This window comes from Amphibalanus amphitrite, unplaced genomic scaffold (genome assembly GCF_019059575.1).
Source record: "Amphibalanus amphitrite isolate SeventyFive unplaced genomic scaffold, NRLGWU_Aamphi_draft 001660F_arrow, whole genome shotgun sequence".
NCBI classification, from domain to species: Eukaryota; Metazoa; Arthropoda; class Thecostraca; order Balanomorpha; family Balanidae; genus Amphibalanus; species Amphibalanus amphitrite.
The window spans coordinates 1-125478 of record NW_024883153.1 but is presented as its reverse complement, the minus strand read 5'-3'; the positions used below and the strand labels follow the sequence as shown (position 1 = coordinate 125478).

General features: G+C 51.0%; 9 protein-coding genes across 19 annotated transcripts; 5 read left to right on the top strand and 4 right to left on the bottom strand.

The window, feature by feature from the left end:
• Window positions 1-7942: 7942 nt before the first annotated feature.
• On the bottom strand, window positions 7943-14103 carry LOC122374469 (chitin deacetylase 1-like). The gene is made up of 11 exons (XM_043353254.1): window positions 13946-14103; window positions 13440-13616; window positions 12983-13087; window positions 12429-12569; window positions 12001-12125; window positions 11223-11431; window positions 10706-10827; window positions 10218-10447; window positions 9631-9801; window positions 9095-9226; window positions 7943-8724 (listed from the first exon to the last, which is right to left on the bottom strand). Exons 1-11 carry the CDS (start codon window positions 13983-13985, stop codon window positions 8578-8580), a joined length of 1599 nt encoding a protein of 532 aa, XP_043209189.1. The 5' UTR covers window positions 13986-14103; the 3' UTR covers window positions 7943-8577.
• Window positions 14104-16895: 2792 nt separating this feature from the next.
• LOC122374468 lies at window positions 16896-26181 on the bottom strand. The gene is made up of 11 exons (XM_043353253.1): window positions 26054-26181; window positions 25392-25609; window positions 22878-25132; window positions 22469-22620; window positions 22015-22177; window positions 21512-21732; window positions 21078-21239; window positions 20745-20883; window positions 20411-20565; window positions 19932-20091; window positions 16896-19681 (listed from the first exon to the last, which is right to left on the bottom strand). Exons 2-11 carry the CDS (start codon window positions 25547-25549, stop codon window positions 19524-19526), a joined length of 3723 nt encoding a protein of 1240 aa, XP_043209188.1. The 5' UTR covers window positions 25550-25609; window positions 26054-26181; the 3' UTR covers window positions 16896-19523.
• Window positions 26182-39927: 13746 nt separating this feature from the next.
• On the top strand, window positions 39928-68834 carry LOC122374465 (maternal protein pumilio-like). Of its 2 annotated transcripts, none has more exons than XM_043353239.1 (7): window positions 39928-40237; window positions 50652-50772; window positions 58582-58668; window positions 60264-60575; window positions 62554-63616; window positions 65588-65727; window positions 66817-68834. In XM_043353239.1, exons 1-7 carry the CDS (start codon window positions 40154-40156, stop codon window positions 66891-66893), a joined length of 1884 nt encoding a protein of 627 aa, XP_043209174.1. In that variant the 5' UTR covers window positions 39928-40153; the 3' UTR covers window positions 66894-68834. The 2 variants fall into 2 exon arrangements, with proteins under 2 accessions (XP_043209174.1, XP_043209175.1); XM_043353240.1 differs by having other exon boundaries at window positions 39929-40237; window positions 50652-50763.
• Window positions 68835-75747: 6913 nt separating this feature from the next.
• LOC122374466 (probable endonuclease 4) lies at window positions 75748-99352 on the top strand. Of its 9 annotated transcripts, none has more exons than XM_043353248.1 (8): window positions 75748-75776; window positions 83150-83507; window positions 86871-87007; window positions 88337-88496; window positions 91039-91157; window positions 96033-96141; window positions 98151-98255; window positions 99053-99352. In XM_043353248.1, exons 2-8 carry the CDS (start codon window positions 83150-83152, stop codon window positions 99238-99240), a joined length of 1176 nt encoding a protein of 391 aa, XP_043209183.1. In that variant the 5' UTR covers window positions 75748-75776; the 3' UTR covers window positions 99241-99352. The 9 variants fall into 9 exon arrangements, with proteins under 9 accessions (XP_043209183.1, XP_043209182.1, XP_043209185.1 ...); XM_043353247.1 differs by having other exon boundaries at window positions 75770-75806; XM_043353250.1 differs by having other exon boundaries at window positions 75776-75794.
• Window positions 78845-80610, top strand: LOC122374467. Its single transcript, XM_043353251.1, has 2 exons — window positions 78845-78933; window positions 79268-80610. Exon 2 carries the CDS (start codon window positions 79548-79550, stop codon window positions 80265-80267), a length of 720 nt encoding a protein of 239 aa, XP_043209186.1. The 5' UTR covers window positions 78845-78933; window positions 79268-79547; the 3' UTR covers window positions 80268-80610.
• A 484-nt stretch (window positions 99353-99836) lies between the features above and the next one.
• LOC122374462 lies at window positions 99837-104306 on the bottom strand. 2 transcript variants are annotated; one of them, XM_043353234.1, is made up of 6 exons: window positions 104092-104306; window positions 102861-103017; window positions 101301-101654; window positions 100907-101029; window positions 100450-100563; window positions 99837-100181 (listed from the first exon to the last, which is right to left on the bottom strand). In XM_043353234.1, the coding sequence occupies exons 2-6, from the start codon at window positions 103015-103017 to the stop codon at window positions 100021-100023; spliced, it is 909 nt and encodes a 302-aa protein (XP_043209169.1). In that variant the 5' UTR covers window positions 104092-104306; the 3' UTR covers window positions 99837-100020. The 2 variants fall into 2 exon arrangements, with proteins under 2 accessions (XP_043209169.1, XP_043209170.1); XM_043353235.1 differs by lacking the exons at window positions 102861-103017; window positions 104092-104306 and adding an exon at window positions 102630-102699.
• Window positions 104307-104833: 527 nt separating this feature from the next.
• LOC122374461 lies at window positions 104834-107485 on the top strand. The gene is made up of 6 exons (XM_043353233.1): window positions 104834-105090; window positions 105313-105463; window positions 105766-106086; window positions 106253-106537; window positions 106791-106928; window positions 107169-107485. Exons 2-6 carry the CDS (start codon window positions 105313-105315, stop codon window positions 107330-107332), a joined length of 1059 nt encoding a protein of 352 aa, XP_043209168.1. The 5' UTR covers window positions 104834-105090; the 3' UTR covers window positions 107333-107485.
• A 474-nt stretch (window positions 107486-107959) lies between these two features.
• On the top strand, window positions 107960-112683 carry LOC122374460. The gene is made up of 5 exons (XM_043353232.1): window positions 107960-108069; window positions 108826-108988; window positions 109330-109644; window positions 109897-110031; window positions 110977-112683. The coding sequence occupies exons 2-5, from the start codon at window positions 108826-108828 to the stop codon at window positions 111138-111140; spliced, it is 777 nt and encodes a 258-aa protein (XP_043209167.1). The 5' UTR covers window positions 107960-108069; the 3' UTR covers window positions 111141-112683.
• LOC122374463 (sphingomyelin phosphodiesterase-like) lies at window positions 111746-122180 on the bottom strand (the record flags this gene model as incomplete). The annotated part of the gene is made up of 11 exons (XM_043353238.1): window positions 111746-112868; window positions 114277-114365; window positions 114617-114716; window positions 114871-115055; window positions 115794-115998; window positions 116991-117161; window positions 117386-117577; window positions 118115-118287; window positions 119977-120103; window positions 121300-121403; window positions 122019-122180. Coding segments are annotated over 11 exons (1569 nt in total), but the record flags the coding sequence as incomplete, so codon positions are not given.
• Window positions 122181-125478: the final 3298 nt, after the last annotated feature.

Here is a 125478-nt window from a genome sequence, read left to right as displayed (position 1 = left end):
CCATATACCTACTTAAATAATTTATAAATTGCCTTAAATTTATCAATCAGGCAAAGCTTTGTGTTCGTCTTTGACTTATGACCTAAACATTATTGGCACCAGGTCAGATCAGGCTTACTCATGGCTCTAAAAAGACTCGTATTTTGTCCCAACCTAAAGGGCCCAGCAGAGGTATGTACTTATCTGATGTTTTGCTCCGAAAAAAAAAACAGAAAATATTAGAATCCTTACGATTTTGAGTGGACTTCAGCTATTTCTCGTCCTATGCCTACCCAATTATAATCACTATTATCATTATTATTGATAAATAAAAGAAACGTTTTGACCGATAGGCCTACGCATGAAAAGCCTGATTTTCTAACCTTTCAAGTTGTCTATCATTTTCAACAATTCTATTTTAACATATAAGCGACTCATGCGCCCGCGACAGAGATTAGAGCTGGTTTGAAACCGATGTTATTGACAGAGACGGTACACCTGGCCAAAACATTTTATCTACAGAGCACCTGGACGGGTCGACGTGCAGATACGCCACCTTTTAGCCGTCTAATTGGCCTAATCTTTCAACTCGGCTGCAGTCGTTCCAGAAATAGCACATGCACGGCGCGTTTATCTCTATTTCATTCGCCGCCATTTTCAGCATGCAGTCGACCGCACGTCTCATCCGTGAAGTGAAATAGCGATAGTGTATAGAAGTCTACGCTAATGAGGTCTCGGCCCAGCTGCCATTTCCCGCCCATCTCTTGCACCGACCTCTCTCCGGTAGAGGAGCCTACATCAGTCCATGTATGAACTACCAACCCGTGACGCGACGCAGATGAGTCGGCGGAAATGGCTGTGGTTTGGATGGGGGACCTCGGCATGTTCAGCGCTTCCTTCGTGCGCGTCCATGTCCATTGTAACTCTTAAGGGATTCATACTTACCTTACGGAGATGCATTTGCCGATATACCTAATAGGAATTTCGACAAACCATTTTAATGACCGTGATGCTTGGAAGATGAGATTCGATTGGTTGAAAGACTTCAAAACAATGCAGATCGTTACGGTAAAGCAAAATTAAGATATCCATTCGTTAAAGGGACTATCCCCCTTTAACATGGGGTTTAAGTTGAGATAGCCAAGTTTGCGGCGAGGTTCAGAAACCACTATCTATCTAGGTTGCAACCCCCGCGGCCTCTTGGTGTTGAAGAAATTCGTTCCCTTCATTTGAAAATGGGCCTTGCGCAAGGCCCTATCTTCAACATGGAGCGACCGTTAGTGTGACGTCACCTCGTTTAGTCATTCTGATTTAAATGGGTTTGTTCGTTGAAAAATCGCTTAAAACTTGGTCTGAAGTTTGTTGTGGTGCCTACAGAGTAAAAAGAATCAGCTTTATGACAGTAATGTGGCCTGGGGAAGTAGGTAATTTTGGGCTGTGACGTCACATATTTGAAAGTTTGTGTTTGGAATATGGGAAGCCTAAGATGTTTAATGAAAAATAAATGCCAGAACCGTGTTCCTGGTCATCCAATCTATAAAGTCGGGCACAATTTAACTGGTTTTAACAACATTTTAGAAGGTAGGATAGTCCCTTTAACAAGAATGCTAGCCATTGAAATAGTCTCGACTGACACGAACAAAAACAGTTAATTTCCCATTTCAATTTCAACGGAAGGTAGGCATGATAAACGTTCAGATAGTAGCGCCCACCATTGCGCTGAGATCTCTTCAACGTACCAGCGCGCACTGGGGAGAGGGAGTGCTCTCACCCGCCATCAATGCTGCATCCCCCCAATACTGATTACAATGCAATGCAGCGCAGCGTTCGCGTTGCGGCTAACCATTGTGATCGAATGAGACAATTGCGACGCAGCGCGGTGTTTTGCAGCGCAGGGTGTCAATTGACACGGCCGTGTGATATGTGTCGCGCGCGCCACGTCTGCAGTGTTGGGTGACGATTGCAGCGCGCGGCGTCGAATGCAGCGCGGTGCGCCGGCCGTGCCGCTGCGTAGGGAGCCCACTGCGCGTCTGCGGCCTGTCGATCTCGAGCGCCGGAAACCGACCTCCTTCCGGCCGGAGGCGGGTGATATCGGTCCCCGGATGGCGACAGCGCATAATACCTACGCAGGCCATCCGTTATGAATCGGCCCCGGGCGGAGCGTTACTGAGAGGCTGGGAAGAAAGGATCAAAGGCCTGGTGGCACGAGACTGCAAGTTGCGAAAGGCATATGAGCTGTAGAAGTTGGCCAATGACCAAAGTGATATTCACTGAAGCGTTTCCGGCAGGCCAGAAATATTAAACGGTGGGTGAGATATATGGTTAGCATGAGGATCCCTCTTGTGTGTAGGCTGTAGAGTGTAGAATGTAGATGCACACATTCATAAGCGCAGAACAGCGTGGCTATCAACCCGAGTAAGAATTCCGAGTAGGAGGGAATGCTATGAGGAACATGACGTTTATCGATATGGATATTATCAGTGACTGTCAGGAATGTTTCCCATAACTAATACAACTGTTGTTAATGGGCAATGTGTCGAGAGACTACGAAAAATGCATAAAGTCGACGACCGATGTGGGCGAGAAATGTTAACAATGGCTAGAAATGTCGTTGGCTGCGTATGATGAATATGCGAAAAGGAATGTCGTGTAATAAATAAGTTCTTGCATTAGCGTTTTAAAGTCAATCTGCGGCTCCGAATAAATTTGTCGGTCGGTTTGACTTATTCATTAATTTGAAAATATTTTCAAACGTTTTGGATGATTGCAATACATGCCGATACATGCTATCAAAAATCGATAAATTATGTGAAATTTATGAATGAATGTTAGACAATTTAACGATGCGCTGTACGGGAAGGCATGCGGTTGAACTCTGTGACAAGTAAGGTCAATGGCTGTGAATAATGTGGTCGGATACTGTACCTAAGTGAGTGTAAGAGGCATGATCGGATCGGATAAAAATGAAACCGTCTGTGGCTTAGTGTGGCTAGTGTCTGTGCCTGTGGCTAGCTTGGTGTTAACCCGCGACCGCCTGGGGGGGGGTCGGATCCGAGCCCCCCCCCTCCGTTTTTCTTGAATAACTCATGAACCACTTTCGCTATCTACTTGAAACTTGGTATACCTTCTCCCCCATCAATTTGACGTCTCCTGTGCGATTTGTAAGAAAAAATTTCAAAAAAAATTTGAGATATATCGATTTTAGTGATGTAACTACATGGCGTTTTTAGTCAAAAAGGGGTAAATGTTTAAAAAATCGCCAAAAATCAGGGTTTAAAGCAAATTGCAAATTAAGGACATTAAAAGACGCAGCTCAACGAGTTCTTTTAAATGGTTATCTCGGATTTTCCATAAAATGCGTTTTTCACCCCTAAAAATTCAAAAACTATATTTTTTGGAAAACAGCTAATAAAATCCAAAATTTTGGGAATTTCCAAAAAAACCGGAGTACATGTTGTAGAACTCTATTAGAACATTAGATGTCCCAAATTTCAACTTTCTATCTTGATTTTTGACCCCCAAATTGTAAAAAATAGCTCCAACATGCATAGGACATGGTGACGTCATAAGCATTTTCGTGAATTAGAGGCACTTCTGAACATCGCATGTGAAAACAAATGGCACCACTAGATTCCTGGGACAAAGCTCGTCTAGAAAAGTGCATTTTTATGTCAAAAGTAAAAAAGTTGAAAAATTGACCTTTTTTCTCAGCCCTCGTATAGTATAAACGATTTTTATGCTTTCAATGCACACTTATCACTAGTACAGTGACTTGGGGTCACATATAACCATTACCATCGGATTAGGCGTGAAAAATAAGCCATAAAACATGTGTCGCACGCCCATGTAGCAGAAATTGAAAACCGTGACCTTTCGTGACCTGACCTGACCTTGACCCGTACTTAGTATGACCCCTATACACACATGGTACCTTCACTAGGCCTTTGAGGTCATTTTTGGTGAGTTTTGAGCAGCAGCTATCGATTCCGCTGTCCGTAAGCCTAATCATGCAAAACCCCTGAATTTGACCTTTGACCTGACCTTGACCCGAAAGTTGACCTCAATCTTAAAATCTTAAGAGTGCTTTGGGAAGGTCTCGTAGAGACCTTTCGAACGCCGCCTCGCGGGGCTCGATACGACCATTGGTTCTCGAGATAACAGGGGGGGGGGGGTCGGATCCGACCCCCCCCCCCCCCCAGGCTGTCGTGGGTACGGAAATAGCCCAGGCGGTGCCGGGTTAAGAAGGTGTTCTCTAACTGTGAATATGGAGAACCTACGTTGGCTAAGGCCAGGATCTACTACTGTGAAGAAAGTTGTCAATGGCTCAGTCATGGCTATGGTGAACGCGGTGACTGTGAGAACTGACTGACTGAAGAAAAGTCGGTGACTGTGAGAGAGGTGCCCTGTGACCACTGACTGTCAGTACTGTGATGCAGTCTTAACACGTGCAGTTTAGCGCGGAGTGTATGACTATCCCGCAATCATCACTGACTTGGCACGACCGTCTCCTACTCCACTGTTCATCTGTAAATCGCTCAATAATGGAAGCTTGCTGCGGCCGGGGGAAGCGACATATATCTTATGACCTTAGCGTTGAAAGCAACCTTTTTACAATGTGGCGTTGAGGCGATATCGTCCGTAGGTATAATCTTAGAGCTTGGCCTGCCTGTTTCGCTTGCGTTCCGTGCAAGGCCCGTCGCTAAAACTGCAATAGGAACGAGTCGGTGGCATGACACGGTACTGACAATACGGTTTACACCTAATCGCTGTTATTATGTGGTAAATATAGAGGAGAACGTCACTTAACGCAGTCACGGAAAATGATTGCGTGAACAAAAAAGCTCGTCTTTGTGACTTGCAGATTGTTTTGTGAAATGTGCACCCTTCTCCAATCGTATAAGAGCCGTTCCACTTGCGTGTTTTCACACGACAGGTGATCTATGTCAAAGTGGAGATACTTTGCGAGTGTGAACGACACAGTATTGAGCCGACGGCTGGCGTGAAAATGACTGGTTGCAGCGGGCTGTTACCGGGCCGTTCGAAAGAACGATATGCTAAAACTGCTTTGCCTTTTTCCGGTCTCAGAAATAGGAGACTGGCAGTGTTGGCGGAATGGCTTGTGATCGTCGACAGTCCAATGCAGAGGAAAATGGGGCCAACATCGGTAGTAACACCTAACGCCACGGTCAGTTGCCGCTAAATAACATGACTTCCGGCGGACCTATCACCAAGCTGATTGTTTTCCACGATAACCGACTTCATCAGAAAAACTTCACGAATGTTTCAAATATTCTTACAGAAGTTGATCGTGTCTTGCAGAAGGCATTCTTTATATAATGCACAGCTGGTACACGAAGTTAACATTTGGTGCAGTGCAATCATGAACCGTTTAGCGAGGAGCACAACAGATACTGACGTTAGTCCCCGGTATACCTATAACTCGCTGGTAGAACTCGGTATCAGATTAAGCAGTCTGATCACGTTTGTGAGCCGGTGGAACCCCTCGCTTTTTTCGCGAGTAATTTGCGTTAAGAGGGGTTGGAATACGACGAAAAACCTCAAGGCTCAAGCAACAATTTTATACCTACCTTAAAAATTGCACGACCCAACTCACATGGCCTTAGACCTGTGGTCTGTTTTTCGAGACCATATCAGGCTAGAATAGCGATTCGGTGTATGTATACAAGTCAGGGATGTTATCCACATATTACCATGTTGTTTTGTAGCTAGAAACGTGCGATGCGAAATGACGTTTGCCCCATCGATTATGGTGGGTGTCAAGGTCACGTAAAGGTTAAGTCAAGACTGTTGACGACCTCAGATGACCTCGGTCGACTCTTTTGATTTAACAAATTTTAGTGTGAGTTTTGAGGCTGATTTCGAATATAGCACCCATTTGAACACTTGATTATATATTAATTTAAGTGCTTATGAAACATTTTCATGGGCACCAAAAGGAATGATCGGATCGATCCCTTCCCACTATAAGTTAGCGGCTGTGAAAATACAAAAACGGGCGAGTGCTCTAACGCAAATCTTTCAGAAAGGGAGCACGGCTCCAAAGATGCTTGTATGTAGTGTACTATGTTGTATGCCTATCAATCGAACAGTCGGTGCGGGTAAAGATCTGTTGAATCGCAGGGACGTTTAATCTGTAGGTATTGAATGTTGGTAGTGACCAATATAGATTAAACGTCCCTACAAATATCCAGAAATAAATCAACGCAGTAGGAAGCCCTAACATTGACCTGACCTCGGACATAAACGTTCGACGCTCAGCAATGCTGCAGGCGGACTAATTGGCACCGACACAAAAGGCCTAATCTGGGATTATTCGTACGCATAAATAAGACAATAATGGAGCATAATTACCTGAACTTTTATTATTTAAATATCTAATGTTAAAATTAAGGAATGTGCAGCGGACGCCAGGGGCAAGTTCAAGCCGCTATCAGGTGTGCCATGAACAGGGTTAACGTGCTTGATGTTGAGCCTGTAGCCATACGATCCGAGCATTGAGCATTTGCATGGCAGGGCGATTTTTCTTCCCATCAGAATTTGCATAATACGATATCGTCTGTAATCAGCATGAAGGGCTGGGTCAACCTCACTGATGACCGGCATTTTCGCTGTGAGAACTGTGACCACTTTCGAAGGCGCCCAGGCTTCTGAGCCCACCTCGCTGAGGGCATCAGCGCCATCTGTGTTGCAGTAGTTGGTTTTACACCCACAAGGCTACGCCCGAAACAACTGTGACACAACAGATGGATTACACAAATGCTTTTAACGATCGAGGGCTGCTGGACGGTCAGGTGTGAGTATTCTGGTTATAGCGACTAAAATCGAAATCTGATAACATTACATCTTTTTGCGTCATCCATCCGCGCCAGGGCGGCCAACCGATCGTAAATCGTAATACTTCTAGGTGGGGTGGGGACCTTTTTACGCTCTTCTAGTTCGGCTCATATGTCACTTTGCAGCATCACCTTTCCATGCTTCTATCCTCAGGATACTGAAATCCTTCTCCTCCACGCCGCAACCCCCCTCCGGGCTGGACAGGCAACTTTATCTCATGCGGGCTGCTCCCTTGGAGCGGCACCGCTGCTCCTGAGGGAGCGCACCCCGTAGCCGGGTGCAGTGAGTGCCTTGGGGCTGGGTGGCCTGTCCTCTGGACGGGCTCAGCCCCGGCGACTCACTAGGGTGCCTGCCCAGACCAATGTCTCCCCCTAAATCCTATCATCCTTCCGGCTCTGCAATGGTCTTGTCGACCGAAAGGGCCTAACCCAACAAAACAAACAAACAAACACTTTGCAGCAGGTGATCTGCAGTGTTTGAAAGAGCGTTAAAAGATGAACCAGTCTATAGGTTATTTCTAATTTCAAGTCTACGGTCAGGTACCCAAAGATCATCAAAGATCACATTTTTCCCATTCTGAAACCATTCGACAAATTGGTTCATGCCTATTGCCTATTGCCTAGCTCACGAAATATTAGGGCTAGGACGTCGCAGAAAAATTTTTGAAAACCCATTTAAAGGTCTTTCGCTAAGGTGCCCTCTGATCTGACCTAAGGCCATCAGCTTGGCCTCCGAAGGGCAAAAACCGTCAAAGTTGTTCTGTGTTTTTATTCATTTTCAGGCAAAGCTTTTAATATATCGAAGCACAGCACATCTCGGATGTATTCATCGCTCTTAGGTGCCTATCAAAGATCATTGTCGAAAACTGCTTGATACATTCAACGATTGAAATAACCTAATGGGTGGTCAGTGGTCCCTGACGTAATTTCCCAATTCAGTATTCAATTATTACCTACCTAATGAATGATATTTCAAGGTTCTGTGCTTACAACTCACTCAAACTTTGCAAGCACCCGCCATGTTCCGAACAATTTAGATTTAACGATTACACGATGGCTTATGACATGCAACTACCATTTTTTATCCAAGCAAATAAAACTCAAGTACCCACATGACGCTTTTGAAGCCTTTATTGATAGTCGCAACCAGTGTCCACGTTCCCGATAACTTCATAAATATGCCATAACAACTCGCAACATCAGCGTAACAACACCGTAACAACAAAGGCAGCACTAAGCAGATGCATGTGCGTGTTGAGTATATAAAACAATCAACACCAATAACTTAGGGTTGGTGCAATAAAATACTGCGCAATTCCTCACTCGCATTTCAACGCCGTAGCAGGCTACATTCACGCCCGTACGACTCGCATAACATCCCAAAACGAGCTTAAAGGTAAATCGACCTCAAATCGCCGAAAAAACGTCACTCGAGATTGCCCCCAGTGCTCTTTTTCGGAGTCACCAGTCACTGACTCACGCAAGAGCAAATTGCTGATGATTAAAAATTAGCATGAGCTTTCGGTAGACGGTACGATGTATCAATTATCTGATGTGTCCCTCCGTCATCCTTATAAACTGCGTATGTATCATTAATCTTACTCCATAGTTCTAGATCACTGACAATACTTAGTTCGCTTGCCTTAGCGGTGGGTTTCCTCATTTCATAGCATCACCATTATTGGGTCGTAACAGGTTGGTGATACTGGAGTATCGTTATAGCATTTCTCGTGCCGACCAGCGCTCACAGGTCCACTCCGAACTCATCCCTCAGCCACGGGTAGTGGATGGGACACTCGAAGCACGTGTACAGGTAACGGTCCGTCCGGAGCACGCGGCTCCGAACGTGGCACGTGTTGGGAATGTTACACGCCTTGTCCTCCAGCGGAATCTGAAAAAAAAGATAAATTCACCATTAAATTGGGAAGATTTAAGGAAAATGTTCTCTGTTACAAACGATGCACATAATATAAGCGTGCTATGACGAAAAACAGGTAAATGCTCAAAATTCATACGCATGTCGAAAAAGGATATGAATATAAATTAATGCTTTCAAGTGAAGCACGAGTGGGTCAAATAAAAACGAAATGCATCCAACAGTTACAGCAAAAAAAAAAAGATATCGCTTTCCATATTCAGTATGTGCTCACACAAATAGCCATTACCCAATTTCTGAAACGCGAAAACCATGCAAGCCGAGAGTCACAGCTCAATTTTGCTGTGACTGACTCTCCTCTGGTACAAACAATGGAATATCTGACCTGTTTGCCGCACTTCCACTCCTCCATCTGGTTGATCTGTCCCAGCGGTTTGGGGTTCTTCATCCACTGGATCACCTCACGGTTGTTGAGCACCCAGACATCCTGCATCTGACCGATGGCGTCCAGGAAACGCTGTATGCGGGACGGGAGCGTCAGAATTCAGAACTCAACAGTTGGGTCGCAGCCAGCCAACAGCACAACCGATCGGCAAAGGGCGTGGACACTGAACACCGGACAGTTGTCAAAACTGCACACATTTCACGAACAGTGCTGGACAAACTTTCACCAAAGCGTGCATGCAGGAGCTGTTGTCAAGCATCGCAATGGCCAGTGCCGAATAACGATGCAACGCAGCATTCCGGTTTAATTGAGACATAAATTTAAGACTAATCGCCCTTTATAGGTTTAAACGACGTCGTTAAAAATCAATTAGTGTCATGATGGCAGCATTTACGTCAACTTGATGTAAGGCAGTGTATTCTGCCGTACTTTTCATGAAAAACAAGAGGACAAACCACCGTTCGAGTGATACTCACGGAGAAGGCCTTGAGGTTGGACTTTTTCTGGAACCATCCGGTGTGGAAGTAGAGTCCGAACGGTGCCCGGTTCGTCGTGTAGTGGCGCTTGAAGTTGCTCATGAACACCTGGAACTGTTCCTCCTCGTCCTCCACTTGCGGACAGTTGTCTACCATCGCACACGTGTATTCCTGAAAATCGTGGCCAGTGGTTCTGAGGTAATGTTCTCAGCTAGCCTCACTTAGTCGGAAGTCAGTTTCTCGGTCTCGATAAGACTGTCCTAAATTTGAGATAAATTGCCTTATTAGGTAGAGAGTACGATAGCATGTTAAGTAAAACACAAGCTTGAGAAAAGTGCTAACTACCAAATAAAATAATAGTACCATTATGAGAAGCTAACATAATCTTTAACATTTTGATTCGTATGAAACTAAGCAGTTGCACCTAATTGATACATAACCGAAGGTTTGTTGTCAATAGTTAAAACACTATTCTTTAGAATTGTGTTTTTCTATTGAAAAACAAATCTGAGTTCCCTGACAATTTGGCAAAATATACGATCCCTTAGTTGTACCTTAACTGTCGGATCAATCTTGAATCTACTCACGTGCACTTTGAGCTGGTTCATCACCATCTCCCAGATGCCTGGGAAGGACCGCGACGGGCACTTGACTCCCTCTCCGACACACTTGTGCGGGATCCGGTAGTCGAGGGTGTACGGCCAGAAGGGGATATCGGAGTACGGAGCCGTCACAGACGAGTCGTACACGAAGCCGAACTCCTGCATCATCACAAACTGGCGGTTCCAGCCGACACGCAGGAACGGCACGCGCATACCTGAGGGGGAGAGGGGATGAAGAGTGTCACAAAATGACGGCTTTGGGGCGAGGTGCTTGGGATGCTGGTTACTTACTGCTTGTTGCATGGGACTGCATGCATGGGACATAAAAGACTTCGTTCGGCAAATTGGCAAGCACTCCTTTGAAACAACGTTTTATCACAGACTGATTAAAACAATAAGGCTAGTCGCTTAGGAAGACAACTCTGGTCGTTTAAGAAGTTTAGGAAAATGACTTCGGGAAAAGACGGACTGACCCCACATGTCCTCCATGGAGATTCCGGCGTAGCGGTTGATGATGTTGGCCTGGCCGACCATCTCATCGAACCAGTCCTCGATGGTGGCGTTGTTGGTCCACCAGTCCTCCGGCTTACGGTGACTGTGAAAATAATACAGGATCGGTAATCATGCCAATCACGAGACCCATCGGATTACCTTTGATTTAGTAGGACCTTATCGCTGTTTATGCCATTCAAGGAAATTATGTCTAACATTCGCGAAGAGTTACAATTCATTTAATTCATTCATTCGCTTATTCATTCACGCCTTCATTCATTCATTCATTCATTCATTCATTCATTCATTCATTCATTCATTCATTCATGCATGCATGCATGCATACATGCATGCATTCAATCATACGTTCTTTCATTGAGTTATCCATGCGTCGCAGGGTGAACGAAATCTGCCAAGGGCTTGACATCCAACACCCTCTTTGACACGGACTGACTGTCAGAGCTGCTGCTTTGTTGCGATCCAGAGTCCCAGACTCACGTGATGCTGTGCACGGCGATCTCGTGTCCGAGGTTCCACAGCTCCTGCACGTCCCGGTAGTTGGTGAACTCGTGGGAGACGAAGTAGGTGGCGTGGTATGGGCAGCCGTTCGGGTTCTTACGCTTCTCCTTATCAAACAGCTTCCTGTAGATGTCGATGTTCTGAGAGTTGACGGCGTCGTCGAAAGTGACGACGACCATTTGCGGGACCTGAAACGATAGGCGTGAGTGACTTATTGCCTCACTTAAGTGCGTTACGCGAGTCTGAAAGCGTAGGGAATCATGAGTGCCTATTTAGCTTTCTGATATTATTACAGAAATACAAAGTGATAAAAAAGATAAATGCGATAACGTACTTTAAAGTTCCATCAGCTTCCCGCTACTTCAACCAGCATTAACATATAACGTGGCCACGTTTTCTACTTCCCGAGTTTCACTTAACCTATACCGTGGTATTATACCTCTTTGCATTAAACTTGACCTCCATTTGGCTTGTTAGTTGTTTGCATGTGCATTGTTTGTAAATTAGCCCAACCATAACCGCGTCGGTTCCATATAACGACCCGCTGGCAGATCCCGGTTTCCAATGGCTTAGTTCCGCTCAAATAACTAGACTCTAAAAACAGCTGCCTACGCACCAATGCTTGTTCCAAACGACATTCTAATAACCTGACCCGATTCTAAGCGACACCCCACTGACCTAGCTCGACTCAAGAGTTAAGTGACACTCAAGTGACGCTCTACTGATCTGAGCGAGCTCCAAATGACGCTCCACTGACCTGGCTGGGCTCCAGGTTTCCGGGGATCAGGGTGCCGTCGGTAGAGCACCAGCAGCTGGGCAGAGTGCAGTTCTGGTACTTACACTTGGGAGCGGCGTTCGGGTCGTGCTCCGGGTCACACCAGCCTGCGGGGACGAGGTCACATGGTTCAGTGGTTCATGGTTCAGGAGAGTTCAGTTGGAACAATAGACCACAAATCGACTAAGCGGTGTATATTAATCAGACCACAGTCAGTCACACAAGACATTTACAAGTATCAGTACAAGGAGAACATAAAAACAGTCTCCAAATGCATGCATGTTAAATTTTTCAAATGTAAAACAACACACTGGAGTTCGTTCGAAAAGCTATTGTGCCACGATCATTCGAGTGCAGAGAAGTAAATATGTGGTGATTCGGTGATCGCTATTGAACTTTGAGGAGCATACCTTCATCGCTATTGTCCGGACAGTCATTTTGCCCATCGCAGAAGAGCTCGGCAGGAATACAGTCGCCCGTGCCGCAGGCGTGGTGGTTTTGAGGACAGATGGGCTCGATCGTGTTCAAAATCGGCTTCGGAGTGGTCATCTCTGTGGAAACAATGAGCGACATGTTAATGTCGGTTTTCGTTACAGAAGCACGAGTGTGTCATAGGTGTTATGCATGTAGTAATTGCAATATCGCAATGTGTCTGTGTGGTGCTACATTTGATATCTAACCGCGATTATAGAGAAAATTGTAAGTCTGGTGAATAAAACTGAAGAGAGAAAGAGAAGAGATCGAGAGGGAAGGAGGGAGAGGAAGAAAGAGAGATCAAGAGCCCTAAGGAGAGAGTCACGACCACCTCTCATGGCTGTGATAAATGCTTTATTAGCATCGCGTGGTAATCTTCACCGCTATCAAAGAGAAACGGTGCGAGACCACAGCCTCTCTAACCACTGAGACTCTCCGAAGTTAGCCACAGACGAAACCCACCCGAACCCGTAACCCTACCGGTACTTACGGACATTTGCTCCGCAGTTGCGCACTTTGGCCTTGAAGTCACAGATCTGACGGTCTATGTCGAACATTAGATCTCGGGAACATTTAAACTCGTACACTTCTTCATCTGAAAAAGGAAGAAGAAAGGACGGGTAGTCGGGTATGAATAAACACAACTTTAAGCCACAAATCAGCAACACCATCCTGACTGGTGGGATACTTTTCATGCCTTCAGCCATACAGTGCTCTCATCCCTGACCCGGCCCATATCGCACCAACTACCGCTATAGCATGCTTTGAGTGACTACCCCAGCCCTCTGTCGTATATATCCACTGAAACCCAAGCCCAGGACGGCAGCAGAATTGTAATTGCTCACCGATGCAGAGGTAGAACCTCGAGATGCTGCCCGAAACCATCCGGGCACCCGCTCCATTACAACTGAAGTGTCATAACACCTAAGTTAGTTATAAACACTCACCGATGCAGAGATAGTACTGGGCGCAGCTGTCGCTGGTGTGCATTAGCTCAGGGTCCCGGTTCGGGTCTCGGTAGAACTTGCCATTGCTGACGCACGGCACCTGGTAGCGCGAGCTGTCGCGGTCCTTCTGCCAGGGGAACCGCAGCTTCCCCGGCCATTGCTTACCGTTGACGGCACCTGGCGCACGGCGAAGGGAAATGACTGGGAGCAAATGATATGCTACAGAAGGCAAAGAATGACTAACTACTGGCGGTATGTGCCAAGCTGACCAATACCGTAAGGTGAACGAAATCCTTCTCCGATAGATCATGGCGGTTACCGGTTTCACTTCAGATCAATGCACAAATATAAATGCACTTTTGGCAAATCGCAACATGAAGTTGTTCTGACTGCACTCGCCCTGTAAGGAGGGGGAGAGACACTTCTTCACTTCTCGCTAATTCGAATGAGATTATTGCTAACATCGGCGGCAGACCACAGTCCAGCCGTAGGTAATTTGATCTTACCTGCGCAGAGGAGCGTCACCAGCCATATCGGGTGCCACATGTTGACTATCTGTCGTCTATCAGACGCCGCCAATCGAGCGACCGTCGAGCTCGAGCATCACACCAACACTGAGCTGACAAAGTGTGTCAGAGCAGTCTACGGAGCAGGGAAACCGAGCCACACGGCGACGGAGGCTGCGGCGACGGAGGCGCACATCGGGGCCAGCCGGGTCGGCCGCCCTGGGCGGAGAGAGGTAGAGAGAGGAGACACCCCGCGCGCCCCTCCTCTGCCCGGAGCAGGCACACGTCGAGAGGGTTCCTGGCACCGGCTGGGAAGTGTCACACTCACAGACATTCGCCGGAAGAAGAGGTCGGAACACCGCCTCGGAGGGTGTGGTCGGCTGAAGGAGTCGGGGACTATCGTGGAGTGTGGCAGGATAGATGTCACGAATTATGCTTCCTAAATGCGTTACGACATCGCTCTGCGTCTGACACGTGCCGAGCGGTATAACTTTGCTCAGTCATCTCCAACAAAGGACGATGACCAATTCGCAGTCATCCCCACAGCGATGTTCCATATTCTTTGTTCCGATCCCCGCGGCTGGTCTGATTATTCGGGTTTCGATCGATCTCCTTCACCCCATTATTGGCGGCTGTGTCGGCGACTCGTGTGGCCAGCGGGCCGGAACGGGGCCGTCTCTGCCCTCGTCCCGCCCGTCGAGATGTCTCCAGTCACGACACGTTCCGCTGCGCCGCCGGGACGGCTCGGGACGCGCCGGCGCACTGCACGCGACACCGGCCGACAGGAAACCGGCGAGAAAGTAGAAACTGCTCCGGCGCGGCCCGCCGACCTGAGACTGCAGTTAGGGGAACGACACCGGCGGGAGGCGGTCACGACCGGAGTCATCTGCCGCGCCAGGGGCGAGTTCATTGCTCTCAGCAGTGACCGGTCATCGCTCGACAGTGATTACAGTCACGTCCAGTGACCCGTCACCGCGTGACAGCGACTACGGTCGTTCCAGAGCACGCAACCATATCGCCGTAGCTATGAAAAAAAAAATCAGAAACCAACACGGCACATAAAACTGCCACGGCTTGGGGATTGCAACAGCATACACTGTCATAACACCGCGGGCTGCAATGGAGACTCAAGTCGCAACTGCTTCGCAACATAACAGCAACGAGCGGTGGAGAATTCAACAGCAAACAACACACTAACACCGAGCGGTAGTCTTTGACAGCGTACAGCGCAGAAACGCCGAACAGTGGAGACTGCAATAGCAAACAGCACAGTAGCACCCAGCGGTGGAGACTTCAACAACAGATTGTACAGTAGTTCACAGCGGAGAAGACTTCAACAACGAACATCACCGTAGCACCAAGCTATAGAAATGTAAACACCAAACAACATGCAGAAGCACTGAGCGGCGGAGACTGCAACAGCGAACAGCACAGTAGCACCGAGAGGTGGAGACTTCAATAGCAAACAGCACTTAAACCGCGAAGACTTCAACAGCTAACAACATAGTAGCACCAAGCGATGGAGACTTCAACAGGAAACAGCATAGTAGCACCGTAAACACCAACAGTAGAAAACACGGTAACACCGCATGCTAGACTTCTATAGCAAACATCACAATACCTCGTGGAGACTTCAACGGCAAACATCACAATAACACCGAGAGACGGAGACTTCAACAGCAAACAGAACAGAAACACCGTAACACTGAGCGGTGGAGACTTCAAACAACAAACAACACAGTATGATTACGCGGTGGAGACTTCGACAGCAGACAACAATGAACACAGGAACACCGTAAATAACTCAACAGCAAACAGTAGGTACAGTAACACCGAGCAGTGGACAACAGCAAACAGCACATCAACACGTGGAGACTTTAACTCCAGACAGCAAAACAACACCGAGCGGTGGGGACCTCAACAGCAAGCAGTACATAAAGTTACACTTGGAGAATTCAACAGAAAACAGTACAGTAGCATCGAGCGGCGGAGATTTCAACAGTAAACAGGACAGTAATGCCGGGCAGTGGAGACTTCAACAGCACGCAACAAAATACCATACGGATCCCACAGGAAGACATCAACAGCAGACAGCACAGTAGCACGTGGAGACTTCAACAGCAAACAGCACAGTAGCAACGAGCGGTGGAGACTTTCACGACAAACAGGACAGCAACACATGGAGACTTCAACAGCGAAAAAAGCAGTAATACAGAAGCACCAAGCGGCGGAGACTTCAACAGCAAGCAGCATAGCAGCACCGAACAGTGGATACTTCAACAGCGAACAGCACAGCAGCGCCGCAGACTTCAAAAGCTAACAACAAGTAACAAAACAATGAGCAATGGAGACTTCGACAACAAACAGCACAGAAACACCGTGGTGGAAAACTCAACAGCAAACAGAAAAGTAGCACGAGCGGTTGAGACTTCAGTAACATGAAATTAAGACCACGCGAGACTGACAGAAAATTACAACCACAGAACGGGGCGGGAACTACAAAAGCACACTTTTAGTAGCAGCACGGGTGGGGACTTCAATAGAAGATACTACAGTAGCACAATAAGGAGACTTCAATGTAACACACCACGGTAGCACAAAAATGTGGCCTTAAATATAAAACAAAGAGTAACATTGCGGAAAAAATGTTAAATACGTGCTGGATGTAATAGGGTTGGGCCCAGTGTGTATTGGGGACAGTTGACGGAATTGGTTACTATAAACATATCGACTGAGCTTATGTTCTTCGTAGAAACATTGCAAGGATTTTATCTTCGCACAACTCTATGTAGCGTTATTGTGTGTGTAACTGGGTAGACTATATTACACTGAAGCAGTCAGGTGAGGTGTCCGAGAATGCTCGATGATTAATCTTAATTAGAGAAATCGTTAAATTACACCGTTCACCCTATATTCTGGCATTTGATCTTTTCCAGGAACCAAACGCATGTCACGATATCACATTCACGTATATTCCCTGTATTACATTGACAGCCCCATATAACATCAACACTGTTCCCACATAACATCGAGCCATTGTCTGCCGTTTGGCAGATATCCAGCCGCGTCCAACGACTATCAGCAGGGGGTCTCTTGACCTCGGAGGTCGGGCAGCTCAGTTCAACAGTCACTTGACAACACCAGCGCAGCACGGGCAACACGGCGGTACAGTCTATTCGAGCACTGTGAGCGGAAACGACCAGCAGGGGGAGGGAAGGTTGAGAAGAAAGATGAGGAAGGGATGGGAGATGGGAAGAGGGACAGTGAAAGGACGGAGAGGAAGGCGAGATAGGAAAGGAAGGGAAGAAAGGAGAGGAAAGAGAGATGGAGAGAAAGAGAGAGGCAAAGGACGAGAGAGGGAGGAGAGAAAGAGAGAGGGAGAGGATTAAGGATGGGAGAAGGGAGGAGAGAAGAGGAATGGAGGGGAAGGCAAAGAGGAAAGGATTGGGAGGAGAGGGAGACTACAAATGGTAGCAGATTGAGGACGGAATGACAGATTTACCAGAAAGCAGCTACAATCAGGGATAAGAATCAGTTGCAGTGCCAGGGCCGTCGCGGCGTGGCCGCCTCAGAACATGAGCTAGTCCGTGGCCGTTTCACAGCGAGGAGTCATTGCACTGGAAGCTCTCGGTCGGAGAGCGGTGGGGAGGGATGCCACTGAGCAAGGGAGACTGACGGGCCAGGTCAGGTCAGGTCACGACGGCACAGGTAGGGGGGACGTACTAGGTAGGTCAGCTCAGCTCAGCACTCAGCTCAGCTCAGCTCAGATCACAGAGATACACGACAGGACAGCCAGTTTGGAGGGGACACGACAGTAACACCAGCTGAGCAGATACCGACAGAAGGGCGCACACCGGACACATTGGCGAACGGTACCAAAGCTGTGCGCTCTACGACACGACACGACGGCAGGCTGGGCTCCAGCTCCCAGTTTCTACAAGAGGTCCAGGGGTCTCGGTTGACATTTGTCACAGTTCGTGTCCCACGCTGCCGGAATATAACGACCACTAGCAAGGACAGGACAGGAGCCGGTGCAGAGCGAGACGCACAGTCAGTGGCAGGCTGTCTTATTGCTACCCGCCGCCCAGGCCAGCCAACGTCCTCAAATCAGCTGCGCACAGTGGTTTACGGACAGCGCGCACAGCGGCTCACGGAACATGGCGCACACTGCCATCGAACACCACACGACAGCGCGATCGCGTCCGCCGTCCAGCGGCTCTTCCCCACATATATGCATACCAAAATATTAGCACTATCCCATATAATAAAAATACTCAGGATATGATACTGGAATGGATACATATGCCCGGTCGGGGGTGGCACCATACAGGTAATAATAATAACACATCTCGGTGGTTAAATATATATCAGGTACGACACACATACAGGATATTTTCAATACTGTAAATAGGATAGGGTAAACGAGGCTTCTCTATTCCCGCTCGGCCCAGCCGCCCTCCGAAGGGGCGCCAGAGCAGCTCCCGCTCCGCCCGACTAGCTAGCAGCTACGATTCGCAGCAACACCACACACGATACACATGCCCCTGTCTATGACACGGCGAGCTGACTTAGCATAATATGCCCGTATTTGGCAGAGCCACGCCACCCCGACACGGGGTACTAGCCCATCCCGACTTCCGACCGCCAGAGACACGCTCTCGTCCTCTGAGGGAGGGCCTCTCCGGTCCTATAACCGGGAGTCTGGTGCTACACTACATCTTGTCTATTCCAATCAGCAGTGACCTCCCATCGGCACCGAGACAATAACGACTACAGTCTTGCTGTGGCAGGCGTGTGCGTATGGAGACGATAACCCCGTGGACTGGGATCTGGGGTGATATTGTGCGTGCTGGGGAGCGGAGAAGGAACCTTGACTGGGTGAGGGCGATCAAGGGCAACGCAGGTTTCACAGCGTCCACCGTCCGCTGGATAGATAGGGACAGGTCTCTGAGACTATTGCGCCGCCGTCCGACATGTCCGACAGACCGAAGCGTGGCGGGCCGGGGCGGTGACTGCCAGCTGACAGTCGCCGGCCAGGAGAGAGCCTGGCCGTACACGATGACTGGTAGATGGGAATGTTGTAGCGGAAACAAGTGAAAACAAACAACTCTTCTAAAGTATGTGGCTGCCCAACGGCCTACATTCTATGAAACGATGAACTAAGACTGATAAATACCACACCAACTTTGATTTTTAAAAGAATGCCGACTTCTCAAAACACATCGCATCTCTCCTCTTGAACAAAGGAACTTCTCGCCTTTTCATACAACACTTAAAAACTATCTCGAAATCTAGCACGAAAGGTAAGCTGTCTTCACCTATCTGTTCAAAATAAACTCTTCTAGCCTTGTTGAGATAATTGCCACAGCTGACAATTATAACAAAATTTTCCTCCTCACACAGGACATCACATGGGGCGCCAGTACCCGCACCTATCGTACTAAACATCTTATGACGATCCTTCCCAGTTTTGAAGTCGGCGGCCCAGGCCATGACCCGGGTGCCTTCCAATCTCATCCCGCGACCCCTGACTTCAGTCCAGTGACCCCTGAATATCTCATCCCGGTAACCCCTGACCTCAGCCAGTCGAGCCCAGGTCGGGTACCAGCTCCAGGAGCAGCAGGTCCAGCAGCTGGAAGGCCAGGTCGCGGTTGATGGTGGCGGACTGGAGCGAGTCCAGAAGGCTGGAGACCACCAGGGTGACCGTGTCGCGACCCAGCGCCAGACACGCCGGACCTGCGGCAAAACATCAACAGCGGTCAGTGACTCGCGACACGCCGGGAACGCTGTCTGATATTGTAAACCAGCGTTTACTAGCACAACAAAGTCTCACAATGACACGGTGGCAATAGCTCGCTACCCGTCTGAATGGGCGGAATAATTCAACCAACCAACCAACCAACCAACTAGGGAACACCAAAAACATCCATATCTCCATTCCCCTGCCACTAACCCGCTGGTTTCTCCACGGCCTCCCCTCGCTCACCACATGCGTCCACGATGGCGCTGACCACCTCTGCCCGGACGTCGCCGGGGCTGGGCGGTCGGGACGGCTCCGGCTCCGCCTCAGCGGAAAACAGCGCCTGTCGCACCATCCGCAGGTAGTCGACACAGGCGGCGGGACCAAACAGCTGGTCCACCACTCTCTGACAGAGGAGAGAGTGTGTTAGAATAAAGATAGACTGGAGATACGGACGGAACCAGGTCCGAAACGTAAAGGTACCTGAGACACGATGCGATTCGGGACGACACATGGCTGGTAGAGTAGCATAGCTTGAACATAACGATGGGCGCTTGAAAGGGTCACAAAGCGGGCTACCTACAAAGTGTTATTAAAATAAGAAAAGAAAGTTCAACCAGGGCGAAATTTAGCAAAGATATGGAGACACATTATCTAACAGTTACATAATTTAGGGAAACCCACAGTTATGTTATAAACTATATACCTATGTGCTGCAAGCTCACCTGCAGTGAGTGTTCCAGTAGCCTGCCAAATACTACTTTGGTCGTGCGGACGGCCGGTCCGCTGGCAGCCCAGTGTCCGTTGTGACGCAGCACCTCCACACACAGATCCAACAGGGCAGATGAGAGAGGTAGGTGGTGTTCATACTGACACACCTCTGAAAGACAGAAGGTCCCTGTCAAGACGGAAGCTCTACACAGAGACAAGAGCGATAACATTACGTCATTGATACTGACATACCGCTAATCCATGATATGAACAGTAAGCATAACACCAGGTCCAGTTCTCACAGTACCCAGTTTCAACCACCCCACGGTCCCCCCCCCCCGCACCCACCGTCCTCAGAAGACAGGTCCGAGTCCTGGCGGTCCCCTCCACCCGGTCCTGCCGGGGGTGGCGGCCTCTGTAGGGGCACCGCCGACAGCTTGTCCCAGTCCACTATCAGGTCCTTGAGCCGCATCTCTACCGGCGACATCTGTAAACACAGGGTGGGGTGAGGGTGACGTGTTATAGTGTGGCGCCTGTACACAATGGCAGCATACCAAGGGGCAAGCGGCCACGGACGACAGACACTGCATAGTAGTTGTGAATGTACACAGTGATCGGAGCTACAAAGAAAAGGTAAGTCATGGGAGGGACCCACCAGCGAGCACCGAGCACAGCCCTCACCTGTTCATCCGTGCCGCACATGACGTGCACGTTGTACTTGTAGCTGACGCTGAGCGCGCGTGGCTCCTCCGTCGAGCTCTTCCGCTGCGACTCGTGACTGTCGAAACTGGGCAGCGCCGTGCGGATCGTCTTCAGCACACCAGACATGGTCTTGGTGAACATCTGACCGGACGAAACGCAAGTCAGCGACACACTGAGACAACGGCTACATTCAACACCGGGCATGATAGACAAGCATGTGCGTGAAGCACTACAGAGTAGAAAACTTGATGCGAGAGCAGAGGAAATACATGACAAAAGCCAACATGTGCAGATCAGGGTTCAACAATAAACTGCATGTCCGTAACTTCAGCAACCAACATAACGACAAAAAACAGGTCCTTATCCCCAAGTCTCTCAAAGTGGCCCCCTCATCTTTCTCGCAGTTTCCTTACCTGATCGATTCTGGGCACGTTCATGACCGGTTTTCTGATGAAGGCGATGCTGCCGTCCGTCTCGTAGGCCATGAACTCCTTGAGCTCGGCGCTGGTGGAGATCTGGGGCCGCGCGCACAGCTCACACAGGTACCGCTCTAGGAAGGTGCGACGGGACACGATGGCAGCGTTGTCCAGACGGTTAAACGGCAGTGTCTGCCACCGGTTCGGCTCCTTGATGCCTGCCAAGAACAGTGGGTGGATGGATTACCGTTTGGACAAACGCCGGGCGATCAGCGAAGACAGCAACAGTTATAACCTGAGAAACCATGAATGCAGAACGATGTTTGATTGAGTTACCTGGCCGCGTGTCGTGTGCGCCCGGTCCTTCTGCATATAGCCGTTTCCAAACATACAGCACACGAATGTATGTATATTACTCGGTATAGAGCAAAAAGTTTGTAAAACATCACAGACGCGAAACGCAGCCTAGCTGAGCTGACTGTAATCTTGGGCTGACTCACCTCTCAGCAGGTGCTTGTACTCGGGGTTGGCCTCTAGTCGGGAGTGCAGGTTTAGGAACTCCCTGAAGCGGCGACGCACCACGTTCGTCTTCAGCACCATGGATGTCTCGGAGGGGTCCACTCCGTCCTCCCCGTCCGTCGCCGCCAGGTACAGACCGTCGTACTGCGCCCGGCACGGAGACGGTCAGGTTTGTCAGCAATACGCGAATACGTCAACAATAGCGGAGACAACAAGGCAGTACCCTATCGCACGCTTGAATGTAAACTGAGGTTCTTCGAAGTGTTATCTGCAATGGCTATTTGCATGCTACTATTTCGAATATTCATCCTTAAGAGCAGTCTTTTCTCAAACCATGATGAGGCAAATATGATCAGTGATTTACGGGACCGGGACACGCTGTCCTCCGGACGAACGTTACCGTGTGAGTGTCACCGTTTGCACTGTCTGACTCACCTGAACGGTATAGAGGGTGTACTCGCCGCCGCCCCGCTCTCGCACCGTCTCCGTTCCGCTGATGACCACGTTGATGAAGATGCGTCCGTCCATGGGGAGCTCAGCCGCCTCCATAATCTCCTCGGTCAGAGAGGCCAGCTCCAACTCACGCTCTGTGAGAGCCAGGCCGGTGAGAAACAGGTGAGATAGATGAAATAAGCGAACAAGCTGTGGCCGAGGCACGGTGCGGATAGAGATCGTTGTGATTGGTACCAATGAAACAAACAGATAAAATCAGATGATAGCGACACAGGGGCATGCACTAATGTCAAACGAGAAAAAAACTGGCTGCATTTGGAATATACCACATTGTTGATTTATAGCCCTATAAAACCGGCGGTAGCGTCGCCACCAAATTTCGCCGACTCACCGGACTTGTTGCTGTAGAGCGAAGTTGACGAGTCCCGCTGCAGTCCGTCCAGGGACCGCGGCCCCGGTGAGCTGGTCGAACTGGCCGAGCTGCTGTCTCGGTTAAACAGTCTCTGTCGAACTCCATCGATCACAGAGCGCACCGCCTCCGCGCCGCTGCCGCTCGCCGTGGAGGTTGCGGACGCCGGCGGGGCCGGGGGCGGGGGTGGAGGCTCGGGCGGCCCGTCCTCCGCGAACGGCGGCAGTGCCGGAGGGCAGCTGCTGTAGCTGGGGGTGTCCGTACTGCTGCTCAGACTGCTGCGGCTCAGCTGGCGACGCTCCTCCAGCACGGCGCGCAGCTTGGCGATCGTACCGGCAAAGTCCTCCGCCTCCTCGTACTCGGGGGACGAGACTGGGGAGCTGGAGATCGGCGGCGCGGCTGCCGAAGGAGGGGAGGACACCGAGCCGCCGGCTGAAGCCGGAGTGGTAGTTGGAGCGCTCGGAGACGGCCCCGCGGTAAAGGTGACCGTCGTAGACAGGCTAGAAGCCGATGGGGGCGGTTTCACCGGCGGTCGGTCCGTCTCGGTCGACAGAGAAGTTCCGGAAGGCTGCTGCGGGGCGGCGGAGGCTGGACTCACCGTTGCCGCCGCTGCTGCCGCCGGTGTCGGTAGGACAGCCAGCGCCGGCGGCGGCCGGTTGGTTGGTGGCGGCGGCGCCTTCTTGGAGATACCCAGCGCCGCCGACTGCAGCATGCTCTGGAACTTTGCACGTGCCCTGTTTGGGATGCTGTCGCTGCTGGCACTGCGGGAGATACTCCCGGCCGGCCGGGCGTCTGCAGGAGTTCGACTGTCGGTGTCTACCGCCGAGCCGGGACTGACCTGGTCCTGTCCATTCGGCCGGGTCTCGGGGACGGTCAGACCGACCGACGGAGCTGCAGTGGCGGCGGGGGCAGGCGTGGGAGCGGGGTCGATCTCATCCGCCCTGTTCAATGGGTTCCTCTGAACGGCTCCCTCGCGGACCAAGCTGGCCTTCCTGCGTGACTCTGTGCTATCCTCTCCAGACACACCCAGCGCGTTCAGGTCAAACGCCGAACGGGACGCACTCAGCACCGTCTCCGAATCCGCGGCGGGTGGCGGCCGGCCTGGCGGCGCCGGCTCCAGCGCCACCACGTCCCCTACACTGCTGCTCCGGCGGTGCTGCATGCGCCGGCGGCGGCGACGCGCGCGCTCCCGGGCCCGACACATACGCTCCGCCTCTGCGTCCAGTCTCTGACGGTACTCCTGCTCCGTAATCCCCAGCACCACCTCATCGCTACCGAACGGGAACCGACTCCGGCTGGTCGGGTCACCGAGCACCGCCGCCGGCCGCCACAGTTTGGCGAACGGGCCGCAGGGTGCCACCTGCAGAGCGGCGTCGGCAGCAGGCTCGGGCGGCCGCTCGCGGCGCCGACGTGGCGTGCCGCGTCTTGTCTGAGTGCCGCAGCGGGCCGTCTGCACCACCGCTGGCCGGGTTACAGTGTAAGATGGACTGGCTGTGCGTGACCGACTCGCCAGCGGAAACACGATGAATTCGTCGTGGGTTTGGGATGCCTTGTCGGCCACGGTGACTGTAATCATGGTGGCCACAGGTGCCGGGGAGGCCGGGGAAGTCGCAGGGGTGATGGTAGCAGCGGTGGCAGTGGCGGGATCAGCTGTAGGTGCAGCGGCTGGGACCCCGCAGACCGCCGCGTCTATATCCGGCACAGAGCTGGGGACCGGCTCCGCGGCAGTGAGTGTCAGAGAAGGCTCGGATACAGTCAGTGACGGCGCTCGGTCCCTCTCTGTGGGCAGCTGCGGCTGCTCCGGCGGCTCGGAGAGCGCCTCCAGTATCCAACGCAGTAGAACCACCGGATCACTGACCAGATCCAGCAGCGACCGCAGCAGACTGGCGGCTAGCAGTCGCGCCAGGCACAACTCGGGCGAGCCCTGCAGCCGCAGCCGGACGGGCACCAGGTCCCTGATCAGTCTCCCAGCCACGGCCGTCAGGTAGGCGGCCTCCGTGACGGCTCCTCGGCTCACCGGATGGCGCGGTCGGTAGGAGGACTCCACGGGCCGCCGGCCGCAGTGGGTCGCCGCCCGCCGGTACTGCTGGTAGTGCAGCTGGCCCAGCCGGGTCAGTCGGATCAGCAGCCGGCGCGGGCTGAGCGCCGCCGCCCGGCCAGCCAGCTCGTACACGGCGTCATCCAGCAGCGCCTTCCCCCGGCGCGGGAACGACACCTCGCGGCTGATGTGTGTGTACCTGGCGGGCAAGGGCGGTTTCAACGTCATTTCAGCTCTGATAAAAGCTAACATCATCACATTCCTCCACCCACAGGAGTCTATTTGTCAGCATCCACACATCAACATTAAGCCGAGAGCACCGTGAATCTAACACTCAGAGCGTTGTTATTACCATCACTCAAAATTCTTAAATCTTTTTTAATTTCACACGCCTCACCCCATCGCCTCCCCAGTGTCTCCCTCCCGACCTGGCTCCCTCGTCCCTCCCTCCATCTCACCAGCTCAGGATGTACTGCCGCTCCACATCTCCAACCAGTCCGATCAGCTCTGCCTGGAACGCATCCCCGGCCGGCTCGGGCGGCGGCGCGGCCGGCGGAGGACTGGCTGTCGGTGTCGGCGCCGGTACCTGGTCAGGCAGCGCGTGGTGCGCCAGCATCTGTAGTTCGTCCAGGTAGTGCCCCCAGCGCTCCGAGGGCAGCGGGCGCCGACCCAGCAACTGAAGGGGGAGGGGGCGTCAGACAGGGGAGGGGGCAGGGGCGAGGTGGGAACGGTTGGGCAGTGACCTTTTTGGATGGAGTACTGAAGCAGAACGAGTACGGAGGTCTGTTTGTTAGCAGGTAGGTATGTTTAATCAACAGTCGCCACCATTTACCCAGTTACAGACAGTGAACACCTGTGTGATGTCAACATATGTCTATGACCACCTGTGACAATCACATGGTGCCTTTGGTATGGTTATACGACTAAAACGCGCGAAAAGTGCATCAAAGGGAAAATTCGATCATATGTAGCTGAAAGATAGCATTAAACCCCTTTGAATTGAACTGAACCCTCCTACCGAGTCCTCAGAGACGCGCAGTGCGACAAATGCGCCCCTTTCATACACCGCAATGCGTCTATGTTGGTTTGAAGTCCAACCACTGATCCCTATCCTGCATACCTGCAGGACGAGTCCGGTGGCCAGACAGAGCGAGCAGAGGAGCAGCAGGGCCAGCAGCGTCAGCAGCGGCACCGTCAGCTGGGGCAGCAGCAGCACCAGCACGACGGCCAGCGCCGCGCAGGGCGCCGCCGCCGCCCGCTCCATCACCGACGCGCCGCCCCCGCCACCGCCACCGCCACCGCGGGCGGCGGGCGGCGCGCGACCGCCGGGCTGCCGGGCAGGGAGGGGGTGGCTAGCAGCGAATGGAGGGATAGCCATTGGCTAGCCATTGGCTAGCGAGAGCAGTCTTCACACAGCTGAAGACTGCTCTCGCTAGCCATACCTGCGAGAGCAGTCTTCAGCTGTGTGAGAGCAATAAACTAACTTAATGCGTGTAATTTTTATAGTCAAGGTAGGTAATAAGAGTTCAGGACTATGGGTTGCCTTTCAGATGGTCTGAAAGAGAATCCCTTCCCTTACTGCAGGTACTGACTGATATGAGTCTATAAATAGATTAGACTGAGAATCAAAAGCATATCAATCAGATTTATTTTATTTTTGATGCCTTGCATAATTTACCAGAAACACACAAACTTTTATTCTTCAACACAACTTACCCTCACCAATAAAACTGTCCCATAGATTACCAAATAAAAATGCAGCCAATGTTTGATGAGCATATTTTTGAAAACATTGAATGCATACTCCTGCATCTCATCTTATCTAACTAAATTAGTATCTATATGTATTCCATCCTTGCACCAGCCATAAAAACATTAACTGAAAATACATTGACAAATGATCCTAGCTGACACAATTGCTACTCATGTCAGTTCATGTCAGAACTCAGAAGCATTATCATTAACAGTTTTCAATGACTGTAGGTGCCAATGGAAATTAATTGTTCAAACTCCAAACACAAACAAATACATATCAAGATGTTGAAACAAACTTTGAGCTTTTGTTAAAAAGGCAGCTAAATGCAAAAATTCATTCATCCTTGTTTTGATGAGTTATCTGAAGACCTTGTAAAAATTAATCTTTCATAAGATTCCAGCAACTAGAACTACTGATACATGCAAGAGTACAATTGTTTTTTATATTGTGCCTGTTTTGGGAGCTCAGCATTTGAACATTACATATATGCCATGTTTCCTAAATCAGACTAAATATCAATATCAGGTATTTAAACTAAGTCATTGTTTAAATGAGGCATGAGTTGGTTTGTGAAATAGATACCTACAGAATCTCCTTTCTCAGATTTTGAGAAGAAAGGTGGCATTGCTAGCATACCTAGATTGTAATGGCAATGGCGTCCTTCATCCAGAGGCCAGAGGGTAGGCCTAGGCCTAGGAGGGTTTTGGTGTGGAATTAATGAGGTAATGATTAGTGCTGCCTGCTACCTTCCCATAGGAATGCCACTCCCATATGTGCCACCAGGTATTGGGCAGGCTCCCAGGCCAGGCCACTGGTCTGGTTGGTCACTGCTACCATAGCAAAGGTGGCTGCCGACTGGCCAATGGCCATACTATTATCTCAATCTGGATAATTTGCCAGCTGGCACCGTATGGTGGCGGTAGCAGAGCTTGTTAATTTATGTGTTCATGGCCATCTTCTACCATTTTCATATCAATAAATAACATAGCTATCATACTTCACCAGCTAGCCAGCCAGCTGATTTCATCCAGTTGTTAGTAAGGCCCCTGCCGACTGGGGAGGCCGTCAATGAAATATATCCATTTGATAATCAGCACCAGATGCTTCAATTTACAGACTTCAATTCCATTCCAATGTAACTGGCATGGCATCAATCAATTTCAGCAAGATAATGTTCACTGTTGGATATACCATATTGATTATTAAATAGACTTACCTTGACCTTACATGACATAAGTGGTGCCAGAATAAATGCACCTCATCTTTACATTGCAATAGCTCTGAAAAAGAATGAAGTGGAAGTTTAGCGACCACGGACTATTGTGGGATGCGCGGTGTTGACGTCAAATCGGAAAATCAATTATCAAAACCACTATAGCTTTTGATGAAAAAAAAATACAATGCAACCTCCTATTGATCACCAATGAATCAGACGCGTCATTATCGGTGGCAAAGATGGTATTGAAGAAAAAGGAACAAGGCCGCTAAATTGGCCAAGGCCTAAAAATTGTGCGATGCATTGCAATTTAACGGTACACTTGTTACTTGTTATTAATTGTTATACTTATATGTTTTGATCATAGCTTCTTTCAAAATTGTTTTTTAGAGATAATTCATGTTAGTTTTAAATTAAAGAAAAAGGGGTTTCAATAATCATGGAAATAACATTTGAAAGCAAGCTGTGGAAAGTGAGACACCACACTGCACCGAGAATACTGAAAATATAGCGGCACTTAAGTCGTGTGCATGTCCAGTAGCGGCGGAACACCTTCATTTAAGGGGGGGGGACACTGCCGACTTTTGATCCCATTCTTTCCATGCAACGCCCATAGGGCTAATGTTAAAATGCCGAAATAAAACGGGGCACGGTGCCCCGGTGCCCTCCCCGTTCCGCCGCCTAGTGTATGTCAATGAGTTCGCGGCTTCAGCCAAACCCTAATCCTACGTAGTTTTATCCTGTGGTCCACTCCAAGGCCGTATATTAGGGTCCACTCCTTATCCATGATCACGCTTCCCTGTCCTGTGCTGATGGTGGCTTCACTTATGGGAGGCGGGGAGGACGGCTCCAGTAAAAATTACGATAAATCGCATCGGCATCCGGGGCAATGTCCGTGCCGGGGTGACTATTTGAGAGATTTGGGCCTTTCCCACTGGGACCCGCCCGTCCGCTGTCCGAACGAAGTGGGCTTAGGCACTGCTGCGGCGCACCGAAGGCGCGCTACCTACTTCAGGGCCAGGGGGTGACACCGTCCCGACTTCCCTTTTTATCCCTTATACATCCTCTCGTGTAGCAGAGAATGGACGCAAAAAAAATGTTTAAAATTGACCAACTGAGCCGAAGGCGGTAACATATGACATTCGTAATATATTTCATGCGATCGGTGAGAGCATCAGTCTCGGAAATTCTGCAGGTAGATAACTAGGTACTTCTAGTGAAGATTCGTCCGCGCCGGATCTTCATAACATGCGGCTCGTCTGCCTTCACCTGCCTATGACAAGTAATAGGTACATATATGAGCTGGGCAAGGGAAAGGGCAAGGTCGGGGGAGGGAAACGTGTTGTCAACAATAGACGTCACTGCTAAGCCCGCTGGGCTGAAAACTTCCACTGAACCGTTCTCACTAGCGGGGTTTTAATTGGGCTCATTTTGGTCAATTCCGCTTGTTTGCGGGCCCTGGGCGCCTCTCCCGCTCCGATATCGAGCCGGACACTGGCCGATTATTGCTCTTGGCCATGAATCATCTGCCGTGATCGGGGCGCGGAGTGTTTGGGTTGGCCGCGATACAGGGAGCGTAGCCCGGCGCTGCCTTCGAGCCATTGTCGGTGCTAAGTGGCGGGCCCGGCGCACGCGGCAGTCGGGGCGCCCCCGAATCGATCCCCGCCCAGTCGAGTCGGTCGCTGCCGGAGACTGGGGAGGGTGGATTTAGGGGGGGGGGGCGGCTCATGTTTCGGCGGCAGACTAAAAGGAGTCGTATGAGAACTGGGTACTGACAACGGCAGCCGGAAGTCACGTGAGGTCCTATCGCAACGGAATGCCAACGATGAGATCCAACTGACGGCTGAGTGTGGCATATGATTGCGTTGGCTGACCCGTTCATTTTCATATTACATCCGGGCCAAACATCTCAATAATGCTAAGGTGAAGAGTATAGCAAAACAATATCATTCGACGTCTGCAGGCGTTCATGCCACTATTTCTAGTCAATGCTTTCGCAGATCCTTATTTACAGTAATAAGTCTCACTTGCTTCAGGTTCTTTGATCTCGTTTCTTCAAGTGACGCTTGCAAATGATTTGTAAGCTAAAACGCTTCCTTTGATATTCAACTCACAGTTTTCGGCTGTCTGAAGCTTTGGTGGTGCCTACGGTTTGGAGAACTGAGGTCCAGGAAACGACCTTGACTTGACCGAACCGGCCCTTACGCTCGAAGTCAAAATTTTAAGCGTTGTTGGATATATCTTAGCATAAAGCTTATAACGATCTGAGAGGACATTAGGTTGACTTAGGAATTATAAAATAATTATGTCATGGCATTAAACCAAAAATTGTAACTAAAGCACGAGTATTGTCTTTTTTTTCGTAATCTACCGTATGGAGTTCTGCAAGTTGCAGCCCAGAAGAGTCTCCGCTATCACATAGCCCGTGGCTGTTCCTGCCGATGGCCCTCCACTCTACCTGTCCCCGGGGAGCGGGCAGCAGGTGGATACTGGTCGTCAATATGGGAGATCCATGCGCTGGGTACACCACAGGCCGTGTCGACACTGCGGTCCTGAGGGACGAGGTCGAGGGAAGGTATAGCGGTATAGTGAGGAGCGGAATGAGAAGCGCGGTCTGCTCCTATACATATATACATCGAGCTGCAGAGCTGGAGGAAGAAGACGTGTTTTATCGTTCCGACATCGGCTATTGAAGCATGATTGACGGTAGTGGGATGTGTATTGAATATTGTGTATGGATTCTCGGGAAAACGCGTTCTTCCAAAAATGCCAGGGGCTCGAAGGAACGAGGTTAAATTTTTGTTCCCTGCCCGGTATCGCCCTGACCTCGAACGGCAGTTAACGTCTGCAGCCCCGGTTGCCTTGCCGCTCAGCTGTTTCACCGGCTGCCAGCAGGTCATCAGTCCACTACAATGGCCTACGAACTGGTTTTATGCTGTGTGTAACCACTTCCTGAGGTCGCCGTGCCTCGGCACATGAATGACGTTAATCCCAGCAGCATAAGGTTGCACGGTCGATTAATTCAATGGACAATATGTTTTGTGCAAAAACATTGAGCTTATGACCACCGTCCGTCTGTCGGATTGCATAGAACAGCACGTAAAGCAATGCAAGGATTATTTTTCACATCTTTTCTATTTATTTGAATAGCCACTAACTAGTAAGGTTGACTAGTTTTGTACACTCACGTCAGGATTCAGAGCACCGAGCGAAGCTTCAGCCTCGCGTGTTGCCAATTCCACGTGCAGTTTTTACGTCCACAACCCCGGTCATCGGCCGATTCAACTAACGAAGGCCCATCTGCGGTCCATCCTGCTACCCGCACCGGACCACGCCTCGCCGCGCCGGCCCCGTGCTGATGGAACAAAAACAGCGGGTCGTGATCGACGCAACTGATCTCTTCCGCCCGCCGCCGGGGACGGCCGAGCGGCAGCGAGCCGCTATCTGGCTGTCTGGCTGTGTTCTGACCAGTGAGCACACGCCACTTGACGACCCAGTCATGCGGTAATTGATGAATATTTACAGTCGTCGTGCGGAGTCGTAAATCTGTGGCGATGGTGCTAAGCGGCACAGTATACTCTCAGGCGCTGACAACTAGCGACATCTATGGACACTGGTGGAAGTTTGAGGAAGACGTGCGACGGTTCGCTATTCGCGTCTGTCGTGCCTTGCTGCTTGGTAAAAGAATCTGAGAATAATCATAATGAAATAAGAATAATAAAGATAAACTTAAGCTCACAATTATCAGCTGCTTGCATGGCATAACTTTATGCATGTCTGACAGCCGTTTATCATTAACAAATGATTATTCTTAGGTTGGACAATTTAATTAACAAGTAGGTAACCATATTCTCCCCTCCCCACCCCCACCCTGCAGCTAGTTGTCTGTACCTTTGATGTCGTACGGCAACAGGTTTCTATTGACGGAAGGTGAACGGTGAGCGGTGGGGGCGGACGGTGGACGGAGGATGGTTGACGGTGGACGGTAGACGGTGGACGGTAGCTGACGAATGACGGGTAGAGGGTTGCACGAACTTGCTTACCGTCCACCCTGCAAGCGCCCTGGGCTATCGAGTGCAGGCAGCCACCGGATACGCCGTACCGCTACCACCACTGCATTGTTGTGGGCACGGGCGGCGGACCCGGTCAGTGGGTCCGATTACCCCTCCCTCTCCCCACTCCCTCCTCTCCCGCCTCTGCTATTCGACCTGGTGACCTATGGCGTTCGGCGCTCTGACCGACCGGGCCAGTGGTGGCCGTGTCAGGACCACCCACTCGTCGAGAAACATTAGATGGGACATAACGAACGCCGCCGTCGCTCGGCGGCAGCTGGACGTCCGAGAGCCTCGTGCCGACTGCCCGCCGTGGAATGTTATCTCAGCGGGTCCGACTGGCGCGCCGGCCGCTCAGAGTATCGTCAGACCTGTCCGGTCCCGAGCGAGCTCTCCCGTGAGCACCGCGCCCGTGAGAAGGACGCACAGGTGTCAGGGACTGTTTGATGTCTGAGGAGGTCTCAGGGTCGCGGTCCCGGTCCGCCCCTCCCCCGCCAAGTGGCTCCAATTCTGGCCCGTTGGGGAGCAGGGTCGACCGGCCGCTTACGTCGGTGTCTGGCTGCTGCACGTAGCGTGCAGCTGACCGTCCCTGCTGTCATCAGCACAGTTCGTGTGGGCTGTCCGACGGCAGGACTGCAGGACAGCTGCAGAACGGCTCCACAGTGACAGGCAGGCGTCGTGGCGCGGTCAGGGGTGCTTGTTCTTAGAGATTGGATGCGGGGGTCTGCTCCACTTATCTCGAGCTCCTTTGAATGCTATGGCTCGCGCCGTGATATCAACATAATTTATTCTCGACTCGGCACTGGTCAAAGTTATCTCCTGGGTTAGTTTACCGCACAGTTCGCGTTCACTGCTCTTTTTTAAGTTGTCAACATTTGCAGATTCTATTGAGACACATGATTATCACCCGTTTGCAACTTTCCTGCAAGGGAAAGTTGCAACTAGCTTACATTTTGAGCCAACAAATGCCCCCTGCCTGCACCTGTATCCCCACCTCTTCTTTGTACCCACCTCACAATGCACTCAATAGACAGCTCCTATCACTTGGCGCTGCTACCGGTTAGTAACGACCGGCCGAGGCCAAGCACCATTGATCAGCTCGGCTTTATCTGCCGGCGCGAGCTGTCGGGGTGCCGTCCGACGGTAACTGAGCACCTCCTCCGCCTGATCGCCGCCCCGCCGAGCCGGAAACTCCGCGACTTCCTGCCGCTAAGCCCACTCATCTCCTCCTCTAACTCATCGCACAGCGGTCTGAGTCTGACAGAGAGGGAACTCGGACAATGGTAACGAACGAGCAGAGGTTAAAGGATCTAAATAATCCTTCTCAGCTGCAGCTTCGAGTTGGGTGCTTCAGCGCTGGCGGATCTAAGCAGCCTTGTACTTACATACGATGGAGGGGGAAGAATGGGGGGGGGTGATACATGCCCTCAAACAGGCTAAAAAAGTATGATTTCGCTTTTTAGCACATCGCATTCTCGGATTTCGCATTTCATTAAAGTTGAAGCAAGCTTTTCCTTTTAAAAAGCTACCAAGCTTTCTTTCTTTCTTTTTTATTCAGACCTCCCTCCAACGGGCTATTGGCTCCCAATTACAGGAGGGCTCCTGCTCTTCCCGGTCATTGTTTTCCCCACCCCCAGGCTACGGCTGAAGTGGGAGCCTACCCCACACCTGGTGACACAGCCGGGGACGACGCCCGCGGAGAGAAACGGCAATTTTCATCTATTCCGAACGTTTCCGGAAAGGTAAGTGTGGTAGATATGGGGGAGCATATGCTTCATCTGTCCTCCCTCTAGCTTTGTCAGTATGTTTTACTATGCAAACTGTAGGATTCAAATTCTTGGAAGAAACTAAAACAGAATTACGCTGTTATGAAATGCCGATGCATCCACGTGAACAACGAGTGTTTGGCTCAAACGAGCGCCATCCAAGATCGCAAATAGCGACCTGATGCAACAAGTCTTTGCTTTGTATTTGCATTTATCTTCCTGGAAAATCTGTCCGACATTGTTAGCTCGGTAATTTGTCGGAAATCTGTCAAGCAGCGCGAGTTAACATAACATGATAATTTAGTACCATTTATCGTGTTTTGCGTCTTACTAGGATGTCATTAGCGTTTTACATGCCGAACCGGAGTGAGTTTGTGGTGCCTCAGCTGTCTGCTGGGCTCCAGCTGTCACTACCTGGCCTTCGGCTACCATGTCTTGCGCTCAGCCGGTCTGTACTGAGTGTCACGCACTACAGCTACCCTGTCCTGTTCTACCATCGACCGACCTGTCAACCAGCGAGCACCTGGCAGGCGCCTCAAAGTCGCCCTTTTCGCCTGGCCAGGGCGATCGTACTTACATAACAGTATACCTGAGCTGCACACTCGTCACCGTACTTACATATACAGCGGATTGTGCACGTTTGGGGACGGGCCTGCTCCGTAACGAGTGACGACTGTAGACGTCCTCGCGCAAAACATCGCGTGGGCTCCTTGACCCCTGCATGGCATGCCTCCGAGCACAATGCCAGCGAAAGTGTCTCTATTGTCTCATCAAACACAGTGGTCGTTGTGCGGAATTGAAAGCGACATTTCTGTCACAGCTGGGTCACTCCCGCGAGGAGATGGGCTCATCGTGACTCTCGGGCTAGAGCCACTGTCAAAGACACTACACGTTCACTTAGAATCTGTAAATAATGCATGACACCTTCCGAAGTGCTATTGACAACGCGAGACCGGAATCTGAGCACCCATTTGTTGGCGACGGCTCAAACCCACAAACTCAGTACCCTGACAGTCATTTTGTACCCAGGTGTGCTTGCACGTCACCCCATCAGCTGACGTTTTGTTACGTTTGTTACCGTAGCGGTGTGGTGCACATTGATCGCACGAGCGCGAGCCTGAGCCCCGCGGATCGAAGGTGGTCGACTGGCACCCTAGGCAATGTGCAAGGTGCATGGAAAACTGCCAGCACGCCGACCGAGTCACGCTGGACGGAAGTGTGGCAATCATGCAATGTGAGGTGCAACTGAAGACATTGCTGTTAGCACTATCATGTGTTCATGCTTGTGACATATCACGATTGACGAATGATGGTGGCGAAATATTTTCCTTCCGAGTTGTTTCATAAATCTAAAATGTTATGATTTATCTGCCACGTTTCCCGATCAGTCAGGTTAAGACCCTTCCGGCCATAGCAATGGTATGTCTTCCGCTTCATTTCATCTCACGGAGGGCACGCGCCAGTTGTCATCCGTGGGAACACGTCCCGCTGCACGTGGCGTGTCACGTGCCGCGGCGACCCGGCCCGTCCTGACCCGCCGACCAGGCACGTGGCACGACGTGACGCGTGCCCGTCTACGTGAGGTCATTTACCGTGACGCTGACGAGCCCCGGCGCCAACCAGTGGCCGTCTCGGGGTGGGATGTCCCCTCGACATGCTGTCTGTGGCCACTGGCCGTCTGCAGAGCCGGGCAGATGACATCGAGCTAGCATGATTCTGCTCACTAATTGGGCTATATGTGGCATGTCCGAGCCAATGGGATTCCCTCCGTTATCCACATTAGTGGCAAATGGAGAACCCTTCGATGTCCGACCGGACCTTGCAGAAAGTCCCTTCGCCGTACTATACCCGGTGCCCGAGGCAGCTCCTTTGGCGACCTAAGCTCGAGCCAGTTTACTCTCTGGTTCGGTCTCTGCACACATTCAACACGGCAGCATGCTCGCCATGCAATATATGTGATCCTGCAGCACGCTGAATTCATGCGGAACATAGGAATGAGTAATTCGGCCCCTAAAGTAATGGCGATCCCGGCAGGGGCTGCAGGGCAGTGACACTATACGTGGGTCGCTCGTGCACTGGGCGAAGGGCTCAGTCCCAGGCGGTCGCCCTGATGGAACTAATTCCCATGCATTGGGGCACTTTGGCCTGAATTTCGATTGGACGCCCGTAGACGAGGTTATGCTAATTTATGGCTAGTTTTGCTCCGCAGATCACATTCCCATCCATTTCCATCCAGTGGGACGGCCGTTTGACGAGACCGTTTTAAAATAGAGGGCCGCTATATATGTAGTCTATATGCCTTGGAACATTTGCAGATATTGTGACATTATGCATTGTATATTTTTCTAACGATCGCCGTCTTATTATCGCATTGACTGTCGCTATTTTTATGTCAACATCTCTGCTATTAATGGTCGTCATTCATCGAGACCATTTACTTTCCGACCACGAAGAGCGGAAACTGCTCTTGCCGAGTCCCGACCAGAGCGTTAGCCGCGGCAGTGTTGATAGCAGGATGGATGAAGCCTGTTTTTGTGGCCGTTTTATCGCGTTCTTCTGTCGTTTGGTCTGTTTATCAGGGCAGTGGGGCGTAACAGCTCGTGGTTTCCTTCAGGCTCATAACAGATAGCTCAACGGGGACAGAGGATTACAGGTACATTGATCAAAGACCTGGCGGCCCACCAGCGCGACAGCCGGTATCAAACTTGCTCCCTATCGTAAACAAAAATATTGTTTCGGCTCAGTTTGCATAAAATGTTCCGCAAGCCTCCGCGCCGTTTGGCGCTGCAATGCGGGCATCCTAAGTCGTCTTTGAAAGCTGGAACTTCCGCGTTTGGCACACGCCAGATTCCTCGCCGGCATATCTGCATTGGAATTGAGCGGGTTTCAGCTCGGCTGCCAAGAACAACGCGTTACTGTCGGGCCGGTTTACTCCCCGAGAATAATGCATTCCACCCAGGGCGTGTCGCTCGCCGGAAAAAGTCACTCCTCTCTCGGATTGTGCCTCTCTTTCCGCTGTTGTCGCCAGCATTGGACTTTGTATAAATAATCTAGCCGCATTGGCGCAGCGCTGCGGAGTCATTTGCCTTGACTGTTCTACTGCCGCAGCATCGCAATGCGCCGGGGTGGGGTGGGGCTGATTCGCCGCTCCGTCGGTGGGCTCCCGTGTGGCTCCGCTGGGGCCGGGCCGCCAGCAGCCCCGCTCATGCATCACGCTTCATCACGTGATGAGCCGATCATCCGGGCCGATCGCCGGCGGGCCGCCGTCGCCGCCGGCCGCGTCGCCTCCTAATCCCGCGGGGCGGTGTCGCCGTATCCCTATCCCACATCGCCATTGATCCCAGCACGGAGACGTGGCGACACGAACGGCCGACGAGCCCCGCGGGAGGAGGCGCCGAGCCGCTGGCGGGGGAGGGTGGGGTCTGTATCCCTTCTAGAAGAGAGTGGGAGGAGTCGCTTGCTAGGGATAATAGAGCAATGCCCACTGTCCATTTGCCCTTTTTTGGTGTGTTTGTGTGTAAGGAGGGCTGCTGCTTCTCGCATGAGCAGACAGAGACGCCCGGCGCTGTCCTGAGAAGGACAAATGTTTCTAGTGACGGCCGAAGGACCACCGGCGCTCATGGGACAGAGTGCCGGCTGCGGACACCCCGGGGACAGCCGGGTGGCTGCAGCTGCGCCGACCGAGTGGGGCCATGAGCAGCGGTCGCCGCAGCGCCCGGGCCCGTGAGCAGAGCGTGTGATCGATGTTGGACGGTTTGTCTTGGCGGCCGGTCGGTGGGCCGCTGACGGTCTGCAGCCGGCCGCCGCACCGGGCACGTCTGTCACGGAGTTACAGCCGCCCCGCCCCCGCCCCCGCCCCCGCCCGCGCCGATCGCCGCCCATCGCCGGCACTGCGGGAGGCGGAGGACAGAGAGGACGCTGGCCAGGAGAGAGGTTCGGCTGCCGGCGGCTGCCTCCCGTCCCCCCCCCTGCCCACCCAGTTCCCCGCCCCGTCCAGAACACACGTCTGTCTTTCTGCGCTGCTATGCACGATGTTCCTGTCTGTACCAGCTCGCGGGAGACGGTTCCGCTTCTGACGCGATGAGTGCAGTGCCATTCCTGCCTGTCAGTCTGACGAGAAGAATGATGGAAGAAAAACGATTGCCACACACGTATAGTGTTCGCGAAAACTATCTTTTAAATGCTACAAAAATAAACAACGAGTCGAGTTATCAAATGTTTGTAATTTTAATTGCCTGAATATTTGCCAGCAAGCTATTTCCCCATGATTAATGGTTCATGATGTTTGTGTGTTTTGAAAAGCCGGTGCATGCATGTAACGAAAAACTTTATAACATTTTCGTAAGAGGAGCTTCTCCCCTTGCCGAGTATCTGTTGATTTTTCCGTGTGGCACGGTGTTTTTCGTTAGTGCTGTCTGCTCAGCTCGGTCGGTCGGCTGCGCTGACAGCATCCTGACGGATACAGGGACGATGGTCGGCCGCGGGGTAAGAGGCTGAGTAGGTAGGATAGAAAAGCTGGCCGGGGCAAAGGGGTAGCCGAGTGAGCAGGGGAGACAGAGGAGCTGGCCGGGGGATAGGGGTAGCCGGCTGAGCAGGGGAGACAGAGGAGCTGGCCGGGGGATAGGGGTAGCAGGCTGAGTAGGGGAGACAGAGGAGCTGGCCGGGGGATAGAGGGACCGAGTGGGACAGAGGGGTCGGACGGGGTAAAAGGTTGGGAGGGTGAGTGGGGCAGAGCGGTCGATCTCAGGGCATAGGGATAAGAGGCTGAATGGGGCGGGACAGAACAGCCGGCCGGATATACTAGGGCCTGTTGAAAGACTGGGACAAGGATGCAGGCCCGGGGCAAACGACTTAGATATTTAGGTATATGTTTACCTACTATTTATGAAATATTTGCAAACTGCCCACATGTGTGACTTCGCAGTACCTACTGTCAAGTGGCAGTTACTGGGCGTAAAATATTAAAACCCTCAGGCCTGCTAAAAGGCAGTTTTCAAGGTCCTGGATTGCTTGTCTAGTCTAGTCTATTTATAGCACTATTATTCAGTTCGCGATATGGAACATTGGCCACCTATTTGATCCGTTCGATCCATTATTAGCATCTGCCAAATTTTAGTCGTTGTTTTCGTAGGTTTTCCGCTTTTCGAATGAAATGCCAATTGTTTTGCTTTCTTGGTTCCATGAATTTCAATCAAATAGGCACCAAATGTGCATTGTGAGCATAGCTTATATTAGAAGGCTTTTATATTCGTCAACGTTCAATTAACATGAAAGCAGCACATTATTAGATTCCATGCATTTTCAACATAAATTTATCAGTAAAACATCTGCTAACAGCCATAGGCAATAGTCGTGGTGCATTGTGTGTATTGACCCAATTCACTGAAGAACAGGAAACACTGTACTATCAATTTTAGCGTTCCTTGCACTTTGCAGATTTGCTACCTTTTAGCTGCCATTTTCATTGTACCTAATGGAGCATTTGCAAAGTGCCTGCCTGCGTGTGTGATCTGTCGGTACTGTACGTACATGCATACCTATTACCTATACATACTGCAGTGACACCATTTATAGCATTAGAACATAATCCATGTTGACAGTTGACGACATTGTTGGTCTCAATATAGCCTCCCAGATACACTGTAATTTTCTTCACCATGACGGTGCAATAAAACATAATGCGATTGGCACGTGCCACCCGTTCGAATGTCTTAGACCAGGCGCAGCCCTGCAGTTCCACCGATAAAACTCCCATTACGGTGCCACCAGTCGTAAGGAGCTGCCCATCGAATCAAACTAAACTCGCACTAATTGGCCATTCCGCGTCACTGGCGGCGGTACGTCAGTTGGTCGGAGTGGCAGACCGCAGTCCCCTCACCCCCTCCCCCCCCCCCGGTCGGCCAGGGGACCCGGGACCCACTGCCCGCCGTCGCTCGGTGCGTGCTGTTCGGCCGCCGCCGGCAGCGCCGATTGACGCCCATTACTTCATAAAGCCCACCCATTTATTGTTTCATTGAGCTCGTTGTGAGAACCGGCTGCGGCGCCGTGGCACGAACGCTGCTCTGATTGGCTGGCGGTGCCGCCCCGCCCCCTCGGCTCAGACCGGTCTCGTCTGACCCCCGCCAGGCGGCGCTGAGCCAGCCAGGGTAAGCACTCTTAGCGGCGCTAAGTCGGCTCCGGCGGCGGCGGCGGCGGCGCCAACATATGTGCCGACCAACAGTCGGTCGCGGCGGGCCAATTGAGAGGGTGCCGGCGGTGGGCGGTGGGTCGGTCGGGCGCCCGTCGGCAGTCGGTGGCCGCGGGTGGTGTCGGTGGGGTGTCGCACCGAGTGTCGCCGGGTCAGCAGTGTCGCGTGCCGCGCGGGCCGCCGCGCCGCGCCTCTGAGCGTCGGTCGTCTCTGACATGGGTTGTGGTGACCGTGGAGCGCAACATGAAGCTCAAAGACAAGCGCTACGTGACGCCGCACGAGCTGATGCTTTACAAGCCGCTCAGCTCTGAGACCAAAAACAATAAGGTGAGTGCCGAATTAGTTCGTCAATTCTTTAGCCGAAGGGAGCAACCAAAAGTGTGATTCGAGGACCAGAAACTATCGGAACCAAGAACTATCCGGGTGGAAGTAAGGCTTTCTACAATCCCAATTGGCTATAGTTGAGGTTAAAATCATTTGACAGTAGCCGTCCCACGAGCCTTCTTCTGCATAATTAACGTCGAGTGCAACATTCGCTCCTTCCTTTACCTCATACACGCTCGATAATTTGCATCATATTAAATATTTACATTCATAAGAGGGTGGAAATGTGGAGCTCGCTTAAATCCTGCAATTTTTCAGCAGTTCGGCGAAACTTTAAAATGCCATTTAAATGTAAATGCGCTGCTCTGACAGCCTGTGCAGGCTCGTGGCTGTTTTTGGCTTGTGGACTGCCTGGACTTGGACCGGTGAAGAGTGGGAAGCAGGGGGGGGAGGTTCCTTACAATGCAGCCCGCCGACCGGCCCTGTTGAGTATGCGGTCGCTGTGGGAAGCTTGTCTGAGCTTCCGTCCGGGCTGACAGCTCACTGGGTCGGCTGCTCAACGTTAGGGGGCTGGAGCAGCCGCCCTAAAAGGAGCTGGCCTGTTGGTCCGCCCACCGCGCCGGCACAAAATCGGACGGACCTGGCTACGGCATTGATGCCTACCATTATGCATTTGTGTGCACTCTCCTCAAAAAGAGGCGCTGGAATGCACCCTTGCTATAGTCCTTTCTTGAAGAGGCGCAATGTTGCGCCCGTGGGAGTCGCTCAGCCACTGTAAAGTGCAATGAATGCACCCTGGAGCAGCAGTCAAGGGCAGCGGTAGGCGCTCCAGACTGGCCGCGGCCGACAGTCGGATAGTGACGGGGGCAGGGCGGCCAGCCGTCGATTCCGGCATGTCGACCGTGTTTTGATTCCGCTCGTCTGGCGGGAGGTACCGGGCTCAACCAGCCACGCCCAAAACACCGACACCTTTGTCATAAGTCCAAAGTAAGCCGTGATTCCTTGCAGCTCGGGCTTAGGGCCGTGCAGGGCCGTTTTAGTCCGTTATAGTGTCAGTTTGTGATTGGAGCAGCGGTGATGTACGATGTCGATTTATTTGTGACGTCAACCTTCATGGGTTTCCCATCTGGTTATACTTGTTTCACTTCACATTGTTTTCTATTGTCATTGTTTGTTTGCACCAGTTTGCGAATAATTGTTGCAGGCTGTGGTGGTATTAAGGTACGCCCAGGTTTTTAATAACTGACCCTGTCAGATCTCAATAACTGAAAACTTCCCGTCAACTGAACTAAGCTGCTAGTTCATGTCTAACATTTCCAGTCACTGTACCGTCGAATATCTGCTGATTAATTGACACACTACGGCCCGGGCGGATTGATGGACATCGGTCTGTTGCTGCATTCAATGCGCATTGCTTACGTCATTTCCATTCACTGCCCACTGGACATTGTGTATGAATAGCTGGCACATCGTCGTCAAACATTGCCCTGCACGTACCACATAAACGTTCGTAGTCAGTCCAGTAAGTCGCTAGCTCGATTTATGACTATTATGAGGGTATAAATGGCGTGCGTATGGACACTACAGTGGACTGCTTGTTTTGGGGTTCATTTTTCTTGTGTCCACAGTGTGACTGTGTACATGAAACTGAAAGATGAATATTTTGTTATAGGCCGTTTTTGTGACGGTTAGCTGACACAAATTTGATCACATTTGGTGCGATTTGGTCAAATTAGGTTCGCAGTTGCTTTCAGCTTGTGTTGCACTATATCTGTTTTCGGATAAGCCATTGAAATGAAACAAATTCACTGTATGAAAATATTTGTTGTAGAAATTCGGTCAAGTTTTGTGCATTCGGAAGATGACCCGTCGTCAAAACGGCTATAATATACATATGTAGTGGACGTGGACGTGGATTGAAATAAGTTGAGCTCCGCGAACAGAGGAAAGCTTATATCTGAAGGTATGATATTTTAATGCATATTTCGCGCTATTCTGGCAGTCCTCTTTTACTCAAATGTTATATGTACATACCTACCTATTGAATAGGGCTGTTGGCCATGTAAGGCATCGATTTACCTTCTACTCAGGTTATGAAACACATGGTGATCACTGATCAGCATTGCGCTGATCGGCGGTCCCCGTGGCTGTTCACGGCTGTCTCGCGGGAGTCCTTTACTGCCTCTGACCTTTCCCATTCATTTTCTACTGAACCACGCGCCCCGCCGGCGTCCATCCTCCCGGTGCCTCTTCCGCCACCGTACTCTCTTCTGCAGATCTTGGTATTACCAGCGTACCGTTTATGCACACATGCTCACTGGCCTCAGTGCTCCCAGACCAACTCAACGAGCATCACTTACGGTGTGAGCCGCGGCACTATGCCGCGACCTCGCAGCGCCACCTCCCCCCCCCCCTCCCCCATACACCAGCCACGTATGGCCCCGGGCGTCGGGCGCGGGGCACGTTGCCGGCCGACCCCAACCATTGTCGCGGATGGCCAATGCTGCACTTACAGTATACAATAAGCAATGCAATACTGGCACGCCCGTGCGTTGGTGCTGTTTAGTTCTTCGACGGCTGTCTGTTTACGTCTGCACTGGGACAATGCCTATGTTAGGTAGCTCTTTGATGATGTGAATGGACTTGTTAGGCAATGGTCGAAAATTGTTTAGTTCGATACAACTTCGCATAATAAAGAATAATTAGCCATATAACAAATACTGTTTCAAACGACGATTTGTTGGTTCCAGTTTCACTACTTGCAGCGCTATATGAATGTTAAATTTATGGTATCGTTCTTTCGATGTGTTCTTTTGATGAAAATGAGCGGTCCGATGATAAAAGCGGTAGAAACTTTTAGCTTTTTATTCTAACATCTTTGCCAAAAGAACCATCTATCTTGCGCTAGATGGTTCTTATATTTTATATCGTGACCAAAGACTGTTTGTGCAGAACGAAGCACAACAATAAACAACAACTTCATACGAACGATAAGCCAAATGCAAAGACCAGTCGTCGGAAAACCTATAGAGGATGCTTCTGCCTCAAGTTATTCGAGGCTCCTTCGAGTCTCCCTGATTTTTCGCTCCGTATATGCGAATTCCTCGATCATAAAACTGGGTGGTCGGTCATGCGGTTAACTCGTTTCAGTTGGCGTTTGTGCGGCTCCTAAATGTTTAAAATTAGCAAACGACACCACAAATCTGTTCACGGCGTGACGCATACGACCATCATCTAAACGTCTGCAGACAATCATTCTGTACCTTGACAATCTGTTCCGTATCTCTCGCCGGCATTTTTGGCCGAAAAGTCGTGCCGGTCAGTGCAGAAAGCCGCACGGCGTGTGACCCAAGATTGTTATGCCCCGTTAACATCCTAGTCGTGTTCAATGTACGCCAAAATTGCTCCGCTCAGCGATGTTTTCGTCTCAGCAGACGGCGTTTCCATTGTTCGCGGATATCTCTGAATCTGTCGCGGAGCAGATACAGAGCAGAGAGATTCGCCGGCGATATTCGCCGATGCCCGACACAGAATTCGTCGTCGCGGAAACATCCGGAAGTCTTTGTGTCTCATCAGCAAAACAGTGTCGCAACTGATGATAAGGCTCAAATGACGATGAAGTAGCTAAAATGGCGGTCTCTATTGAGATGGCCGCATACCTTGGGGATACAATCCATCTCGGCTGGAGCATTGGGGACGGAGACCATTGGCCATCGCCGGGTGGTCGCTGGTGGGGCCGTTTTTGGCGACACTTTACCATTTCCTCGTTTTATAACGATCGTTTCGAATCATAAAGTGTAACCCGCCTGGAGTTCACCATGGATTCTGCTAACGGCCTATGAATTGTTCAGTTAGTTGGCCGCCGCTTTATAAAGTGGTATGTCATTATCGGATTCGCTTCATCAAAGTGCCCGCGTTCTCCTTAGTGCCGAGAGCCCTTGGCAGAGATCTAGGACATCAATACCATATCACAGAGTTAATGAAGTTACCTCTGGGCTGAGAGATTTTGTGTCAGAGCACAAAGAGAAGCTTATATAACCCAACTTCCGTCGCAGTGCGAGCTTTGATAACGTAAACCCATTGCTATGTATGCATTTTGAAGTTATTTCCGCACAGCTTGTCACAATCAAAAACTTGTCGACTCGGCGCGATGGGGTGTCGGCTGTTCTCGCCCTGCCCATCGGCCCCATCTGGGGTGCCATCCGTCGCCGTCGCGCCCGACGGGCGTCGGTTGGACGCGCGCTGCGGCAGTCTCCTCTCGGTCATCGATCACTGGCCGGCGTCAAATTGGCTGACCGGTCGGCCGGCGGGCCCGCAGGTCGGCCGGACGGGGCTTCACCCCACGCACCGCCGCCTCCCGCCCACTACAGGGGCTGGGGGGACGGGGTGGGCTGACAGCTACGTAGAGGGCTGCGAACGGGCTACCAGAGCCACCGAAGCTATCGGATTGAGTGGGACCTTGGAGTCAAACGAGGGCAGCATGGAGATGTGTAAAATTGGGAAGATATGGACTGGAGAGTAATGCAGGGCTTGGATTTTGGTGTTCTGTGCAGAGATGTCATTGCAAGTATATGAGAGGGCTAGCATGGCCCAAAGAGCTGGGTATCGCTCCGACAAGCCCACTCAGCCGTAATGGATTTAACTAATGGACACTGTCAATTCGAGTGTGAGAGCGCCGGCAGTGTCAATGGCACGCGCCACGCCTCTCGTTCATGGGAGGAGATTGTGCTACCGTTTAGTCTGACGCAGCGTGCGCGACACGTCCCCATGGCATGGACACGGCACAGCGCGTGCAACATCGCACGGCACAGGCGCAACACGGCACAGGCACCTCACGAACACAACCCTGCCACGAACCGGTGCGGACAGATCACATGCACGACGCATCATCTCAGCATGCCTCTGCCGACCGAACCGAGTCGCAGTGCGTGTCGGGAGACGGACGCGCTGCTCCTTCGCGCGCATATAGGATGCATGGGTGTGGGCTGCGCGATTGTGACGGCCCGTCAGAGGCCGGGTGTCAGGTGCGTGTCGGCCGGCAGACGGCCGTGCCAGCCGGTCCGGTCGCAACTGAGTAGCGGCGGGCGGCAGGGGCAGCTCCCAGCCCTATACAGCGGCCTGAATAAGGGTCGGCGGGGCAGAACCACCTCCCAGCCCGGCGAGGCAGAGACTAGACGAGAGAGAGACGTGTGGAATGCCAAATGAGGCTCGTCTTTCGAGGTTTCGAGAATATGTGTTTGAGTGCCCGGTCGTGCGTAAGTTGGTTGGAGCTCGTAAGTGCTGTATAAACGTTTACACTGGCTCAATTTGTGGAGAAGTTTCCAGTTGACTGTTTAAATGTTGAGGTTTGAATTCTGAAAGTTTTCAAACCAGAGTAGGTTTTACCTATGCAGTAGTTCCCAATGCAGTTAAAAATTTACCTTTTTAAATGGGACTATGAATAAGATATTTGCATTCCATAACAGGTTGTTTCCTTGTTAATATATGCATGCTAAGATTCAAACGCTGCCTTTGTTTTCCGCTCCGGTTGCTATGTAATTCTGGCTTCTGCATAATTGAATTCAAGTTCCCAAAGGATCGTTTTGTGAGCTTTTGTGCAGCCGATAACAAGCTTTTGAGGCTAGGCATGGATGAACATCCATTGCCTGACTTTTGAAATGCAAACTTTAGAGAAGAAGTAGGTAAGCATTAGCAACTATAAAGCGTATGCGCTGCGCACATTGCTATATGAAGGCTATTATTTTTCATTCCACTTGCTTTCCATGCTTGATTGAGTTCAGTATGGACCTGAACTTCTCTGTCTATCTTAAGCGAATCTTTATTAGTTTATTTAGGAAATTTAACTTCACCCAGAGACGGACGAAATCATCAAAATCAAACGAAATCATAGTCAGATTCTCAGTTCAGGCTAATGAAAATCCAATGCACTGACGGGGTGAGGGTTCCAGAGAATTAGTTCGGTTCATTTCGAGTACCTCACTCGTTGGAGTTTCGTGGAGCGTCACGCCCTCTCTGATGGTCTCGGCAGAGCGCGCCGCAGCGATTCATGGTGTGGCACTAACCTGCCCAATCACTGGCGGTCGAGTCGCCCGTGCGCCGGAGCGCCGCCGCGCTGTTTGGGACGTCTGTCGCCGGCGACGATACGCTGCTGTCGCTGCGCCGCCTCAGGCGCCGGGCTATTGACGGAGGAGGTCGACACTCAGCAGAGTCAGACACTCGATAGGGAAGGCTCGGCTCTCAGCAAAGGGAGTCAGAGATTCGATAGGGCAGGCTGCAACATCTGACAGGCATCCGAGGTCCAGCACTGAACAGGGAGCGCTGCTCGGACCGTTCCCCGTTTCAGCTGAAGTAGGTACGGCTACCAAGATAAATTCAAAGTAATATTCATTTCGCGTTTTTGAGCAAGTGTAGCTGGCTCGGCTTGCTACGACCCTGCAGGTCGGCAGCATTTCCTGGCTGGAGACTCTGACCCACGGCAGGCAGGTCTGGCCGGCATCCGCCGCTGGCCGGCCATTGTGTCAGCACGTGCGCAGGTGGGTGTGGGAGCGGACCCAGTGGATCCATGCCGAGTGGACACAGTGGGCCGCCCGCCGCCACCGAGCCATTGTCCACGTGCCGCCGCGAGTGCAGCCGACCGGCAGACCGCTGACGGCGCGCCCTGCGGCGAACGTCGGCCACCAGCACGGCCTGCACGCCCCTCCCCGCTCCCCGCAGCCACACACCACCCAGCGCCGTCCAGCGCCGTCTCAGTACACCCAGAGTCGACTCAAGTTGCAACTGTGCCTTCTTTGTACCCGCGTTTGATGTAGCTAACTTTCTATCCGAGATTTGTTTTAACTTCTGTCGTGATTGAGGTGACTCGGCTGTCCCAGCTGTGCGGCGCCGGCCGCGCAGTTTGTTGTGGTTCGAGCTCGTGTCGTCGGGGTCGACTGGCGTGGCCAGACGACATTTGTCGTCGGTTCGGCCGGACACTGCCCGTCCCTGGCGCCCGCCGGTGTTATAACTGCCCGCCCCGTCGCGGCCGACGGCGGTTCGACCCGCTCTGTTACCGGTCACCGGGGTGGCCAACGTGGCAACTGCCCGGCGGGCGGCGGGCGGCGAACGGCGGGCAGCGGCACCCGCCAGCGGCACGCGCAGAAACCAACACCGTCAGCAGCGGCACGCGAACACGGCAGGCAGACCGTGTAGCTGGCGGGCGGGCCGGGCCGTGCCACACTGGGCCGGGGGTCCGGAAAAGTGCTAGAAATTATTTGTGATTGAGTTGTTGATCTCAGTGACAAGCAAACATGCTAAAAATGAAGTGGGGCTGCTTAACCCTCGCCGGACCTATTGTCGGACCCCCCACCCCCTCGGCCGGCCGAGGGGGGAGGGTTGGTACGACCCCTTTTTGCCGTTTCGCCCCCAATGGAGCTAGAGCCTCGCGAAAAAAAAACAAGCGTGTGCGCCGTTTCAAGGCGGAACGATTGATACCCTATTTTAAGGTCCCAGGTCAACCGGTAACCTCTGAGGTGAAGTCAAAAAGCCCAAGGTAGGGTTTGGTTTTTGGCAAATAATTTCGCAAAAAATGGCCGCAGAGCAGCGATTTTGGCACCACCGTGTTCGCCTGGCTCAGGCGCGTCGAATGGTATACTTTTTGTTCGGTTGAGGTCAACTTAAGGTATTGACCTCGAGTCAAGGTCAGTCAAGGTCGTGGCCCATCAGGCCACGAACTTAATCGAAGGAGGTCGTATCGCATATCATTCGATTCGGGAGGTCTTCCCGAGTCCATTGGTGGCTTTCCCGAGTCGCTGGCTCAATTTGATCATGAGTTGTTGACGAGAAACTCCTATGACCGGTGTGACGTCATAAATGACGTCACGAAAGGTCAAAAATGCAAAAGTAAAGCATCGGATCTTGCAAGGAGTGCACGAAATCACGATTCCGTGTGCTTGAGATAGTTTGAAATCATTCCATGCGCAAAAACAACAGTTTCCTTATTTCTCCATTCACTTTTAATGGTGAAGTCACGTGACCTCGAAGAGAAGCAGGCATTAGCAAAAATTGCGAGTAGGGCATGACAGAAAGATGATTGGTGGTTTGTATGGCATGGCCATTTTTAACGGCTCGAAATAACATTTCTCAAAAAGTCTAACTAAAGAGCAAGTTGTTATTGATTATCACTGACTTGTGTTTAGGGGTTAATAATGACTGAATTTTTGAGTTTGGCGCAGAAATGTTGACAGCATTGTGTGCGTTGATCAATTCTGAGCTCAGGGACATATATTTCATTTAGATTATAAGCGTTTGTTTTTCACAACTTCCAGCGTTTTAAAGAGCGCCGGGCCTTCAGTAGAGCGGCGAGGTGACAATTGCCCCTACATCATGTGGTTTACTGGCGCATATCTCGAAAAGTAGCAGGGAAAAGCAGCAAAGCACCTATATGGAACAAAAGATGAGTAATCAGAGGCTAGTATAAAATGTTCATTTTTAGCCGCTCGAAATAACGTTTTTATAAAAGTCTAATTGAAAAATTGGATATGATTTTAAATTACGTCTTGCAGCTGCTTGCAAACAGCTAGCTTATCTTGCAGAAAAGCGATGCAATATGTCAGAATGATGTTGGCATAGTGAACAACAGTGCCCTGAACTAGTCTGACAGGAAATTTCGTTCAAAACGACGATTGGTCAACTAATAAATTACCACTAAAGTTCATCATTAAAATCGGTAAATGTGGTGGCCTATAGAGAGTCTAAATTGTCTTGTGTTTGGTGACAACTGACGACCTCAATTTTGACCTTAGGGCAAAACTAGCATCGGAATCGTATTCTTCGATCAATTTGGGATTAAATGATACCTATTTTGTTCATATTGCGGACAGTCAGTTTGGGGGAATTTCTAGCGCTTTTTCAGGCTGCCGGCCTACAGTGGTGCGGGCGGACAGCGCGCCGCGATGGCGCAATGCCGAGCCGATGTTCAGACTAACAGCGGAGAGGCGGGGCACGGCTGCTGTCCGACAGCCCGTCAGAGGACCGCCCCTGTGTCGGCCCGCCAGCGCGGCACCGGTTTGCCAGTCCCCCGGTTCGCTGGTTTGTCACTTCGTTAACCTGCCAGTCCGTCGGCGTCTCAATCTGTCAGTTTGATCGTGTGTCATTCTGTTGACCTTGCCATATTTTGGGAAGAGGCTGCGCTATAACCAGCCCTGACGGAGCGGTGCAGGGGGCTGTGCTATCGCCGTGAGTCAGTGACTGACAGGCTGTGTGGAAAACAGCCGCGGTGGCCACACCTATCCAAAGCGGCCGACCGATTTGCATACGCACGCTGCAGCGAGCCACACCCGAGCAGAACTCAGCAGTCGACACTCGGAGCGGTCGGGCTGGGCGCAGAGCGGCTATTTCTGACGTGATATCGGTAATGGGGACCGGCTAATTCCCCTGTTGACCGCGTTTCCGAACCTCTTCAGAAAGATCCCGTTCGGCCATTGGCTCGGCTGTGATGATATTATACCCTGGAGAGGGATTGACGTTATCGCTCACACAATTGGTCATACCATGGAGAGCGGTTGGTGACACCGTCTAATCGTTCCTTCTTAGGAGTTGGAAAGGATAGACGGTGGCATAGAACCAGCTTAATTGACATTTTATTTTAATGTGTAGGTCAGTGAAATTCATATTTGAATGCCACTGATGCCAAAAATCTTTGCATTTTCTATTTTGTCGAAAACAACGTTTGTCGGAGAAAAAGCCCATCCATGATTAATGTCCTGATTAGCTCTTAGAAAGAAGACAACCAACATCGCTGTGATAAATGATATCTCGGAACGAAGCAATCTGACCGGAACCTGGCTATCATGCAGCTATTCTGCACTGCCGGCTAATTAATTAGGCGAATCCATCAGCCTGGGCCAAGCCCGGCTTCGAACCCACAGAACGTCTGCTGGTGCTGGAAAGCGTCTGATGAGACTCCTTCGATCTCCCACGGTGATACTAAGCCCGCTAAGCCCGTGAGCCACGTAGATTACCCACATATTAGATAGCAGCTGCCACCCTTAACTGTCTGTTTTCGCCATATGATGCGCTGCAAGATGTTAAATTTCACACAAAAATGCAATATCCTATATTGAGCATAATGTGGCATGTCAGCTGCGACGCCAAATAACGTCACCGCGACATTCAGTCGAGGTCAACGCTCAAAATGAAGGTGCTTACAAGTGTATTTTTCTGGGGTTAAGACTTAAATAATCTGGATAACTTTTTCCAAATCTAGAGTCTGAACTTGAAGGGTGTTATTTACATCCTATGTCTTATAGGTATTTCTGTAAAACGTTTCCTTGTTGGCAGCAAAAATGCAAAAGTACCGTTATTATGTTTAACAAATGGAAACGTTTACATCGATCATTTATGAAGGAAAATTTGTTTAATGACTGCCATTTTGTTTCAGCGCAATGGCCAAGTTCAGCCGCTGTCGAATGGCCTTATACAACATCTTCTCGCGCAACAGCAGCAGCAGCAGCCGCAGCAGCAACAGCAGCAGCAGGGTCAGCTACAACAAGGTGAACATGGTTAGTGGCTTACCTACCATGCCGTAGTTTTAGGTTTTTTTTTTTCGTAGTTTAGATGAGTTAAGAATGCATGGTGATTCGCTTTGATGTGATTCAGTTTTTGTTTTGCTTATTTAGGTATATGACATTCAAATCATCCTCGACCATCATCCCCGACCATCATGACTTAGTCGACAGCTTATTACACGACAACCCACTGAACAACAGGCCCGATCCGACAGACAAACGGAAGCAATTAATAAAGGCTTGTTCTTATCGTTAAAAACAAATAAATTCTTCTCTCACGAATAAACTTAATATTTACCATAACAAGATTTCACGGTCATTAGCGACTAAACGTACAATATGTGTCGATCGCTAATTTGCCGAGAAATTCAACTATTCACTTGTCACCTGGTTCTGTGTGCAAAACATAGCGCCGTACCTATATGTAAAAACATTTAACTCTGTCAACACTTGCATATACGAGTATGTCCTCCTCGATTATAATCAGACTGCTGTCGGACGTTCATCGGATCACGTCAGACAGGCACGTTGTCGGTCATCTTTGGCCGCTGGCAGCCGAGGCGCTAATCCAATCCATCATGCGCTCAGCGCTCCAGCGGCCACCCAATAGCGTCTCGGATTTACGCCTGGCTTGTGTTCATTTTGTTGGCGAGCCACGGTCAATAACCAATCAGCAGCCGCTAATTGACTGTTCGTCCGCGGACTCCCGAGAGTGTGGCCGATGTGCTTTTTCTGTCAGCTGGAGGTCGGTGCTCTTGCTGCGTCTTTCTCCCACGTTTTCAGTTGTTCAGTGGGTTGTCCTGTAATAGTCTGTCGACTAAGTCATGATTCAGACCTCATGTTCTGGTATTGAAATTTGAAAGTACCATATAGAAAATGCGACGGTAAGTATCATAATTGTATTATTTTAAGAGTAGTAAAATTGAATTATGTACTATGTAGCCCAATGAATGGTAAACAAGCTGGAATATCTAATCTCACCAAATTCATGTTACGCAATTGAGCTTTTCTCTCTCTTAATAAATTTTTGCTATTCATATCTAAAATGTTTTCCTCTTCTCCATCGCCTCAGGCGATACTTTGCGTGACCGGTGACGATGTAACAATTGGACACACTCATTCCGCTGATTTGATGGCACATCAAAGTGTGGCAATATGTGAGTGTGTGTACACTACGTATGGCGATCGCCATTCATTAGGGCAGTGCCGTTTGCCCGGCGTAGCGTGTGCGGCCGCTGGCAGATTTATGCTCTGTTATGTGCGGTCGTTATCTGTGTACGGCAAACACACCAGTCAGGCGGTGTCGGTACGACCATCGATGGCAGGTCCCGGCGGCCCATAGCGCGTCGACACCAGGCTATCGTAGCTTAGCACACAGCGAGACGGCGTTGACAGGCGTGTGTGTGAGGGCGAGAGGAGGGAGACGACTCGTCTGGCGCTGAATTCAGTCAGAACTCTTCAGCCAGGATCGCCTTCGAGGAACGGACCAGTTATATGCAATGCAATGCATTCCTGAGTGAATATACCTGTATTCCTTTCTGAACACAGAATAACAATCTCTGGAATGAATGCTTTTAGTCTGCATTCTTCCAGCATATTTACGTTTCACGTAATGCGGACAATGCTCGCCGCTGCGATCCCTCCGTGCAGTCCGTTGACCGGCTCGGATGTCCCTCCTCCTAGTCCGTTCGCTCGGTGTCGGTGTGGGTGTCTCGTTAGCCGAAACGAGCCGCTGTCGTGCAGCGTGTGTCACCGGCACGGCTCGCAGACGGGACCGGCACTGCCGTGCCAGCGTCATTGTTCGTGCCCAGCCCAGCGGCACACTCGTCCGGGAGGTCGGGGTGCAGCCGAGCGGGGATCGGGGTGCAGGGGCGCCGACCGCGGCACTGAACGTGTTCTGCCAGTGACCGAGCCGACCGTCCCGAACAGCACGGAACAAAAGGAACTGGCTCGAACGGCTCGAGTCGGGTCGTCACCTCTGACCCGAGCGACCTGACCCAGTGATCCCGCGTGATCCCGCCCAGTCCCAGGTGACCGTGAGGAATCCCGTGACCCTGGCCGACTGTGGGTGATCCCGTCGGCTCAACTGAGATCCCGTGAGATTCCGTATGACTCTACCTCACGTCTCCAGCCACCCTCGTTTAGCCCAATCCAGCCGAGCCACGTCCATCCTAGCTCCGTTCGGCCCCTTCCATCCCAGCCCCGTCCCCGCGTGCCATCCGAGCGGGCACGTGCTGTGCGGCTGACGATGCTACTGTTGTGGCTGGCCGGGTCGCGCTGGGACCGTCCCCAACAGATGAGTCTTCGTAATGACCTGCTGGCGGCGTCACCCAGCGTCCCGCCCATGGTGAATGGTGACCACCCGCCCACCCCGGCCGCGCGGCTGAGATGGAATGACGCCGGGACAGGAGTCGTATCGGAATGGGCGGTCCGCTGGCCGCGCTCCCATGACTCCGAGCTGTCAGAGAGATAGGGAGACAGGTGTCAGAGCTGACAGCTGTCCGATAACTGGCACAAAATTTGTCTCAGGATTGTATCACTTTGTCGCAGATGTTCGAATGTGTTGGTTCGCACTTTTCAATGCAACTGCTCGGTTCTGTCTTATTCCTTTGATAGAATGCTTGAACTGTAAGGGCATAAAAGCGCCCAACGCTTCCGCAGGCGTCCCAAATTTCATCATCAGTCAGCATCATCAGTATTGACAGCGTCGTATCCTCGTTCTAAAACAGTTTGACCTTCCAACCAATCAAATCAACCGGACCATGCGACCTTTGACCGCCAGACGATATAGTCAGCCGCCGAGGTGACGCCTCAGTCACACTTCAGCACTCGGTCGGATGGCACCGCAAGTCAGAGAGTGACAACTGACAGAATTGGCTGGCACCTGTCGCACGGCCATGCCAATGACATTCTAATTATCGCACAAATTGGCTGTTCTGACATGACAGTCCTTCTGAGCGGATCTTCAAGCACAGTTGTCTTGCTTAGGCTTTTATATTTATTTTGAATTTATGTGACCTATCCATCTAACACTTTTGTCGTCTTTAACTGTCATGTCTTCGACGCATCTTGGAGTCGGATTAAATCGTCTGCGATGTCATATTGAACCGTCTTATTTACTTTCCATTGAAAGATATTTTCAATTTCTCGTTTAACTCTTATCTCTACTTCTTGCTCCGACCGTTCCACTCATCTTGTTCCTTTTGTCCTGTCCCGTTCCATGCTGTCCTCTCCTGTGCCTTTGGTGTAGCCTGCCCCAGCCTCCTTCTCTGCCCCGTCCCATTCTGTCCTCTCCTGTCCCTTCGGCTTATCGCTCCTCAGCCTCCACACCCTCCCCTGTCCTGTTCCATGCTGTCCTCTCCTGTCCCTTGCATGGTGCAGCCTGTCCCCTCCTCCACATCCTTCTCTGTCCCGTCTCATTCTGTCCTCTCTGTCCTGCTCGGCGTATCTGTCCCCTCCTCCGCACCCTCCTCTGTCCTGTCCCATACTGTCCTCTCGGCTGTCCTGCTCGGCGTATCCAAGGCGTATCTGTCCCCTCCTCCACACCCTCCTCTGTTCCGTCCCCTGCTGTCCTCTCTGTCCTGTTCGGCTCAGCCTGTCCCCTCCTCCGCGCCCTCCTCTGTTCCGTCCCCTGCTGTCCTCTCGCTGTCCTGTTCGGTGTCCTGTGGCGGCACGCGCGCTGGCGGCCCGGTAATGACCAGTCGCTCGCCGAGATAGCGGTAATTTACGATCCGTCGCGACACAGCGCGGCCACGACTCGATAGCAACTGTGCCGACATCGGACTGGCCGCGACTCGAAGTTGGACTCTGACTCGGACTGCGACTATTGGCGGACTGCCCGACTCGCTGCCCGAGAGTCGGAGTCGGTGACGGATGCAGAGTGAGAGAGAGTAGGGCGAAGTGAGAGGACGGGACACCCCGTTCCGCCGACGTGGACCGGAAGTTTCCGCGGTCCATCCGGCGCCGGCAGCTCATTATGCATGTGGCCGGCCGCCGCTGTGAGACGATGGACGTGGCCGCGGCGTCCGGCAGCGAGCTGAGAACGATCAATGGTCCGCTGGGAGGTCATCATCAAACCAGCACCGGACTGGACCGGACGGAGCAGCGAATCCCCTGTGCCAGTCCCCGGTGGTCTCTGGTGGTTCCTCGGAGAGATCTGAGGACAGTCCAGCCATCATCGGTCCCGTCACGTCCCAGGCGAGCAAAGCACGTTCTCGATACTACGAGTATGTCACATCTCTCTGACATACCAAGAGGTGTGAGCCTTCACCACCGGCGACGGGTCAGCCTTTGGTCTGGTAAGTGGACTGGTGGCCTGTATGAGAGCCTGTGGACGCATTGAAACCAGTGAACCGTGCGTCGCTGGCAGCGGGCGGCCGCTATTGTCGAGTGACCCCGTGCCGGCGCTGATAAATCCCGGCTCGGCCGGCGCCCCAGGAGCCGGCGCGGCAATGCCGACCAGCCGTGCCGTTATTACTGGCGGCCCGGTATTGCCGCCGGCGGCTGGCGGGGATTACGCCCCCTCGGACCCCCTCGGAGCACCGGCGGCGGCCCCGCCCCGTCATCAGCCACGGTGTCATCCCGCCGGACGGTGGTGGTTTCTCCCCGCACAGCGCCTGGCACCGCGCCGGCGCAGGTCGGAATCTAGCTCATCGCCACCGACGCACGGCTGCTTATTGCAGCACGCCGGAAGAATTTATATGGGAAGACGTAAGCATGGTATCACTCAACGAAGCACGCTAGCGAGAAAATGCATGGATAGATCCACTACTCATTTTAAAGGAAGATGGAAACCTGGTATATTAATACGGTGCTGGTTATTAGGAAATGAGATTAGCTCTCGCATCAAAATGCTCGGTTGGATCTGGCTAGCGCCGCTGTGTTTATGGTCGGCCTTTTCGCCTTTTTCTCGGGCGCCGCGCGGCGCCGGAGTGACTCCATAGCTCTGCTGTCAGAACAGAGCGAGCCGCTTCATATCGGCTCGCCACATTCTATCGGCGCCCATGGTGGCGCCGCGGTTTTGCCGCTCGGTTGGCCGCGTCGCCGCTGTCGGGAGCGCCCAAAGTAGATCGATGTTGGGAGGCCAGCGGAGAAGGCACAAGGCGCCGCTCGCAGTGGAGACGCGCTGTCGGCGGCCGCTCATAGCGGCTGCTCTGTTTTCCCCGGACGAGGCAGCCTCGGCCGCGCAGATGCCGCTCGGCCGACGAACAGGCCGACGTTTTTGTCCGAGATCAGCGGCCCGCTCGAGTGGAATGCTTGATGACGGAGGTGGCGACGACGCAACCAGCCGGCTTATTTCGTTTTCGAACGGCTTTGAAGTCGATCCGAATGGGATTAGTGCTACTTCGAGGCTGGCGGTGGCAGCTCGAACTCTTCCATGGCTTTGGCTCAAGTTCGGAGTGGCCTGCCCATCTCCCCATTCGGGCAGTCTCTCCCCTCCCCTCCCTCCAGCCGCCATGAGTTCCAGTCTGCTTTTGTGGAGACAGCTCCATCATATTCGAGCCATAAATCCGGCTAACGTTCCAAGTTTCCGAGGCGCTGCGTTCAGACGTCGTGCGACAGGCGTTTATGCCCTGGCAAGGGGGCCGGACTGAGTTACGACCACTGGGCTCCGTCACGACAGCGGCAGAGGCTCCACGAGGCTCCTAAGTTCTTACTGTCAATCGCCCGAGTCCCTCAGCCCTGACTGCCGAACCCCCAGCCCCGACTTTCCACCGCCCGAGTCCCTCAGCTCCACGGGCTGTAGTCCGACCACGAACAGGCCAGGGCTGCACCGGAGTTAACTGGCTAATGCTGCACCACTTCTGTCGCTGAGTGCTCCACAAAGGCGCCCGTCTGCCCGGCTCAGGGTCGGGCTTAACTGCAGCAAACGGCTCACCACGGTACCGTGATCTTCAGAAACCTCTGGCCGCCGCGCCCGCTGAGCCGCACGGTCGGTATGTCCGGCTAAAGAGAGTGGCATGGGAGCTCCGGTGTCTGTCTGCCCGGCTCACCTCCCATTGGATCCGGATACAGGAGGCGAGACCAGAGATCAGCGTGACAAAACGGGAGGTCGGGGCTGGAGACACCGCGCTGGTCCCACCGGCCGCACCGCCGGCGTCGTTTCACTTTCCGCCGTTGTGGCGTCTCTTCCTTTGTGAATATGTGGAGTGTGACCTCTCGCGGCGTGGCACCACCGACGTGGAAAGTGCTGCGTGACGCAGCCCGTGACGATGACGTCATCACCGTGACGATGACGCTGATTGGTACGGCCTAGCGGACATCTCAAGGGTTGTGAAAGATATCAAATCTCAACTTCTGGGCTATTATTCTTGGTGGAACGAGTTCGTAAGGATTTTACGGCTCTTGGTTTTCAGACATCACGTAAAAAAACAAAGTTAACATCGGTCTAATTTTGGACCTTATGTGTGTTTCTTTCCAATTAATTTGATATGCAGAAGCCAGTGCTGGGAGATCGTCCAAGTCTGAACTGTTTCCTCATGGTTCGGCGAGTTTAATATGCGTGTGCTGCTCGGTGAGTCTGACCGAGCCGCCGTCTGCGGTCGCCGGGAATCGATGCGTCACTCGGCGGTGCCAGGTGCGGTGGTCGTCAGTGTCGGAACTGGCAGACCTTCCTGTCATGAGAGCCTTCCGTCCGGCGCCGGCGCCGGGTCACCGCTGACCGCGGGATACGCGAGCGGGCCCAGGCCTACTCCGAGGGTCCAATTGTATAGCGAGAGAGATAAGCAAGCGCCAGAGCTGTCTCAGTAAGTCTTCCAAAAGTATTTTTAAATTGTTTTGGTTTTCATAAAATATCTGTAGGTCTCGGCTGCTGGTCTAAACTGCAGGCCGTAACCGAACACTGAACAGTGACAGTTTTGTGACGGATTGCCCGTGCACAGTGTCCTCTCTAACTGTCCGGTACAGCTCGCAGAGCACGTCACGGGGGGAAGGCATGCCACACAGAGTTCGCAGCCACCGGCACAGCGCGTGCTCGAACTGCGACATTGTGCCGGTGACCGCACCGCGCACATCTGTGATTTATTCTCGACGCACGCCCGACCACCAGCTGGTGAATCTGCGATCTGGGGATTACATAACACTGATGTGGGTGTAGCATGTTTATGACGTTATTTATGGAGATGACCGGTCAGAGAGGTCACTGACCTGACTACTGACCGTTGTGCGAGATCACTGACCCAACGTGATATCCAAAGAGACAATATTTTTCGTTGTTTCCATTGTAGCTAAGATCTTTATTTATTCACTTAGGGCTTAAAATAAGCAGAGCGTTTTACATGAGAAGAGACGTTAGTGCAATTTGCATATTCCTCTTCAAGAACTGCAGTTTGTCTCATTATTTTCTCGTAACTCCTCAATTTATGCTTGCTTTTTTGCCTCCACATCCTCTACAAGTTCCAAGTGTTTTTCATTCCCAACCGTGACACTCGAGCCAGCACAATTAATTTCGGGACACTGGAGACGCTGGGTGGGGCTCAACACGTGCAGGGTAGCCGCGGACGGTCGACCCGACAATTGAATTTATGGCTGTCTGACTGTTGTGGCCGAGAATGGCACACATTAATACCACTGCCGAGAGCCGGCGAACCCCTTCCCCCGGCGGGCGGCACGTGACTGAGACCGAGACCAATTCCTGAAACAGAGCCACTCCGCGCCGATAATCCTCTGCCGAACCGGACAGGTCCCGTTGTGCGGTCACGTTTCCAGCGGCAGCGGCCTCCCATCGCTGCATCATCGTACGCATGCCGGGCGGTCCTACGGAATCGGCCACGCTGACCGCTGCCCCCGGTATCTCTGTTGCAGCGCTGTCGGGAGGAGCGGCCGGGTTCGGTCTGCCGTCGTACCTGGCGCCGGGACAGGAGCAGGCCGCCATGGCTGCCTACCTCGGAGGTGAGTCCGCCGCCGCTGAGCGCCGCCGCCCGTCCGACGGGAACCGGGTCGGCGGGTCAGACGGGCCTTTTTGCGGCAGGTCAACCACCGGACGACACTGGGCCGGCCGGCCGAGCGCTTGGTCCGGTTTTTGCGAGCCGTGTTCTCTCGGGCGGCGACTTTTTGTCGGCGAACCGGGCGTGGATCACCGGTGACTGGCATCTCACGCCGTCAGCGCCGCCGTCCGACGAGAGCCGGCAGCCGGGCCGCGCCGCACCTGGGGCCGTATTCACGTCGATCATTTTCGTAAGAATTTTCTTAAGTTTGACCTACTTCTTAAGTAAATTTTTTTAATCACGTGTACTCCGTCGATAAAAACTTAAGAAGTGTCGACGTGAATACCAAATTATACTTACGAAAGAAAATCGACTTACGAAGTCGACGTGAATACGGCCCCTGATCTCTGGACCAGGGTCAGCCGGCTCTGTACCCGATATGTCGGCCGAACTAACCGAACCGCGAGGTTCCGGTTTCAACGGGCGTAGAACAGCCGGCGTGTTTCGATCCGTCCTGGTTTTGCCCCGACCCTGTCTGTTTCCACAAGTGTGTTTGTTTGTACTGTCAGAGAGTTGTGGCGGGCTTGGGGTGATGCCCATATTCCGACGCGGGCCTGTGTTTTGACAGCGTGTGCCCCGGCTGATCTGTCTTGCTCCACCTGCCATGCAGTTGCTATTTGTTATCAGTGCCAGCCTGCCGCTGCTGAGAGTCGCTCCTATTCGTCCGGCGCTACCGTCCTTCCCCACCCTCTCCCGCCGGCTTCGGCATCCTCCAGCTGTTCCGTGCCCTCAACCATCACCTTGGCCGCTTTCTTACGCGTCACAACGTCACCATTTTCAAACGCGGCCCATATGTCGCCTCTGCGCGCCCCAGCACGGCTCCTCTGGCGTGCCAGCCCGCCCCGCCGGCGCCGGTGCAGCTCCGGTGTCACCGCCGAGCTCGGCTGTCTCACGGAAGCCGAGCTCGTAGCTGGCATACCAGCGGCTGGGGCGCCGTGAGCGCTGACGTGTCCCGCCGGGATCACGTTCGGGGCTCGGTGGAGCGGCCGGACGGCTGACTCTGCTGCTGACTGACCGGCTTGCTCGGCTGCCGGGCAGAGACCCGCCATGGACCGGGGAATGGTGTTACGTGCGCCCCCTGACCCGGCTCGCGGTCACAGGAGGTGTGACCTATGTAACTCACGACCCAGCTCACGCGACCCACCTCACGTGACCTAGCACGGTGACCCATCGCAAGGTCACACGAGGTGTGATCGACGTGGAGGGTTATGTAACGACTGACCTGAGGTTTGACAGTTTTGTCTGGCAATCTGTATCGAAACTGGCGTTAAGTGCTGATCTTTTGATGTTCTCTGATCATGTCCGTCAATGTGTTAGTCTGATTTAGGTCGATGTCTTCCTTGTCGTCTACATCACTATGTCTTCTTGCTCGCGTCAATGTCGGGCCTTGAGTCGCATTCCTCACTCGTTGGCCCTCACCTGCTACCGTTTCACCTGTCTGCTCATTTCAATCGCACCCCACCTGTCAACCTCACCTGACCGCACCCTCCCCTTCCACAGGCGGCTACCCCGCCACCAGTGTCGGCTACCTCCCAATGCTGGGCGGCGCAGACGGTCAGGTATCCCAGGCGGACCCGGCCGCTGCGGCAGCTGCAGCTGCAGCCGCCGGGCAGCTGCCGTACCTGCTGCCGTCTCAGCAGCCGCTGGCGCTGCCGGGACTGAGTCTCCTGGGGGCCGTGCCGGGCGGCGCCGGCCTGATGCCGCCGCTGGTTCCTCCCGGCAGCGCCGTGCCCGGCTTCATGGCCGGCGGCGGCGCGCAGGGCCTGGTGGTGCCGCCGCCCGGCGCCTCGGTGGACGGCGGTGTCACCGGAGGTGAGTGTGGCGCCGAGCCGCGCCGGACACGGCTTACATGCCGGGCCGCTGCAGCACGAGCTGTAACCGGAACTGGGTGCCGCAGCGGGCGGAGATCGGGCAGGTGATACGCGCTGTTTCCTGTCCACGTATCCCCGCAGCCGGTGCAGAGGTGTGTTTGTAACAACACGGCTGGTCGGAGGGGCGGCACAGGGTTCGGATGGTGGCTCCTCCCCACACTGGTCACGCAGGGAGAGTGGGGATATCGACGGGGCGGCGGTACCCTCTGAGGAAGACGTTATACCGACGGCACGCCCTCTGTTCAGCTGCCGTGCAACGGTGGTCAGTCACTATTTTGAATACGGAAAAGGAAGGGCTCAATCAACGTCGCTCAATTTTCTTAATAGAGGTTGAAAGGCTTCAATTATTATCGTTGGTACTCAAGTGCCCTTGAATCTTCACACTACCGGCGTCACAGTTTACAGAGAACCCTGCTCTCAGGCAGGCACAGGACCATCCCACGCTCCTTAGCTCGGACAGGGGCCCCTCCCACGACGCCGCCGCTCCGCCGCCCCTGCTCAACGGACCGGCCTCGCTCTGCAAGCCACAGCTCGCTAAAAATTGTGAGGAAACTCGAAAACCTGTTTCCGCTCTGACGAAATTGGTTATTAAAACCGGTTGTGAGCACGGCCGCGATGTGGCACTGCCGGCCGAGCCGCGGCCGGCACCGAATGTCGTGCAGCAGTGCACGGCCTTTGTTCGAGCTGACGGACCGGCTCGATTACGCAAACGGCAGCCGGCTCAAAAAGGAGATTGAACTCATGTGTCGGAGATTGATGGCGGTCGGATGGAGGACGGTCCCGTTCTGCCCGCTTCCGGCCCCCAGCGGCCGTGGCGCGGTGTGGCTTATGACCGCATGACGCGAATTCCTCTCATGATGGCCGGCTTGACGGCGACGTTTTATTATTGGTGCTTGAGATGAAAAATTGTTATGGACGGAATTCATGATATTACGATTAGAATTTAGAACTGACGTTTAATGTTGTTATGCACACAGGGTTCAATGATGTCCAAAACTTTTAGCCTGTGTACCAGGGCTGCGGAGTCGATGGATTTTCGGCGACTCCGACTCCGACTCCGACTCCGGCTTTCAAAAACCAGCTCCGACTCCGACTCCGACTCCGGGCAGAATTGTCGACTCCGACCGACTCCAACTCCCGACTCCGACTCCGCAGACCTAGCAGGGCTGCGGAGTCGACAGATTTTCGGTGACTCCGACTCCGACTCCGGCTCGGGTTTCTTAAATCGACTCCGACTCCGACTCCGACTCCGACTCCGAATCCGCAGCCCTGCTGTGTACTGCTATTTATCTCTATGGAAATCATTCAACGGTTTACCTAACATAACGGTTCTTCATGCGGATCCGTCTGACGTGTGAGCCGCGATAAGGAAGCTTTTAATTTTGTTTCCATCATTAGGACGGCACTCGCCACAGCTCCAAATTTGCACGCAGAATGGAGCTGGTCGGTCTCAGGCCGGTTTATGGAACAATGCGGCGGGCTGCCATGTTTTCCCGTGCACCGGTTGTCCTTGATGGCGACACTGGGCCGCAGCTGGCGCGCCGTCCGGTCCCGGTCACCGCCAAACTGGCGCACGAGGTGTCGTGCTCCGACCGACTCAGGCCGCATTATGTGCAATGTGCATGGCCTCACTCGCGTGTGTGCGGCATTCGCCCGCTACTCGAGGTCTAAGCTACCTTAGCTACCATATCCTGGTTGAAAATGGACGAAGTCTGTAGACGGTCTGTGAAATGCTTTCATAAACTATCGCTACGCAATATGATGTCGGAAATAATTTGTTCGTTTAATCCAGGATATATTGCATTGCAACTGATGAAGTTTAATTTCCCTGAAATATAGCGAAAGTGGACCATTTTTCTCGATGTTTAGTCGTTGTATTTACTTTCTCTGACATCACCCCACCATCACTGCCTTCCCAGAGTCTCTGCCGCTGGCGCTCTCGATGGCGGGCTTCCAGAACATCCTGGGCGCTCCACTGACGTCTGTGACCGCGCGGATGCCCACCGGCCTGGAGCTGGAGCCCCTGTGGGCCCGGCCTCTGGGTCTGGCCGGTCTTCAGACGGCCCAGGCCGCCGGTCTGCTGACCGCCGGTCAGCCGCAGTCCAGCCGCCGGGGACACTCCAGCCGAGCCGGCGGACGGCCCGCGCGCGGCCGCTTCCTCGAGGAGTTCCGAAACAACCAGCTGCCTGGTCTGCAGATCCGTGACGCTGCCGGCCACCTGGTGGAGTTCTCCCAGGACCAGCACGGCTCACGCTGGCTCCAGCAGCGGCTCGAACATGCCACAGATGAGGAGCGCCGGCTGGCCTTCGACGAGATCGCACCGCACGCCTTCACCCTGATGGACGACGTGTTCGGTAACTACGTCATCCAGAAGCTGTTCGAGCTCGGCACGCCAGAACAACGCGCCACGCTACTGCAGCGAATGCAGGGTCACATAGTGGAGATGTCCGTACAAATGTACGGCTGTCGCGTAGTGCAGAAGGCCCTGGAGACTCTCGATCACAGTCAACTATCGAAGGTCACTCGCGAGTTCGACGGTCACGTTGTCAGACTGTGCCGGGACCAGAACGGTAACCACGTGATCCAGAAGTGTTTCGAGGCGGTGAATCCGATCCCGGAGCTGATGGTGCGTGCATTCCGGGGTCACATGGGCACCCTATCGGCCAACGCCTACGGCTGTCGCGTGATCCAGCGCCTGCTCGAGCACGCTGCTGAGGAGCAGACGCGTCCGCTGGTCGACGAGCTGCACTCGCTCAGCAGCGAGAGGCTCCTCTACGACCAGTACGCCAACTACGTGGCCCAGCACATCGTCCAGTTCGGCGCAGAGCCGGACCGGCGGAGAATGGCCGAGCGGCTGCGCGGCCGGGTACTGCATGGCTCCCGCAACAAGTACTGCAGTCCGTTCGTGGAGAAGTGTCTGCAGTTCGCGCCGGCCGACACGCGGCAGCAGCTCATCGAGGAGGTCCTGGCCTTCACCGACCAGTAAGTCGGGGTGGGGTGGGGTGTGGAGGGTGAGTCGGGTGGTGTGGAGGGGGGACTGGTGGGTGCAGTGGTCACGGCAGAGGCCGTTACAGAGCTCAGGCGGGGGCGGAGGGATGAGTGTTGGGCGCACTGGTAGTCAGAGCTCGGGAGGCGCTGAAATTATGACGGCGCTCGGCTGAAGAGATGGGCTGTTTTGAAAGAGCACTAGGAAAGTGAGTGAAATTACTATGGCGTCAAGATGCATGGAAATTCTGACAGGCTCACGATAATCCGTACTCCAAAGTGTTTTACTATACGCTTACATCCAAAATGGAATGTAAAACTGAGGTTTAGTTAAATTTACCGTGAATTCAGGCACCGGTTTCGTGTGTTGCGAGACCTTGATACTGGGTCTTATTTCCCAAATCGCCAGTTCTAAGTAGACAGGCATATCAGACCACTCCACAAGAACCACGGCTTTGGCTGAGCCTATGAAAGGAGCCTGGCTGAGCATTATGGAAATCGTACAAGGTCATTTATTCGTTTGTCATATTCTACAGTCCGAGTCGTCAATACCGTTCTTTTGAAATTATAAGTTACTTGTATCGCTTTACGCGTGTGCCAAATCAATCGCCGTATTCGTCCGTCGTAGATCATTTCCTCTATCGCTGACTGCTGCATGGATCGGATACGATACACGTCCGTCATCATCCGACATCCACGTCCCAATATTTACTGAACTTGCCGATACTCCTGCTTACTATTCACCGTATCAAACTCCACATAGTTACCATAGTGTTGCAACTTGCAAATAACTTACCTTGTCCAACTATACCCTTTCCACATTGTCCACCTCGTTCAGCCACCCTGTCCACCCTGTCCACCGCTGTCCACCCGGTGTGCCATCCATCGCCCTTCCACCATCGCTCGCTCACCGTCAGTCTTCGGCCACGCCCGAGCGCATCGCCTGGCTTTTTAGCCGGGCGCGCTGGTCCCGGCCTAATGGGAACTCATCTGTGCCGTCCGAACGGGACGGGAGTCAGCGTCGGTCCCAGCTGGCTCTCTGCAGAGCTCCGTCACTGGGACGATGGAGAGGATGGAGGGGCTGGGGAGGGCAGGGCCGACAGACGGGCTGATGGAACCCTGAGAGGTCAGATGTATTCTGTTGTTGTCGGGAAGTGCAGAACGGCAGAGATGTTATTCATAGAGATATACGAGGAGAAGATCTCTATGGGAGCACTTTCAGTGCTAGTTTCATTTCATTCACTGTCCTCAACTCGACTGCACTATTCTACAGACTAGCGGAGTAGGTCATGGAAGCGCTCGGTTTATATAAATGCTAGCGTTTTGGTAGAAGTAGCTAGGCTGAGCCAAAGGGGTCGATTTCCATGGGGTAAGCATCCCCGTGGGTACATAAGGCGCGTGCGAGTCAGTTCAAGGAACGATAGCCGTCACTTTGCGCGGCCATTCGGGCGAATTGCTGCTCGTTGCCGCTGTCCCTTTGGTGGTCGTGCAGCGGTTACCGGGGCGTGCCGCTGAACTCTTTGGTCTCACTACACGCGGCCGTAACTCGCAGATGGGAATTGGACGACCTTCATTTCGTATACATACGCCCCACACACTCGAACGCTTCTTCGGACTTCGATGGCGAAACTTGTGTAATCCAATTCGTGTTTCATGGTTGTATGTATTCAGTAAAGGCGATACCCAAGTTCCCGTGCAGTGTCTGATGCGTTGATGCGTTGCAGCCCTTTCAAAGTGGCGGATAACTTAGCCGAAATAAGATTGCCCGTATGGTCTTTAAGGCCCATACGGGCCAATAACTATACAACTGTTTTAGTGTTTGCTTATTATAGACCGCCGTTAGGTAGTCCCATTCCTCCAGGTGCATTGCTCTTACTCTGTTGCTATTTTCGTGTTTTTCTCGCCGTTAGCCTTTCCGTCGAATGTCGACTCACCTGGAATGCATTCTTTTTTCCTGCACCGTTTCAGGGAGTTTTTCGAGATGTGTCAGGACCAGTACGGCAACTACGTGTACTGGCGCGCCGTGGAGAACGCCGGCCGGGAGGACTTCAGCAGGCTGACCAGCAGACTCATGCAGCACCTCACCGAACTGAAGCGGATGCAGTACGGTAAGAAAGCGGCGGGATCGGCCATTTTGAGGGGCGATGGTAAAAGACTAGCGAGGAAGGCTATTTAAATGTGACTCAATCCCCTTCAGCCCTATACTGGACTTTACCGAGCCTAAAGCTAGGGGTCCGTGTTCCCAATGGCGACAGTTCGGCTGTTTGCATCTCTTCCGTACATATAAACTGAAAAGCATATCTGCCGAATGCCTGGAAAGACGCTGTGGGGCTACTGGGGTTCTGGGAACTTGGTGCATTAGGCCTGCGGCTATTCCACGAACCAAGCGTAGCTGTGCTGAAACCCAGGAAAGTATGGCTGTTCAGTATCCCAAGCAGTGGCTCAGATGGTGATTACCATTCACTAGCACCTGCAGTTTCCCGGGAGAAGTCGGCCTCGCAAAAAAAAAAATGTAATTTTGCCTGTCAGTCCATTTGAAAACTCCGCGGTGCTGGGGTATTCTAAATGGACAGCGTGGCACGCGTCACCGACGCCATGCATCTCAATGGAGCAACATGTCAGGCTGAAGCAGCCGTTATAGGACACATTGGTAATCCAATTCCCCGAGCGGGTGCGCTTCCGGGACGGCCTCGGAGACTCGAAATTAATCACAGATCGCCCGCATCGGACGGCCCTGCGCAAACTCGGAATTATGTCCCGGCGGCCGGTCCTTCAGGTCGGCTGGCTAAATGGCTCCGTGCCGCGATGCGGGCTGACGGATGTCGGCAGAGCTCGATTCACTCGCAGCGGCTGCGATCGATTACCCGTCATTTATAAGGAGAGATTCAGTCGACCTCATGAGCCTGATTGGCCGAACTTCTGTTTGATTATGGGTAATATGGAGTTTGTAGATAGGTGGGGAACTTGTATAACGACTTGCGGTAGTCTGCGGCTATCGATATGGTGAAAGAGCCAATAAAATCTATGACTGAGATATGTCACGTAACGTCACACAAAACACCTTAAACCGTCAGTTTGGTTAACGAAGCAATGACTTTGACACTCACTGTAACTATGCCAGTTTCTGCTCCTCTCCACGTTTATTTTTCATCTGCCAAGTCTGTCATAATTACGTGCGGTTTTCTGTCTGTTCGCAGCCAAGCACCTTGTGAAGAAGATCGAAGAGCTCGAACATTCTGACCGCGGTAGCAAAGGTCAGACGGCCGGCCGGTGAGGCGAGGCGAGCAGCGCTGAGGGGTGCTGACTGCTGAGGGTCGCCGGCGGCAGCACCCCGGGGCTGGGAGGGTGTATCGGGTACTGGGAGGAAGGTGTTCTGGTACTCCCGGCGCAGAGAGGCGAGCTGCAGTGAGTTCCGGTGGCTCGCTCGGCTGTGGCTCGGCTGTGGCTCAACTATGGCAGACTAACGACCCCTGACACGGCACCCAGTACACCAAATTCCACGGCCCGGGCTGCCGCGAGCAGGTGTCTCCAAATAGCTCCGAGCAATTTCAAACTGTTCCGAGATAGCGAGAGGGGCCCGGGCTGTGAGAGCCTTGCCATGTCATCAGAGGAGTTTGATGAGCTGCTGAACGAAATGGGCAATCGACCTGGCTGTTACGGTCCCTTTGTGCCAACACGTAATACGAACGCCAAGTCAGCTCGTCATTGCCTAAGAACCGAGATGGGCCAGGCCCAGGGCGAAATGGGCCGGTACGCAACGTGGTTCCTTTAGTGGCAACGCCAAACGGAAAGGGAAGGAACAAAAGAAGAGACAGTGATATATCAAATGAGCCTCAGCAGCGGGATGACGGCAGAGGCGGCGCAGAGAGCCGGATGGTGATGCAGCGGCGCGTCTCGCACGGGCTCTCGGGAGGCATTACGGACGCCGCCGGTGGCCCGCTGCACTGTTCCGGCGACGAGGGCCGACCAGCCGACCCGAGACGGCGGCTCCGGCACGCAGTGAGTATGTACGCGGGCGGCGCCTGAACGAGATCTCCTGCTTTGGATCTGTGCGCGTGCCGCCGCCTTTTTGTGATGGCGAGCCCGAGCCTTTGGCGGCGTGCGTGTCTGTATGTTTGTGTGTGTGTGTGCGTCTGTGTGTACATACGCGCTGTGCACGAGCTGTGTAGCCGCCAGCGGCTCGCCGCCACTGTCGTGTGTTGGAGACCGTGTCCGACTGTACCATCGCTTTCACATCATGTACATATAAAGACTGCGCCCGCCGCGCTGCCCCGGGCGCCTGGGCCCCGGGTCGGGCGGCGGGCGGCGGCGCTGACACGCCGACCGGCGGCCTCCCATCCGGGGCAGCCGGTCGGCCGACTCAGTGCAGCTCACTCATCAGTCATGTCATAATGCTTTATAATTTTTCCATCAATGATGACTGTTCCGTGTCGCATCAGTGGAGTCGGCACCGACCGTTGCCGGGCTATTTCTCACGGAAATGCATGAGTTTATCCTTCAATGAACTCTACATGGCCAAATTTTATGGTGGACTTTTACCTCTGTCTTCATTTAACGGCTCAAAGTTAATCATTTTACCGCATTGACTAATGTATTTTCTGAGAGCCGGTAGAGCGGTCGGTGCAGGATCCACTGGCGCTGCGATGTTGTCGCTACAAGCCATGACATCCTGCCAATGATGTACAGCAGCTCATCGCAAACATGTTTTGATGCACTGCATTGATTGCCTTTATCGTTAGTTTGTAGTTAAGTTCTTTTTTCTACTATATTAACCTAGTTTAGTCGGTAGCGGCAGGAGGCAGTACCGTCAGCGGAGCGGAATGGCAGCACCGGCCGAGAAACTCTCTTTGCCGAAAAGATCAACTGTATTGAATAATTTTCTTAGTAAAGCACATGCACTTAGCCAGGCAATGCTTCTTCTACATAATGTGTGCACATGCATACCTCCTATCCTATTAGTGTGCGATTTTCAAACTTAGTAATTGTTTGCTTAATTTAGTTCACAAAACGTAAAGATGCCTGTTCACACGTAGAGTTTCTCGCAGCCTCGGTTTCCCCTCCGGTGTCCGCTGGCGGTGCTGCATCGCTTCGGTAGTGGGCTCTTATAGGTTAGTCTCAATATCTGCATTTTACCCCCGGCTTGGCGTGGGCCACCGGCTCTAGATTCACTCATTCATCATGTGATCCCGGAGATTTAATAAACCTGACGATGCGGCCCGGTGTGTGTACAGTGTACAGTGTTTGTGCCTGTGTCTGTGTGCGCTTCGTATGGTCGATACACTGGCTTCCCGGGGCGTCGAGGCACGGACTTTCTGGAGCGCTGGCACCGGCTGCTCCAGACTTGGTGGAGTGTTTCCAGACAACGTATATAAAAACGACACTCCCGTACATATGGACACGGTCACTAACCAAAACACGGCTACACGACACGTTCAGTAATTGCGGAAACCCAGCTGCTCGCTCGCGACGTTTCGGGGGCGATCCAAACAGCATGGTGTGTGTTGTAAAATACGGATGCGAAATAACATAAGCTGCATGGTCTCAACAAGTGCATAGTAGTGTAAATAGGTAGCACATATCTACGCACATAAAACATAAGCTTAGTTTACATTACCTCATTAACTTGTGTAAACCTTTGTGACTTTTTAGGAGAGACCTGAAACGCTCTGACATTTTGTTTATGGGTTGACTTGTTTGCTCCTCGAAAGGACTTACAACTATAATAGGAAAATAGTTGAAGGCTAAAGTATTGAGCGGGTGGTATGTTTCGCTCAGTCAATGCAGTTTAAAAATGTTGCCATTTAATGTGGTTTTGATTTGTTTGGGTAAAGTACAAAAGGTTTGTCACAGCCAGTGTCCGTTTTTGGCTTACGCAAATCTTTTACATGTATTAAAAGGAATTAACTGCTCACAAAAATAAGTTAAGACACTCTTTATCGTCCTAGCATCTTAAGGGAGCAAACTAGCTTACAATTTTAGCTTGACTTACATCAAACGTTCTAAGTACTTCGAGGTCTTGAGTGATACACGCTGCTTTCATTTCAAACGCCTCCTTTCCATCATTTTTTTATACTTCGATAGCTACTGGCGAGCTCGTGTTTACGTCAAAACCATTCGAATTGCAAATAGAGATCGGTTTCTATCTATGTTACCCAAACGGCACCTGAGATAAGCAAAGATAAGCCGTGGGATAGTGGGAGCGAACGGGCGGAACGCCTGCACGGTAGGCTTCCCGGCATACACCGGTGTATTGCGGGACAGTCTACTGTGGCAGGGCCGTCCAGGAAAAAATGAGGCTAGTCTATGTGCATTGCGCATAGACTACCTATCTAATGATCTGGGCATACCTAATGCTTGCCATAGGTCCCTTTATTTGCAGATTTAGCAATAATCTTCAATTAAGGTCTTGTATACCTATCAGTCATAGCATGCTGTTTGGTGTGGTTTTGAGAGAATCGACAGGAATTAACCGTTTTACAGTTTAATGGTTTAAGTTAGCTAATTTTGCTGCTTCAGTTTTTCCCATATGCTTCTCTCATAACACGGGAACAAAACGACCACAAAGGTCGACACTCAACTAAAAACAGAAGGTCTTGAAACAGATGATATGCTGATTGCCGAAGCAGAGGCGGATCCAGCTCAGAGGTTTGGGGGGGGGGGGCAAACCATAAAAATTTATCGATTCTTTCCATGCATCGTCCATAGGCGTAATGTTAAAATCATGCCGTTTGGGGGGGGGGGGGGCAAATGCCCATTTTGCCCCCCCCCCTGGATCCGCCACTGTGCCGAAGCCTTCATATTTCTCCCAGAGCTTCGCATAGGTATTCTTCGTTGTAACGGAACGTGACCAATACATGATACCTGCCATGAACAGCACTAATATATTTTGAATTAACGAGAGGGAGCTAATATGACATCCAAGTTAAAGGGACCCTCCCACCTTCAAAAAAGTTAATGAATTAGCATGAAAGTGATGTCGCTCGGTTCAGGAAGAGCGAAAACGAATATCTACCAAATTTCATCGAAAAATATTCACCCGTTTTCAAGATATTAGACTTTTACTATTGTTTACTTTCTCGGATCTCCGCTGTTCCTAGCGACTTTATTTGAAAGTGCGGCATTTGTTGCGCGCAAAGCAGCATATACCACCGCGTGCTACCAAACGTTTTAGTAAAAGATTTAAAAATCGTTAGATCTCCGCTGACGTCACAAATTCTAAGGGGGCATACCAATGCACTAGCCCCTTAGAATCCGAAAACTGCAAGTTTGAAATTCCATATCTCCGAATTAAAGCATTTGTCGATGTTGTGAGTGCCCAAACCGGTATTTGCAGGCCATGGCCACCAATTTGGCTATCTCAACTCAAAACTAATGTTAACCCTCGCCCATGTAGGGGGGGGGTTGGTGCAACCCCCCCCTGAGGTTTTTCGGAAATAGTGCAAAAACGGCGGCGCGCAGCGCCGCCAAATTTTTGGTACCTTATGGGGCAAACCTTGCGCATCTTTTGATAAAAAAAATTTGACCGGGTCATGTCAGGTCACGGAGTTATGACGTCACAAAGGGAACAGCCTCCGGCCGGATTTTCACAAACTGAGTGCCAACGCCCGAGGTTTCCTGCCGGTGGTACGGACATCGGTTGATGGATCGTGATGAAACTTCCCATGCATGTTGGGGCAAGTATTGGCTATCATATGGTATAAGAAACTTGACCGGGTCAGGTCAGGTCACGGAGCTATGACGTCACAAGAGGAACAGCGTCCGGTACTATTTTTGAAAAGCGCCCGAACCACTATTTTGCTAATTCTTGTCACCTCAATGGGAATATGCAGCAATATTAGCTTCTATAGGGAGCAAATGGACATCCCAAATCCAAAAATACAATCAGATTTCAAAAATTTAAATTTTGATTTTTCGAATTTCTGCCGCCGACTGTGACCTTGCCGACTTCCGGCGCTCCCAACGCGCCATTTTTAGAGCTAGGGAAACGAAATACATACCAAACGATAGAGAATTGATCAAGGAACACGATAGTGAAGGTTTCAAGTCGATATCTCCCACCGTTTTGCCGCAATCGCCGCGGAAAATTTGAAAAAGTCTATTTTTCCGAAAATTTGACCTTTGACCGGTCAAAAGTAGGTCAAATGTTGACCTAGGACCAAAAAAATATACCACCAATCGCGAGATCTCGGCGAGAGCAATCCGTTGGTTTTTTCCGCTAAGCTCTACGACGCTCCGTTTTCAAACGCCAAGGGGGGGTCGCACCAACCCCCCCCCCCTGCATGGGCGAAGGTGGCAGATCGCCGTTTACGGGCGAGGGTTAAGGTGGGAGTGTCCCTTTAAAGGTCCTAGTCCATTGGTTGACCTTTCAAGTCAGGTCAGTGAACCAAATGTCGGGAAAATCGGGGCCTGCTTGAACTTCTCGAAGTGAGGTCTTTATATGGGATCTCGTGGTAGGTAGGTAGGTAGGGGAGAGCCGTCCTAACTCCCTAACAAACCGTCTTAAATGCCCAGGGTAGATACGGCGCCCCTGCCCTTATTCATGACACAATTGTTTCTTTGATTTTATCAACATTACCTGCAGGTGAAACAGATATTAGTATAGTGAAATACTGACGAAAGCTTGGTGAGCGCCATTATCATCGGGGCAATTTTGCAGCAGAAAACATGATTTTATGCTATTCCTTTAAACCGGCAGTTGCTGAGGTATTTCACCACCCGCCGTTTGTCTAGGGTGGGGGGGGGGGGTTGGTGGTGAGGGTTTAACGCCCTCAGCCGATAACTTGAGATTTGAGAACCAATAGATGCAGCGAAACGCACTAGGCAGCAAACGAAAGAAAGCGGTACGACGCTTCAGATGATTATTTGAAAGTTGAATTTTGAGGTCACAGGTCGGGTGAGGTCCAGGCCAAACAGCATAAATTGGGCTTTCAGAAGCATTGACTTCCACACCTCGTAGTGTGCGTCTCTCGTCATAAACTCTGTCAAGACAATCCTTCATGCGAAAGCTACACGAATGCCAGATCCATGTAGGGGTCAGTTTGCACAGTTCAGGGTCAGGTCAGGTCAATCATGAAAGCACACATTTCCTAATATCAAAACTGGTATTCACAGTACATATATGACATGTTTTATGGGTACTTTGGGGGGGGGGGGGGGTAGAACACGATTGTGGCATTCCTTTTATCATACGAGTATCTAGGTATGTATTTGATCGAAAAGATCAATTTAAGAAATATATGGCATGCATCATATTTATGAAGTAGTCACAAGAAATTGCCAAGATTCAGATCTGTCCTGATGTTGGAAAATGTAGAACAAAAAAAAAACGAAGGATAGCTATTTGATTGTTCATGGTATTGCCCAGCCAGCAATCCCACTCCGTTCCCGATCGGGATTTTCGGACTCAGCCCGCACCATCCCGATCGGGACCGGAGTGGGACGGGATTGGGAAATGAGACACTTTGTACGGGCTGGAACGGTCCGGATATCCCAACCTACCCCGCACGGCCGGTTGGGAGATCCCGCACGTATTCGGACCGCCTTATGACGTTTTAACAAGCGCTGAACTCCGATCCCGATCGGGATTCCCCAAATCTCCCCGCACAACCGGTTCGGAAATCCCGCACGCATCCGGACCGCCTTTGGCATTTTAACAAGCGATGAACTCCGATCCCGATCGGGATCTCCCAGCTCGGCCCGCACGGCCGGTTTGGGAATACCGCAGGCATCTGACATTCTGACATATTAACCGCAGTCTTACAACCGCAGATTGCTGTTATGCAGATGCGACCACTTTGCTTGCGCCACCGCAACCCCCTCGCATCTTCATTGTTCTCCAACTCAACCTTTATAATGCCTGCACGACAAAATGAATTACATTGGAACCTGAAATATATTCACAAATTTACTGGTTGCACACAGGTCAAATTTTCACAAATTCACAGCCTGGCCAGCACATTCGTGGCGTCGGCCATCATCTTAGCGCCGCTGCAAGGCGCTGGCACAGCGGACACACTTCCGGTGTTCACAGTCATTATAGCAGGCCTGCGCCTTGTTCGTGTCGGCTCCTCTGCGGACAGTGTGTCCGTCTGCTGTCACGAGCTTCAGAGAGCCACCGCGAAACTAGACGGCTGGCATCTGGTCGGGCGGTTTACCACTGTGCGAAGAGAGCATCTGAAAATGACCAAGAGGTAATTAATCAAAGTCTGGGACACACTAAAAATCACTAAGAAATAACCCATATCTGACATTTCACATGGTATGCCTGGTAATTCAGGTTTCAAACCTACAATGCAACCATTAACGACACTTGACAATGAGACCAAACATCTTCTGTCCATGATAACTGATCAAACATGCGACAGCACGAGTGTAATTCACATGCCGTACAACCACAACGAACATAACAGCTTTCCCGCTCCCTACATCACGGATGAAGTGTGCACTATACTCACCCTGTTCTCAAATACGGACTGATTTCCCTGCAACGACAACAGTTGAACCGACCGCTTGCTAGAGCCAGTTCAAAACCAATATCCTGAGGCAGCAGCTCAAAGGAGGGATCGACACTTGACCAACGCGGCAGCTATACTGGCCGCTGCGCTCAGAGGACGCGTCTGCCTGCACTCGGCCCATCTGATTGCTTTTCCAGGCTTTCTGGGCCACCGGATATGGTGCCCGAAGCGCCTTCTCTCTCTTCTTCGGTTGGGATAACAACGTAAATCACAAGCCTGTCTAAACATGGGATGCGATTGGGCTATCCGTACCGCGTCCCAACCGATTAAGCATGCGGTCCGGAAATCCCGAGTCGCCCCTACCGCCAGCCATCGAGGTCCGGTATCGATTGGGACAACCCAAGCCTACCCAACCCGGTAGGGACAAGTCGGGACATCCGGAGCCTATCCCGACCGTCCCCAACCGCATCCCGGACGAATTGCTGGCTGGGTGGCAGTCTAATGGCGTTTGCAGAAGGCGTGTAAATCTGTTCTGTAATTTTACCTTGATTATTTTTGAACTTATGCCGTTTTGGTCGAAAACTCAGAAATCATGATGTCACTGAAATCGCAATATCTCAAAATCATCTGATCGCTTTTTTAAATCTCCACGATAAACTTCAATCAATTCTCTACAGATGCCCAGAATTCGGCGCTATAACACGGCGAAAAAAGTGGGGCGGTTAACCCTCGCCGGCACAGGCCATTTTGTGTCCTTCGACGGCACAAGGGTTGATATGGACCCCCCCCCCCCTCGTGTTTGGCCCCTGATCGAGCTAGAGCTTCGCGGAAAAACGAGCGTGCTGTCCGTGACGAAAGGAAGCCGATGATACCCAATTTTAAGGTTCTAGGTCATTGGTTGATCTTCCAGGTTAGGTCAATGACCCAAAAGTCGGGAAAATCGGGATCTGTTAGAACGTCGTTAAGTGTGGCCGCTATCGGGTTTTTGAGGTGCTGATCACGAATATCATGTTAGTTTTGATCATGCAGATGATGTCTTTATGCATTTAGGCCAGGTCGGGTCAGGTCAGGTCAGGTCAACCAGTAGGATATTCTTAGTACGTGTCAACCGCCTCTGACAGCTTCGTAACATGTTACGAAGGCACCAAAACTATGCTTCGTAAATGTTCAAATTGCTGCTAAATTCGAAAACTAGCCTAGAAACATGTAAAACTCGAAAAAGTGTACCTACCGAGGTCATCAAGCGTTGATGGCCTGACCTGACCTACAGGTGACTTTGACATCCACCCAAATGGCATGGGAGCAGAATCATATCAAATGTTTGAACGCTTGAAACCACGAAAAGACTGCAAACGCGCGGCTAATGTGAGCCGACATACGCCGAACCGTGATTCCAGCCAAACATGGTCTCGAGAAATACGTCACAACTCACAGGTCAAAGGTCACTTGGGTCCGGGTCATGAAATTTTTAGAGTATATGTAAAATTGATCAACTTTAGGGATTAGGATCAGGATTATGAATACTTCATCCATGGTTCGGTTCAGTAGTCTCCATTAAGAGTCTGGCCATGCATTGACATAAAGGTAAAGTAGAGAAATAAAGGAAATTCTCATGAGAGATATGGCATCAAAACCCCGCGAAGCAGCAAATGTCTTGTAAATAGACGCAGAAGGGACATTTATTTCATACACGCTTGCATGCGGTGATTTGTATTTTTCCGGTGCCACTTTCTGTTAGATACCTTACATGTATTATTAGACCTGTCCAAAAAAAACCAACTTTTCGATGGACAAGCTCCCCTGGTGTTTTCCCATTGCTAGATGGCCCAATAGCTAGCACACCGAATTTCAGCCCTCTAGCTAAACCCTCGACCCTAGCGCAAGAGCGTCAAAGTTTTCCGGTGCGAAGTACACAGAGAAGGTCATTCTCCGGTGTGAGTCCTGCAGTTGTCGTGTCAGCAGCACTACGCATAAATGTAAAATAATGTGTGGTGAGATCCTTGTCATGGTCTGCGCCCCCCCCCCCCCACCTATATCCCCGCGCCGCCCCTGTGCCGCCTTCGCCATATTACCGGAGGGGTTGGGTCACGTGACCACGCTGACCTGGGAGCCGCGACCGGTCGCACACTGGTCGGAAACGCTCCAGCGAGAGGCCAGCGGCCTTTCCGCAAAAGTTTTTTGCTTGTTATTCCACAACTAGTGAAGCAAACTTCATGAAACTGTGCATACCTTCTCTGTCATATGTAAGCTATCATTTGGATGTCAAGCACTAAATATATGACGTGAATCCGTTAAGTTATGACGTCATAATTGAGTATAATACAGGATCTAGCACCACTTTAAGTCAACAAGGGAAATTGGGAGCTGCTATTCGGGCACCGGGAATGGTTTCATGCACTCCTTGCAAGGTCCAGTGCTTGACTTTAGCATTGTTGACTTTGCGTGACGTCATTTATGACGTCACTAAGGCCATGTAAGTTTTTCGTCAATAACTCCTGATCAGATGGAGCTAGAGTCGGGAAAGCCACCATTGGACTCAGGAAGACCTGCCGAATCGAATGATATGCGATAATGACCTCCTTCAACCATTTTCGTGACCTGAGGGGCTCCGACCTGACCTTGACCCGAGGTTAACACCTTAAACCTCGCCGGCACAAGGGGGGTTGATGCAACCCCCCCCCCTAAGGTTTTTCGCGAATAACTCGCGTAAAAAGCAGCCGATCGCGACGAAACTTTCAGTACCCTCGCATTGATCAATTTTACACCTACCCTGAAAATTTCATGACCCTGACCGCAATGACTTTTGACCTGTGACCTCTTTTCCGTGACCATGTTTGGCCGAAATCGCGATTCGGCGTATGTCGGCTCGCATTAGCCGCGCGTTTGCAAGCTTTTCGTGGTTTCAAACGTTCAAACATGTGATTTGATGTTGCTCCCATACATTAGGATGGGTGTCAAGGTCACCTGAAGGTCAGGTCAGGTCATTAACCTTTGGTGACCTCGGATGACCTCGGTTCACTTTTTCGAGTTTTACATGTTTCTAGGCTAGTTTTTGGAGCTGAATTCGAATTTAGCAACCATTTGAACATTTACGAAGTAGTTTTGGCGCCTTCGTAACATGTTACGAAGCTGTCAGAGGCGGTTGACACGTATTACGAATACCCGTCACAACCCCTACCGGTTGACCGGACCTGACCTGACCCGACCTGGTCTAAATGCTTCTGATCAAAACTAATACGATATTCGTGATCAGCACCCCGGAAAACCACATAGCAGCCACAATTTACGACTTTCTAACAGGTCCCGATTTTCCCGGTTTTCGGGTCATTGACCTGACCTGGAAGGTCACCCGATGACCTAGGACCTTAAAATTGGGTATCATCGGCTTCCTCTCGTGACGGGCAACACGCTCGTTTTTTCCGCGAGGCTCTAGCTCGATCAGGGGCCAAACGCGAGGGGGGTCGTACCCCCCCCCCCCTTGTGCCGTCGAAGGACGCAAAATGGCCTGTGCTGGCGAGAGTTAAGTTGACTTCACCCGAACACCAAGTATAGCATTCAACGCGCCTGAGCTAGACAAACACGATTATGCCAAAATCGCGGCAGTGCGACCATTTTTCAGGCAAAGTAATTAACCTAAAACCGAGCCCGTGCCTTGTGGCACTTACCTGACCTAAGAGGTCACTGGCTGACCTAAGACCTTAAAATCGGGTAGTACCTAATTTTTGCGTCTTATAACGGCACACAAGCTTGTTTTTTTCTGCGAGGCTCTAGCTCAATTAGAGGCGAAACGGCGAGGGAGTTGTACCAACCCTCCCCGGTCAATGTAGAAAACTAATCGGTCCGGTCAGGGTTAAATACCGGAATTGTGATCTAATGTAAAAAGACAACCCAAGGTAACCCGACGTCAGTGACAGGTGTCCTATATTTGCAGCGTCTTATATTCACGAAGGTTTCAATTTCCACTTTCTTCAGCCGAGTGATGGTTGTCAATAGCAAGGCTCTCTAAATGCAGGCCGTAATCGCCACGCAATATGTGGAAGGCTTTTGATGTCAATACATACATAATTGCATACATAAAACGCGCTTTTCACAAAATTCATAAACTCAAGCGCATCTGTTTTTAATGACCAGTCAACTACGCATGGATGCGTGCAGGCCACACAACACAGGTCAGCGTAAGCCGGGCGCGGCGGCCGAGCCGAAACTGGGGCGGGGCGGGCGGTAGTTGGGTAGGAAGAGCGGCTCCTGCAAATTTTGCGCAAATATGCGCAGTTAGCTTTTATGTTGCCCTGGTGTAAATTTAAATCCTACTTCATCTCACAAAAAATCAGAGTGGAACTAGATGGGACTACCTGTTGTTTCCTTACCTAAACTTTGCAGTTATATTCCAGAATCACTGTAGGAGAGCCTTCATAAAAAAGCTATAGTACATCTTAGATAGGGAAAAAGTATACCAAAAATTTTGCACTGACCAGTCGGCAACTTCATAACGAACATTTTGATGCATGATATGTGGGATTTCAATTTGGTGTCTATCAGCAATAAGACTCTGAATATCCGGCTCAAGAAACCTCTTGCTCCGCGTCAGTTTCCGAGTTCTGGGATACCCCATCTTCGGGGGCTGATTACAGCTATTTTTGGTCACCCGGATTAGGTTTTTTGGCCTAAGTATAATCATTTGATCAATTTCAAATCGATCTGTATAAAAAATAATCCGAAACTCCGGAATCGCCCGTGGCCTCTCGTGAAGGCGTTTCCGACCAGTGTGGGTCGGCGCGGTCACTTGTCCCCCGGTCACCGACCGCACCGCAGCGCCACGTCCACCGACTCTACTGCACCGCTACCAGCTACGTAACTGAGGTTAGTGTGTTTGTTTAATGTTGCCTCGTCAGCATAAAATATGCACCAAAAACGATAAAAGCACTAATTTGTTTTGTCGCATGAATAGTGGACATTTTCAGTCGTTTCATTTCCACATCTCACTTTTAAATGTGGGCTGCTTTCTGTTTTGTGCTATGCTGGGTTCCCATGAAAATATTCACACAAAACAGCTGCAATAACCCAGCAGCTAATATAGATAATTTAATTGATGGTCGCTTTCAAATTAAATCGTGCTCATTTTTGGTAGATACATTTCGGATTCATTTGTATACCGGTAATAGAAATGGACCCATCTTATTCCTCTCGCTTTCAGACTGTTCCTGGCCACTCGTTCGTGCCATGCCGACCACTCGAGGCGGCAGAGGAAGACGATTTGAAGCAACAAGCGACAAAGGTGCTGACAGTGCTGGCCTGCATCCGTGGAAAGAAGCAGTTGCGTGCGGACTACGAAGAGTCTGCGTCCCTTGCAGTTATAGCTCTGGGCGGTGACTCGACAGAGGCAAACGGCGCTGCATCTGTGCGCTTCAAGAAACCGGGTGCCTGCCACAAGGCGCGCTGGATGGCCCACGTCATCTACGGGCTACGGCATCAAGATGTTCTTGTTCCGACATCAGCTACTGGAGCTGGGCATCATCTCCAAGGACATGCACGACAAGCTGCGGCGGTTCGCTGTGTTTGTCTGCCTCTTTTACGTCAAAGAGTGGCTCACCTGCACAACAGCTGCGGATGCCGCTGTCAGCGACCTCGGCAGGTACCAGGACCTCAACGTTCTCCGCAGGGTGGACCCTAAGGTAGCGGAGGCGGCAATGGAGGTGTGCGGTCGCCACACCTGGTACCTCACGCAGGAGCTGGTTACCTTGGCGCTGGTCAGCTCCCTGGTGGATCCTCCAACGAAACGGCGGATGGCAGACGTCATACACGAGTATGCGACGGAGCAGGCAACCGCAACCAGAATGGGCAAGCCCGATCTCCCGACTCTGCCCACCGAGGCCGGCCAAGTGAAGGCACTGGAACTGGATGACTTCATCGGACCAGAATCCCGCACAGTGTTCGGAGTCCTCGGCATCAGCGCGGGATTTCTGCGAAAGCCGCTGCCGTGGGACGGTGGTCCGGACTTTGATCGCCTGGCGACATTCGTCCTGCACCTGCGGGTCACAAACGACACTGCGGAGCGCGGAGTAAAGCTCATTAGTGACTTCATCGGCCACATCACGACCTCCGACTTCGAGCTGCAGGAGCTGCTACAGGTTGTGGAGGCGCACCGTCAGCGGTACCCAGACTACAGCAAAGCCACCTTGTCAGCCGCCGTCTGAGGCCATGAGACTGTGATTCTGTGACTGATCAGTGCTGTGCGTCTTTCATTGGCTGTGATGTGACAGAAAAGATGTGATTTAGGTTGTTTATCGTCTGTTGAGAAATGCATTTGTTTTATCGTTTCATCAACATATGTCTTTCGTACCAAATACGAACAGCAGTGGAAACCAGACGCTGTGTTTTGGTTACCTTATATCTAAAGTAGGATAAAGCTGCCTACCTCGGAAAAGTGACATAATGATTTGCCAGTTGTTACTTGTTTCGTGTTTGTCGTTTTGTTTTGTGTCATTACCATTCCTAGGTAATGTATTATTCAATACAAATCAGACGGGTTAGACCACCTGTGCCGAGTTTACGAGCGAAGATGTGTCGATGTGTCAGACAATGACACGGATCTCACCACACATTATTTTACATTTATGCGTAGTGATGCTGACACGACAACTGCAGGACTCGCACCGTAGAATGGCCTTCTCTGTGTACTTAGCACCGGAAAACTTTGACGCTCTTGCGCTAGGGTCGAGGGTTTAGCTAGAGGGCTGAAATTCGGTGTGCTAGCTATTGGGCCATCTAGCAATGGGAAAACACCAGGGGAGCTTGTCCATCGAAAAGTTGGTTTTTTTTGGACAGGTCTAATGTATTATATAGGTGCTGTGCGGATAAAGAATAGCGATTTAAGCGTCTGATGAGGAAATGACTCCGTTTATTGATATATTTACACTCAATTAGCACGACGAACAGTCACTTGGTCCTTGGATGCTAGTTCGATATTTCGCTGAAGCGCAGTCTGTTCTGTGTTTTGATGGTATGTTGATGTGCTTTATTATTTATCACTATCACTTATTATCATATTATCACAAGTTTATAAGTTTTATTATCACTTTCAGGACTTTTCAGGGCTGCTCATTTGTTAACTTATGCTCAACATGCTTATAAGCTCATTAAAGTGAAGCATGCTGGCAATTTCAGTACCTATGCTATCGGGAATATTGGGTAGGTAGGTACCTATAACCTAGGTCAGTTGGGGAAACTACGAGGCGAATGTCAAAAAATGGATTGGTCAATAAATGGACTTTTGATGACCATATATGGGCATAAATGCAGCCCCCGCTACTAAGGGTGAAAAACGGTATAACAAGCCGGTATTTGCGGTATCGCGTCCACTTATTGGAGAGAAAAGGCTTCCATTTATAACTAGGAATTAGTGTGATTTGATTAAATTCGGTGAATTGACTCGAAAATGGCGATAGGAAAACGGCTTTTCTGCAGGTTCTGGGCGTCACAATCAGCTGGCCATTCAATAAATGGATTGGTTTTATGAAAGAAAATTGTTAAAAGATTTAATTTAATTACAATAAACAAAAATATTTAATTCTTAAATAATAACTTGATTACAATTAGAAAAACCATAAACAAAATTATAAAAATAATGACATTTTTAAACCACGGTACTGCTTACATTTTTTGGCGCGTCTGTTTCAATCCGCCATATTTGCCAATCACGGTTTGACCTTGCGTTGTAACTCTGCGATTTAGAGCCGCCAGTTAATAATGCACCGGGTGAGTGTAGGCCTTGTGTGGTTAAAAAACATTCTTATGCCTTATTTTTTCATTTGAATGCTAAAATTCATTGAAAAGATGAAGTTGTTTGATTTTATGACCATATATGGTCATCGCCCCGCCCACTCCAGCCGCTGATTGGCTAATCCAATTTTTGTTTGGCTCCTCGTAGTTTCCCCAACTGAGGTACCTATGAGAATAGAATACATCAATATACTTTTTTATATTGTTTTACCTGGAAATGATACAGGTTATTGAAAGTATTGCTTTGTTTACCAAGCTGAATTTAGCTGAATGAAGCAAAAGAGAAGTTTCAGTAATGATTTAGTTATCCCGAGAATGGTGCTAGGACAGGACATACCCAGTTTGACCACTGACGCAGTCCAACTCACATGGAGGGTAAAGGCATATTGTTGGTGACCAGGTATATAGTTGGAACTTGGAGCCCTGAGGTTACTGTTTGATATTAAAGGGACTATCCCACCTTTAACATGGGGTTTGAGTTGAGATAGCCAAGTTTGCGGCGAGGTTCAGAAACCACTATCTATCTAGGTTGCAACCCCCGCAGCCTCTTGGTGTTGAAGAAATTTGTTCCCTTCATTTGAAAATGGGTCTTGTACAAGGCCCTATCTTCAACATGGAGCGACCGTTATGTGACGTCACCTCGTTTAGTCATTCTGATTTAAATGGGTTTGTTCGTTGAAAAATCGCTTAAAACTTGGTCTGAACTTTATTGTGGTGCCTACAGAGTAAAAAGAATCAGCTTTATGACAGTAATGTGGCCTGGGGAAGGAGGTAATTTTGGGCTGTGACGTCACATATTTGAAATTTTGTGTTTGGAATATGGGAAGCCTAAGATGTTTAATGAAAAATAAATGCCAGAACCGTGTTCCTGGTCATCCAATCTATAAAGTCGGGCACAATTTAACTGGTTTTAACAACATTTTAGAAGGTGGGATAGTCCCTTTAATTGGCAATTTTATATATGTAAGCAAAGTTTGCACTGCACTGCCCCAAGTTTGCACTGCACCAGCTAGGCTTCAGTTTCTCAGAACTGATAGTGCTGCTGATTTACAGTGGATGGGCTCTGGTTCTTAACTGTAATTTTTATCTGCATCTAAAACTTAACATATTCAGTCTGAAGGTCAGAAGATTGGTTATCTTGAGTTAGTTGAAGGAGCAGGTGAGCTGTGACTCCGTGAGCATGACAAACCAACAAAGTGTCTCCTAGCTCCCTCGGATTTGGCTGCTTCACTTGCAGTTGGTATCAAAAGCAGCTAGTCGATGTACTGAGCTGTCGATGCCGGGCGTCCCCACGCAGATGGTTCAGACCCGCGGCTCCAGCCGGAGCTCGGCGCCCCCGTCAGCTCCATCGGGCGGTGGAAGGGCCACCGGTGCCGCGTCTGGTGTCGGCGAGCAGCCCACGGGATCTCGCAAAGCGCAGAAACGGCGCCCGCCCTCAACCGCCGCCACCAGCAAGAAGAAGGTGAAGGTGCTGAAGGCTGAAGACTCCAAACCCGCCCTCGGCCCCGCGCAGGTCGCGGTGAAGTCTGCGGTCTCTCGGCCGGCTGCTGTCCGCGCTGTGCTACCCCCTGTGAAGGAGGAGGGAACAGCGCTCTGCCGGGCGCCGTTCGAAGCCACCGGACAGCTGTACGTGGGCGCCCATGTGTCCGGAGCGGGTGAGTAGTGAGTGAGGTCAGGGTTGTGGATGTAGTAAGTAGTTATCCGGGCTCCAACGTCATCTCAGCTGCCTGCTCGAATGGCTTACTGCCTTGAGTGCCTAGCCACTGCCCATAATTTACTAAATTACTAAATAGGCATCATTTTCCAGTTCCTCCTCACCATCAAGCGCAGTTTTCCCCGATGCATGTGTCCGGCAAAAACGTATTCAACGCTGCTAAACAGGTTTCATTAATTAATGGCTTATGACAACATCATAATATTGCTCAGACAACACTATAAGCATCGCACAAATTTCGAGTTGTGATGAGGATCATCGAAACATTTCATTATTCATTGTATGAGTTCTCATTAGTCGTCAGTCTCGAAAATGATTATCTTCTCACCATTTCAGTTCTTTATCTTTCCTTCAAATCTTGTGATACACAGGATAAAACCACTGAAAAGTCACCCAGATAAGCATCTTTTCACAATTAGGGCTGTACCTCGTTTTCCCGGTAATTCCCGCGAGCTGTCCTACAAGCCGTCACGCCGGTCGTTTTGCGCCGTTTCTGTGACATTCTCACGGTCCCAAGGTGTTCGTTTCCTGCGTGACCTGTACCCGGCCTGTGGTCGAGTTTGTGTGATGTACCGACATTCACAGAAGGATTCCCATAACCCGACAGCTGTGTTCACGATTAGAGACAGTGGAGGGCTGCACGGCGGGCATTCGGGACTCGGGAGCGGCTGGTGGTCGGCTTAAACCGCCGTGTAACCTACCCAAGTTTTGTGGGATGTATTAAGTGGTCGTTAGGTCCGATTAGGAGGTGGCGAGATAAACGGTGTGAGTTTGCTCAGGGCTGATGAGTTTGAAAACTGCCGCCTTTGCGGACGAACCGCTAATAAATTTAGACTGCCAGACTCCTTGCTGTGAAGTACTTGTTTTAGACTGCCATACCTTTCCATACCATACCTTTAGACTGCCATTTGACCTTTCACCAATTTTATGGCCGTCTTTTTAACCCTCGCCGGCACGGGGGGTGATGCAACCCCCCTAAGGCTTTTCGCGAATAACTCGCGTAAAAAGCGGCTGATCGCGACGAAAATTTCAGTACCCTCGCATTGCTCAATTTTACACCTACCCTGAAAATTTCCTGTCCCAAATGACCTTAGACCTGTGACCTACTTTCCGAGACCATGTTTGGCCGGAATCGCGATTCGGCGTATGTCGGCTCGCATTAGCCCCGCGTTTGCAAGCTTTTTGTGGTTTCAAACGTTCAAACATGTGATTTGATGTTGCTCCCATGCATTTGGATGGATGTCAAGATCACCTGAACGTCAGGCTAGGCCATTGACCTTTGGTGACCTCGGTCCACTTTTTCGAGTTTTACATGTTTCTAGGATAGTTTTTGGAGCTGAATTCGAATTTAGCAACCATTTAAACACTTACGAAGTAGTTTTTGTTTCTTTGTTACATGTTACGAAGCTGTCAGAGGCGGTTGACACGTATTACGAATACCCGTCACGACCCCTACTGGTTGACCTGACCTGACCTGACCCGACCTGGTCTAAATGTTCAATGACATCATCTGTGATCAAAACTAACACGATATTCGTGATCAGCACCCCGAAAAACCCAATGCAACCACACTACGATTTTTTAACAGGTCCCGATTTTCCCGACTTCTGGGTCATTGACCTGACCTGGAAGGTCAACCGGTGACCTAGGACCTTAAAATTGGGTATCATCGGCTTTCTCTCGTGACGGGCAACACGCTCGTTTTTTTCCGCGAAGCTCTAGCTCAATCAGGGGCCAAACGTGAGGGGGGTCGTACCCCCCCCCCCCCCTTGTGCCATCGAAGGACGCAAAATTGCCTGTGCCGGCGAGTGTTAAAGTAGTTATCAAGTGAGAGTGCTGTAATCGCTCTTAGCCGGCATTTGTTGGTGGTCGTCAATTTCAATGTCTTTATGAAGGTTCATGAGGCGCTTTGGCATATGAATTCGGACATATGAATGATTTCGCTATCGGTTTCTTCCAACGTCAGATCTAAGTAGCAGTTAATGTTTGCGTAGCCTTTCTCAGGGTGTTTGGTGTGGCCGTTTGTCTTGTTCAGATCTCAGTGGCCTTTCTGTCCGCGTTTGCAAATTGGGTCCCATTCTCACCAGACTCTGTAATTTGTGGACTGCGCATGAAACATGACCCCGATAACCACTAGAGTTAAACTGGATATAGGTCCATAGCAGTTAGTCTACTTTGATGGAATATCCAGATAAGTTCCTGGTTATGACTGTTCTTATTATTATTGAGCGCTTTAAACGTTTTCGGTACCGTTTCGGGCTGACTTTGAGCAATTATTTCTTGGCTGTTAGCTAAGCATTCTGATAAAAATGCGCACATTGTATCGCATCGAGATTAGATGAGTACCAAACATTATCACAATATATCGCGAATTGCCCCAACCACGTCGTGCGTGTTTTGCCGAACAATGGAAAACGCTTAGCAGTCACAAACAAAGCCTTGGCTTTGGCTTTAGCGTAGGTACCGTCATCCCATAAGTCATTTTTCTTTGGCTATCCCAATGACGCTACAACTGCGTATTGTAGATGTGACTTCAGCGGATGCCGCCATCGTCCAAGAATTTACACGGAGGCCTCCGCTGGTTATGTCTGGAGCCTATTTATTTCTGACACTATTGCTTTGCCCTATGAGTCGCAATATCATACAGTTGCTAATGTTCCTTGCTGACGGAAGATGGGGCAGTCATTGCCTGTTTTTAACACATCACACACTCACGCCTATTCGTGGTGAGCTAATTTGGTCGGGTTCTGGCTAGTAATTCGTTTGCATAAATCCTTCTATGTTGAAGGTGTGGTCCATTTTTACCGTGGTACTTGGTGCTGCCCTGCAACAGGAAATATTAACCATCACGATATGCTCGGCCTTAGCAATACTGCGAATAAGGAAAACCTAATGCCACTTCCTCACCTAATGACGGAAAGTGATGGATTTACCTATAGGCTGTCGGCCAAAAGAAAAAAAATAGATCGAATCGCAATGAGCATGAGCATAGAGAAGCGCATTAACAATAATAGATTCGACAAGCATTCATCATCTTCTAGCGGGAAATTATTTTTGAGTATATTCGTAAGAGGCGTATCTCCCTCTTCCCCAACAACTGAGCACAGATCACAGTAGTACGGACTTCGACATGGCGCGGAAAATATCAGTAGCTGCTCTATACTGGCGGTCTGCCCCCCTGCCCCTTGACCCGCTGTGCCGTGCCAAGTACTGTAATACGGAATACCTATCTTTACCCCTTGCATAGTCTGCCACACACTGTCACCCTATGACCTGACCTGACCCGACCCGTCCCTGTCCCCAGGCGGCCTGTGGAACGCGGTGCGGGAGGCGCACGACATCGGAGCCCGCTCGTTTGCACTGTTCCTGGCCTCCCAGCGCACCTGGAACCGGAAACCTCTCTCGGAGGAGGACGCCGCCCGGTTCAGAGAAGCCATGCAGGTAAGTTAGGGGGACGCTGACCACTGAGCTGCCCGAAGTCCGCAGCCGAAGACCGTCAACAGTCCTGTTTCAGCTTTCAACACGCAACTCGGGCGCTCGCTGGGAGGCGCTGCCCCTATGTGTCTTACAGACGGACTTGTAGTCCCAGTCTCAACGAGCGCAGATAAAAGCTGTCCCTTGGGAAGCCGACTGATGGGAACCACCTCGGTGCCCGCTCGCCCACAGAGGCTAGTTTTTCAGCCGTGCCTCGGGCCACTACCACCGGAAGCATTAAATCGACCTTGTCTCCCGTTGATATGCGACTGGTGCCTGGTGGCCACTCAACCTAACCCTGGCGGTGACTTTTTAGTCGGATTTTCACATTGAATCGACAATGTCGACGTCCCTGTCGCCTCTCAGCCCCCGTGACCCTGCCAACATCTCACAGTCCAGGCTGTCATTTACCGCGGTCGGGTGTAATTTGCTCCATTTCGTTTATCTACTACAGTAGTTGAGTGGACATCCATTTCGGTCTGTGTGCTGACGGGTGCTCCGCGCAGGGTGGTCAGTGGCGGCCAGCCGCCGAGCTGGACAGCACACTGCCGTGAATCGCCTCTGTCGGTGTCTAGAGAGATAGCGGCACTTCGTGATCACTGGGGAGTCAGCAGTGGACAATGCACTGTCTCAGTGAGGCTATCAAAAGTTGTATCATGCCGCCTGAAAATTCTCAGTTGATTGGCCCGTCTGACCCTAAAAGGGCATCATGTTCTATCGTTGGCACATTTTGTTTCCTTTCCCGGACTGGTCTGCACTTGCGTGCCAGCATTTGTGTCGACCCCCCCCCCCCCCCACAAAAGGGAAAGCATAATCCTTGTTAGGAAATGGTATTCATGTTAGCGTGTTACTTTCGCCATCGCTCCTCACTGCACTGGATGTAACTCGGAAAAACCGGGTAAGGGCTGCACCTTCATAGTACCTTATTGTGCAGATATAATATGAGGCCAACAATTATCATACGAGTCCAATATCGGACATTCATCCGAGCTGTTATCAGTGATATGTCGTAACCAAGGCTTCCAAAAACTAAAATAAGACTTTCATTCTTGCATCTACTGCATGGTATGGTAGACCTTGGAAATTATAATCTTTGAAATTATCGCTTGTGAAATTAATCAGGGTTTATTTTGCGTGTTTATGAGGCGTTTTAGTATTGGTTTCGGATCGCCATGACTGTTAATTAATGCTGTGCTGTGTTAATTAATGCTCCCTCTCCCAGAGCTACGGCTACTCGGGTGACCTGGTGGTGCCCCACGGCTCCTACCTAATGCTGTTTTACCCCTCCCTCTCCAGAATTACGGCTACTCGGGTGACCTGGTGGTGCCCCACGGCTCCTACCTGATGAACCTCGGCTCTCCGGAGCCGGAGACCCGCTCCAAGAGCTGCGCCCTGCTGCTGGACGAGCTGCAGCGCTGTCAGAAGCTGGGCCTGCCCCTCTTCAACTTCCACCCAGGTGAGGGCAGCGCGGACAGCGCAGCACGGTGTAGGTCTCGTGAATCGAACGTGCGACATTTTTAGCATCAGGTTGTGATGAGATGTGATTGGGCAATTGAGAGCCATATGCGATATCGAGTGGCATTTATCTGCTGTTCGCTAGGCAATTATATCGTCCCTTCTCTGTTGCTAATGACATGGTCTCAGTTGCCATGTCCATTGAATACACAGATGCCTGTCTCATCTTCGAATTCTATAATTTACTTGTACTCATTATATGTATTTCCTGATCACGTTTACAATGCGCATCCGGCATTTCAGAATCAATCGCCTCTAGTTTCAATTGATCTGTTCTCCGCTGTCCACCGTCGCATGCAGAAATTACTTTTGATCACTTGCAATAAGAATTGGCTATGACAACGCGTCTAGTCGCGATTCTCGAGACTTCCGGGCATGATTTATTCCCACCCAACAATAATCATGATGATTATTTCATTTCGATGAACATATTTCCCCATCTTACATACGGCCTCAGTGCATTCGTGATGATACTGTTTTCCGTTGCATATGGCGTTACCTGAAGTCGTACCCAAGTTAAAACGCTGCGGTAGGTCGTCCTTGTCTCTCAAGCTCAAAGTATCTACCATCCGGTCGTGGTCATTCGTGTGTTCGAAGATCCGTTTATTCCCCTTTGCTTCTAATGTACAGGCTTATGTATCACAAATGTTTCGTTTCCTGGTTCTGGCGAAAAACAGTACAGCGTGACGCGCATGTTCGCTTGCTAACTATCTGCAGGCTCGACAGCAGGCTATTTTGAAGTCTCACGATTTCTGCAGCCCAGTCTGTTAAGCTCACACGCCGTCCAGTTACTGTCTAGTTTCCAGCGGTTGCATTTTACCGGCGCTTCTGACAAGGGTCGGCCGATTGTCTGCTCGTGTTTGCTGCTGTAAAACCGTTGAGCGTTTGATATTTGTCATTATTCTTGTGTGGTTGCCAACTTTGATTTCTCCGCTTTGCCATTTTCCCTGAGAATAAATTCTTCGAGTATTGATCGCGGTTCATTGCCCATCGGCGAGGGCTGTCAAGAGCACGCGGCCTGGGTTTCTCCTACAGACATATTATTCTGATAGGTCAAAGCCCAAAGTTAATGTCGAGACCGTATTGAGATAAAGTGTGCAATGTGCATCCTTCTACAGCATTGGTTTGAGATGAGAGTAGGCGGGCGATCTCCGAACATCAGCAAGAATGTATCCGTAAGCCGAGAGGGCCTCCAAACTCCCTTGAGCATACACTTAGAGATGAAGGAAACTATTCAAACGAGGCCACTGCTGAACAGTAAATAAATGAAATCATTCAGCCAGTTAGATGCCGCGGAAACGTGCTCTCAAAATGAATTCACGCTGGCGCGCATTTTCATGTATAGGTGAAAATACAGCAGTGCTTGTCTTAGGCTCGCATATTGTGCAATTGAAACAACTGAGGGCAAAGCTTTGAAAACAAGTATTTCGAAATAGGTGAATTGAGCTTTATCTTACAAGTGTGCGTCGTGCAAGAGTGTAAGTGCCATCGAGTAGCTCGCACATTTTTCACCTTTGTCGTCCGCTGCTCAGCTCTGTTGCCTTGCTCCTACTGCAATAGGACAATGCCCCCTGGGTCCCCTCCACAGCCGTTCCTTCTGCAATAGGACAGTGCCCCCCGGCCCCGTCCCTCCCGTCCCCACTGTGCGCCGTTCAGTCCAGTACAGCGGTGTGGGCAGGCCGGTTTTCCGGGTCTGTGTCAGCGCGACTGGTTTCCCCGGAACAGCAGCGTCAGGCGTGTCGGCGACCGGCAAAGGTGCCTGTGTCGGCGACCTGCAGAGGTGTCCCACGGTCTGCGGTATCGCGCCGATCGGCGGCGGACGGGACAGACAGGACATACACGGCCACGGAGACGCGGCCGGGGCAGCTATTTTCTGGCTGTCGCAGCCGGCCGGCACCCACCGGGGTCCGGACAGGATAGAGGGCTGTAATGTGACGGTCTGGCGAGCTGATGAGTCTCCAATGATGAGATGGATTATGCGAAAAATGGTGTGTAAGTCTGAAATATATGCCGGCGGAAAACTTGGACGCGCTGATACTCGGTGTTATTTGATATGGAAGTAATAAAATGCTATTTTATTATTTAAGTTGATGACTTTTATAATCCTATTCTAAATCGTCGAACGCACCTGAATATGACTATTGGGATAATGAGCCTCATTCACTAGTCCCCGCCTTTTGACTGCTACATCATAATCGCTTATCGTAGTTGGCTCAACTCTGGTGAATTTTTACTGTTCGGTAGTTGGCAAAGTTGGTCGTCCTCTCGTTAAACCAGCCTCCGGAGATGAGCCTGTCAGGTTACGAAACTCATCCCGCAATGATGAATTGTGTCGAAGTAATTGTCCCAGGTCTATCTGCGGTTCCGACCGGGGAAGCGAGTGCGAACTTCGGGCGCCGCCCACAAATGTCACGGGGTTGAATTAATGACGTCACTCGTGTGTGGTTTCTGACGTCATTGGTCGGATGGTCTTTTGTTGGCAGGCTCAACGTGCGGGAAAATCAGCCGAGACGAGAGCGTCGCCCACATCGCTCGGGGCATCAACGACGCCCTCGGTGTGACCAGCGGGGTCACAGTGCTGCTGGAGAACATGTCACGCCAGGTCAGTCGCTATTAGATCACGGAGGTCAGGTGCTGTGAGGTCACATCAAGTCAGTCACCGTCAGGTTTGAGGGCATCCATCCCGCCGTGGCGTCACAGACTGTGTGTCGTTTTCAAGTCACTTCTTTGTTACTATGATCTGGACTATTTTGTTCCTAAAATTGGGAGGTGCGCTTATGGTCACTTTTAGATCATCTCACATCTGCGTAACTGATGGTGACTGTTAGTTACAGTGGCTGATCGATGTGTTTTCCATCTCAGTCTACTGACGTCGCAGAATTAGTTAATTAAGGAGTTATTATGAAATGGAGCAACCGTCTTTCATTCGTGTGCTGGGACAAGGCAGGTGTCCGATAAAAAAAAATGTGTACCAGTGGAAACAGGTGGACTTTCCACCTCCAGAGAGCAAGTGGACCCGCGATGAAAGGTCAGATACCCCTTAGCAAGAAAAAAACACACGCTTCACAGACCCCGAAAGATTACAGGTTTCGATATCATGGCAAAACATGTGGATATGCCAAACAAAAAATGTTAACATGTGTTTCCCTGTTACGGATTTTTCTATGCAGACGTTCACAAAGATGTCATCAAGCTAAAAATAAATGTTGCTTTGTGCAGTGTCTCATGGATTTCGTATCTCGGATGCAGCTAACGGATTAGCGGTAAAATCTTATTTTCTTCATGGCTTTGCGGCTGCTGCACACTAAACGGCTCAGCTGTTGTAATATCCTACCTTCATCCATGCAATAACGGCGGCAGAGTTCGCAGCTGGCCTTGGAACGTCTCGTACTCGTACACAAGTCTCTGCCAGGGACTCGGAGCACTCTACTCTGAACACCCGACTCTCAAGTATAATCACTGATCCCCTGTTCGGGTGCCCCCGTGTGAGCGCTAGGATTATCCACTCAAGGGAGGATTTGGTACAGTACCACGCACGGTGTGCCGTGCGTGAGGCTAATAGGTACAGCTGCCGCGTGTCCACATCCCTCTGATTCGTGGAGCTGGATCTTTGTCCAGCGGGGTTAATACGGACAAGACGCCCTTGGCGGCACGAGCAGCAGTGGGCGGAGGCGGGCGTGGTGGATAAGGGTACGGGGCTCCACCTCTTGGCCCGCCCGGGAGCTCACCTTACCGGGCACAGGCCGGGGAGCGGCGCCGGTGCTGGGCGGCTCACGCAAACCTGCGTGAGTTGGTGGGCCACGCACCCGCTCGCTATGAACTGCAGCTGTGAGATCCGCGAGATAGCTACAGTACCTAAAATGCGTGCGGTGATTGTAAAGTGGGCATGGGCGTCCAATGTGCAGGGTCTACGTATAATCACTTTCGTTCGTTTCGCCAAACTTCTTGTGGCAATGAAGCGTGCTTATGTGAAACAATGATATGCGTACAAGTTAGCAATTTCTTTCACGTTCCGTTTCGTTTCATTTTACTATTCATAAGTGAACGCCCACGTTCGCGCCAACTTTGATACTGGCTGACAGATTTCCTCAGAGGAATACGTCGGTCGACTTGCGATATATATTTGTGACGGATATCAAGATTCATGAGATGGTTCCGATATCATTTCAAATTACAGGCGACCCCGATCGACGCTGGGTGCCGGACAAGATTACTTTACTAAGGTGCCGGATGCCGCTTGTCGCCAATCATTTCTACAGTCAGAGCTGCACCATTCAGAGGAACGGTTCATGGGAGAGCGGAGACGCATGGGATAGCGAGGGCTAGCCTTAGTTCCCTGGCTTCCCCACTCTCCGCTCTCCGACTGATGCTGAAATTCAGGGGCCGACTCGAGATGGCGCACTAGGAAGCTAGTAAGACTAGGCGGCCAAGTGACACTTGATGGTAGTGACACTAAGCGGCATTTTACACCAATCGGCTAGTGGCTCAGCGCGAACCGAAATCGCCTAGTGAGACTTGAAATCAAGTGTCACTAGGGCCTTAGTGCACCAACGCGAATCGGCTGCAGGACTGCAGTAAGACTGCAATCTCAAGTTGATCGATCAGTTCCCGATCTTCTCCGCCCCACCCTTACGTAAATTTATTATTTTACGTCAGGCTCGTCCATCCACCCATTGTGCTTGTGGAGCGTGGCGTCCTGGCCTGAAGGACCAGCGATGTGACCAGACCCGTGTCTGGCCGGGAGAGATGTCCCGTCTCTCCACGGCTGGTAAATGGTGTGTCGCCGTTCGCCCACCTACCATATGGTTTCTGTGTCTCCTGTGGTCAGTTGGTCGGTCACAGACTCCGATATCGGTGTAAAAATAGCCACCCAGCCCGCCATCGGGACAGGCCAGCCATGTCGACGAAGAAACACGGTCCCACTGATTTTCAGATTCGGTGCGCGAAAAATTGGCTCGGGCCTGGCCTCGAACTTGAGGTATAAATTCCTGGCAGCGATAGGTCAGAGACACTCGATAGAACAGTGTAACTGCGGCGCCATTTTTCGCTCTCAGAAACCATATAGCATCGGAGGGTGTCGGGATTTACGCTTATCCCGCAATTTATGGCGCTCCCGAAGAAGGTTCCAAACTGATAATGGAGCACCACCCAGTGAAGTCTTTAGCTGGTGTCTCATGAACGCAATTATTTCGGCTCATATTACGATCGCAATTTATGGAACACTTTTTATGAGGTGCGTTAACAGGAATTTGCCTACCACCTAGGATAATTGATATGAATTTCCAAGTGCATACCGAAAAGGTATTCTCTGTCACAACATTTTTCATGCTGTGTCAGAATGACAACATGTCATTTTCGTAATGACAACAAACGCATGTATTCATTATCACGACCGTTTGACATTCCTTTTCTCTTGATTCTTTTCCCTGCCGTTTTTTCCGCGGCTTATTAACCGTCTTTTCTCCTCACCCCTCTAAAATTCGTTTTTAATGGTCCCTAGGTCTGAGAAAGCACACCGCCCAAGGGGAAGAAAAAAACAGCATACATTTTGACGCCCATCGATTGTGACCGTATCGATATTTCGATTGCCTGCTCCATCGATATGTCGAGGACACCACGTCCCTTGGAAAACACTCTCCCGAATCCCCATCGACCATTTTAGCGCAGGTCGTGGTGAAGTCTCTGGGTCTTGTACAAAGGAGTTACGTTATGTGGCGGTGGATTTATGACGAGTTTTCCTCCCATAGAATCATCATGACGTGGCCAGGTTTTGGCCTCTTTCCCTGTTTCTTATAGCTCATGGAATGTGTGGAAAGTAGTGGCCACGGCCGGCCGCATCATGCTGGAAACTTTGTTTTGCTGCGCAAATGCAGGTGTCGACGCCTGGTGTTGGGATTAATAGATGTCAAAGTTGGTGTCGAGTGCTGAACGGACGCCCCGATTCATATATGCTGGGTGATGCTGGTAGCTTCATGCGCATCTGGCTTGAATGTAATGAGCAGAGCAGCCCTCCCGAGGCTGTGATTCCAACACCTCCCGGTTTTATTCTCTGGGCTCGCCTCTGCTGGGCTCACCTTGCATGCAGGCCAATCCGTGTCCGCGGCTCCACTTTCCTCTAAAAACCAGCACGATCCGATCTGATATCCCCCAGTACAGGTCGAGACAAAGCCGCCGTGGTAGAAAAATCGCGTGTGGGCCGCAATAGCGCCGCTCTACCTACCCGGCTCTGGCCGCACTGACCTAGTTCGGACTCCTTCCGCTAGAGGGGGTGGATGGCGAGACCGGGCCGATATATCAGCCACAATGCACTAACCAGCTTTATCTTCCACGAATCACTTGGCTATGGCGGCGATGTTTTGACGATTGGCCTGGCAAGTGATGATAGCATTAAGATTCTGCTAAAGGTATTATGCATGGTTCGCCATTCTCATCGATGATAGAGGCGGTTTATTATTCTGGTCAATGGTGATTCATCACAACCCAGGCGAAATAGCAGGATTTGTTTTATTGATAAACTGCAGACAGTTGTGCTATCTTCTTTGTTTCCTCGCCTCTTGGGCACCAGCGACGGTCAAGTTATGTGGTTTCCAATGATCCGTTCAGGCCGGTGAGTGGTGATCTATGATCTCCACTCAGCACCAGAAGTGGACCTTTTTTCAGTGAGCCCTCGCCCGATGTTTTGTGATTGTATTATCAGCTCAGATTTCCAAGGCCTGACAGCTCTATCGGCAGTCTCCTCACCGAGCTGGTTGCCAGGTGTGCCGGTCCTCCCAGGTCGCGCGGTCCTTAGGTAATGTTCCGTCACCTTCATCTATCCGCCTTCTCCTGGTCCACCTACATCCGCTACGCCGCGGAACGTGCTGGTACCGGAGGCTCTCAGTCCCCCGGACGTTCTATTGTTTGCCTCTTGGCACACACCGCAGGCATAACTGTTAGCTTAACCGGCCTTGCGACCACAATACGGTAGGTCTCCTGGACGCCGATTTTAAGGGGCCGTTCGGCACGGGGCCAGGGTCGTCAACCGTGCGCTATTGGGCCCCACAGTGGGGTCAGGCGGTACACATCCGGATAGCTGAAACGGCGGCACATAACTTTGGCCATTTTGTAACAGGCGGTCGGCGATTAGGAATGCCGCACTTTGAACGGGATCCGATGCTGACCCTGGTGGACCATCCACCCGCGTCTTAAAGCGGTTTTTAGGTTCTTGCTAAACGACGTGAGCTTTCTCTAACATTTTTATTTTCGCTGTACTTTCACTTCAAGCATGATGATTGATATCAATGAGTCCGATTCCGGTATAGAACGAGAAGAAAATGGTGACACATGAAGGGCCCTGGTCTATCATTGACCTCTGATCTGGCCTTATCACATCTTGATGTAGCATCCTAATTAAGTTGAGTATATCAAGCACATCTGATTAAATCCTTTCAAGGATAATACGATGAACGATAGCCTGACCTCACCTAATATTCTGCAGGGCAACACACTGGGCGGTGACCTGCGCGAGCTGCGGGCAATCATCGACCTGGTGGAGGACCAGGACCGGATCGGAGTCTGTCTGGACACGTGTCACGCACACGCGGCAGGTGAGCGAGTGCTCCCTCCTTCCCTGTCCTATCCCTATTCTCCTAGCCCTTCGAAAGGCACGCCCGCGTCGACCGACCTGCTCCAGTGTCATCGCTGTGGGGCGCCACTTGCTCAGACCCAAGGGTGGTGTTTAATTCGTGTAGTCGTGGCCCTTACACCATGAAATGGCGCAAATATCGATCGCCCGATCGCCGGGCCCCGTGGCAGATCTCTATCTCTGTGACGGATCTGCATGTCACATGGAGGGGAGTCCCTGTCAGCCGGCACGGGGACCTTCTGGTTAGAGAGGTGCTCTCCCGCGGTGTGGTGTGGTCTCACCGTACCGATTTCCCGGGGGTCGCCCCTGCCGCTGTTCCTTCCGTGCCCCGCTCGAGGCGGTCGGTCGGTCGGTCGACTCGCGGCTATAAATCGGCCGGCGGCTCTAATGAGACGCCGCTCCTGACGGCTGCGAGCGCCCAACGACGGCGAGTCGGCCGCCGATCGACGAGTCTGCTGTAGGGCAACGTGCCGTACCGTTTGGTAGCGCGTACCGTGTCGTACCGTACCATTGCCATGCCGTGTGGTAAGGTGTACCGTGTTCCTTGCACTGTGATAGCTGCACTGGAGCGTGCTGCGGCGTGCGTACCGCACCGGATCGAACCGTGTACTGTGTCGCACAGGTTGGCTCGGTGGCGTACCTTGCGACTTACCCTACTGCGCTCCGTACCACGCTGTGTTGACGGCGTACTTGAACAACTCAGTAAAGACATGTCAAACTTTGGCCTTGTTGCAAGTGATGTCAATAGGCATGTTAGCTGAGATAGCAAACATGTCGGGACCTTCTGAAGTTGTGTCGAAAGTTATCTTTGAGTTATGAAGCATTTCATTGGAGCCTTGTTAGTGTAAATCAGAGGTGTCAGGAGCCGGCGTAATAGTGAGCCCTAATAAATCGCCCTTCTGACACTAATCATGCCTATGTAGCGTGCTGTTGACAGCTGAGATGGAAAGAAATTCATACAAATTTTACGTGGAGCGGCATTCACGGAACTGAATATTCTCTCACTCGCAAAACGTTTACTCCTATTTTTAATTTATGCTGATGAAGGAAAGAACATGGGTCTGTTTTACAGTATAGTACACTAACATACAACAAGTTTGAAGCCTTTTGTGTTGATGTACCATCCGTAATTGGCACGTTGCACACACATTTTAGTTTCGGCTGTGACTGTAAACCCCAAATGTAATGCTGAGGCTCTCGGCGGTGCTTCTGTCTGTGTATGTGACGCTGAATGTTCGGGTGTTTGTTAGACATGGAGTGACTCGGCATCTGTCAAGGAAACTACTCTGCCAGTGTGCCGAGGGGTTATATAGTTATATTTTTCCCAAATAATAAAATGAGATTTTACTAGTTGCCAAGTTATCACGCGAAAATATTTTTTGCACCAAAAAAATATATTCTTTATTTAATATCAATGTGAAAGAAAATATAAAGTTTCATTATAATAATAATAATATGAATTCATGCTTACTTGGTTTTATTAAAGTTGCGCCAAGTCTCCACGAAGTAACTACTTGTTACATTTACATGGTTCAAACTTAACTTACACTGTTGCCGCTGACTTTGACTCTACTGGCTCTTTTAATCCGTAAACTGCAAACTTTTTCAATAAGTTTTGGGTATGTGTGCATACGTGTGCCTTCGCCTCTACGTGACGACTGACGTGCTATGTAATGTCCATCTCTCCTCCATCTTACTCCCCCTCTCTCTCCCTCTCCCTCTCCCTCTCCCTCTCCCTCTCCCTCTCCCTCTCCCTCTCCCTCTCCCTCTCCTTCTCCCTCTCCCTCTCCCTCTCTCCCTCTCCCTCTCCCTCTCCCTCTCCCTCTCCCTCTCCCTCTCTCTCTCTCTCTCTCTCTCTCTCTCTCTCTCTCTCTCTCTCTCTCTCTCTCTCTCTCTCTCTCTCTCTCTCTCTCTCTCTCTCTCTCCCCCCCCCGCTCTGTCTAGAGGCTGACCCACCTCCCCTGACCACAGGGTACGACCTATCGACCGAGGCCGGTTTCAGCATGCTGATGGCTGACTTTGAGTCCGTCCTGGGCCTGAACAGACTCCGCGCCGTCCACCTCAATGACTCGAAAAGTGAGTGTCTCAATCAAACGAATGGTGACGTCAGTGATGCCCCTTTCTGATAATAGTGACGTCAGTCTCTAAAGATATTCCTCTGTAAAGGCCTTAGAAACGGAATGGTCCATCGCGAAGCAGACTGGCCAGCGTAGACTAGTAATTACGCGTCCTGTGGCGACTGCTGAGCCGATCGGATGAGCGAAGGCGAGAAGGCTGCTGAGACAATGGGGACAATGGCTTAAAAGCACTCAATATCACTCAGCGGGCCGGTCGCTGGTGCGATCGCGGCCGTCTGATGGGAGACATTAGTCAGACTCATGAGAGACTGTTTGAAGTAATTCAGCGAGAGCAGCCCAGCCTGCTCCCCGTCCTGCCGTCTCCTCTTCGGCTCCCCGCCCGTCCCCCCACCCACTCTGCCGTGGTTAATCGGTTGTTGGTAATTTATTGCCCCTGCACTGATGTATGTGGGCCGGCTATTGGACGGCGGGAGGCACCTGACTATGACGGCGCCGGCGAAATACCGCCTCTGGATCGGAGAGGCTGCGAATCGGTCCTCCGTTGGAGAAGGGGAGGGGTTGGAGTGAGCGGCGGGACTGGGGAGGTCACCTCATGTTCAGTCCTGGTACACCGAGATCCGTCTCCCGAAAGGATATATGAGAGACGGAATGTTTTTTTAGGGTGGGGGGGCCGTTTCCTTTCGGTTTGTTCCATTGTCTGCTGACTTCGTCTCTCGTCCTTCCCATTGTCTGCTGTGCTCTCCTGTCATCTGACCAGTCAACTGACCTGTCATATGACTTTTTGTCTGATTTCAGGTCTTGTCGGAAGTCACAAGGACCGTCACGAGAATATTGGCAAGGGCACCATTGGAAAGGCCGGTATAATGCGTGTGCTGGCCGACCCGCGCTTCCAGCGGCTACCGATAGTGCTCGAGACGCCGTACGTCGACGACGGCATCTACCGGCGAGAGATCAAACTGCTATATGGCATGATCGGCGCGTGATGGCGCGGGCGCCGTGGCCTGGAAGGACCAGGTGTTGGATGTTAATGTTGGATCTGACGGGTGTGTCATTTTTGTACAACTCAGTGTGGTGAAAGTAATACACGACCTTTTTAATATTATTTTTCTGAGCTAGTGAACGTGGATGGAATATTGGTCACACAGTCTGCCAAATGTTGTGCGTAGACACGTTGTTGGTCTCGGGAGTGAGGCAGATTCTCATAGCTTCTAAAGCAAATCAGAAATAGTTTGCTTCATCACAAAAGGTGATGCTCCGTACTTTATCTAGTGGATGGGTTAGCTGATTGAGCTGGGCAGTGAGCGTAGCCTTCTCGGCTTCGCTAGCTGGTCATCTTCGAGAGGGCGCTGCTTGTGACTGAGGGCTTTGAAATGTCTTACCTTTTTCGCCGTTAGGCAACCGTACAATAACTTGACTATACAGGCTTATCATGCGTTGAATTGATAAAATTAATGGCCAGCCTCATGGTCGCACTTAATTACTTCGATCGATCATTACTTTTGATAGTTTCTTGCCACTTATGTTGAAGCCTTATATGACACACTTTGATGGGTAACACAATTTGCGAACATCGCGGCACTCTTTGTAAAGGAAATCAGCGCTAACTTTATTGTCGCTACAGCTACATGCGTCCCATATCAATCAGTTTGCCAGCGATGAGCGATCTTGACCGGCAAGCGCACACATGCAGCCGCGGACGAATCACTGAGGTAAAGGTTCCCAGTAAGGCACGTCCGACCATCTATTCACAGTTGAAAGTGAGTTTAGATGGGGTCAGCTCTCTTGCAGATGTGCATGTCGATGCAGGCGTCGTAGCAGCACTTGTCGCTGGCCGCGCACTGGCCGTCGTGCGCGCACTTGTTGAAGAAGGAGAACCTGATGCAGAGCAGACGCAGACGGGGACACTTGCCGCCGTGAATCGACGCTGTGGAGGAGGGAGAGAGGGTGGTTAGAAACCTCAGGCACGCCAACAAGAGTTTGGCCTTTCGGCACATTATGCGAAATGCGAGGAACCTAAAATGCTACATTACTGATCAAGGGTGGCGGGAGAAACGTTCCCGATAAGTACGCATTTCATTACGGTATCTTATCTTAGCATTTGGGCTTTTCTTTGCTTTGCAGGTCATTTATTTACTTTGCATCTGATGTACACTAATTACGCATATTGATTTATCATGCATGTATCTACTTACGGTCCCCAGCCCTGTTGGTGCCGTCGTCGCAGCAGTAGGGCTCATTGGTGGTGGGCCGGATACAAAAGTATCGGCAGCTCGGACCCTCCGGTATCGGCTCAGGCTGAACGATCTCTGAAACGTTCACACAGAGAGCGGTCAGAGGCGTGGGAGATGTGCTAAGGTGCCGTAAGGTTAGAATTTACTTTCCGTTCCATGGACTTGTGTTGAGCGCAACTTACACGAGTTTTTTGCATTATTTTCCGTTTTATCATTAAATAACATACTCACTACAAAAGTCTGTAATTCCTTTGAGCGGGTAAGATATCGGTTGAAGCGAACACATTTATCATGATGCGCAAATGATAGGTATAATGACTTACATATCAAAGTGAGTTGATAAATATGGGTGACTTTTAAGTACTAAGTTCTATAGATGCTGTGGCATCAGATTTGCTTTAAAAAATCCTGTCCTTACTTTCGGTTTTATTGGCGGTTATGACGAGGATGATCTCGTTGTTATCCATTATTTGGAGGAGAGTGTTGTCTCGAGATGTCTGGTGAGCGTCAGGCATCTGAAGGGAGCCTCCCATTCCCAAAGCTGAAAACAACCGACACGTGAAGTAACTGGTATGAGGCCATATAATGTATGGTTTACACCAATATGATTAATTGTGCATTTACGAACACCCCAATATGTATTTATCCGCGATTCAATCATTTGTTGAAATTGTCAACGATCATCCCATTAAAATGTAAGCGCAAGTATTTGTTACTCTCGTTGTTGTTTACAGCTAAGTTTTCTCTCTAGCACCAACAAGAACAAAAAGCTCATAACGAGCATTCGATGTTCATCCTGGGGCATCGCTTACCTCTGGCTTGGCCCGGCTTCTTTCTGTTAACCATCACGACTCCCTTGTTTCCGCCCTGGACGTTAATGAGCGAGCCCTCGACGTTCTGCTGCCGCTGGCTGGAGACGATGTTGACCTGGTTGTTGGACACCTGCCGACCGGCTCCTCCACTCCCGCTGTCGCTGCCGTCGCTGCTGCCGTCGCTGCCGCCCGTGCCGGTGGTCTGCAGGGCCTGGACAGCCCCCTGGTTGTTGGTGGCCTGCGTGGCTCCGCCGAGACCGGTCTGTTTCTGCATGGAGACGGCGCCCGCCTCTCCCCGGTTGGTCTGCTGGCCGTCGCCGGTGGAGTTCTGAACACTGGTGGCGTGCGTCTCACCTGGGGACAATAATGACGCTATTAGTCCAGCCCTAAGGACGGACGTTACATAGAGCTTCAAAGAATAAAACAATCGACCATGAAAATGATTCGGAGAGGAGAGTGGGAGAGAGAAACAGACAAATTGGGTCGAAAAGCTGCTTAGTTTTGTTAAAATATTTCGGAAAAAAAATATTTTTTGGGTTTAAAACTGAGTTTCAGTACCTACATACATTCTACGCAAAATATAGGCACTCGTACGATTACGCACTGTGTTGTGCTATAATATATAATATCACACGGGGCCGGTAAAATGTTTCATTCAGGACCGAGGGATTTGTTGAGTTTTCCGCACGAGACCGAAGGTCGAGGGCGGAAAATTCAACAAAGCCCGAGGTCCTGATTCCTGAATGAAACATTCCGGCCCAAGTGTGATATTTATTTTAGCATATGCCGTTTAATTTCCATATTTAAGCTTCTTTAACAATTGTAAATGCTTGAAAGAAGTGGAAAAACCAAGACAGAATATCAAGAACTAAAAATGTACATATTCCCTGACCAAGATAATAAACCAAGCCGACTCAAGATCACTGTGTTCCATCCTTGTGTCTGGTTCTGAGTTGGATTCATATCAAACCAAAAACACCTACTTAAATCTATGTCATATGAGAAGCTAGAGTAACGTTTGTTTTCAATATTAGAGAAGAGTGGAAGGTATACAATCCTGTGAAGTGAGCGCTTGGTTTTTTACCCATGTCAATACGAATAAAGTTTTTACTGATCAATGTGAAATGCGTTTTTTGTCAATTCATTGCAGTTGTAAAAGGCATGAAATTGACGCTATAAATGTAGGTGATTTATTAATCTGTCTGTACATTAGGATGTAAAATATTATCTTGAAAACCAACATTTACAATCTGTTCAATAGTTCAAAGCGACCAAATGCAACACGTAAGTTCACGTTAGATTTCTATCAGTTAAGCTCTTTTCCAGCACCTTCCTCCGCCTCAGGAAATGCTACAAAATCTCGCTGATAAAATGTTTTGCCCATGGGCCGAAACCTTTGCTCAATTGACTTCAACATTATGCGGTTTAATCCAAAAAGCTTTTACCGCACGCTCGCGCTAATGCTAAAGGCATACTTCGGCATATGCTAAAAGATTTATTGACCTCATTTACGAACTAACGGTAAACACGAGCTCTCGCTCCTTTCTCGCCTGTGCTCACCGAACTGGGAGCTGGTCCCTACGCCTTCACCCTGCCGCCGGCTGCCGAAGACGATGTTGGCCCCGCTGCTACCCTGAGAGTCCTGACTGGCGAGCGGCCCCGCAGCGGCCAGAGTCACCACCAGCACTAGCGCCAAGCTTCGGAGCACCAGCCGCATCTGTGGGGAGGGGTACGCTGGCGTTGTATGTACTGTCATAGAAACACGTAAACGACTCGATTAGAATGTGTACAATACATCATGCATCGCCCAAAAATGATTAGCATTCGCACATAGATATTCAATCACACGAGATTTTCACCGCTGCCCCTCATAGTCATACTACCCCGAATGTCGATGCTCTGGACGAGAACCGTTGCGACCAGACAGCCCACATGGTTAATACGTCACCTAGAGCAAGTGCTTGAACATTCGAGTAGTCCTAAACACGTTTCTGCACGGTGGTTACCTTTCATACACTAGGTATCTTCCCGTTCATTTCACGCTTGAATGCATTCAGGCCTGCAGCCAACAGCCCAACAGCACAGGGATGAAATCTGAACATTTCACACGGCTTTGGGGCAAATACAAATCCAATATTCCGTTTGGCAAGCGCATTCACTCAGTCGCGTTCTGTGCGAGCCGCCTACCCGACATGCGCGCTGTGTGTTATGCGGGTTGCCTAGCCATCAGGCGCGCTGTGTAGTGCGGGCTGCATAGCCGTCAGGCGCGTTGTGTAGTGCGGGTTGCCTAGCCGTCAGGCGCGCGGAGTTTTGCGGGTTGGCTATAGCCGACAGGCGCGCTGTGTGTCGTGCGGCACATGTTGCATGAGGGCTAGAACGTGTTCAAGAGCTACCGAGCAATTAGCGATGGATTAAGCTCACCAGTGGGTAAGGACGAAAGCCCATCTAAACGTAAATTTAGTAGAGTTATGCATTGAGTCATGTTAGATTTTAGTTCAGCGGTAAGTGTTAACTGTTTTCTTTGACACCATGACACCGGAAAGACCATAAAGTAAATATACCACAAAGGGCGCTGTAGCTGCGGTGTTATTTCTTTCGTTATGTGATTAGCTTGAATGCTGCAGCATCGTTTGTACTGGGAATGGTTTAGTGTAAGGGATGACTCTAAACATTATGCACTTAAATCTGTGAAAGCATGCGCTATTTTCAGCATTGTTCGTGAACGGTATACAGAAATCATTAAGACGAAAATGAAAACGTAGAGAAAATAAATGGTTTAACAGTCACTCACTGTGTCCGTATGCGTGCTCTGCCGTCTTCCGTCCTCAGTTCCGTTCGTTCACGTGTTACTGACGCGGGTCCGTTCGTTACTGGTTCGATCTGCCACTGAGGCCTCCGTCGGACCATGGGTAGATGTTATAGCCGACGCCCGGCCCCGCTGAGTCTCCCTCAACGAGAGGCTAGTGTTTACGTCTAGAGCAGCCGTGCAACACTCGCAGCAAGACTGTGGGTTTTCAGTGTTTAGAAATTATCCAAATCCAATGACGTGAGCATGACGCAGTTAGCGCAAATCGCCCAGTACAAGTGATCACAGTTCAATCGTCACCATGCATTACATTTGATGAATCCAATGCATAACACGCGTTTTGTGGAATGTGACGTCAAATGAGACGTCATAAATTTCACGTAATGAGACACATTTAACGGAAGACTGTAAGGCGATGAACACAGAGGAATCAAACGTTTCCAGCGATTGCCGGATTCCATTTGATGGGTCATTTGCTTTATCTTATTCTATATAATACAGATATGTAGGTACCGAAAGAGCCGACAAACAAACCTAGACAAGCGGATAGACAGAAAAAGAAACAAGAAGATATATGATATTAAGATTTAATCATGCTTGCGCTTAAGGGTTTAAGGGCTAACCTTCGCTTGTGCCTTTTAACTTCGCTGCTCTTTTACTCAAAGGAGGGTCATTAGCATCGACACACAGCCCATGACATCGGTTTCCCGGCCCCCCTGCACGTCAGTGACGCCTGCACTGCAGATCGGCACGCGTTAATATAAACATTGGCAAGCCCTGCGACCTGCCGATCAACAGTAAACACTCGGTTCGGCTCGCTCGTAGCAGCGCAGTGCAGCGTGTCGGCTATATCATCTGCCACTGGTCCGTCGACGGTCTCAGTGACGCATTGGACCGGTACCGGACGGATCAGGGGACGGTGACACGTGGAAAGACAGGAACGGACGGCAGAAGAAGGCAGCGCATACTTTTTACACGCACAAAGTAAGTGCATTATACCTACCCGCTTAGTTTATTGTTGTTTCCATAAGATTGATGATATTTAATATTCTGCGGTAAAACTACGCTAAAATGTGCCTAGTAAAAATAATAATACCGATCATGACAAAGGCAGCTACCGTTGGTGCCCGTCTATGTAAAGCAATGCACGAAGCAATGAAGTAACGCAGATCTGTGAGCATTATCTCAGCGTACCCCTCCCCACAGATGCGGCTGGTGCTCCGGAGCCTGACGCTGGTGCTGCTGGTGACCCTGGTCGCTGCGGGGCCGCTCGCCACTCAGGACTCCCAGGGTGGTGGCGGGTCTTCAATCACCTTCGACGAAAATATGTGGAGAGGCGGAGGCAGCTTCCAGGCTGGTGAGCACGAAAAAAAATAATGGCATAGAACTCCGGTGCAGGCATGCATATTTCAACAGGCATATGTGTTGCGTAATTTTGATAACACAAACTATCGTTTCATATAATTTAAAAATTATTCAAACGATAGAATGTAGTCATGCAAGTCGGATACAGGGCAAAAAAAAGTTTAATAACTTAACTTCCTAAAATATAAATGCCGTTATCCGACACCTCCTTTCAACTAACAATCCAGAGTGCTGCGAAAACTCTCAACCGTCAACGGACAGTTTTCAGTCTTTAGATGTCCGTCCATCCTACAGGTGAGACGAGCGCCACCAGCGTTCAGAGCTCCACCGGCGGCGAGGGTCAGCAGACCAACCAGGGCTCGGCACAGGCCGCGTCCCTGCAGAGAGAGCAGACCGGCGGGCCCGGAGGTAACGTGCAGGAGATCAGCAACCAGGCCGTCATACAGGCCCTACAGCAGGCCAACGGCACTGCCGGCGGCGCCGAGCAGATCTCCAACAACCAGATCAACATCAACTCCAGTCAGCTGCAGCAGAACGTCAACGGAACGCTGGTCAACGTCCAGACCGGCCTCGAGGGAGTCGTCATCATCAACGCTGATGATTTGGCCGGGCCCGGTAAGATCTTTGGAAGGTTCAAGGTGATACTAATTGTCACTAATCTGGAGATGTCAGATGATAAAAAACTAATTGTGGTCAAATACCATTCTATAGTTTCTGCACTCCATGCCTCACCCACGACGACCGTCAGTCGCTAATGTTTGTATCTGCGTGTGATTGCCAGGCGAGTCTGACGCCGAGCTGGAGGTATCCGGCGACGCTCTCTTCTTTATCGAGGAGCAGGACGGCCTGACCAACGCCTCCCAGATCACCAGCAACCAGGGCGTGATCCAGACGCTGCAGGAGCTGACTGGGAACGGCACCGGTGACGGCCAGCAGGCGTCCAACACACAGGTGAACGTGCAGGCCACGCAGGAGCAGGAGAACGCCAACGGCACGTTCGTGCACGTCCAGGAGGGCCACCAGGGCGTGGTCATCATCAACACCAACGACGAGTCCGGAGCAATCGGTGAGCATCCTTGAGAAAATATATACGCGACACGCGTGCCTGGATGTGAGACATCATTCGTAAATATGCCTCAACATAAGTGTACTGCGTGAAGCTATGGATAACTTTATGCGTTTGACAATAGTGCATGTTGTGGATAAGAAGAACGGCGAACATCGGCTTCTATAATCTACCGCGTAAAGTGCAGGCCCTGCAGGGAGACTGCAGCCCCGTACACATTAATCTGATGTGTGCCTCACTATTTGTTCCGCAGTGGAGCAGACGGTGATCAACGACCGTCCGCTGGGAGAGGTGACGGACGACAGCGCCACGTGCCGCTACTTCTGCTTCAGGCGCATCGAGCGCACCTTCTACTGCTGCGACTTCGGCAACAACCAGGACCTCGGAACATGTGAGTATGAGCTTAAATCAATCACACAAATTGTATGTGCGTTCGCATTCAAATAATATTTTACTAGAACTCGGTGAGTGATGTGTCAACATTAAAGTCCTTGTATTATTTGTATCGATGGGTTATGGCCTGGCCATGCATTCGCTATAAACCAATTTTCTCCTTCATAGTGATAGCATAAGTTCACTCCACCTTTCAAAGTTCCCATCTCACTGATCACGTCTCCGTCTGTTCCCGTAGCCGACTATCACGACGGGGAGTGTCCGGAAATGCCTGAGCTATGTGAGGACGACGACGAGACGTCATACACAAAGTGCGCCTTCGACAGCCAGTGCACTGAGGAAGAGGTGTGCTGCTACAATGGCTGCGCGCGGCACCACGTCTGTCAGGTCCCCTTCCTGTAACCGCCAGAAACGGTACTCGGTGCTCGTGTGTTTGTGATGCGTGGCTCAAGCGTGTCGCTCGAGCCAGGATGTCGAACGATGTATTCTGGGACTGTAATTTTGCGCTGTTTGGCCTTATCGTGTTGTGCCAATATACCGGATGGCTTTGTTGAATCAGACTCATTTGTGTAAAGTAATTATGTATTGGTGTTGATTTAAATCATAAAGGCTGAATCATGCTTCATGCACAAACAACATTGCTCCACGCTCAGGAATAAAAACAATGCGCTTTCAGGAAACAGAAACTATGAGATTGCGTGACAATTTTGTTAAAATGCTGTTTCATCGGTTGCACAATGTGCAATATGTGCAGCATTGCATTCTCGAGAGTACCTACTGCAACTACCGACTTAAGCCTGGACCTGTGATATGGGACAGCCCCCTCACTGTCCCCGTCAGTTTACGTGCGCACCGGTTTGTCATTATCCGCTCTGCCGGAACACCTCTGTACCGCGGGGGACTGCGGGGCGGCTGGCTCGCTGACCAGCCGACCCTGAGTGGGCCTTTCCGCGCGGTCGCGGTGGAAACCGTCTCACCGCAGCGTCGGCGGCAGGTATAACATTCCGTGCCTCCGTCCCGACCGTCTCAGTGATAGATTGGGTCAGTGCCGGACGGAACACGGTCGCGAGGCACGTGCGCAGTGCACACAGACGGGAACGGAAGACGGCAGCGCACACCTGCATAGGGAGCACTTAGCTGTGAGTATATGTTACGGGCAGATCTAAGACAACACTTTTTCATAGGCTAAAATATTATCGAAATAATAAGGCCGGAAGGCCGGCTATCATGCCGGCTGCCGGACTCCTGCACAATAAAGCTCGTTTGATGGCATAGGCGACCCGCAAAACTCCACGCGCCTGACGGCTAGGCAACCCGCACTACAAAGCGCGCCTGACGGCTATGCACCCCGCACTACACACTCGGCGCCTGACGGGTAGGCAACCTGCAAAACACCACAACCCTGACGGCTAGGCAGTTATTTACCCGCACTACACAGTGCGCCTGTCGGGTAGGCAGCCCGCACTACACTACACAGCGCGCCTGTCGGGTAGGCAACCCGCACTACACAGCGCGCCTGTCGGTTAGGCAGCCCGCACAACACACTGTGGGCTGGGCGACGTGTAAATAAGTCGAGTTGAGGACATATTGCACCGGGAGGCATGGCATGACGATGTGTCAAAAGCGATGCTAATGGATTTCGCCTACTACAGGAAAGATAAATGCTTTCGTACAAGGGCTAGTGGTCTGACCAAAAGTTGACGGGTCCTGCTTAGTTTCTGTAGCTTAGCTAGGTTAGATTGCATTCCTATATCTGTCGCTAGTACAGTCAATGAATGAAAGTGTTTATTAAATATAATGCAATGCTAATGTATAATAGTAGTCCTTTTTGTCCTTTTTGTACGTTAAATGTCCTTTTTACTTGATCACTAAAAAAACTTTACTCTTATCGGCAGATGAAGTCGGTTCTGCAGATCCTGGTAGCGGCACTGGCCGTGTCTCTGGCGACCTCCGGATCCTACTACGGCAGACGGAGCTCGGGTCGGAGTCAATCAGCCATCACCTTTACCGACAGTCGACGTACACCCAGCCCACCGGTCGGCAGCAGCGTGCAGTTCGGTGAGCCAGAGCACCGTGCAACATTGCAGTTACGGCGGTACGACAGGGATGGCGGCACAGAATAGCGTGAACAAAAACTGGGAAAACCGGACAGGAAAAACCGACAAATGTTTTTGTTTACTTGTTCTGTTGTGTTTGCATGAGATTAAATTCTTTTGACAGACATTTCTTCAGTCATTTTATTAGGTAAATACCCATATCCCGAGTACAGTTCACGGATATACGCGCACGCATTTACAAACGCATAGGGGACAATTATGTCTTTCCCTACTGTTGGGAGCTAAACAAGGATACTTTAATTGGCTTTTTTCTTTTCTCATTATTTGTATTATCGTCCCCAGGTGAGACGCACGCCACCAGTGTTCAGAACTCCACCGGTGACGGTCAGCAGACCAACCGGGGAGAGGCGGGCGCCGTCTCCGTACAGAAACAGACCGGTCTCGGCGGAGCCACACAGAGCACCGTCAACCAGGGCACCATTCAGAGCCTGCAGAAGGCTGAGGGTGGGGGAAGTGGCGGCAGACAGAGCTCCGACAACCAGGTCACCATAAACTCCAGCCAGCTGCAGCAGAACGTCGACGGCACGCTGGTGAACGTCCAGGCCGGCCACGAGGGCGTCGTCATCATCAACACGAATGACGAGACGGGCGGCATCGGTGAGTTCAACTTTAAACGGTGAGTCGCGAGCGATATCGTCGTCCACTGAGCTCTTCACAGACTGTATTCACGAAAGTCTCAGAGTCTGAAAGCAGACTGCACCGACTCTCTCTCTCTCTCTCTCTCTCTCTTTCTCCCTCTCTCTCTCTCTCTCTCTCTCTCTCTCTCTCTCTCTCTCTCTCTCTCTCTCTCTCTCTCTCTCTCTCTCACTCTCCGTGAGGCTAATATTTGTCCCTATCTGTCCCCTGCAGTGAACCAGGAGGTGATCAACAACCGTCCGATCGCCGGCCAAACCCCGGACAGTGCCACCTGCCGGTACCTGTGCCGTCACCCGCACCGCGACGCACTCTACTGCTGCGACGACGGCACGAACGCAGAGGCTGAGTGTGAGTGGTCCACGTGCATCGCTGGGTGGGATGAGGAGAACGGACCTAGTGTTGCTGGCACTAATGAGACCGGGGCTTGAGGGGCAAGTTTATGGGGAACATTTACATCTCTCTTGAAATCTTACCCGGTAACACGCACGTGGCTAGAATTCGGATACAAATTATTCACGCCCATTGTCCCGAAGAAGAATGCCTGAATGTGGATACTGGATCTTTTAGTATTTTATTGTTGAGCCTCAGTATGATCGACACCCATTAAAGGAAATAGTTCACTTTCACGAAATTATTTTTTTTTGCAATGGATTTATGATTTTTTATGTTCAAAATGATCAGCAAAGAAAATAAAACCTATTTATAACAAAAGATTATTTTCTATATTTTGATATAAGAAGAACTTTTCAGTTTCTGTAAGGCACAGGCGATCCAGTATGAAAAGAGCATGGGTTCCGAAAATTCTTCAGAAACTAGAGAAATTATCGCGGCCACCGGCATTTGGGCGATCTGCTGCTGCTGAATGTCCTTATTGATCAGTACGAGAATTTCTCTTGAGTTCTCGTAGATAATTTCACTAGTTTCTGAAGAATTTTCGGGACCCATGCTCTTTTCATACTGGATGCGAATATATGCAAGGCACACATCCTCAACGCAATACACCTTTTTCGGGACGAGAAATAGAATATCTTTGCCTAGGGTGATCGTTGGGCTGTAAAAGCCCAACGAAGCCGTTGGGCTGTAAAAGCTCCTGATTTATGCTCGTCTCAGCCCAAGCTACGGAACTGCTATTCCAGTTCAAAACCCATGTTAAAAAGTGAACTATTTCCTTTAAACTCTCCACCGCCCTGTAGTTATCTGCCTTGCTGCTGTCATTCGGCTCAGATTTCGACTCCCGGCTCTCCTCCCCTCATCATTCATCAGTCTCTGACCACCGCCTGACGTTTGCCGCAGGGGATATTCACGGCGGCGACTGTCCCGTGGTACGTGGACTCTGCCCCCGCAAGGTGTTCTTCACCAAGTGCGCGCACGACGGACAGTGCGCCCCCAGCGACAAGTGCTGCTTCGACACGTGCGCGGAGAGGCACATCTGCAAGAAGCCGGTCAGGGCCTACTGATCACAGGCGTCAGCCAGGACGGTTTGAAATGGTCGTCATTTTTTATACATGTTGTAGGTGTCATTTCATGCTTCAAGTATGGTCCGTAGTCTGTACCGACATATCAGAAGTAGCATAAAAAAAACTGTGAACAACCACCCTTTCCTATACTGTGTCTATATTGACTAGAAATCATACTCACTCAGACTGAAATTGGCACACATTATAACTAGGAAGGTAGCTGTTAATTTGAACCGAGCAAAGCAAAAAATAGATCAAGGCGACCAAGCGACGGATGGTGGCCAGATCATTCCCTGGAATTGTGGTGGGATTGACTCGTTGCAAAGCTACAACTGTCCATCCCATGACAAGGCCATCGGATTGGCAAGGGAACAAACAAGGCTAAAATTAGCTTCGAGCGACCGCAAACATTCGCAAAACTACATATACCTCGTCAACGAAATCGTAGAATAGCCTAACACCTGCAAAACCATGAAAAGTTACTGCCTGGCAACGTCTCGCACTACTATCTTTGCACGAAGGACAGACTGAAACACCGAAATCGGCTGAGAACAAACCTGGATAATGCCCTTCACGACAGCATTTAATATACGTTCAAAAACATGTTCGTTGTCGACATTATCTTATATTAAAACAGGGGTGCCTTGTCCCACCACGTCACCTATAACTATGCTACGGTCCAGTCCACACAAACCAATGCTGAGTCACAACTAATACAATAATCAGCTCACATAGGCTGAGCATTGTCAAAACTGGAATGTTACATGCGACTCGCATCCACTCATCAGTGCATCGTTGCAAAACGACGTTAGCCCAAGAAGGGTAGCGTTTCCCTAATGCCAATCTCGCTGACTTACACAATTCCTAAAACATTTTCCTTTTCCTCACGAGTCACGACATCGTCACATAACCGCAAACCCGAAACGCCACCCATCTTTTCAGACGAGTATTTACACTGATATACCTACCTCGCAGTCACGCATCAATTGGGCTTATCTTCGAACTCACACAGTCCAAATTACACGAGTCGAAATCAATACGCATTTACAGATTCAGACTTTGCTTCGCAAGTAGTCTAATGATCCACAGGTGCCAGCTGCGGTCTCAAAGACGGTCTCAAGACACAAACTCAGTTGTGGGATCAATCAGCAACAGCAGTCTCAGTTTTGAACTCACTCAGTCTCTATTACCCAGTCACAGGCATGCACAGTTTCACCCCCAGCCTCAGCTCTTCCCAGACAGACGCGGGCCACTGTCGCGGCTCCCTCCGTACCCAAACTGTCCTACATCCACTCGCAGTCCATTCACAGTGACTAGGTTATCGCGCTCACCCGTCGGCACCAAACCACGGACGGGACCCGAGCGCCCTCTCCTGCACATGGTAACTTTGCGCGGTCGCAGCATGGCATCAAACCGGCAGGAGACTGGATACAAACCACCGTGAATATTTCGTGAGCTGCCTTCGTTCACCGGTCTTGGTTCCACCGTACTGTACCGATTACAATTATGCATCGATTGATTTTATACACGCCTTTCACCAGCGCTGATCTTTGAGCTCCATTCTATGTAGTCCGATGGTGACGAGAGTTGGCACCGGAGTCGACACCGACGAGAAAGAGACTGTTATCCGCCTATCCCACCGGGGCCAATACAAAACTCCAGCATTTTCATCCGACGGTAAAGTACAGCAGAGGTACACTGATCATGATCGCACCGATCACAAACGGCCTGAAACGGACGGCACGCGAGGTCAGGTCAGGCCAATTCAAATCGAAAGGGCACGTCAAGATCGGATCACAATATTGCAGTGCCGTTGTGTTAGCAAAAGCGACTCCAAATATTTAGCCAGAAAACCAGCCTGATGCATTACTGAACCAATTATCTGGTGAATTTTGCCTCAAGAAACACGACTGCTTAATAAAGAGCATGTACTACGATAATGTATACTTTGGATGCTTGAAAACTAATAAGAAGTAATAGCATCATGCACAAATTTAGTGAAACGAGTGAAGAAATCATAAACTAGCTATAACTAGCTATGATAGGCCTACAGCTTAGTTAGCTTACGAGCATGACTCAGACATAAGCATCGATATTAGTATCGGCGCTGTCAGGTCATAAGTAGTTAGATATTAGATCAGCATGATGGCATTCATAGAAAGTGGAAGAATGTATGTATTGCATATGGTAGAGAAATAGATGAACTTACCAAGTCGCATGCTAGTTCCGCAGTGTGGAAGCCACATCAGTTGTGGAAGTAGGGTAGTTGGGAAGAAAAGTACAGAAAGATAAATCGCAATTGCAGACAAATCGGTCTGACTTATCGTTCCAAGATAATCAAGCATGCTGAAGCTGAACTAACGTCACATGTCAGAGCTTATAACAAGTATCACGACTTAAAACACGGTTTATTTGCACGTTCACACGACCCCATCGTAACCACTGCACCCAAAGGTACTTATTGAACACCATACGTCATATTGCTGCGGTAATCTCCGTCCGCAATCACTCTGAACACGCTGCGATCACGGTAACCATGGCAACGGCGTACAGACGCCGACCGGCGACTCGGAGAGATGACGTCACGCAGACCGCAAACCGACCTCCCTCTGAGCAAGGACACATTATGAACGATCCATAATAAAATATTAACCCTATGTGATGATTAACAGACGAGTCACGACTCCTACACTACCAATCTGGTACAGCGTTGCTATGTGGACACAATGTGATATCTCTGATGATGAGAGCAGCTATAAATTCTATGGTTTATAGCGCCAGTACACACAATGTCACTTCTTCAAATATTGACTCGGTAAAGACCGCTTACGTTCATCGTCATTCATGCAGCATATGGTCATTCATTTCGCATGCATCTTCATCACAACGCTAAAAGACATACCAAAAGGCGAGGAAAAATATGTGTCATTTATGTCTTAAATTAGGTCAGCTTTGTGTCACAAGAAATAGGTAGAGAATAGAAGTGTGAGAAGAAAGGTCGATAAATGAACAGAGTGAGAAGTTTGCCGGCTGGCCGGCAGAGGCGCCGCCATCTGTCAGTAGGTGGCGCCACTATCCGACCCAGCTGCGCAGGTGGCGCCAGCCGGCGTGCATCGGGTACATGAAGAAATCGTACGTCATGCCCAGGTAGTCGCCCATCCGGGCCATCCAGCCGGCGCGGCTCTGCGCCTTCTCGAACTGCTTCTCCAACCGTTTGCAGGTGAACTGAGGAAAAACGCGGGTTTATGGTCAGACTCGTGGAGCACAAGCTCGGGAGGCAACTGAGTTGAATTCTCCAGTCATCAACCACCCTCGATACGATAAAAGATATGTAGTACGAGGGTTACAGATGTGCAAAAACTTCCATGCTACATATCAATAAGAACCTCAGCGGTACAGGGCGGCTCTTCTGCCAGGCAGCGCATCACATCAGACCAGCCTGTAGAGAGACCAGCAATGTCGCAGATAGTCCTCACCTGTCTGGCGTTGGACCGTCCCGACACGATGTCACACAGCAGCCGCTTCTTACACTCGGCGTCACACTTGGGCCGCACCGGCGACGCCTTCATGTAAAACCTGTGGCAAAAACGATGTCAATTACCAATAACTCAATCGATTGTCAAGATAGCTGGAACGCCATCATCACATTACCCTTAGCGAGATATAAACACCAACACCCTCAGCTCTCTCACTCGACCTCCCCGACCTCCCTTCCTCCCACTACTCTCACCGGTAGTACTTCTGGAAGAGCCGCTCGTCGAGCGCCATCCGATGGACCAGCCGGTCCCACTCGTGCGGCGCCAGGCTGGCCATGCCGAACGCCTTGCGCGCCGAGTACAGCCGGTACCAGTGCGGCCGGCCGAACCGGTTGGCCTTGTCCAGGTCCATCACCCACGTCTCATGGTCCACCACCATCTGGTGGTGACCGCGGGAAACTCCGGTCAAGGTCGGACGGTAGGGGTATGGTGGAGGGTAGGAGGGGATACCGGGGAGGGTCGTTGAGCAAATTGTTTTGAAGCAAGAGGGACGTGTAGATATGTGACAAAACATTGACACACGAGAGTTTAACATTGGTTTAACAGATATAAAAGTTCATCAATAACATCAAAATAAGCGGCGGAAAACAGATTGATGTGTGTGCAGCATTGTTATGCCGATAGACGTTTCTGTCGTATAAATATCGTCGATAGAGACCTGAACATTCCTTTAGGACGTACTCAGAAGGGAGCGGCGCTGGACGAATCTCTCCTGCATTGAAAACATACATGACACGCTGAGGAATTATTCATGCATCGCAGTTATTTTAAAGCATTCATTCTTAATCCAGCAACACAGGTTAGTGGTAATACAATTACAGCTCCATGTGGTAAACTATTTGCACTGGAAACGATAACACATGCATATTTACAGTAGCCATTCAAGTGAGCGTAGCAGACATCTGGAATGCGTCATCCTCTGTTCTCCATCCATCCATGTTAACCCGTAAAGCCGGTGTTATTACAGAGTTATTACGGATCAGCCAGCCACTCCAAGCCCATGTTCAAGCGACAGAGGCACTGTGGGCCGGCTACTGATTCAAGGACTGCTGAACCCCGGGCCGGGCTGGTGGAGGGCAGCAGCGGGGGTCCGGGGACACAGCGCCGCGGCCAGTACCTTGTTGCCGTCACGCTCCACGTCATACACCCGGTATCCCGGGTTTAGGCTGACGTAAGTCGTGATGCTCGGCGCTATGTACATGACTGACGAGGCGTTCACGGGCCCCGGCTCCGAGCCGTTAGGAGCCGCCACAGGGTACACCAGGCTGTACTCGTCGAAGTGAGTGTGGCCAAAGAACTGGGCGGCGATGGTGCCGGAGTACCTGTGGGACGGGTTGCACCACGCCGCTGTACAGACCCGGTACGGGGGGAGGGGGGCGGCCAGGGCACGTGCGGGGTGAGGGGCGGGGTGCGATGTCCGTCACCACAGGTCAGTCACAGAGGAGTGTCGCCGGTCAGGTCAGATGCCTGCCGCTAGGGTCAGGTCACAGACGTAAACGTAGGTGGTGTTAAGAGTAGTGTGCAGGTCAGGTCAAGGGTTATTTACATTTTACAGTTCCTGTCACCGTACCGTACCCGTCCCCACCGTCACCGTATCCGTCGCCGTATCCGTCACCGTATCCGTCGCCGTATCCGTCACCGTCACCCTCCGTCTATCGGTCGGTCAACAAACCTTGGTGTGGCCCTCGTCTACGTCATACACCCGGTAGCCGGGGTTCAGGTCAAAGAAGGTGGTCACAGAGGGAGCTATGTAGGCCACGTTGTTCGGTTGGTACTGCTGTCGGATGTCGTAGAACAATTGGTACTCGTCGTAATGCGTGTGTCCGAAGAACTGAGCGGCAATTGTGCCAGAGAACCTGCCGGGAAGAGCGAGCTGAGAGCGCGTCTTTGGGAGAGGATGGGTCATCGGCTTGCAGTTAGCCGTCAGTCTGTGCTCACGAATCAGGAGCCTATGCATGATTTGTACCCGTCGAAAAAGTCTGGTGACATGCGAGTTTTCTACTACATGTCCCCAGTCACTTTCACAATAGCATTGAGTTACAATGGAGTCAGCAGTCACACCTGACGAAATGGTACAAGAAAAAGTTAATTAAGGAGCGATTTTTTATCGAGAACTATGCAATGCAAAACAAATCACAAGTAGTAGATCTGAATGTGTTTACCAGGTCAGCCCAATCAAATACCAGCATCTGAATAAACGTGTGAAAGAGTGCTGGCTCCCTCGCCCGGTCGATTAATCAGGAGCTATGTCAGCACTACTTTAGTCACAAATCACAATATAATGTTTCAGGCTTGACCGTCCCCCGCGACATACCTATCGACGATGCGGTAGTAGTTTTTCGACCAGACGGCCAGACAGTCGGTGTGCCCGGGCGGGATGTGGCCCAGGATGTGCACCTTCTCGTCATTCAGCTCCGCCGACTGCAGCTCGTAAATGAGCCAGCTCAGCTCCTGGGCCGGGTCGGTGGCGTTCAACAGCAACCACCTGTGGGTCAACGGGGAGGGAAGAGTTAGCACTGGCGACGAAAAACACAGGTCAACGAGGAGGGCAAAGCACGCTTTGCCCTCGGCACAAAATATCCCTAGCAGAAGACAATGATAAGTGGCAGGGTACCACTTGTGATTAAAGTCACGCCAGTTCCTATCTACTGTACACCATTTGTCGTCGTTTGTCGTTCGCTTTTTCGGACCATCGTTCATCCCACGTACCAGTTTTTGTTGTTGCAGTAGTTCATGTTGAGCGAGACGATCCGGAACCCGGGTTTGACGAGCACAGAGTAGAAGGCGCCTCGCCGGACGGTGGCCGAGGTCTGTTCGGGCAGCCAGCGACGCCACTCCTTGTCCAGCTCATCGTACAACCAGGAGACCGAGTGGCGGCCACCAATCTCCGGGGGAGGAAAACTGGAAGCAGAGACACACAGCGTGACGTCATACATAGGCATCATACAGCCAGGAGACCGAATGGCGACCGCCAATCACGATATGAGCAGAAATGATTTCAAACAGCATCACTGTAGCCCTGTGCTTTCACTTATGTACTAAGTTCAATGCCTGCTACCGAGTAATACAATGAGAGATAGCGCAGTGTGATAGTTACTGACCGAATCCAACTGTGGCGCATTGCCATCCCTACTATAGACCTTTATCAGACGATCACCATTCACGAAACGCCGACCTCCCGTGGGTCGGTTACGCTTTCATCGGCTCTACGCAGCGGGCCGCGTCTGCAGGGCTACGCCAGTCATGAACAGCTGCCATAGCATCGCTGGCAAGATTATCGATCGCTAGGGTTCTGTGCGCACCGCGCTCAGAGATTTACTCCGCAGTCACCAAACGCACACACCGCAAACCTCTCCAGCAGAGATGGCACGACTGGAGGTTATGTCCCCAGATCTGCCCCTCCCACTCTCTCCACCCCTTCCTCCTCCGTGCGCTTACCTGTTGACCGGAGCGGCCTCATGGTTACCCAGTGCCGGGAAGATGGGGGTCTGCGGGAAATATTTCAGCAGCAGCTGGTGGCTCTGGCGGATGATGTTGATGTTTTCGTGTCGGGTCTGGTTCCAGACATCGTGCGGCGGAAGGTCACCGGTCCAGATGATGTAGTCGAGCGTCTGTGGAGGGAGAGGCGGACGGTCAGGCATGCCAGGAACGCAGGCCACTGGGCAAATACCGATGCGTATTACATGAGTTAGAAATGAGACAGCGATAATGAAGCCTGACCACGAATAAAGTCATATAATCCCACTGTGAAACCGTATTATATCATATCCCCCATCAAGGAATGGGATTAACAGGATGATCCATCCTACCATACTGACAAACAAAACCATCGCTGCCCGTTTCAGAACGGTCTACTACCTACTGGAAAAACATAATAGGGTTGTTGGGTACTTTCCGTGACCGTTTCTCGGATAATTCAGTAGTGAAAGTGGTCTAACCATGTGAGTGGCTGAAACCAGAGAGTAACGCATAGTATGTGAGAGTGAAGATAAAGAGCAGTGGGTAGGTCTCAGGTTGTAGGGACGATCAGTTTACGGTGTTGACTGTTGATCACATCTTGAGTCAGATTCACCACGACAGTATCAAGATCGGTACTTTGAAGACGACAGCAGTCACAACGAGATAAGATACGACCGTAAACAAAGTTAGCGTCAAAGTTCAATAGCTTGTGGCCGACTTACGCGTATAATTAACAAACAACGGTGGCGCGTTAATGTTTCTCTAGGAGACTCGCTGAGTACGTGCAGTTAAAATGACTTCTTTGAAGAAAAAAAAATCACAATTAAATGACAAGGCTTTCGCTAATCTATAAAACCAGACAGTAAAATATTTTTTAACTAAGCAAAACGATAACCTGTCCTACCGCCCACCAGCCCCCGGTACCGCCCACCGCAGTGTCCACTACCCACCGTCCGGCAGTGAACACAACCCACCCTCCACCGCCCGTCAGCCCCCGGAACCGCCCACTGCCCACCGCCCGACGCCGCCCAGCGCGGCGACCGGCAGACAGCGAAAGTGATTCCCACGAAGAGAAGACGGGATATCCTGGCGCCAGCTCCGACCATTCCAAGTGTTCCCACTTTTCTTTTCGAGCGAAAGTTCATCACAGGTGATGGGAGTGGCACGTTTCCCTCTGATCCGATTCGTCCCTCAGCGACTCCACCTATCGATTAGCAGTTCAGCGCCGGAAAACTAATTCCGTTTGGGTGTTAAGCGTCACACTGCCGGCGCCACTCCCATAGTTTGCAGTGCCCCCGGGCTATCGGTGCGTCCTCGTCTCACGGCCTCAAAGACGGCACGGTGAAAGTTTTCAACGGCCGTCATGAATTGATAATGCACGTTCGTTGCATAGGACATTTCACCAAATAGCTGATCATATGCGCGGCCGTGGCGGTAAGCCAGACGTGACGAGCAGATGAAACCGCCCGGCTTAAGGACCTGTTCACACAGCCATGGCGCTTGCCGCTCACTAGCATCACGCCATTGTGCATCTGAACCATTTGCCCACCCAATAATTGTATTTTATTGGCTCACTCAAAGACTTTTCTCGTGGGTACATGTAGCATGTTAGAGCATAGGAGTTTAGATTATGGTGAGAACAGTTCACTGGTGTGAGAATCAATGTCCCCGAGTCGTGATAACACTCGAGGCTTATAACGTTCGGTGGGGGTTCGAGAAGAAGCCCGGGCCAGTCTGCTAGGGCCCGATAAGACTCAGGGAGAATCGGAGCGGCTCTGGAAGGGTTCGACTGTCAGTGTCAGTGAGTCCGCGAGGTTCAGCGATTCTCTGACGATTCTCACCGGTCCGTGGACGTCCGCGATCTGCTGCAGCATGTTCTCGATGGTTCTGAGCGGCGTGTCGCAGCGCCGGTAGTCGCCCCAGAAGCCGGCCGCCGCCCGCTTCCGCTTCGGGTAGCCGCTGGTCTCCCTGTTGAGCAGAAGGACACCGGGGGTCGGCCATGGTCAGTGAGGGTCTGGTAAGACGCAAGGTGCGGGTATTCTTATGTCAGTCATACACATTTTAGCCCTAGTGAACTGGAGCTTCACATAGGACAGCCCCATGTAAGACGATATCAAACATATGTGATCTGACAACCAATCAACCAGCCTGACGTCAACCATGTGATAGGATTAATGAACACTCGATTTCGGCAAATATGTGTGCATATTGCGTTAGTAACCTGCAACAGTTTTACACCAGACCGATAGCCCTGAGCGTGATCACACAGTCTAGCCCCCGCCTAGGTAACCCTCCGCCTACCCTCCGCCTAGGTCGTAAAGGCGATCCGATTGTTTAGCGGTGCGTGCGGTGACGGCGCGCCACCGACCCACCACGCGGAGACGATTCACTAGCGGTCACACGCGGCCGACCGTTAGTCGCTCAATCACGGCGGACCGACCGACTGACCGACGGACGGACGGACGGACGCAGATGGGCGTCCGACCGTCGGTCACCGCGCACCCGGCGAGTGTAGCGCGGCGGTGGCACACGTGTCGGTGGAAGCCCGCAGACTAATAGCGCCGGACGCCTGATGAGCTCCGCCCACCGACCACCGCTCCGGTTGAATATTGAGCTGTTCACCATCCACTACCCAGTACCCACCGTACGCCACCCAGGTCTACTTGCCCAACCAGTCATCAGCGATCCCTTTCAAACGTCCGTCTACCACCTATCGCTCGCCAAACACCATTCACCATCCGTCTCGTCAGGCTGCCGGTTCCCGTTCATCGTCCACCGTTCACCGGTCACGTTTGTTGTCTAACGTGTCCATCGTCCATCGCCCACCACCGTTCACCATAACCCAATCATCACCGCTAGGCGCACCCAGCAGCCAGCGGACAGTTAGACCGACACCGCGGATAATTGTCACTAATTACTGCGGTCGATAGAAAAACAGAAGACCACACAGACGGGCTTGAGTAGCCCGACCGCTCGACAGAGCACTAAGCATTTCTGTTGCGGTCAGATGCATAGAAATGTAAGCATCAGTGTAAAAAAAGAAAACAAATTAGATGCGATAATGCATGGCATAAATGCTTCAATTCACAGCGCGGATCACACTCCAGGGCCTTTCCTATAAGACATAGTACCGCCGTCAATCCCAAGGGACGTATGGTTCTTACCTGCAGCAGAGTGGCTCGCCGCAGTCAGCATCCGTACCCTCCTTGTAGTACGGGTCAAAGTGAGTGTCGGAGATGTGCAGAACACGTGCGGTAGGCGCCTCCGGCTGCCGGGCGGAAGACGTAGGATATGTGAGTCTCTGTACATCCACGACTCGTGAGTTGGACTCGAATGACAAAGCGTAACGCAGTTAGGTAAAGAAGCCATATCAGTGTTCCGATGAAACAATAGAAACTAATGCTTGGCCAGGAGTACCACTCTCACGCCTCTCAGTCACGAGCCCAAAGAAAATTGACGCTGAATTCCCACCGAGTGGGAGCCAAGTCAAATATCAGCGCTGTTTGGATAGCCAACTCAGCACGTTTAACATGTAACACCGCAAGTTCAAGAAGCTTGGGAGTTTAGAAAGAGACCTTTGCAGTTTTTTTTTTTTTTTAATTCTGAAGATGAGGCTCGGTTCCGGTGAGCGTAACTAGTTCGGTTCATACATTTAGTTCACCTCATCGATGTTTTGAGCACGACATCAATCGCGAAAAGTGGACTGACAAATACAAGCATTGGAATACCTAAGCTTGATAAAACAAGAACATATTTATCTTTAATGAGAGAGAGTGGTCACGTAACAACTTGTTAGCCGTTTTACAGCATACCTATAACGTAGTATGAGCTCACATACGGGCTTAACCACCACAATTCAGTCGCGTTCAGTTGGAGTACTCACGTCTGGCTCGGGTGTGGGCGTGTACGGTTTGGGTATGCTGGGTAGCGGCACAGTCCACTCGTGCCACGGGTTGAAGGGCGTGGCACACACGTCGCCCACCACCATGCCGCACACCTCGTCGGGCGAGAGCGCGATCCGCTGGAACACAAATATCACCTCGTCCTGCCGGGAGAGAGGCGGAGACGCTGTTAGGGGCAGCACTTGGGTCAGCAGAGTCTACAAGCGTAACCTGCCGACAAACTACAGCCTTAGACCGGTGAACCCTTCGGTCTGTATCACACTGCAAATAGAAGCTCAAATGTTACACACCAGATTACCTACACCTCAAACACTAACATTACCAATCGCACGTAGTCAGGGATATGTATCCATTCACTCAACCCGTCTGTATATGCGTGAAGTGAATATCTGTCGTCCGGTCATCGGGCCGTCACTTTCCCCGTCTGCCAGCCACGGGCGGGAGGCAACAGACGGTCAGATAGTGACCCACATTGGCCCCGGCTGAGTTCGTGTCACACGTTGCACGTTTGCCCGGCGTCAGACGGAGGTAGCCGGCCGGGAAATGCTACCGTCTGATCGAGTGGCCCAGGTCACGGTACTTGCAGACGTATGCGGGATGACAGACGCAGTCTGGGATGCAGTAAATAGGCAGACGGTCACGGGTGGAGGAGACTGATTGCAAAGCGTCTGTTCCCGTGACGCCGAACGGGAAGTGTTGAGAGGAGATTGAAATCGGCACTTACGACGTACTAGAGTGGCGACGGGAATGCACAATAAGATTGATATCAGCAATCTACTCAATATGGATTATGGTATCACTCACGAGACGATGGAAGTAACTGCAGACACAAACGTGTTGTTGATCTAGGCAAATTGGCGGTTTTGCTAAGTGAGATTTCAAATCTCTTCCCGCTTGACCTAGCTTTGATGGAAGCAGGATGGATGGGTTTAGGAGGAAGGTGGATGCGAATTAGGGCCGCCATGGAACCACTTTTACGAGTGCCATCGGAACACAGCAGAATTCCTGGAGGAGATGAGGGCTGTGAGAAAACACCATGGGAACAGACCTATGGTTGCCAGTTTCTATGTCCAGCTGTGTGTATTCCAAAACAGGCGGAGCCGCAAAACTATTGTGAGCAATTCCTCAAAATATGAAGACATTCATTATTAATCCCTTGTCGGCTCACTAGCTCATGTCCTCACAAAAGGTGTTTGCAGGCGCACCTGCGTAACCCTAATCCTTTATAATCCCGCATCCCCTCGTTTTAGCCTTTCATCTCTCCCCCGGCCGGCGGCGGGCCACGGAGCAGCTGCTACTGCCGCGGACAGCGGGAGTACGGGACCCGTCGGACGACGCCGCGATGCGGTAAGGTGCGCCATGCTCGGTCAGGCGTGTGATCCACCGGCGCGACTCGAACACGCAGAGAGGCGACTCATTACGACCGTCAGCGCCGCTAAGTGGCAGAGGAGCGAGTGAGACGGGACAGATGGACGGACTCGGGGGGAAGAAGTACACATCCGAGGTGTGGAGAGATGAGAAGGAAACGGATACCGGGAGATGGAAGACATAGGGAACGAGGACGGACATCGGGAGTCCTAAGAAACGAAGAATAGGAGACGGAGGACACAGGTTGACTGAGATACCGAGACGGATATCCACATGAAATTAGGGTTAGCGTACAGTGGATACTGGATAGGGAGACTGGGTTTGGACTGAGCGAATAAAACGACCGAGAACGGAGGAAAAAAGTAAACGCTCACTGTCGCTTACCGAAGTTTCCTGCTGCGTGAACCCGAAAGACCTTTTTTACTAATGCATCTTAACCTGTCGTCACGGTTGAAAGCGAGGGAAACCGTCTCCCAAAGCTGAAGTTGAGGCGGAACGAATCCCTCAAAACTACCGGTGTCAACTGTCCACGGAAAGAGATACAGCAGACATATCGCAGCAGACATGGAAAGTGGCTAAGTCAAACAGAACCAGAACCAGCCAAACAGCTTTGGATGACATCTCGACAGTGCTGGATATTTCTTACGGTGCCTGACGTCTAAAAGTAGGCATATCTGGTAATCTTATTCTACGCATGTTGTCACAAGCTTTTATGCTTCATATTTCATCTGTCGAGCATTGCCATTTGCAATCATCGACCGTGATTTTCCTGCAATATCAAAAACGCAATCGGAATAAAGAAGTTGACGAACTGGAACGAGAGTTGACAAGAAAAGTCACTAAAAGACTGGACAGCAGCTGTGCCGGAGCGTCTGAAGCGTCATGAATGACCGGTTCGTGTTCTCTCTCGCATCCGATTTAACATCGTCGGGTGACAAATGTCCCTGGAAAAGACAGGCCACCAGTCCTTCCAGACGAGAGTCATGTGGGTAGGTACAGGTTTAACCGGCCAGTTGGGTAGGGAAAACTCCGCTCCTGGCGCGGCGCAGGAGAAAAGGAGGTCCCGCTGCGAGCGACACTGCCGCCCGCACCGGGGGAACAGCGGGACTTGTTTGGGAAGTGCTCCTGTGACCCGGATACGGCAGAGAGGAGGTGACCACAGGGGCGCGCCGGCGCTGCGTATGATGGAGTGCGCAGCGTCCACACCAGATTACAGGACACAAGATCAGCGGGCCCGCCCGACGACCTCACAACACGCCCGTCGCAGCGGTGCGATCAAGCTCCAAGAAACTGTGATAGCCAGGACCCAGGAGCCAGTGATAACCAGATATGATGTGTTTTATGTGGCGTATTCAGTGGTTATCTTCTCGCATCATCGCCACTGCATGCCTGACGAACGTTTGTGGAGCGATAGTCCACGCAAGCCTGGCATGACAGCGTAGCTTATGTGGACTGTCAGGGAAGGGAAATTGTGATCTGGGCGTTTAGGTAAGAGTACGAATTGGTTACAAAAGGCCTCTAAAAAAAACAAGCCCATTTTGATTAGAGGTCTACTATAATCTCAATATTGTACCTATTTAAAAAAAAAACATTGTTAGAAATGCAGAAATGACATCGCTTGTAAGGTTTACCTTCATAGCCAACTGCGTAACCTCGGATGACGGTTTGAACGGTTTGAACTAATGGACATAATTGCAGGTGACTCAAAACAGAAATTACACGCTCTCTATGACAATGAGCGCCACAATTCACCTGCGTTTCTCTTTCCGCCCCCGAGCGCCTCATAAAGAGTAGAATGTGTTTTTGTCGAACTAATGAAAGTGAATGTGACTTCCAATGGTCCGTTTAACGGGTCGTGCCCCAAACGACCGATAATTACTGGACAGAGGAGGGATCCGGACGGCACTAATCGGTGGTGAACAATGATCGCTCTCTCCCAAAGATGTTCGCCAGCTGCTGGCAGATAGCCAAAAACTCCATCGGCACGACAAATGCTTTAGATCATAACGTTCAAAGCATTCAGTTGGCGCACCTCTCTTCTCTCCTCATTTTCTCTCTTTCTTTTTCCTCTCT

Bases quoted from the DNA above. Each gene is read 5' to 3' on its own strand.
- LOC122374469 (XM_043353254.1), bottom strand. From the start codon at position 13,985: ATGTGGCACCCGATATGGCTGGTGACGCTCCTCTGCGCAG. The intron at 11,432-12,000 runs GTCAGTGGAGCG...CTATCGTTTCAG, and splicing joins GAAACCTGGAGCCCAGCCAG to GTCCCGCAAATGGTCGTCGT. The intron at 8,725-9,094 runs GTCAGATATTCC...CTTTTTTTTCAG, and splicing joins AGTGGAAGTGCGGCAAACAG to ATTCCGCTGGAGGACAAGGC.
- LOC122374468 (XM_043353253.1), bottom strand. From the start codon at position 25,549: ATGCTGGCGCACCACGCGCTGCCTGACCAGGTACCGGCGCCGACACCG. The intron at 22,621-22,877 runs GTGAGTCGGCGA...TGGCTCTCACAG, and splicing joins GCTCTACAGCAACAAGTCCG to AGCGTGAGTTGGAGCTGGCC. The intron at 21,240-21,511 runs GTAAGGAAACTG...TCGTCCGGTCAG, and splicing joins ACGTGCCCAGAATCGATCAG to ATGTTCACCAAGACCATGTC.
- LOC122374465 (XM_043353239.1), top strand. From the start codon at position 40,154: ATGAAGCTCAAAGACAAGCGCTACGTGACGCCGCACGAGCTGATGCTT. The intron at 50,773-58,581 runs GTTAGTGGCTTA...TCTCTGTTGCAG, and splicing joins GCTACAACAAGGTGAACATG to CGCTGTCGGGAGGAGCGGCC. The intron at 63,617-65,587 runs GTAAGTCGGGGT...GCACCGTTTCAG, and splicing joins GTCCTGGCCTTCACCGACCA to GGAGTTTTTCGAGATGTGTC.
- LOC122374467 (XM_043353251.1), top strand. From the start codon at position 79,548: ATGTTCTTGTTCCGACATCAGCTACTGGAGCTGGGCATCATCTCCAAG.
- LOC122374466 (XM_043353241.1), top strand. From the start codon at position 82,123: ATGAAGCAAAAGAGAAGTTTCAGTAATGATTTAGTTATCCCGAGAATG. The intron at 82,228-83,149 runs GTAAAGGCATAT...GTCCCCACGCAG, and splicing joins CAGTCCAACTCACATGGAGG to ATGGTTCAGACCCGCGGCTC. The intron at 98,256-99,052 runs GTGAGTGTCTCA...GTCTGATTTCAG, and splicing joins CCACCTCAATGACTCGAAAA to GTCTTGTCGGAAGTCACAAG.
- LOC122374462 (XM_043353234.1), bottom strand. From the start codon at position 103,017: ATGCGGCTGGTGCTCCGAAGCTTGGCGCTAGTGCTGGTGGTGACTCTG. The intron at 101,655-102,860 runs GTGAGCACAGGC...TATTGTCCCCAG, and splicing joins AGGGACCAGCTCCCAGTTCG to GTGAGACGCACGCCACCAGT. The intron at 100,182-100,449 runs GTAAGTAGATAC...CCTCCTCCACAG, and splicing joins CACCAACAGGGCTGGGGACC to CGTCGATTCACGGCGGCAAG.
- LOC122374461 (XM_043353233.1), top strand. From the start codon at position 105,313: ATGCGGCTGGTGCTCCGGAGCCTGACGCTGGTGCTGCTGGTGACCCTG. The intron at 105,464-105,765 runs GTGAGCACGAAA...TCCATCCTACAG, and splicing joins CGGAGGCAGCTTCCAGGCTG to GTGAGACGAGCGCCACCAGC. The intron at 106,087-106,252 runs GTAAGATCTTTG...TGTGATTGCCAG, and splicing joins TGATGATTTGGCCGGGCCCG to GCGAGTCTGACGCCGAGCTG.
- LOC122374460 (XM_043353232.1), top strand. From the start codon at position 108,826: ATGAAGTCGGTTCTGCAGATCCTGGTAGCGGCACTGGCCGTGTCTCTG. The intron at 109,645-109,896 runs GTGAGTTCAACT...TGTCCCCTGCAG, and splicing joins TGACGAGACGGGCGGCATCG to TGAACCAGGAGGTGATCAAC. The intron at 110,032-110,976 runs GTGAGTGGTCCA...CGTTTGCCGCAG, and splicing joins CACGAACGCAGAGGCTGAGT to GGGATATTCACGGCGGCGAC.